A 142,142-nucleotide genomic window follows, 5' to 3' on the forward strand; every position below is an offset into this window, starting at 1 on the left:
TAATTTTAGAATCCAAATATGAATCAAGGCTAAGAATTTGACTTTCAATAGTTATAAAATTATATAAATTAATAAGAATTTTTGACACTTAACACGAAAGAACCGGAACCAAATGTTACAAAACAGAATCGGAAATAGGAAGCATAATACACATAATATATTACTTTAGACACATAAATAAAAAATATTATTATATCATTTCGGATAAAATTTTCTTCTAACACCCGCAACTAAAATAAAACTCATTAATAAAAAGCTTAAAAGATTGAGAGCTGTACTAACACAAACAACTTAAATATTTGAGTGAAACTTTTGAAATTTTTTTACAAAATCCAGCGCGAAAATCAATCAACTTCGCGAGCGCTAAACATAAAAATATATGTAATATGCCGCAACACCGCAACTTCCACTCAAAATTACACTCAAGAGCGCAATCGTTAGGCTATAGTTGGCGCTTAGGCCATGCGCTCCGCAATTTTACGGTATAAAATATAAATTTTTCAAAGAAAGTAAGTCATTTAAGTATTCGAGCTCACGCGTTGAAAACAAAAGTGCCAAACTAACGGACTACGACACAAGTATTAACGGTTTTAGTGTACCACAAGATTAACGAAGCAATCACAGTGTACTCATACTTGCATGCAAATAGCATAAAGCAATTGAAGAAACGACAAAAGTGAGAATTTGTGCTTGTTTGGTTTGTTGAAAAGTTCAAGAATTCAAGAATAAAAATATATAAACAATCGAATAAACGTGCTTTACAAGCAAAAACAATACGTTTTCCGGTTCTTTGTAGACCCAAAAGCGCTCCAAGGAACGGAAAAAGCCACACTTTAGCAAGCATTTGTGGATACGCAGCCCTTTGTTAGCCCGAAAATTTGGAATAAATCACGAATAACAATGCAGTAAGTGTGAATTATTTATGCAGTTAGCAAACCTATAGTGCCAAGCAAATACAACCATAAAATACCGAAATAAAAGCCACGAAAACTCCTTTGTGATTTTTCTTCAAAAACTGCAAATTTGTTTGCATAAGTGTCTACGTATGTATGTAAGTGTGTGTGTTTGTTGTAAAGCTACAATTGTGGCTTTTGTTGCCGTGGTGGCAAAATCACTATTGTGATTACGTCTTCCAAGCGCGACTTGCGACTTTGATTGCGTCTGAGGTTGTTGCAAAGTCAATTGTTGCCGCTGATTTTTGTGAGTCATGACAGACCCAAGAGCGTTTACTAATTGTCGGTTATTGTCTGCTTTTCATGGCTGCTGTGCCCCGTTGAGTTTGCACTTTTGCAGTCATTTGTATATTTATTTTTTGTTTTCATTGTTGTTGTTGCGGTTGCTATTAGTGGCAGTAGTTGCGCCGATGACTCTGCTGCTAGCACCAGTGGCAGCTGGCTTGCCTGCCTATGACCTGCACTGCCCGCCTACCTATTTAATTGGCTATCAACTCATTCATACATACATACATACATACCGACTTAAATACAAATATCTGCCAATCAATCTCTCAGTCAGACAAGCAGCCTACATTAGCCATAAATTGCATTTTGTCTAATTGTCCACTTTTTTTAAGACAATGAAGATCTATTGGATTTAATTCAAGTGATTAGCTGAGTCAATATGCTTTGATGAGTATTGTTGGTAGTTTCGCATTTGTGTAAATCTTGGGCGTTATTGTTTTCTGACAATCCTATTCTAGTATTAGCCGCAAGATACGTTTAATTTATTTAAATTTTATCTAGTGGGCTTACGACTAAAACCAATTGTCTCACAAACAATTGAATCCTGTCAATTATATACATATGAGTTCTGTAAGTAGATTCTAAAGGGAATATATAAAATAACAGTAAATAATTATGTTTTTATTGTATACATTTTGTATATTTATCTATCTACTTATTTAGATATTATAGTTGAAGTTTAAATGATACTATATTTTGAATTAAATATTTTAACTGTGAGTAGGATATGAGATAACCGATTATAACTATCTGTAAATGATGTAAATATTCTATGTATCGTTCAACATTGCGCGACTGTTTATTTGAAATCATATTTGTCTAGAACTAACCAAAACTCATTACACATAAGAACTGTAATTGCAGTAAATTCTTTTCCATGCACCATTACTAAACTCTGGAGGTCTTAAACTATTTTCAAAAAATAATTAATAACTTAATTTCAGCCTAAATAATTAAAGAAGTTGACATTGTTGTAGAATGGTATTCTTAATATCCTGCATACATTTCTGAAATATCTTATCAAATATAATACATTTCCAAAATTTCTAAAGCAAACCGTATAAAAAGGGAAACTAATGCAATGTTGAATATCTGTCATTTCATAGAATTATCTTTGTCATTAATCTATAATTAATTGCTACTGAGAAAACGTTAATTTTATTTTGTATTGTGTACTTAAAATGCAAATTTCCTAAAATCTAAACAATTCGAAACATAAATAAAATATTTCTAATCATAAATCTGCTGGACTGTTCTTTAAAGAATTCAATATAAAATACTTTAAATGTCTGTAGAATACACTCTTCGACGTTTCCACAGCGATTATATTATCAACATTGCATTCTTTGTCTGTCCGTCCATCGATATGAAACATACATTATTATACTAGCAGATCCGGCCACACATTGTTGTGGCTAAGGTATACATTAAATTAAGTTGGTCCAATCTTGGCTTCGGCGACGATATTGATTACTCGAGGTCGATTTATGTTACTCAGCATGATGACAACTCACACTACTGTTAATTGCAAAGTGAGTGGTGATAGTACAGGCAATTTTAAATAGTTTGGGATAATTGACTACGTCATCCTGGTTTGTAGCTGATCATCGATATCTTTGGTTTTTTTTTACCACCAATATAGGTCATTCAATCAGTCATTTATGGTTATCATATTGAGGTTTCATGTCAGGAAAACTTCTCTTTCGAGTCAATGAAGTGACAGATATCTATTGGAAATGCTATTAATCCATCGAGGTGTCAACAACCCTACCATTTCCAACTCTTTCTACAATAGCAATTTGATATTGTTGCAAAAACACTCATATGTTAGTTGTTAATTGGCGATACTTTATGTGTCGCCACAAATTAAATGACTTTAGGCATGCGATTAGCCCGTCAGTAACAGTTGATCCAAGAATAATTGGAAGAGTCTGGCGGAAATCACCTGCTAACAGAATCCTGGCTCCACCAAAAACGTTCATCGACAATCAAGACCTTTTGCTGTACCTCCAGCGACTTCTTGAATATTTCGAAAATCTTCGTTATAGCGTTTTTTTGGCGATTTTGCCGACTGGTGTTTCGTTCATTTGCAATTTAGGAGTAATTTCAAGGCCGAATGTGCCATTTGTTTGCCTACCAACAGGTGCCAAGTTACCCCTATTCCCGTTAACCTTGGTGGTGAAAATAAGTGAAATTGGTTCTGGAATCCCTTATATACTATATGTTATGATTTTGTATTGGACTCTATGCCGAATATATATGTAGGTCATATTGTGTGTTATCTTAATAAAATTACATCAGTAAATTGCGAGAGTGTAAAATGTTCGGTTGGAGGTGAACTTAGCCTTTCCTTATTTTTTACAAATTGTTTTGGTCTATCGACACAACCTTATACAATTGAACAATAACAAGAATATTTTAACAAAGCAACAATGACAACCTTCAAAATAATATTTTTTTGTTTTCTCTTTTTATATTTTTCTTGTCAACTCGAATAAAATTCTCTTATTGATATTATTCTCGCAATTATTCCATATTTACTAACTTTCTAATCTTTTTCTGGCCTTCCACGAATATTTCAAGACTAAAATTAGCCAGATCGGTTTGAACTTCAACAACCAATAACTTCCGGATTTTAGAAAATTTTTAATTTTCTTCGCGGAAAGTTAAAAATTTTAGGGGTGGACCACCCTTAACATTTAGGAGGATGAAAAATAGATGTTGTCCGATTCTCCACCCTAGCCGATATGCACGCTAAGATTCACGAAAATCGGTCGAGCGGTTTCAGAGGAGTTCAATAACGTACACCGTGACACGAGAGTTTTATATATTAGATAGTTAAAACTCTTTAAAAAAACTCGTAATCGGACCTCTATTTCGATATGATGAATTGACTGTTTTAGAAAATATTGTATGGTGACGACAAAAGCTAGTGTTGAACTGGACGGTGAAAAGGAAGATATTAAGTAATAAATGGCACGTTATTGCATACATATAACTGTTGTGTTTGGAATGACTAAAATTGTGTAAAATTTCTAACAAGACATAAGAATTATTTAAATTATACATTCAAGATGAAATGTTAGAACTTTTTGTTCCGCCTAACAATTGGATATGAAAACTCCCACAACTACTTAAAATTACATACCATAAATAAAATAAAAATAAATAGAAAATATTTATTTGCCTGACGACCGACGAATCAAAATTGCAGCACTAAAAGCGGCGGAAACTATTCCCAAAGGAGCTTAGATCCCATATAACAGCAGTATAACGAAGATAAAGAAAGATTATTTTTCATTTCTGTAACAATTCGACGAAGACCTGAACTAACTGATGTGAAAAACCCCTTCAATAAGCGTAGCAAACAACGAATACTAATTTCCTACTCCATATCAATTATTAGAGAAGTCTCTACATGGAGAAATATTCAATAAGTCAAATTCGGTGTGAGAACATTTAGTTTTACTTCACTTAATACTTCCATATTTTTTATGATTACATTATAATTGTTTTATTTGGTAGTTAAATTCAAATAAATTATATCAATACAACTATACTATATCAGACAACTTTACAACTATAACAATTCAACTTGAATAAATTATAACAATATCCTACAATTATAATGCTCAAGGGGAAACTGCACTAATTGAATAACACTTATTCTTATTTATCTTTGTGGTTTTTGTTCCACTTCTAATGTGAGCAAATATTCCATCTATTGAATGAGTCGTAAATTTCAAAATAAATATTCCTTCCAATTCGTTGACCATTCATTAAATACAAAAAACTCTAATTTACTCAAAATCTGAGGTTAAAAAAAATATTGCAATTCACTGAATGGGCACTAACAATAACCCAAATAATGCGAATACATTCATACCCATACAATACACGTACTACTTAGGTCAGGTAATCGGTTACCCATTATTGCGCTACATATTTTGGCTGGCAACCAAAATTTTTGCTGCACCCGATAAAAGAAAACAAAATATGTAGAGTACAAGTATTGCATACATACGCGTTTATTGTTGTTATGTGTGTACTATTTTTTGATAAACGACCTTCAATTTGATGCCAAATATGCGTGCAAAAAGAGTGTGGTCATAACAGTTTGTTTTTATTTGTTATTGCATTGGAAATTGGGTTAAACATTTGTGCACGTCTAATGGCGCTTGCACAAACAATGATAGACAGTTCGGTTGATTATAACGGAAAATAAATTGTTGTAAAGTGTTTACGCTCATGAAGTCATAATAAGCAATATGTTTTTTATATTGTGAAATATTTGTAAGATATTTTATTGTTGTTTTTTGTTTTTGTAATTTTTTTGTGGTTTTTGGTGTTATACTTTATTAAGTTTATATTTATTTAAATTTCTCTTTAAGAGAGTCTGTACTACTAAAATATAATTCTAAATAACTGTTTTTTGCTGTTATCATGTGTTGCATTTCCTTTTTAAAATGTTCAGTTGGGTTTGTATTATTCCATCCAATGAATTTCATAACGTTGCCCAAATGGAGTTTTTCATTCGGTAGCGGTCAAGGTAAATCGTGTTCGCCATTTTAAAAGTTGCTTGTATCGACTAAATTTTTGTTTTTAAATTATGTACCATTAATAAGTTCACTTATTAATTTTCTTATGGTGTAATTTGAGTGAGTCTAAAAGAAGGTGTGAGCTATCTATATATACAAATAAAACCATGTTGGTTAGTCACACAATTTATAGCTGAAGAACTACATGACCGATTTTAATGATTTCTGTTTTGTAGATTTCTTTCCTACCCTAAATAGCAATATAAATAAAAATTTATTAAAAATCTTTATTTTGTTGATTATAAAAAAATTTTGGAAGTTTTCTTTCCGAGGATTCAAATGAACCTAAACCATTAGTTTAATCGAATATATTAGGTCTACAACTTTGCTTCCGTCGTTTTCCAATAGATGTCTCTAGGGTCAAGCACTGGTCGATTAAATCGATTTTTTATATCAACAAAATATTTGTAGAGATCTGTTTGCATCCCAAACTTATTCTCAACTGAAAATGCCACTTTTTGAGCCGAATTTTCGACATTTGCGGGAATGTCTCTAGGATCAAGCACTGGTCGATTAAATCGTTTTATATCGATATTGGACATTTGTGTCAACATTAACCCAACAAAATATTTGTAGAGATCTGTTTGCATCCCAAACTTATTCTGAACTGAAAATGTCACTTTTTGAGCCGAGTTCTCGACATTTGCGGGAAATTTTGCTTTTCTTTTTTAATTCCAAGAAAAGTGTGGCTGAGGCTCATCGAATGCTTTCGGATACGTACGGTGAGGCTGTCCTAAGTGAAAAAAGCCTTAAATTTACAAAAAAAACGGCGGAAGCAAAGTTGTAGACCTAATGTTTGTTTGTTAGAATTTGGAAATTTGGAATTTATTGAAAATCAAATTTAGAAATCGTGTTATCTCACGAAATAACCCGGTCAATTGGCCGACTCAGGTGTGCGATTTGACGCCGGTAAACTATTTCCTGTGGGGCTACGTCAAGTGGTCTATGGTCTATGCCAACAAGCCAGCGACGATTGATGAACTTCGTACGAATATCGAACATGAAATTGCAGCAGTATTGGTCGATTTATTCTTGAAAATGGTCGAAAATTGGGTTCAGTGTCTGGACTTCTTCAGGCGTGGTGGATATGCAAAAAAATCAAGTTCCATACATATTGGCATCGAATATACTTTCACAGGTATAAAGAATTTCATTGATATCCCTAGCCGATTTTGTTTTATTTAAAAGACTTATTCACCCTATTGAAATTCCCTTGATAAATAAATATACATTGAAATATAGAATTCATATTTTAGAATAGATACTGTCACCTGACACAAATATGGTTTTTATGACAATCTGCAAATCTATTTCTAGTATCAGTCTGTCGGTTTTTAATGGGTCAACATTTAATTTTCTCAAATATATCGACACAAATTTTTAAAACCATTTTAAAAAATAATAACATAGGAAAAATCTTATGAACCAACCTTACGTAATATTATTATTTTTCCTTTGCGAAATTGAGTTGAAGACTGTACTACTCAAATAGCAAGTCTAATGAATAGCCAAACTAAAAACAACATCATAACGTATTTACCATTGCTTTTGACTTATTTTTCACAATGTTACATATAATTTGGATTAAATAACAGTAACGTGGAAAAAATGGAGTAATAAATATTTGCCGACCACTGGCTAATCACCAGCCGGCGGTATGACAAGTGTTATGCTCTTTAATGGTAATTAACGCATTCCATGCGCACCATAGTCATTAGCAACATCAATAACTTTCAAAGAAAAATATTTAGACTGCACTGATTTCTTTGTTTTTTTTCGGGGATTAATTATACATTTTTCCGAAGGCATATTTCGCAACGTAGCACTATTTTACGCAGTATTCGGTCGGAGCATGGCAGCATCAACGGTAATTTAATATGAAACCAACGAGATGTGTTTATATAATAAATGTTGTAGAGCAATAAGCAATATGTGGCACAAGTTGGAGGCAATAAAAACGACATGCTTGCGCGCTGCTAACACATTATTCGAAAAATGTTAATAAAAAAGGCAATTGTGGCGACCAAGTCACGCCTCAGACGCTTGCAGAGCCTATATAGATCTTACACACAAACCTGCTGAATACATAAATAGCTGCAGGAGCAAATTACAGGTAACTATGTGTAAGCATCGACGTGCTGCGTAAGCTTGACAGTTTTCAATTGAAAGTGATCGCTTGCGTTCACGCAACAATTGAGCTCGATTTCGTTGCTCCAATGCTGCAAAGTTGTCTTTCAAATCCTGTATTTGTGCGTACAATAAAGAGCGTTAGCGTAGACACAATAATAAGAAACCACTTGCCACATTAAACCCATTGCTACATGCGTATGTATGTGCTGTGAACGAGTATGTGTGAATTTACCAGACGCTTTGAGATAAGAGCTGCACGTATTGGTTTGCAATTCACAATTAATATAAATAAACATACCAACAAGTAGTATAGTTCGTATATACCCAGCAGTAAACTTAACTAGCTGTAAACTCATTTCAAGTAATATTAATATTTTTGACATAAAAAAAAATAAAAATTGGAAATTTTAAGAATTCATTTAAAATCTAGTTTGGCTAATTTGGTAGGCCAATAAGCATACATAGACCAGTTTTAGTCCTTTGCGATACCAGATGGAGTGCGTCACGTAGATGGAGTGTGACGCGTAGTCATCTTTTAGAATGCCTGCGCTTGACGCGAATTTTAAAAGGCTTATGTGGCTTCACTATCGATACCTCTTCCAGATTCTCATACTGTGAGGGCCGCAAATGCTGGAGACGTTGTCTTGACAATGCGCACAAGAGATGCTCCATTGCTTTTCTTGTACCTTGCTCCTGACATTTTCTCAAGTCATCTCGACCCGTCTGCCCCATCTTATAGGAGTGTGCCGGTACCAGACAGTGGCCAGTTGGTATTCACCCATACTCCTACGGTCCCTTCTATCGAGTTTACCGTTTTACACATGGCTTTAGCGGTTTTACATCAGTCTGGTTTAGTATGAACATAAATAAAATATCTCATTACATAATTGGTACGAATTTGGACTAGTTTGTTGTTTTTCACTTTAATTGGGAAAATGCATCACTTGTTCATAGTAGAATAGAAACTGGAATGGTCCTCCATTTGGCGTATGGAGTTTAGACCAGTTGTACAAAGCATATATTGGCTTTTTCGAATATTTCGACGTTTTCATAAAAACTCTTCGAAAGACCAAAAAGCTGTTACGAAAGTAAAATTAACACTTCCAGAGCTGTACTTTGCCAAGGATCTGATAGGATCTAACCAAGATCGCATCAATAGAGGTACTAGAATCAGGAAGATAGTAATTATTAGTCTATATCTCAAAAAACAATACAAAGATATACAACAAAGTCTAGAGAAGTAAAACTTCTAATCCGATTATCCGCCTAATATTAGTGGGTAAGGTAATCGCATTATAAACTCTTTTCACCCGCTTTAAGCTGTAAATTGATACTAATTTATCTAGCTTCAAACAAGAACTCGACTAGTTCACCTTTTCACTGCTGGGTAAACTGCATTTGTAAATCTAAACGCCGTCACTTATTTACAAGCCGTTGTTGTTGTGAGTATTGCGCAGCTTTTTTGCAGACATGCGTAACATAGCGCCACCGCCTATACAACTTTTCGGCTTTTTATTTTGATTTGCAGTGAAACCGTATCACATTTAACCTAAACGCTGAAGTGTTGTCACAGCCCCTCAAAGTGGTTTCAGAGCGCTCGTAGCCAAACTAACGCGTCTATATGCAAGTGCCTGTCGCCATTCACCACCTGTCAAGTGTACACATGTATGTGTGTATGTGTCGGTGTATGCGCCACATTGCCACTCGGCGCTGCTTTGATTTTCATTTCAACTATGTTCGAGTATTTAGCCCCCCTCTACTGGCCGCTCAAGCATATGGCATCTAAGATATCAATGCAACATAATATTGTGACTTGATTTCGTGCAACAAATGCGTGGCATAACATAACAAGCTATGAACATGTGAAACACAATACGCACGACAAACAAAACACGAGCAATCGGTAGAAATATGGCGAAAAAAGAGAAAGAGCCGCCATACAACTGGCAAGTCTACCAATTTAAATGCAATTTGCCCTCTTTATACAAACATTTTTAACAATTACACTTTGATTTTTTTTATATTTTTTCATACATATCTATGCGCACTAACTGTTAATTTGTAGTCTCACTGCTTGTTTTCTTCAGATGCGTGTACTATGTTGCAAAGTTTTCGAAAGGCGTTTTCAAGTTTATTTTAATTGTTGCACTGTTGTTTGTTATACCTGGTGTGAATTCCATGCCTTATTTCTCAGAATTGTGATGGCCCCAATTTTGTTAATTTCAAATTTTACTTTGCAGACTGATCTCTGATATTGGGGTTTTTCCTTTGCCGTTGCGCCTGCTGTTTCAATTAGTATTTTCCCGTGTAAATTATATGTAGTGGTGCCTCTGATCATTTTGTAAATTATAAAGTGCATTGTTGCTCAATTGTGTTAATATGCCAGTAAGCGCCGTTGCCAAATTTGGCCTCCACAACTTTTTTGACCCCAAAAAAATTTGGTATCTTTTACAATGAAGGCACTCGTTAAGCCTCTTTTACTATTACGAGTACTATAATAAGCATAATGATGGTATTTCAAATATAAAATATATGTTAGAAATATGGTTATTAATTTGAAAAGTTGCTTATATACACACATTCAAACAAAGTGTGAAATCATATTCAATGGGATTTAACTCTAAGTAATTGCAAAACTTAAAATTTTAAATAATAGTCATTTGTTGTGCATAATTTCAATGCAAAACCAAACTTGAAGAAGCAATCGGCAAAAACCTTTTTCGGGTTCATGAGTCTTAATTTTTTAATATCTTTCCAACTGTTAATTATTTTATTGGTAGGAATGGTGGTTTTTGCATGTTATACAAAATGCTATGCCATTACTTCCATCTAAATATGTATGTATGTGATTGGCGTTGCAACCGTTTAGCCGGTTATAGCCGAATCGACGATAGTGCGCCACCTGTCTCTCTCCTTCGCAGTTCGGCGCCAGTTGGAGATCCCAAGTGTAACCAGGTCGCTCTCCACCTGGTCCCTCCAACGGAGTGGAGGCCTTCCCCTTCCTCGGCTTCCTCCGGCGGGTACTGCATCGAACACTTTCAGGGCTGGAGTGTTTTCGTCCATTCGGACAACATGACCTAGCAAGCGTAGCCGCTGTCTTTTTATTCGCTGAACTATGTCAATGTCGTCGTATAACTCGTACAGCTCATCGTTCCATCGTCTGCGGTATTCGCCGTTGCCAATGTTCTGAGGACCATAAATCTTGCGCAAAATTTTCCTCTCGAAAACTCCTAGTGTCGTCTCATCTGATGTTGACATCGTCCAAGCTTCTGCACCGTAAAGCAGGACGGGAATGATAAGCGACTTGTAGAGCTTGATTTTGGTTCGTCGAGAGAGGACTTTACTGTTCAATTGCCTACTCAGTCCAAAGTAGCACCTGTTGGCAAGAGTTATTCTGCGCTGGATTTCGAGGCTGACATTGTTCGTGTTGTTGATGCTGGTTCCCAGGTATACGAAATTATCTACGACCTCGAAGTTATGACTGCCAACAGTGACGTGGGAGCCAAGACGCGAATGCGCCGACTGTTTGTTTGATGACAGGAGATATTTCGTCTTGTCCTCATTCACCTCTAGACCCATTCGCTTCGCCTCCTTATCCATGCGGGAAAAAGCAGAACAAACGGCGCGGTTGTTGCTTCCGATGATATCAATATCATCGGCGTACGCCAGGAGCTGTACACTCTTGTAGAAGATTGTACCTTCTCGGTTTAGCTCTGCAGCTCTTATAATTTTTTCCAGCATCAGGTTAAAGAAGTCGCACGATAGTGAGTCACCTTGTCTGAAACCTCGTTTGGTATCGAACGGCTCGGAGAGGTCCTTCCCAATCATGACGGAGCTTTTGGTGTTGCTCAACGTCAATTTACACAGCCGTATTAGTTTTGCGGGGATACCAAATTCAGACATCGCGGCGTAAAGGCAACTCCTTTTCGTGCTGTCGAAAGCAGCTTTAAAATCGACAAAAAGGTGGTGTGTGTCGATCCTCTTTTCTCGGGTCTTTTCCAAGATTTGGCGCATGGTGAATATCTGGTCAGTTGTCGATTTTCCAGGTCTAAAGCCACACTGATAAGGTCCAATCAGTTTGTTGACGGTGGGCTTTAGTCTTTCACACAATACGCTCGATAGAACCTTGTATGCGATATTTAGGAGGCTGATCCCACGGTAATTGGCGCAGATTGTGGGATCTCCCTTTTTATGGATTGGGCAGAGCACACTGAGATTCCAATCGTCAGGCATGCTTTCTTCCGACCATATTCTGCAAAGAAGCTGATGCATGCACCTTATCAGTTCTTCGCCGCCGTATTTGAATAGTTCTGCCGGTAATCTATCGGCCCCCGCTGCTTTGTTGTTCTTCAAGCGGGTAATTGCTATTCGAATTTCTTCATGGTCGGGTAATGGAACATCTGTTCCATCGTCATCGATTGGGGGATCGGGTTCGCCATCTCCTGGTGTTGTACTCTCACTGCCATTCAGCAGGTCGGAGAAGTGCTCCCTCCATAATCCCAGTATGCCCTGGACATCGGTTACCAGATTACCACCTTGGTCTCTACATGAGGATGCTCCGGTCTTGAAACCTTCGTTAAGTCGCTTCATTTTTTCATAAAATTTTCGAGCATTCCCTCTGTCTGCCAGCTTCTCAAGCTCTTCGTACTCACGCATTTCGGTCTCTTTTTTTTTTTTGTCTGCAGATGCGTCTCGCTTCCCTCTTCAGCTCTCGGTATCTATCCCATCCCGCACGTGTTGTGGTCGTTTGCAATGTTGCGAGGTAGGCAGTCTGTTTTCTCTCCGCTGCGAGACGGCACTCCTCATCGTACCAGCTTGTTTTTTGTCGTTGCCGAAAACCAATTGTTTCGGCTGCAGCGGTACGCAGTGAGTTTGAGATGCCGTTCCACAGTTCCCTTATACCGAGATGCTGATGAGTGCTCTCAGAGAGCAGGAGTGCAAGTCGAGTAGAGTATTTCGTGGCTGTCTGTTGCGATTGCAGCTTTTCGACGTCGAACCTTCCTTGTGTTTGTTGACGGGCATTCTTTGCTGCACAGAGGCGGGTGCGTATCTTCGCTGCGACCAGATAATGGTCCGAGTCTATATTTGGTCCTCGGAGCGTACGCACGTCTAAAACACAGGAGACATGTCTTCCGTCTATCACAACGTGATCGATTTGGTTCCGCGTGTTTCGATCAGGAGACAGCCAAGTAGCTTGATGTATTTTCTTATGCTGGAATCTGGTACTACAGACGACCATATTTCGGGCCCCAGCGAAGTCGATCAGCCTCAGGCCGTTTGGCGATGTTTCGTCATGGAGGCTGAATTTTCCGACTGTTGTGCCAAAGACACCTTCTTTACCCACCCTGGCGTTAAAATCACCAAGCACGACTTTTACATCGTGGCGGGGGCAGCGCTCATAGGTGCGTTCTAGGCGCTCATAGAAAGCATCTTTGGTCACATCGTCCTTCTCTTCCGTTGGGGCGTGGGCGCAAATCAGCGATATGTTGAAGAACCTCGCTTTGATGCGGATTGTGGCTAGACGTTCATCCACCGGGGTGAATGCCAGGACTCTGCGACGGAGTCTCTCTCCCACCACAAATCCAACACCAAATTTGCGCTCCTTTATATGGCCGCTGTAGTAGATGTCCTTGTCCCGTCCATCGCACTTCTTGGATGGCGGTGATGTCAGCCTTAAGTCGTATGAGGACATCAACCAGCTGGGCAGAGGCACCTTCCCAACTAAGGGTCCGGACATTCCAGGTGCATGCCCTTATATCATTATCCTTAAAACGTTTGCAGGGGTCGTCATCAAAAGGGGGGTGTCTCATCCGAGGCTTTCGTAGATTTTTCATTGGGGGGTCTATATGCAAGTGCCTGTCGCCATTCACCACCTGTCAAGTGTACACATGTATGTGTGTATGTGTCGGTGTATGCGCCACATTGCCACTCGGCGCTGCTTTGATTTTCATTTCAACTATGTTCGAGTATTTAGCCCCCCTCTACCGGCCGCTCAAGCGTGTGGCATCTAAGATATCAATGCAACATAATATTGTGACTTGATTTCGTGCAACAAATGCGTGGCATAACATAACAAGCTATGAACATGTGAAACACAATACGCACGACAAACAAAACACGAGCAATCGGTAGAAATATGGCGAAAAAAGAGAAAGAGCCGCCATACAACTGGCAAGTCTACCAATTTAAATGCAATTTGCCCTCTTTATACAAACATTTTTAACAATTACACTTTGATTTTTTTTATATTTTTTCATACATATCTATGCGCACTAACTGTTAATTTGTAGTCTCACTGCTTGTTTTCTTCAGATGCGTGTACTATGTTGCAAAGTTTTCGAAAGGCGTTTTCAAGTTTATTTTAATTGTTGCACTGTTGTTTGTTATACCTGGTGTGAATTCCATGCCTTATTTCTCAGAATTGTGATGGCCCCAATTTTGTTAATTTCAAATTTTACTTTGCAGACTGATCTCTGATATTGGGGTTTTTCCTTTGCCGTTGCGCCTGCTGTTTCAATTAGTATTTTCCCGTGTAAATTATATGTAGTGGTGCCTCTGATCATTTTGTAAATTATAAAGTGCATTGTTGCTCAATTGTGTTAATATGCCAGTAAGCGCCGTTGCCAAATTTGGCCTCCACAACTTTTTTGACCCCAAAAAAATTTGGTATCTTTTACAATGAAGGCACTCGTTAAGCCTCTTTTACTATTACGAGTACTATAATAAGCATAATGATGGTATTTCAAATATAAAATATATGTTAGAAATATGGTTATTAATTTGAAAAGTTGCTTATATACACACATTCAAACAAAGTGTGAAATCATATTCAATGGGATTTAACTCTAAGTAATTGCAAAACTTAAAATTTTAAATAATAGTCATTTGTTGTGCATAATTTCAATGCAAAACCAAACTTGAAGAAGCAATCGGCAAAAACCTTTTTCGGGTTCATGAGTCTTAATTTTTTAATATCTTTCCAACTGTTAATTATTTTATTGGTAGGAATGGTGGTTTTTGCATGTTATACAAAATGCTATGCCATTACTTCCATCTAAATATGTATGTATGTGATTGGCGTTGCAACCGTTTAGCCGGTTATAGCCGAATCGACGATAGTGCGCCACCTGTCTCTCTCCTTCGCAGTTCGGCGCCAGTTGGAGATCCCAAGTGTAACCAGGTCGCTCTCCACCTGGTCCCTCCAACGGAGTGGAGGCCTTCCCCTTCCTCGGCTTCCTCCGGCGGGTACTGCATCGAACACTTTCAGGGCTGGAGTGTTTTCGTCCATTCGGACAACATGACCTAGCAAGCGTAGCCGCTGTCTTTTTATTCGCTGAACTATGTCAATGTCGTCGTATAACTCGTACAGCTCATCGTTCCATCGTCTGCGGTATTCGCCGTTGCCAATGTTCTGAGGACCATAAATCTTGCGCAAAATTTTCCTCTCGAAAACTCCTAGTGTCGTCTCATCTGATGTTGACATCGTCCAAGCTTCTGCACCGTAAAGCAGGACGGGAATGATAAGCGACTTGTAGAGCTTGATTTTGGTTCGTCGAGAGAGGACTTTACTGTTCAATTGCCTACTCAGTCCAAAGTAGCACCTGTTGGCAAGAGTTATTCTGCGCTGGATTTCGAGGCTGACATTGTTCGTGTTGTTGATGCTGGTTCCCAGGTATACGAAATTATCTACGACCTCGAAGTTATGACTGCCAACAGTGACGTGGGAGCCAAGACGCGAATGCGCCGACTGTTTGTTTGATGACAGGAGATATTTCGTCTTGTCCTCATTCACCTCTAGACCCATTCGCTTCGCCTCCTTATCCATGCGGGAAAAAGCAGAACAAACGGCGCGGTTGTTGCTTCCGATGATATCAATATCATCGGCGTACGCCAGGAGCTGTACACTCTTGTAGAAGATTGTACCTTCTCGGTTTAGCTCTGCAGCTCTTATAATTTTTTCCAGCATCAGGTTAAAGAAGTCGCACGATAGTGAGTCACCTTGTCTGAAACCTCGTTTGGTATCGAACGGCTCGGAGAGGTCCTTCCCAATCATGACGGAGCTTTTGGTGTTGCTCAACGTCAATTTACACAGCCGTATTAGTTTTGCGGGGATACCAAATTCAGACATCGCGGCGTAAAGGCAACTCCTTTTCGTGCTGTCGAAAGCAGCTTTAAAATCGACAAAAAGGTGGTGTGTGTCGATCCTCTTTTCTCGGGTCTTTTCCAAGATTTGGCGCATGGTGAATATCTGGTCAGTTGTCGATTTTCCAGGTCTAAAGCCACACTGATAAGGTCCAATCAGTTTGTTGACGGTGGGCTTTAGTCTTTCACACAATACGCTCGATAGAACCTTGTATGCGATATTTAGGAGGCTGATCCCACGGTAATTGGCGCAGATTGTGGGATCTCCCTTTTTATGGATTGGGCAGAGCACACTGAGATTCCAATCGTCAGGCATGCTTTCTTCCGACCATATTCTGCAAAGAAGCTGATGCATGCACCTTATCAGTTCTTCGCCGCCGTATTTGAATAGTTCTGCCGGTAATCTATCGGCCCCCGCTGCTTTGTTGTTCTTCAAGCGGGTAATTGCTATTCGAATTTCTTCATGGTCGGGTAATGGAACATCTGTTCCATCGTCATCGATTGGGGGATCGGGTTCGCCATCTCCTGGTGTTGTACTCTCACTGCCATTCAGCAGGTCGGAGAAGTGCTCCCTCCATAATCCCAGTATGCCCTGGACATCGGTTACCAGATTACCACCTTGGTCTCTACATGAGGATGCTCCGGTCTTGAAACCTTCGTTAAGTCGCTTCATTTTTTCATAAAATTTTCGAGCATTCCCTCTGTCTGCCAGCTTCTCAAGCTCTTCGTACTCACGCATTTCGGTCTCTTTTTTTTTTTTGTCTGCAGATGCGTCTCGCTTCCCTCTTCAGCTCTCGGTATCTATCCCATCCCGCACGTGTTGTGGTCGTTTGCAATGTTGCGAGGTAGGCAGTCTGTTTTCTCTCCGCTGCGAGACGGCACTCCTCATCGTACCAGCTTGTTTTTTGTCGTTGCCGAAAACCAATTGTTTCGGCTGCAGCGGTACGCAGTGAGTTTGAGATGCCGTTCCACAGTTCCCTTATACCGAGATGCTGATGAGTGCTCTCAGAGAGCAGGAGTGCAAGTCGAGTAGAGTATTTCGTGGCTGTCTGTTGCGATTGCAGCTTTTCGACGTCGAACCTTCCTTGTGTTTGTTGACGGGCATTCTTTGCTGCACAGAGGCGGGTGCGTATCTTCGCTGCGACCAGATAATGGTCCGAGTCTATATTTGGTCCTCGGAGCGTACGCACGTCTAAAACACAGGAGACATGTCTTCCGTCTATCACAACGTGATCGATTTGGTTCCGCGTGTTTCGATCAGGAGACAGCCAAGTAGCTTGATGTATTTTCTTATGCTGGAATCTGGTACTACAGACGACCATATTTCGGGCCCCAGCGAAGTCGATCAGCCTCAGGCCGTTTGGCGATGTTTCGTCATGGAGGCTGAATTTTCCGACTGTTGTGCCAAAGACACCTTCTTTACCCACCCTGGCGTTAAAATCACCAAGCACGACTTTTACATCGTGGCGGGGGCAGCGCTCATAGGTGCGTTCTAGGCGCTCATAGAAAGCATCTTTGGTCACATCGTCCTTCTCTTCCGTTGGGGCGTGGGCGCAAATCAGCGATATGTTGAAGAACCTCGCTTTGATGCGGATTGTGGCTAGACGTTCATCCACCGGGGTGAATGCCAGGACTCTGCGACGGAGTCTCTCTCCCACCACAAATCCAACAACAAATTTGCGCTCCTTTATATGGCCGCTGTAGTAGATGTCCTTGTCCCGTCCATCGCACTTCTTGGATGGCGGTGATGTCAGCCTTAAGTCGTATGAGGACATCAACCAGCTGGGCAGAGGCACCTTCCCAACTAAGGGTCCGGACATTCCAGGTGCATGCCCTTATATCATTATCCTTAAAACGTTTGCAGGGGTCGTCATCAAAAGGGGGGTGTCTCATCCGAGGCTTTCGTGGATTTTTCATTGGGGGGTGTTTTTATGTGGTGGGTCCCAAACCCTACGCACAACCGCATAAGCGGGCTTCGCCTTCTCACTTTAGCTCGCCTTCAAACGGATGTCTGTTGGCTACCCAGAGGATACTTGGTCTAAAACCGGAAGTCGTGAGCTGCTTGAACCATGTGGAGAAGAATCGTTTCTGGCCACTCCCAAGTGAGTGACAATCAAAAACTTTCCTCACTTGCGTGAACTTCTACACATGATCCCATCCTCCAGTAATTTTTGATATACAAGTTTTCTGTTTTTAGGATTCAGGAAAATAATTGGTGAGATACTTTCATCTTATGTTTAATATGTGCAAAGATATACGTAATATATTTATTTCAATTAATAAACCAGTGCCCAGAAATAAGTTGTGTTAGAGATAAGTATAATTTTTTGGATGTTTTCAGTGCATTAAGAGTTCTATGAGATCAAAAGCTCTCCGAGGTCTTCATGCAGAGGTGGTCAATATAAAATCCATATGTTGTCGGAGTTGCAACATAAAAAAAAAAACAAATATATTCTTAATTAAGCATTAAGCAAAAGTAATAAATTAGTATATAACGTCAGTCTGCCAGAAATTAAAACCTAACGCTTTTTTAAATGAGAAAAGCATGACCTCTTCTTGTAGACTTCGCAGTGTAAGCGTATACAATTTCGAAATCCAATATATCGTCGAAGATATTTTCATTATTCCATGGTGTCAAATTGTTGTCATTAAATGCTTCATTTGGAATCACAAGTTTAACTTTAAATCATGTCTTGTTTCATATAATAAATTCTTGCCAAGGTCATTTACAATTAAAAGAAACCCCAACCAGTATAGTTTTGATTGTTGGTTTTTCATATTGTTTTTTGCTCCAACTGTAACTGGACTGTAATAAAATAATCAACGTAAACTCCAATCATAAGTATTAGGAACAACCATGCCACTGAAATGGTGTTAAGCACCTCAAACAAATGAAAATAAACATTTCAAATACATTGCTGCTCTCTTGACTAATTGCTCACATATGTACATACATACTTTCAAACAACATACTCGTACGCCTACAGACATACATACATATATATAAATTTACATAAGTACGTGAGTGCATGATGTACGTGAAGTTTAGGCGAAACAACTTGAAAAGCTTTTGATTTTTAAATTAGCACTTAGAGCTAATCCGCAAATATTCCCACGGTTGATACCTAAACTGACAACAATATGTGCATGTGTGTGTGTGTGGTATATAACATGTTTTTAAATTCTAAAATGTGATGAGAAAATTCATATAAAGCAATGATTATTATTTTGCTACTTTACGAGCGGATACTTGACGCTGCAGCTGCTGATATATATTAATAATTAGGAGCAAAGATAAGTATGCAAAAAGTAATTATGAAGAATATACTAATTATTATACAATACAATGTACTAAAATAAATGATTTATGTACACACGATTTATAAATATATATGTATATGTAGATATTTATATACATATTTTTTTCTTTTTTTGAATTCCGGCGCGAGTAGGATAACTAATTGACCAATTTTGAAAGTGGGTCGGTTACCATAAGTGAATGTGATATGCTTGCCTAAATGGCTATTGTACTACCTAAGAAACTCTTATACAAATGTACATGTAAAGCAAAGCGGCTCAGTAAACGCAGTGAAAGTAATTGTTCGCTCACAAGGTCATGGGAGCGATTTCAAAATATATATTATAACAGTCGCAAAATTTTATAAAAAATAATATTTACATATAAATATGTCAGGAAAAAATATTGAAAAAGTAGGAGAGAATGAAGCACAAAACAAAAATAATTAAAAATAAAAATAAAAAATAAAAAAATCTAATTTAGATAAACTTTTTTTTCGAGTACAGAAAATTAGAAAAAGGGTCCGTGAAAAAAGTTCTATTGCAATTTTGTTATTATTAGTCAAAAGAACGCTAGTTCATAGCGAAATGAAAAATGATTCCTCAGAGAAATATTTATTTTTTTCAATAAAAGTGGGATGTGTTAAGAAAAAAATGTGCTGTTAATTTTTTTCTAAACTCCATCGAACAATTATGTTTTTTTTTCATATTTGCACCATATAATCGTTTGTGTACCCATATCAACAAACGTCAACCGAGTGTAATAAGTAATCAGCAAGCCAATTAATTCGAGTTCGTTGCTTAAGTCTTTTGTTCACGCTTTATGGTTTTGTTAATATGTATGTATTTTCATAAACTAGCAAACAATTAGCGCGCTTTTACACATAAAAATGGATAATTTATTTAGTTAAAGTGGTAAATTGAAAATATTACTAGCTAAACATCATTAAGCACGCTTTTATTTAAGAAAGCATTTATGCTGGCGTGACAAATCAAATGAACTTGAGAAGAGGGAGAGGCCGCATATACATAAAAATGTATATTAAACTCACTACCTATAATTTATTTTGGAAAATATTATAAAATAATTACATCAATGCCACCATTAGACTTGACGTATATAGTTCAAAAGCAGTCATCAGAGACAGGAATACTATAGTAAATACAGATATCAAATGGCAATCTCGAAGCAGAGTATACAGTTGCGTACAATTTTAAAAGTAGAACTTACTATTTACACTTTAAAGAGCTGTCATTAGATGCCATAATAACAATATCAGAATTAAGATTATTCAATCTTTTCTATCTCGCAAACTACTGAATATGTATTCGTTCACTTTACAATATATACTTCACGAACCAATGAAGATACCGGAACAAAACATTACACAAACACTGCATTTGAGGTGTGGCATCACTAATCTAAAAATCGTCGGAAGAGGACTATAAATTACAGAAAATACTGAAATCTGTTTTTCCTAATAATGTGTCTCGGTGCCAAAAATGGGTGAAATCGGGACATAACTGTCCCTAACTCCAAAAAAACTAATATTAGGGTTTTCAAATATCCGGTGGACTTTATACAAATATATATATGTTAAATATTGCTAGAGTATAAAATTTTCGATTACACCCAAACTTAGTCCTTTCTTACTTGGTTTTATAACACATTCTTCAACTAAAATTAAAAAATGTGGCAATACTGACTTATATTCACACTCCATTTAAATATTTAAACTAATTATTTATAGTCTTCCCATCAATAAACTAAAAATATCATAGTGGTCTAAAAGTGACAACCATAATTAATAAATCAATTGAATTTGTTTATTTCCATATTTAACATTATAAAATTTTTATTGAATACAACAATATTTAATCAACTATACCATACCCACTTTTTTCATATTTTTCACCCTCCTTAGGGGGTTTTCAATGGTTCCAGAGATTGAAAACAATCGTTTTTTAACAATTTGTTTTAAATATATAAAATCATATTTTTTACTTATAAAATTCAGCATAAAATTTTTAAATAGCTTTTTGTGAAATTTTTATTTAAAAATTCCGAAAACTCAGCCGTTGGTATTTCATCTCTTTTGAGATGGTTCATCTAAAATCAATCAATCAATATCGAAATTCGAGTTTTTGACATAATCCTAACCAAAAAAATTACTTTTTTTTGTCAAATTATCGCTATGTATTGGGTCGAAAAAAATAGTTGTAATACAACAATAATAAAAACAATTGTTGTTTAAACCAAAAGTTTAAGTTTAAGTGGCTTTTATTTACAATCCATTTAAAAGTTTAAACTAATTATTTATATTCCAATTAATAAGGGTGGCAACCATATTCAGTAAATCAATTTAATTTTTTTATTTCCCGATATAACATACAATTATTATTTAATTTAAATTTTTTAATCACTTTTTAATTATTTTTCAACCTTCTTTAACATAAAATCAATCAAATAAACTCAAAAACTTGTTATTTGATACTTATATAAGGGCAGATATGTTGTGCATTTTGCAATATTATGCATATTATATTTGACTTAAAGTTATTGCCAATAATTTAACCCGCTCTTTAAAGTCATATTCCTCATCTCAATTTACGAATTGCGCAAAAACAAACTTAAACTCATGAATTTACCGCATAGACACAAACAAACTAAATATCTATTACAGTTATATGTCGCACACGAATGTACGCACATAATAGAAATGATATCGTACACATATCTGACTTGCGAAACATAAGGAAGTATCAAGTTGATATGATAAACTGCCAGACCGCAGTGGCAAACCCACACCAAAAATCTAAAGCAAACGCCACAAGCGATACAACTGTATCCAACAGTGTCTTATAGAAAACGAATCTAAGACACTGCTTTAAAGGCAGCTAAGATGACTTGTTTCGCAAATTGCTAAACACACATACACGCATGTGTACATATATACAAATTGTGCATTCGGCAATTTTGCCATTCAACGGCGTCAATGGTGAGTGATGTAATTACGCTTTGAAGTCGCAATTTTCACTTAACCCACATTTCTATTACGCTTCTATTTTAGTGCGATGAAAAATCAAATGCAAAAATGTTGGAATTATTGTCGTCGCCGTCGACGCTACTGGCACCGCCTATTAAAAACCGCTAATGCAAATTTGCATACAATTTTGCTACAACATAGACTAACGCATGCATTAGTTACGCATAGAAGCTCAGCGGAGCGCTTGTGTGCGCCAATCGCTTTATTTAGCCATGTAAGCCATTGCATTATTGATGGCCCCATCGCAGCGACGCGCATTATGTGGTTCACTAGGAAATGCTTGTGGCACATTTGGCTAGCAAAGAAAATCAAAGCAAATAGCAAAATTTATTAAACGTAAACATAAAAAAAAACAAAAAAAAAAAACAGAAAAACAAAAACCCAAAATGTTGCAAGCGAATATCACGTCCACATTCCGATTACGGTAACACACTTCAGTGTGTGGTTGCAGCTTGCAGGCATTACACATGCACTTTCTTTGGTGTTCAGCCCATTCGATGTTGCTGCTGCTGCTGCTGCTGCTGCGCTACGATTGTGGTCAAGCGGGTTTTTTCGCGATTTTGGCTAAACTTAGTGAGTCGTTTGCCGCTCAGCATGGAAAAATCGCAATGCTTGCTTTTAATTAACCCAATAATGACAAACTCATTGACGTCAGTGCAGCGAAATACAGTACACATATAACCTCACTCCGTTGTCGCTGTGTGCATTACAGCATTTTGTCCAACAAAAACAAAATCGAAGAAAAAAACTCACAATAAATTGTCTGCCATAAATTATGCACATCGCGCTGCATTTATTGATTTATAACAAATAATAAATGTGCCCAGTCGCATATACATATAATCACAAAGCGCTAGTTATGGCTGCTGTTGAATACCGCATATGTATGCAATTTCCTTAATGATCTTTTTGTTGTTGCTGTCCGCTTGATTTTTCAATTGCGCCGCGTACATTTGACCTTTTACTTTGACTGCCAAATGCGTCGATCGGCGTAGCAAAGGTGAAGCATGGCGCATCTTCACGAATGATGCGAGACGTACGAATGTACACATTTATATATATATATACAAATATATAAGTATATAAATATGTATATATGTATATATATGTGTAGAGTGCGCTGCAAAACATGTTTGATTTATTTTATTTTAATATATTTTTTACAGTACATCCAGCTGAGATTTGTCTTCTTGATGAGTAACGAGTTCCTAAAAAGTTTACAATCCATATTTTAGACAAGCTTTTGACTTAATGTTTTTGGAATTAATTTTCTCAATAAATATTAAATATTTTTAATTATTTGAGGGACATGAGTTTTTATATCGAAATCCAAATATGGTGACACATTCTCAATTATTTAATGGTTTCTGTAAATTAAATGAGATAACACGTATGCGCGATTTTTTTCTTTAGATATCTGATCATTCATTTTAAACCTTTTCGTGTCCTCACTTATCGTGTACTTTTTCAAATCATATCTCAGGTTACATTGCAATTTCTGTTTGCTTTATTCCTTCTAATAACCTAGTTGACAAAGATTTCAACTGCTCACGTCCATACGACAAACGGGTCTACTACATTATTGACTAGGATTTATATCCGACCTACATCATAACGCTTGAATGCTTAAGAATATTATTTATGCAGATTGTTATGGTATGAGCTTAGATCTATTGTTTCAAGTTGGTTTAATTCTTTTAATTAGGATCCTTAATTCTTATTTAATTCTTCAAACGCATTTTATGAAAATGAGAAGATTTGAAGGACTACATAATGAAAGTATATTTAATTTAAAGTTCGAAAAACTGGTTCTTGCCTAATTATTAATGCAATTCAGCAGAAAATTATTTAAAGCCATGTGCATTTATTTTTTTGAGGAATCCGGCTGATTTATAAAAGATTTCGAAATAAATAAATTTTATTATTTATTACATTTTTTCATTATTTAAAATATTTATAAACCAGAACAATTAAAATTCCTAAAGTTCCAAAAGTTCATATTTAGCAAGTAATGAAAAAGTCTCTCGGAGATATCTATTATTCAGTTTAACGGATGGGAGCTTAATTACGCTACACATTACACATCGACTTTTTTATTGATACGCATTTTTTACTAGTGACTCAATCTCAATCTCCCGGAAAAAAGTTGAGTACAATACCCAACTGAGTGTTGTGCAGTGTTATAGTCTAAGTGGTCATTTCTTGTTTCAAAAGGAATCGGTGTATTGTATTACAGTCAGTGTTAGTTAATTATTAGGTATAAATAGCAGAAACAGAATAACATATTTTTTACAGGTTATATAGAAAGATTGCTAGAGACAAAATAATAAATTAAAGTGAAACTTAAATAATACGGCTGGAGTATAATCATTAATTTTTGAAAATTATTAAAAAATATTAATTAATTTGATTAGTATATTAATAAAAAATATTATTTCTCCTCCATACAGAATAATTCAATTGCCTAGCATTGATATACATACATACATTTTTCTTAATAATATTATATGTTTATATTGTCTACATTTTCTGATTTGGAACATATTCGATTGCAACTGTTTTACTTTTAACCATATGTTAAAAGTGATGAAAAATTTCTTTAGTTTAAATAAGTGATTGAAAATTCCTTTTTCTGTGAATTATAAAGTACTTTGGTTCTACCTATAGATTGTTATTATATACTATTTTAGTGATATCATACAAAAAATTGCCTGCAAGCTGCTATTGTAGCCTCTTTACTCTACTCAATAGCTAATAAATTTATTATTATACAGTACCTATACTATTCATATGATCGCTTTCTCAGCCAGTTTTAACAGAACACGTTCTGACGACAACAGTATTTAGGAGTTTGTTCGTTTCTACATATATTGAATTGGATTGATTGATTTAAGCCCACAAGTATGCTAACCTTCCAGTGACTGAGTCTTAGTTTTTATAGCAAAATCAAGCTCTGCAACGCTTCCCGTTCCTGAAATGTACTAAAATTTTCAAGCAATTATTGGCATTACTGTCTAGTGCACCAGAAACAACGCCTGCGAACATTAGCGCCATTATTTCAATAATAGGCGCACACCTCACACCCGGCAACCTGAGGAGCACGAAAGTAAAAGTTGCATTAACAAGTCATAAGTATCGCAATGGGACCGCCTATGCAAACTTTCTTTCTTGCAGCTCTCGTATTAACAGCGGTTTTGCTACAAATTTGACTATTTTTACCCGCACGCTTGCGTGTAATAGCCTTAATTACGTATTGCGGCGTTAAAGCTGAATTAGTAAATCGTAACAATGCAGCTTTTTACTCGATTGGCTACCAGTTTTGGATTACAACACTCGTCAGCCAGCCAGACATACTTATTGATTAACATGCTGCCTCGGTCAATGAACGTCCGCTGAATGTCGCGTAATACTCGTATTTATAAACATAAATATATAAATTTTCCATTTAACTGTCTATGCATTTGGACTTTGTGGTGCTGGCAATAATTATTTAATTATTTAACTAGCGGTCAAAGACACTAATTTCCGCTGGCCACTTTTACAGTTGCCACAATTCTTATTAATTTTACCGTTTGTTGCGGCACCGTTATGCGAGGCTTAATTTGTTTAACATTTAACCCTTTCATGTCAGAATTAAAATGGGCGGAGCTAACATTTTTTTTAGGACAGATATATATTAGTCTTAACTCAAATATGAAGTGAAAAAAATTTCAAAGTCCTATGTATCCTGGTTCATCAGTTACAGGATGTTGCTTATAGGCACAAATTAGATTATTATAAAAAAACTAAACACTTTTTTCGTGAAATTTTTTTTTTAAATAACTCTCTTATCTTTACTTATTTATATAGTTCATTTTGTTTTAAAATAAAACAATTATTTTTATGTTTTTTAACACTTTTTGTATAAACACTTCAGTATAACTTTTTCGGAAACCGATTTTGACAATTCCACTCTGCGGAGAAGGCCTACTGAATGAATACGTGCACAGCTCATTACAAAAAATGTAACTGTAAGCTTGCACAACACATAAGTCTACATAATTGAAAAAACCGCTGATCAAAAATATTTAAATAACGAGAGTTAGAAGCCGATAAGTACAATGTTGCCTATAGGCAACATTTGGCATGAAAGGGTTAACTAAATAAGCAATGAAAATCATAAATAAATGTGAATTAAGTAAATCTAACTGTATTTAATGAGTTGATGTTTGTGGAAAGAATTAATGTTATATTAGAGAGCACAGATTGGGCTTTTGCTTCGATTGTTTATATAGCACTAACTTATCGAATAACTGTGGTAAAAATGTACCTTTTATATTTTCAACAGCGATAATTCTTAAATAATTTATTGACGCAATTTAACTACACAAAGTTGATGTTAACAGGAAGCAAAAACGTCTCTCAAAACCACTAAGAACTTTCTGATAATAAATAAACTTTAAAATATCTTTATTGTGACTGGTAAAGTTGGTTAAATAAATTTTTGAAAACTCATTTCACTGTTATTCTAAACATAGAAAGAAAGGATCGATGGATCGAAAGAAAAGAGTGATGATTTCCTTTGAGAATAAAAGTGGAAATATAAAGCAATTTTGATGAGTTTGGAAAAAGTAGAGTTTATGCCAGCAATCCTCGGACAGTTGGCAGTCTCAAGGAAAACATTCGAGCGGAAATGGTCGATATAAACCACCCGATGTGCGTAGAACTAGTTGAAGAATGTATGTGATTGGCGTTGCAACCGTTTAGCCGAATCTACGATAGTGCGCCACCTCTCTCTCTCCTTCGCAGTTCGGCGCCAGTTGGAGATCCCAAGTGTAACCAGGTCGCTCTCCACCTGGTCCCTCCAACGGAGTGGAGGCCTTCCCCTTCCTCGGCTTCCTCCGGCGGGTACTGCATCGAACACTTTCAGGGCTGGAGTGTTTTCGTCCATTCGGACAACATGACCTAGCCAGCGTAGCCGCTGTCTTTTTATTCGCTGAACTATGTCAATGTCGTCGTAAAACTCGTACAGCTCATCGTTCCATCGTCTGCGGTATTCGCCGTTGCAAATGTTTTGAGGACCATAAATCTTACGCAAAATTTTCCTCTCGAAAATTCCTAGTGTCGTCTCATCTGATGTCGACATCGTCCAAGCTTCTGCACCATAAAGCAGGACGGTAATGATAAGCGACTTGTAGAGCTTGATTTTGGTTCGTCGAGAGAGGACTTTACTGTTCAATTGCCTACTCAGTCCAAATTATCGGCGTACGCCAGGAGCTGTACACTCTTGTAGAAGATTGTACCTTCTCGGTTTAGCTCTGCAGCTCTTATAATTTTTTCCAGCATCAGGTTAAAGAAGTCGCACGATAGTGAGTCACCTTGTCTGAAACCTCGTTTGGTATCGGTAACGGCTCGGAGAGGTCCTTCCCAATCATGACGGAGCTTTTGGTGTTGCTCAACGTCAGCTTACACAGCCGTATTAGTTTTGCGAGGATACCAAATTCAGACATCGCGGCGTAAAGGCAACTCCTTTTCGTGCTGTCGAAAGCAGCTTTAAAATCGACAAAAAGGTGGTGTGTGTCGATCCTCTTTTGACGGGTCTTCTCCAAAATTTGGCGCATGGTGAATATCTGGTCAGTTGTCGATTTTCCAGGTCTAAAGCCACACTGATAAGGTCCAATCAGTTTGTTGACGGTGGGCTTTAGTCTTTCACACAGTACGCTCGATAGAACCTTGTATGCGATATTTAGGAGGATGATCCCACGGTAATTGGCGCAGATTGTGGGATCTCCCTTTTTATGGATTGGGCAGAGCACACTGAGATTCCAATCGTCAGGCATGCTTTCTTCCGACCATATTCTGCAAAGAAGCTGATGCATGCACCTTATCAGTTCTTCGCCGCCGTATTTGAATAGTTCTGCCGGTAATCTATCGGCCCCCGCTGCTTTGTTGTTCTTCAAGCGGGTAATTGCTATTCGAATTTCTTCATGGTCGGGTAATGGAACATCTGTTCCATCGTCATCGATTGGGGGATCGGGTTCGCCATCTCCTGGTGTTGTACTCTCACTGCCATTCAGCAGGTCGGAGAAGTGTTCCCTCCATAATCCCAGTATGCCCTGGACATCGGTTACCAGATTACCACCTTGGTCTCTACATGAGGATGCTCCGGTCTTGAAACCTTCGTTAAGTCGCTTCATTTTTTCATAAAATTTTCGAGCATTCCCTCTGTCTGCCAGCTTCTCAAGCTCTTCGTACTCACGCATTTCGGCCTCTTTCTTTTTTTGTCTGCAGATGCGTCTCGCTTCCCTCTTCAGCTCTCGGTATCTATCCCATCCCGCACGTGTTGTGGTCGTTTGCAACGTTGCGAGGTAGGCAGTCTGTTTTCTCTCCACTGCTAGACGGCACTCCTCATCGTACCAGCTTGTTTTTTGTCGTTGCCGAAAACCAATTGTTTCGGCTGCAGCGGTACGCAGTGAGTTTGAGATGCCGTTCCACAGTTCCTTTATACCGAGATGCTGATGAGTGCTCTCAAAGAGCAGGAGTGCAAGTCGAGTAGAGTATTTCGTGGCTGTCTGTTGCGATTGCAGCTTTTCGACGTCGAACCTTCCTTGTGTTTGTTGACGGGCATTCTTTGCTGCACAGAGGCGGGTGCGTATCTTCGCTGCGACCAGATAATGGTCCGAGTCTATATTTGGTCCTCGGAGCGTACGCACGTCTAAAACACAGGAGACATGTCTTCCGTCTATCACAACGTGATCGATTTGGTTCCGCGTGTTTCGATCAGGAGACAGCCAAGTAGCTTGATGTATTTTCTTATGCTGGAATCTGGTACTACAGACGACCATATTTCGGGCCCCAGCGAAGTCGATCAGCCTCAGGCCGTTTGGCGATGTTTCGTCATGGAGGCTGAATTTTCCGACTGTTGTGCCAAAGACACCTTCTTTACCCACCCTGGCGTTAAAATCACCAAGCACGACTTTTACATCGTGGCGGGGGCAGCGCTCATAGGTGCGTTCTAGGCACTCATAGAAAGCATCTTTGGTCACATCGTCCTTCTCTTCCATTGGGGCGTGGGCGCAAATCAGCGATATGTTGAAGAACCTCGCTTTGATGCGGATTGTGGCTAGACGTTCATCCACCGGGGTGAATGCCAGGACTCTGCGACGGAGTCTCTCTCCCACCACAAATCCAACACCAAATTTGCGCTCCTTTATATGGACGCTGTAGTAGATGTCACAAGGACCCACCTTCTTCCGTCCTTGTCCCGTCCATCGCACTTCTTGGATGGCGCTGATGTCAGCCTTGAGTCGTATGAGGATATCAACCAGCTGGGCAGAGGCACCTTCCCAATTAAGGGTTCGGACATTCCAGGTGCATACCCTTATATCATTATCCTTAAAACCTTCTCACTTTAGCTTGCCTTCAAACGGATGTCTGTTGGCTACCCAGAGGATACTCGGTCTAAAACCGGAAGTCGTGAGCTGCTTGAACCATGTGGAGAAGAATCGTTTCTGGCCACTCCCAAGTGAATGACAATCAAAAACTTTCCTCACTTGCGTAAACTTCTACACATGATCCCATCCTCTAGTTGAAGAATGCCCAATTTTATAAGATAAAAGGTATATTAAATATATCTCAAATAAAAATACCCTTCAATTTTCAATTCAGTTCAATTGCGTAAAATAACAGAAATCATGATAAATCTACACATTAAGACTTTATTTGCTGACGGATGTGTATATACCAAATTAATTTTTACTTTTTTGCAGTTCACAAATAAATTATACACCGCGACACATTTTACACACTTAACCATTATTTTCTAAAGTTTCTAATTTACAACCTCTAATACACTTTTTACGTCCACAGCTGCATTAAAAAACGCCCACAAGTTCGCTGCTTAAATCTTTTGTCAAATGCACTGCATTAGAACTATAACGCATATTGCGCCACATTTCCCACACATGAATGACGTGTGTACATTTGTACATATGTATGTGCATACATTTTAAGCTAAAGAGCAAACTTTATGCGGCCATAAATCTCGAAATGCTGAACTCACACAGCGCACTTGTTGTCGTAAATCGTTACATCTTTACAGCGCAGTGGATGAGCTTACATTTGCCGCATAAATAAGCGGTATTGCCATGCAATCCCAAGCTAAAATGTACGTACCCATATGAACCGTAAATTTTTCACACCAAACGGCACTGCCATCATCATCATCATCATTTCAATTTGCGCACTTCACACACACACACATACACATGAATACAAATACAACAACTGGCTGCGCGGTTACACCAGCACCGGTGAATATTGACTGCAAATCTTTAGCCCACACTTTAGAGCTTTTGTACAGTGCGCGTGTGTTTGTATGGATATATGTATATATGTAAGTGTGTATGTATGTCGATATAAGCATCATATCATACATGCATTTACATATATTTGCTGGGTAGTCAGTCACATGTTGCACCTTCCGCTCTGTAATAGAGTTAGAAATGTGACAAAAGAAAAAAAAATATATTTTACAGTTATTGTGTATTATATCCATTACAATGGAGTATATATCCATAAGTATAGGGTGTTTTTTTTAGAAAAAAATAAATTTTATTTAAATAAAATACAGAAAAATTAATGAAATTGTACATATTTCGGATTTAATAGTTCGCGAATTGTATGCCATTTAGCACCTGAATATAATTACGGCCATATAACCTCTTCGACTACGTCTTAAGGAACACATCAATCCAATTTCTGTTCGGAACATCAATCCAATTTCTCTTCGCTTTTTTCTAACGCAACCGGCTTTGTCTCGCACCAAATGTTGGTATCCAACTGGGCAAAGTTTTTGGACGTGAGGTTTTTTTAAGTTGTATATTAGTGATATACGCCTACTGGGCAACGAATATACAAACATCTATTTTAAAATGAACAGCGGCATCATACATTATACAAAAATTTTGATTATTGATCCTTGAAGTAGTACTATATAAAATTGCATGCATCTAAAAAACACATGCTTTATATATATGTATATATATTGGAGTTGAATGTAAGGGTAAGCAACTAGAATTAGTAACGGTACATGAACAAAATTTATTACTACACATATATGCACATTTGTGATGTACTTGTGTACTTAGACTTTGAAAACTATGTGGAGCGCTTATTACAACTCCTTTGCTCTCAGCGCGCGCTCATTCATGGCTCATATGATGGTAGCATCTTCAATTGTAAATTACATACATATATAAGTGCCTATGCATGAACCCAATTGGCAGTGAAGCATCGAAGTGGCACAACATGTGCAAGCGCGTCTAGCTGTGCCAGTGTCACTTCCCACTTTTCACTAGACACTAGACACTCTACAGCTCCACAACGCCAACACCGGTGGCATCATTTTCGATTACATAATCATATCGACAAACGCTTAAATCCTACTCAACGTGCAGCTAACATGTTTGTTGGTATCTTTGTTGCCAATTTTCTTTTTTTCCTTTTCTACTTCTTACTTTTTCTATTTGGTTTCAGTGTCTAGCTTTTGGTAGATGTATAAATGTATGCCATTATGTTTTGGCGCATCTTCTCTGTATTCGTCATTGCTTTTCGACTTGTCCGCCTGCCGCTCGAACTGACTGCTGCAATTCCAAAGTTCGCAGCGCAAATTTTCCCGCGCGCTTTTTTCTCGCTTATTGTGTCTTTTGAATTCTCGCATGTACTTGTTGTTGCTGTTTAGTGTTGCTCACAAATATGCAAGATCTTCATGCATATATGTATTTATTTTTATGTATCTACATATATACATAAATAAAGATTTGTTTAATACTTGGGCCTGCATACAATTCAATTGTTACTTTGTTTGTTGTTCGGGGGGTTTTCGACATTTTCCCATATCATAAAGTAGTTTCAAGATTGCATAGTACGAATTGCATACATAAATAAAGCAGAAGATGCTCTTCAAGCCAGGATGAAGTTGTACAAGAAAGTTATAATGCAACGGTGGTCAGCATTTACAGATATTTGTTTTTTCTTTTAGTTTTACAATCTTTAGTAGAAGTTCAGGTGCGCTTCGAATTTGTACTTTTATCAAGCTGTGATTGAAGGAGTTGATATTATTAGCTCTGGTTATTCGTAATATCGGTGAATTTCTTCGAAGTAACTATTTTCTTAAGGTTCAAGAACACTAAAAACTCGGGGAGTTCCACTGCCGAACCTGATATATTTTGCAACCGTTGTTGCCCTACACTTATCTATACTAATATTATAAAACTGAAGAGTTTGTTTGTTTGTTTGTTTCAATGCGCTAATCTCCGAAACTACTGGTTCGAATTGAATAATTCTTTTTGTGTTGGATAGTCCATTTATCGCGGAAGGCTATAGGCTATAAAGCATCACGCTGCGACCAATAACGATAGAGCGAAGAAACAGTGGTAAATGTGTAAAAAACGGGGGAAATTATTTATCTTTAAGGGCTTCCGTTCGTTGCGCTGCGAAAGCGGTTCAAGATACACAAAAGTTATGTATGAAAGAATTATTTCTCTTTTAATGATCTAAAAAAAAGTCCGTGAGTACCGTTTTGTGGAATAATAATCGTCGCTTTGGTTGCGTAATGATACCGTTAGCTGGCGATTTTCGACAAATACTTCCTGTTATTCCAAAATCAACAGCGGCGGATGAATTGAATGTCTCAAGTCATAGTACTTGTGGCGGTACGTGAAAACCATATGATTGACCATGTGTTCCTGCAACAGGATAAAACCACAGAAGAACTGTTAAAAATTGTAAATTGACAAATTCCGGTTGATTTTTTCAATGGTTTGATATCAATTCCACCTGGCATTTGTCAATTCACTTCAACGAAAGACGAATGTATATCTGAATATATTGGCCAAAATTATAAGTAACTACGATTGGTTGAGTGCGCGCGCAATTTTAGCTGTCAAAAATACCGATGTTGATGGCTTAATCTATACGATTCAAGTCAAATTCAGGGAGATTTGTGTGTTGAATTTCTAAATTTTTTGGATTTGCTTGACATGCCGCCGCATCATTTACATCTTAAAGTTGGTCATTATTCTGTAATTATGTCGAAACTGTGTAATTTAACCCTGATTGTGACGCAGCTATCGAATAATGTGATAGTTGCAAGAATTTTGAAAGGGACTTACAAGGGGCAGAATGCTTGATTCCACCAATTCCTCAGAGTTCCAACGATTTGCCATTTCAGTTCAAACGTATTAGTTTCCAGTGAAACTTGCATTTGCGATGTCAATCAACAGGTCACACAGACAGTAGCTGGAAATGTGTGGCATAAATCTGGAAATGCCATGTTTTTCATACGGTCAGCTATATGTGGAGTGTTCACGGGTTGAAAAACCATCTTCTCTGTACATTTACGCTCCGGAACAGAAAACAAAAAATGTTGTTTATCAAGCTGCGTTACATTGAAAAAAAATGTAGAAAAATCGAAAATAAATGCTTTTCAATACAATCTAAATTCAACTTTCTTTCCTTTTCAAAACAAATAATTTCACAAAGGGCAACGTCTGTGGGTTCAGCTAGTCAATTAATATTTTGAAGTGAGCCACCTCCTTGGAAGTGGCATGCGTTTGAAATCACTTTCTTCCAAATATTAAAAAACTTTGCACAAGTTCAACATAAAAATAACTTGACCACACCCTTGCCAAAAAAATTAGCATTTGGATAGTCTTTTTTGCGATGTACTCGCTGTCATAAGCCATCACCACTTTCTACTGCTCTATTTGTATGCATGACAGTTGTCCTTGGTGGCACGTAAAAATAAGTGTATTATTTAAAAAGTTTGGACTTAGGTAACTAGTTGCATATGTTGAATACATGACTGCTATTACTTAAATTATTAAGTTATGGTTAAGTAGTTAACTTATGGTTACGTTTTTAAGTTATGGTTAAATTGTTAATTTATGGTTTAGTTCTTAAGTTCCAGATAGGTTTTTTTTAAGTTTTGATTAAATTGTGATGTTATGGTCAAGTTATTAAGTTATAACTAAGTTTTCAAATTATGGGTAAGTTGTTAAGTTATGGTTAAGTCATTAAATTATCTAACTTGAACAATGTTCAGGTAAAAATTCTTTTATATGTAATTCTTCAATATGTACATTAGGGTGGAGTGATTTTACTTTTATTTTTTTTATTTTTGCTTCGGCATACCTGTAGAAAGTTGCTGTTTTAGGTAAAAATTAAACACAAGAAAAATCAGTAATATCGTGCTATGTTTAGAGGTAACACCATCGGCATGAAGTTTTGAAAATGTATGTCAAATATTCATAAATTCGCAAAACATTTGATAAACGCTATTTGATGTTTTTAGCGATGCTATGTTAGAGATAGAAATAAATGACCTTTATAAATGCGTGTTACGTATCAGGAGGAGGGGGATATTACTTTCTTTACACCCACCGATAGAGTGATAGTGACTTTTAGAGTTTTCGCGCGCTTATAGCAGTTCTCTTGTTCACCGTTCACTTATTTGTTACATCGAATTTTAAAGCTTGAATCGAGAAATTTACTGTAAGTAGTATATATTCATGTATACATATATGATGCTTGTAGCTTAGTTTATAATTGTAATTAGTACTAATTACTTGTCTTAATAGCAGAAATATGTCTCAAGTTCAAACAAGACAAACGACGAACTGTACTGTCTTTGGTTTGCCGAAGAAGTCACCTGTTTCTCAAATCTCTATATGAAATGGTATCTGTTCATAAAACATTAATTAAAGCCCGATAAAACAACAAACGAGCCGACAGTTCTTTAAATATCTGAAATATTAGGAATTGTAGCTATTTAAAGGGTGTCAAAAAAAGGGTGTGTTCCCAAGGAGGAAGCCTTACTCGACCAACGCTCAACCAAAAAAAATTATGATAGGCGGTGTCGATATAGTTGCAACTGTGAAGAATAAGAAAAACAAGATAGAAAAGAAAAAAGTTTATCACGAAAACTAAGATCAGATGAACTTTACAAGAAGAGGACAGCAATAAAATACTTCATACGTCGGTAAAGCTGAGTGAATTAGCTGTTGTTGTTGGGTGCGATGGAACAGTAGTGAATACAGGTTTCAAAGGTGGTGTTATTCGTCTGATGCAGGAGGAATTCAATAAGCCATCATAGTGGTTTATCTGCCAATTGCATTCAAATGAGTTACCACTACGTCATCTTTTATTACATTTAGACGGAAATACTACAGAAGCTAAATCCTTTTTGGGCGTCATCGGATCTCAATTACAAACTTGTCAAACAATGCCGATAGTCGAGTTAACCTGTAAATAACTCTGGAAGAGCCTAGTACTTTTCTTCTGATTTAGCTAATATGGAACCTGAAGCCCTTAACTATTCCAGATGGCTAACAATAGCCAATCGAATTTTAAGATTATATGCAACTTAAACTAACCCAGAAGAAAAGCTAGTTGTATTAGTCCCGTACTTTATGAAAGTTTATGGAACAATGTGGTTTATAATAAAATGTAACCTAAGTCGTTATTTGAATTCCGATAGGAAAGCAATCGTTGACAAAGTAATCCAACAAAATGGATATTTTGGTCACCCAGAAAATATTCTCATTGTCATGCTTTGTAACGACAGATAGGTTATAAGAGATATTGCATATCGATGCATTGTAAAAGCAAGATCAGAGAATGCTCGATAAATTCGAACGTTTAAAGTACCTTCATTCAACTTCGATGCCAAAGGTTCCACTGACATTATTATGTGGCGAGAATGTTATATAACTGTGCCTCCTCTAACTTTAAATATGTCTGATGAAACCTTGAAAGACATTGTCAAAAGCGGTCTTAGTACATGTCACTCCCAAGCCTTGGAGCGCTGCATCAAGTTGGTACAGGAGCATCGAGTGCAGTTTATGAGGAAAATAAACGATATGGTTTTATTAGGCAAGGCTGCTATCTCGTCAACGAATGCCTTATTTCAATACAAAAAAACTGTTTGATGTGTGAATAGTATTTTAAGTAATGTAAGAGAATATTTTTCGTAATAAATGTTTAAAATGTAAATTTTTTGAAAGAAGTATTTTTGATTCCTACAAATTTAGCCAAACTCTAAACATAAAATTTAAAAAATAAAATAATTACATTTTCCGCATAAATAAATCAAGTTACTTTCTTAAGTCTAAAGTTTTCATACATCTAAGATGTTATAACGTTACAAGGGACAAGATGACCACAAATATTTGAAAATGAAAAACCATGATGTCGTTTCTAAAATAGCTTCATAGGTCTTTTGGTTTCTTCTTTTATTTTATCTATTTATTTTATTTTTTCTATTTTCATATATTTTCGTTTTTTGTATTGTTTTTATCCAACATACTCTAGTGATCTAATTTTTGTTGGCTATACTTGTTTAACCGTTCCAATCTTTTTATTTTCCAATTTCAGCTTACGACTTATTCTGCTAGTCTCTGCAGCTTGCCTTATGGGCAGCGCTTATTCTGCGGCCAGTAGTGATGTGATCGCCTCGGCAACTACCGCTAAACCGCAAGGTTTCGCTGCACGCTCCATTGAAGCGACCGATGAAGAGGATGAATTTGAGTCGCAAGCGCAGACGCATTTAGCTTACCGACAACAACAGCAGCCACAACAAATACAACAGCGTCAATTATACGACTACAGTCAATCGGAGGAGGATCAGGAGGAGGCGCCACGACAAATCTATCAAAGTCGAAATGTGAAACAGCAGAGTAATTACTTGAAGCAGAATAAGAAACCAACTAGCGAGGAGGAAAGCGAAGAGGAGCCAGAGGAGGAGCCGGACAGACTGTCACAATTGCTGGCTAAGTCATCGTTCAATTGCAATACGAAAAACTCAGGGTTGGTTATATTTCTTCTCTTCGATTTTGTTAATAAATTTTTAGCCTTAACACATTGCACATTGTTCCAATACTTTCATTCACAACTGTTCTATCTATCCGCTCTGCAGCTACTACGCCGATGAGTCGCTCAACTGTGAAGTTTTCCATTACTGCCAAGACAATCAACGTCATTCCTGGATCTGCCCGGAAGGCTTCACTTTCCATCAAATCCATTTGATCTGTATGCCGCCATCGCATGACAACATCTGCCAACAATCGTCGAAATACCACATTGTCAACGATTACCTCTACAAGCCAATCAATCTGCAGGAACACCAAAGTAAACCAAATGTAACGCTGCGCTACTCAGAACGCTACTATCCTGAAAACTACTATGAAAACGAGCGCTACGAGGATGAAGAGGAGGCACCACGTCAACGTGTGAATCACCAGCGTCAACCCGTGAGTACTCAACTTTTTTTGTATACAATTAGATATACATATGTGATTATTGTAATAAAAAATATTAATTTTTACATTACCAGGTTCAAGTGGGCTTCCAACAGCAGCAGCAGCAACAACAACAGCAACAACCCATCTACCAACAGCCCCGTCAACAAGTGCAACAGGTACGCCATCAACCCGTCCATCAGCAGTCACAGCCTCAGCAACAGCAAACAACCGCTTACCGCAAAACAGGCACCGCAACAACAAATCAACCACAACCGCAACAACAGCTCATTCAACCAGTACAACAACACCCCGTACAACAACGTCCCATTGCACAAACGATCGCTCCGCTAGTTACACCGAGCCCTTACAGATTCTTCACAGCTGCATCTCCCCTGCAACATGCCGTGCCACAGCCACAAGTATACCGCACACCCGAGGAGATTAACATTTCGCTATTGCAGCGCCGCCCACAACTCTTTGTCGCCACTTCGACGCCGCGGTACTACGAGGACGATTACTTATACGAGCGTAGAAAGTGAAATTGGTCAATTTAAATTGCATTTGTCTTAAACTGTCGTCTCTCCCCTCTTTCTCTTGCTTGCAGTAATGCTATCATATTTATCTTGTACAGCAATTGCATTATGAATTGTATTCTAGCTTTAAATATTAAGTCTAACGAATTGTAAACAATCTTTATTTTTTACACTTTCTTAGTTATTTACTGTTGTAACATCTATGTATATGCATACATGTAACGAATTCGAAAGTAGTCCCGAAAATCGAATTATATGTGTACCTTAATATGAATGGTTATTTGTACTTTTGTAAACATAAATTAAATTAAATATGTGAAAATACTAATTTTCTGCTGGTTTTATTCGTATTGCAAGGGATCTATAATAATAACATAGTCTCCTTTGAGCTCGATATACTTGGACCAGTGATGCCCCAACCTCGTGCATCTTTCTTAAACAAGTAAGGAAAGGCAAAGTTCGGGTGGAACCGAACATTTTAGAATCTCGCAATTTATGATGAAATTTTATTAGTATAACACAATTCGATCCATATATTCGACATAAAGTCCAATAGATTAAGGAAAATCATCATATATAGTATATGAGGACTGAGGTAATTCACCCATTTTCACCACCAAGGTACACTATATCCAAGACTATACATTCAATTAATTTTATTACGATATCTCACATATTAACCGGTATATGTGGAATAAAAACCACTTAATTTTTGAACAACCTAGAATTAGGTATAAGGGAGCTAATGGAAGTTATGACCCGAAAGAATTAGATGAAATTCAAAATTGAGTTATATGGAAAGTAGTCGTGGTTGTGAACCGATTTGGCCATACGTCTTATCAGGGTGTCAAGAAAGTATTATGTACCGCATTTCATTGAAATAATTGATAAATATTAATAAACGGAAGGTAAAATTGCATAAATATGCAATATTTTATTGAATAGATATTGATTTTCCTCACCACCTGGCATATTTTTAGCATTGGATCCACTGGCACTTAAAAAGTAGCCTGGGATATGAAATACCATGATTGTAGGATGTTTCTTCCCACTTCTTCCTTGTTTTGTTGACTTGACACTTCCAATATTTCTTTTAACAATTCTCCACAAGTTTCGTAGGAAGTAGGAATTAGGTCCGGAGATTGGGAAGACCAGGTTAAAATATCTATTTTATTATGAAGAATTTTATTTCATACAAGTGCCGACGTATGGTTAAGGTTTTTGTCCTTCTGAAAGTTCCACTTTAGAGGCAACTTTCATTGAGCAAAAAGCGCATAACTTACTAACTTGAATATGCAGACGTAAATAAATTGGTTCACCACTACAGAGGATCACACACAGTAGCGGAAGAATCATTATTATTCCATGATGCTTTCACTTCCGTGGTTAGAAGTTATTTCAGTAAATTTAACGTTAAATGCTGAATTTTTGAACCCATTACAAATGTTTAGCATCACTTCCAACAAAATTTACCTTGCTTTCGTCTGTCAATAATTAAATAATAATAATAATAAATAATGTGTAATATTTTTTTTTTTTCATTTATTGAGCCATTCTATGCGATGATGCACCTGTGCAAGTTTATAGACAAATAGACCGCGCCAGCAAGGGGACTATGATGCGACCGATTGATCAACGATTTGCTAATAGTTGTATGAAATCTAATATTTTCCGAGTTTTTGATTCATGATATCTATCACAGCTCTTAGATATGCAGTATGGAACTCGGAGACGTCTCCGAAAAAAAACATTGGCATATTTCATTTTTTTTAATATTTTTTAACCATAACATATTTCTACATTAAGTTGAAAGAGGTCACATCAATCTCTTGATTGAAAAGACTTACTAATTTTTTGTTTTTTATTTATTTTTATTATTTTATATTATATTATATTTATGAAAATAGTATTTGAAAAAAAAACAAACCACCCTAACAAAATGAAGAATGTCAAACGATAACATATGATTTTGACAGTTCTATATTTTAGCCATTTGGCATATTGCGTGCGTTTCTAAACTCGGCTATTCAAAAGAATAATTAATTCAATAATAGGGAAAGTAATTCAATTGTAATGGTTACACAAGAATTTCAAGCTGTGGTCCTAGCGGCTGGACGTGGTACACGTCTGCCTGAAGTGCTGGCAGATTCGCCAAAATGTTTGTTGCCGATTGGCCCATACCCATTGCTATGGTATCCATTGAATATGCTACAACAACATAACTTTCAAGGTAAAATATTTGCGAATATTTTTTTCTCTATATTAATATCTACTGTTTTATATATTAAAAGATGCAATTGTTGTGGTTTTGGAAAATGAGCGTTCGGAGATACAACAAGCGATAGAAAGAACACCACTCAAAATTAAAATAGATTTTGTAGCTATCGATAGTGACAGTGATTTTGGCACCGCCGATAGCTTGCGGATAATACATGATAAGTAAGATAAATATGGTATTCAATTAAGAGCAACTTTAAACGTGTAAGCACATATAATGTATATACATATGTATATATATTTGTTTTTGATTGCAGAATTAAGTCTGATTTTTTGGTATTATCCTGCGATATTGTCTCAAATGTTAGTTTGTATCCCCTAATAAACAAATTTCGGCAACACGATGCAGCCTTGACTGCCTTACTATTCAAAAGCGGATTTGAGTCAGATGTAACATTGCCCGGACCGAAAACAAAGCATAAACCTGAACGTGATCTTATAGGTATTCATCCTGATTCTAACCGTTTGCTATTTCTTGCTTCAACAAGCGATTTTGAAGAAGTAATGAGTGTAAACGCTCATTTGTTGCGTAAGAATGGAAAAATTACTATATTCTCTAGATTGGTTGATTCTCATATATATGTTATGAAAAAATGGACTATCGACTTTCTGCTGAAGGTAAGATGACTCATAATAATCTTTTACATGTAATACATGTAATGAATGCTTAATATTTATATTCATTATTTGTAGAAAGAAAACTTTTCAACACTTAAAGGAGAATTTTTACCATATCTTATTAAAAAACAAATGTCTAAAAAGTCGGGAAGCTCAGCTGCACCTCCAGATATGCACTCGGAAGTGGGGGTTAACATAAAATTAGAAAATGATATATTTCATGTAAGAGTGTCACATCAGCTACAACACCCATAAACTAATTGTAAAAATATTATTTTTCCTTTTAGTATGCTTCGAACACACAACTTGAACAACGCATACAGAAAGCTACACTCTTTAATGATTCTCGCATCAAGGAACCATACAATGGTGATTTAATTCGCTGTTATGCTGTTGTGGCACCTAAAGAAAGTCTTGGTGTGCGTGTGAACACTACGCTAAGCTTTTTTGCCATTAATCAAAAGGTAGATAAGAATGGGAATTATACTGGAGTTTATGTCCGTCCAAGATTTGCCACACACATATTTTTATACACTTATGACATAAACTATTTTATTTTTAGATTTCCAATATTTGGCCAAAAATTTTCAACGATCAGGAACACGCACTAATTTCATCAAATGCCGTCATAAACTCAACTCAAACAAAGGAAATCGCAGTTGGAGATAGTGCAAAGTTGTCAGAGAAAACATCACTTAACTTCAGTGTGTTTGGTGCTAATTGCACCATCAACCCAAAAAATATTGTTAACAAATCTATAATAATGACAAGTGCTATTATTGAAGAAGGGTGAGTTTGCAGTTAGCTAAAATAGTTTATGTGCTTTATATATTTATTATTTTCCGTTTTTTAGTTGTAATATCGATAATTGCATTGTTGGGAGCAGAGCAGTGGTTAAACGAGGTTGTGTATTGAAAAACTGTTTAATTGGACCAAGTTACGCAGTAGAAGAGGGCACGAAGAGGGAGAATCAACATTTAACAAATGCTGATGGATTTATGGAGATTGATATACAATAAAAATTGAGATTTTCTATATAATGTATATGTTTTTTATTCAAGTTTAATTTACGAGGACTTGAAGGAGTGCAGTATAAATTCGTTTTGGGGAAAATTCCATCAAACGTACAGACTAATATACATACATATATGCAAGAAAATTAAATAAAAATCTATGTTTGAAAATATTCCTGATGCCGAAATTGTTTTAATCATAATTTCTTTACAAATCATTGATAGACCTCGAACTGTCCATAAATAATATTTTTTTCTATTAAAATACATTCGGAGAGGACTAGTTGAATTTAATACAAAAATTAAAGAAAACAAGTAAGGAAAGGCTAAGTTCCGGTGCAACCGAACATTTTATACTCACGCAATTTATTGCTATATTTTTTATTAAGATAACACACAATTTGACCCATCATATATAGCAATGGTAATTCGTGAACCGATTTCACTCAATTTCATTACCAACATACATTATATCTAAGGTTATATGCTCCCTTAATTTGGCTAAGATATTTTAAATTTTTAAAATTTAGTGTTTCTGACGTTTTTCGTTAGTGAGTTAACTCACTTAGTAATTTTCAACCTAACCTTTGTATGGGAGGTGGGCGTGGCTATTATCCGATTTCAACTATTTTCATGGTGTATTGTACGTAATGCAGAAAGTTTCGTTTATATAGCTTTAATGATTTGCGAGATATATACAAAAACCCTATTTGGTGGCGGGCCACGACCACTTCCCCAAAAAAATTACATCCAAATATGGCCCTTACTAGGATGATCCTTTGTACCAAATTTTACTTTTGTAACGTTATTTATGGCTTAGTTATAACACTTTATGTGTTTTCGGTTTTCGGCATTTTGTGGGCGTGGCAGTGGACCGATTTTTCCCATTTTCGAAAGCATCCCTCTCACGGTCCCAAGGAATATGTGTACCAAGTTTCGTCAAGATGTCTAAATTTTTCAAGTTATCTGTTGCTCGGACGCACGGACAGACAGACATTCGGATTTTGACTCGTCTCGTCACCCTGATCATTTTCCATTATCCCTATATCTTACTCGTTTAGTTTTATGACTTACAAACAACCGTTATGTGAACAAAACTGTAATACTCTCTTAGCATCTTTTGTTGCGAGAGTATAAAAAGTAGATAATGAAATATTATAGGATAGCATTCAATTGTCAATGTTTTCATTTTGTTTTGGTAACCAAATTCTAGTTTCTATTTTCTTTACCTAGTTATTCTAAATATACTTCATATACAAACATTTATATTATTCTCAAAAAAGCAGCTGAAGTTAGAAAGTAACTTTAAATATAAAAATAGATATTTTATTGCGTCCAATAGGAAATGCTGTTGATTCATCGCCTGTCGCCGCTAATGCGATCTAATCAACTCCGATTGTATGGCAAAAAATACATAAAACCAAAAAAGATGAGTAATATGTTGGCAGGAAATCCACCCAATAAACAAGTGCATCAGGAAACCATGCGTTACATTTATCCATTCGCACGAATTAATATTCGCACCGACATTTATTTAAAAGTCAAGGCTGCCGACGTGCATGAGTACCCTGATGCAAATGTTCTCATCGCTGAACTGCATGGAGGACACGCACGCAATTGCCCTGTTAATATGCACGTAGATGTGAGTGAAGATGAAAGACTGGTAAATATTGTAATAAATAAAGATGCAAATGCTCTAGATTTCCATTGTAATCTGGAAATACCCATACGATCGGATTTGCATATTGAGGCTAATGATAGCGTTACAGTGCGAAACATATTTAGCTCGGAAATTAATGTTCGAGCTCAAAAAAACATAGAAACAAAGGAAATACGTGCAGATAATCTAACTCTAGACAGTGCTGGTGGAAATATATCTTGCAAAGGTATGCTCTTGGGTAGAGTTACTGTTGTGGAGACAAAGGATTTAGGAGTGCGTGAGCTGAATAATAAAACAAATATAAATAATAATTAAAATATCTACTATATTGTTGCAGAATATTTCATTAGACAAGCTGCAAGGCGATCAGCTGACTTGTAAGACAGATGCTGGTAACATCACTACAAACTCCTGCTATGTAGAAGAGTCGAAATTTGTAACAAATACAGGTTCTTTACAATTAAAAAACGTACACAAAAGAACTGAAGTAGATGTCCAAAAAAGTGGAGAACTAAATATGAGTAAGCTTGTTTCTTGTTTAAAGAATCGCACTGTAATCTGTAATTATTGCTCTATTAGCTGGAGTTCATGGTAATCTCACGGTGCGTACTAACGGAGGAAAATTAAATCTGCAACTTTCCGAACTGGCTGGCGAAAACGTGGTAAAGGCAAATGGTATTGAGCAAGCTATAATTAACATCTCAGAGTGCATTGAAGAACAATCCAACATTGAGGTGACATCCCGTGCCGTAGTGCTTGATGGTTCACTTTCGCATCTAGAGGATTGTGTGATTAATAATCATACACTCTTTCGTAACTCAAAATCTACGAATGCATCAAGTAATTTGATAGTACATAGTAGTGGCGAAGTTAAACTTGGCAAATTATCTTGGATGGACTCCCTACGTGAACAACTGGACAGATCTGAACACAAGTAGACAGAAACTAATCAAACTCAAAGCAGTAACAATATGATACTCTAAAATTGTTGTGATTAAGTAACTGTAATGTTGTTCAATAAATTAATAACATATAGTACTGGCTTAATAAATTTTGAATTTTCAGCTGGAATAATGTTTAACATTTTTATTATCAATTATTATTTCTGTAAATTTTCTAAGATTTTTTGTATTTTTAGATAACATTGCTTTGATGGTTGTTCATTATCGCCAATACTAAGGGTGCTTTGCAAATTCCTCATATTGTCATCAAGATTTTCTTTCAAAGCATTTTCCAATTGCAGATCGGTAGCGGCATTTATGACACGCACTATCATATCGAGTATTGTTAGGTAACCGGTTTCAAAATTAAATTCATCTTCTTTAAATGCATTATCTTCAAAGCCATTTTCAGGTGGGGTCTTTCGGGCAAGTCGCTCATTTTCCAATCTTAACAGATTCCAAATACTGATTGTATATATAAGGCAACGTTCATCAAAAGGATCTCCTAGTGACTAAATATATATGTACACTAGTTATTTTACGTATATTAATTATTACATGCATTAAACCCACCTCGAAGATATCATTGATGCTGTCCAAAAGATCTTGTTCCTGATTGGTCAAGTGTTCTATATACCTAGGATTGCAAAGCGGTTCGAGAATACAACCCAAGCAGTCCATCAGTGAATCAATATGTGGAAAATAACTATTTTGCGATAAGTTATCATACTGAGTTAAAATACAATGAATGTTGAGAAAAATTTGCATTAAATTATGTGTGCTCTGTGTTAGCATAATCGTGCTTTCAACGTCATCATTATCTTCATCATGATTTTCTTGTAATTCCGGATTATCTCTCCTTGGCAATAGAGCTAGGAATGCTTCCGTAGTGGCTTTTATTAAAGATTCATTGACAAAGAGCTGCTCAAATGTTGGTAATAACGTTACGTTATTAGAATCGTCATCTTCATTGTTTTTAGTCACCTCTTGATTAGGCTCTATAAGAGCAAATTTTGCTAATATAGCATTCAGAGTTTCTATTGTTTGACGCAGCAATTGTTCATTAATTGAATTGCCTAATATAAACGTAATATTTTTGATGAAATCGGGACAAAGTGATATATGTTGATACCACTGCAATGCTGTCTGACGGTCAGCATGTATTAGGACAACTGAAAATAGACGCGTGAGTTGGAGCAGTGTAGGGGAATCAGAGCAATTGGTTAGGTCAAGAAGTATTTGAACCAATGAATTGTCAATAACGAGTGCACCACGGGATTCTTTAAAATTACACATGTTTCCTAAAATACCCACTAATATTTCAACTAAACGCTTGTCGGTTGTTGCATTTATGCAATGAGCAAAGAGATCTAGTACATTATGCTCCAGAAGCAGATGGACAACATCCTCTTCAATCGTCATATCCCAAACTGAACATAAGTCATTTTCAAAACTCTCAATTTCCGCCAGTTCCTTTTCCAGTTTGGTGAGTTTAAGCAATGTGGAGAGCACAAAACGTTCACTATACAATGTAGTACCAATGGCATCACCGCGCATAAGCGCCAGGTCCTCTTCAACTTGATCACTACCATCAGGATGTACAGACAAATTAGAGGTCTCACCCTTGATTGAATTATCATCGTTTACGAGTTGATTCACTAGACCATCTTGGTCTTTTATATTTTCCGTGGTTTTAGTGGAACTTTGCGTTATATTATCTTTTTCCATTTAGAATCCTTTATATTTACTATTTTCTCTAATAAACAAATGAAATTTAAATGTTTTGTATCATGATAGCTGCGTTGTTTTGATGTCGACATTTTGCGAATATTGATTACCCTGTTGTTTGCATGTAATTGTTGAATCATAGGAGTTAAATCAGTTGAAAAAATTAAAACTTAATTTGTAGATTCGAAATTTACAATTTGGTTTGTACTGTAACATCAATAATTTGAATATTTTTTGGAAATAAAAATTCATTTAATTAAATCTAAATTTTTTAAAATATTCTTTACACCTTGTGTTTCGTTGCTGATACAATCTTGCGTATTAGAAAAGTTGGTTTTGGATTTACATTTATTGTGATTATATTTTTTGTTGACTGCTAAAAAGCCAAGAAATTTATTAAATATGTCGGTCGTAGTTGAAACCACAGTAGGTGATATAACTGTTGACCTATTTGTGGATGAGCGCCCGATTTCGTGTCTTAATTTCATTAAGCTATGTAAAGTGAAATACTATAATTATAATCTTTTCCACACAATTGAACGTGGTTTCATTGCACAGACCGGTGATCCTACCGGCGTGGGCAATGGCGGTAGTTCTATTTGGGGTGATGTGGATGGACCCGATAAGCGGTTTTTTGAAGCGGAAACTTTACCAAAAATTTACCATTCTTCTGCTGGTCTTTTGTCGCTAGTTTCTGCTGGGAAAAATTTAATTGGATCTCAATTCTTTTTTACATTGGCGCCAAATTTATCCTCATTAGATGGCACACATTGTGTTATTGGTGAAGTGGTAGAAGGTAAGAAATATATATAAAATACTTACAAATTACAAAATATTTTTTTATATTTCAGGACACGAGACGCTTCGGAAAATAAATGAGGCGATTGTAGATGATAACTTTCGACCTTATCAAGACATTCGCATAACTCATACAGTTATATTAGAAGATCCTTTTCCAGATCCGCGTAACTTTGTATTGCCAAGTCGCTCTCCATCTCCCACACCTCAACGTTTGCAAAATGGTCGTATTGCTGCAGATGAAGATATTGACGATACAGATGGAAAAACTACGGAAGAGTTGCAAGAGATGCTTGCGGAACGTGAAGCAAAAGCGCGAGCAACTATCCTTGAGATAGTTGGGGATTTGCCGGATGCAGAAATGGCTCCACCTGAAAATGTGCTTTTCATTTGCAAACTAAATCCAGTGACGACTGATGACGATTTAGAAATTATTTTTAGCCGCTTTGGTAAAGTAAAAAATTGTGAAGTAATTCGTGATAAAAAATCAGGCGACTCACTTCAATACGCATTTGTTGAGTTTGAAGAGCAGAAAGCGTGTGAAGCAGCTTATTTTAAAATGGACAACGTATTAATTGATGACAGGCGTATTCATGTGGACTTTTCACAATCCGTGGCCAAAGTGAAATGGCGTGGTAAAGGCCGCGGAGTAGAGGGTTCTTTAAAAAGAAATGAATTTGACAACTTACGGGAACCAAACAAAACATATAAAACGGATGATCGCGATCGGAAAGTCGCTGATCGGGAGCGTTCAGAAAGAAACAGTACAGTAGATCGTAGATTAGCCCGTGAAGAGCGCCATCGTGAGCAACGTGAAAGAGAAGGAAGGCGAGAAAATAGTTACAGATATGAGCGAGAAAATAGTTCATACCGGAGACAAAGTCGATATAATGAAAATATGGACCGGGAGCAGAGATCGACACGAGACCGTTCCAGGCGATCTCGTAGTCGCAGTGGGGGGCAATCTAAAAGATATTCCCCAGATAGAGATCGAAACAACAAGTATAATGAATCAAAGGTCTATAGACGACACAATGAAAAACAAAGCCAACGAGAGTATTCCGATCGAAAAAGTAGTGGAAAGCAGTTAGACAGTAGACGACAAAATGAAAGGATTAGAAATGTATCCGAGAAGCAACCAAAAAAAGCAAAGCGAAGTAGAAAAGAGAGCACATCATCAAGTTCAGACAGTCATAGCTCATCCAGTACTTCATCTCGAAGTAGTAGCGACGCGTCTAGTGACACATCTGATGAGAAGAAACGGCAAAAACGAAAAAATAAAATAGTGAAAAAGAAGAAAAATAAGAGCAAGACACATAAAAGTAAAAGCAGACATAGGAAATAATAAAGTTTTTAATTACTATTGAATTTTTGTTCGTCTTATTTTCACATTGGTTTTAAACACAAGTATTCAGCATTTGTTATTTATTGATTCTGTTGTTGATGCATTTTGTCCTCCGCAACAGCCGCTCGTAGGATTTCCTTTACGGTTTCGGGAAGTTGGTCGCTCAATTATAGCATCTGGGTTGAAAACAACGTTGTCTAAACGTGTCGTTTCTTCCGTTATACGTAAAGCTACCAATGTACAGTTATTAGCACTTTTTATTTTAAATTTAATAAGTTGTCTTACTATATACTCCTTCTTTTTCTTGGACAGCTTGTATAACACTTGTGCGCAGTTCTTTGTCAACGTCATTGGCCAGTTTTATCATCTAAGGTATAGAAATGTACACTAAGAATACAATAAAATTTACTTGTGCACACCTTTCTTATTTCATCCTCATTTCTTTCGTTTTGATTTTTTCGAAACTGTTCATTTATTTCTTTCCGTCCGGCATTCAACGTTAACTCGTCTCCTTGGAACACAAATTGCCTAGTGCGATGCAACTTCTTAAACGCTCTTAAAGCCTAATGACAGCGTAATGTTTGGTAACTTTTGACATTCTTTATTAAAATATATTCACTTACTTCTCGCCGCAGTTGGGACATGTTGTTAATTCAACTTAAAATTTTTATTTATATAAACTTAATGAAACAGCGCCGATTAGTCTTGTTGAAATACATATGTACAACAGCTGATAACACAGGGTGTTATTAAGAAATATATCTACTTCAAAACATTTCACATAAGCCGCAATTTTTTTCTTTTAAAATAAAATATACACATACAAAATATTGTTTAAATTTATAATCTGTAAGTTAAAAATTAATCGAGCCCAATGTTTGATTTTTAAATTTATTTTAGAAATTCCAATAAGATGCAGTTAATTTCGAGTCTCGTTTCACAACTGCCTGAGAAATTTTTGTCAAACAAAAGTTCCTGCCCACGGCGCGTAATAAATAGAAGGTAAATGTGATAAATAATAGAAATAACCTGAAATATTAGTTTGGCTGTCCAATGTGGGCAATCGTAAACGTTCTTATGTAGTTACCTGAACAAATTTGTGTATAAATATGTATCCCAACAAAGGCAGTAACTAATTTATATTCAAAACGGAGAACTGTTGCATTAATAATTATTTACATATACATATATTTACCAGGTATATACTGAAATTATGTATATACTTGCTCTCGAACATTTGTAATTGTTTGGCACAACTTGTTATTTAATAACATAATAATATGAGAAAATAACAAAGTACACTCGTTTGGTTAGTCTTTCAGGCAACTACCGCTACCGAACCCATAACGACAGCTGCGAGAAGTTGAAGTCAATTGGTAGCTTGAATTGGAATTAAAATGAGCAAATATACGTCAAAGTATTTGGAAGACAAACTAGCGGATAAATTGGGAGCGCTATACGTAAATGCGATCGACGAATCGGACGGCTGTGGTGGTAAATTCAGTGTTACTATTGTTTCAGAGGCATTCCGTGGTAAGACATTGCTGCAGAAACATCGCTTAGTGAATAGTGCTCTAACAGAGGAGCTTAAGGAAATTCACGCATTCTCTCAAAAATCGTACACACCCGAAGAGTGGGAAAAAGTGCAACAGACCTTATAGGATAAAATTATACGTATACTTTTGGTCATCGCATACACATTGATGTTTTCTTTTATGATCTGGGACTTGTATTCTATATTATATCCAGACAATAACGGTCAACTTAAACCAGTTTTGATAATTGTATCTTATGGTGGAAAAGAAAACGAGATATTTAGCAGAGCTTAAAAACCGGAAATCTCGTTCATATATATTGCCCAGAAAGTGAAAGTATATTTATCAGCTATCTACATACATAAATACATATATCTACAACTATTATACGTATTAAATTGCGCATGCGTACATATCTCAAGCGTTGTAAAATTTCAACCAAAACATTTAAAAATATAAATACAACTCCAAAGACGTTTCGTTGTAATTCGTATGAAGTGGAAATGCATTGATAACCGATCTACGAATGAAAAGTCAAGCGACCCCATTTGCATAACAAACGACTACGAAACGTTAAGTAATATAACACAATTCCAAATTTGTTTGAAACGTGGCCAGCTCATTCCTTATGCATTCGTGTGTGTAAACTAGATACCCGATCGTTTTCTATATTTATTCAATTTTTTCTACACCAACAGAACAAGTAAACAGCGTACATAAACTGAAAACCAACGCAAACATTAACCGGCGAACCATGAACAAGTTTCAAATTATTGCGCCCGGCAAAGTAATTCTCCACGGTGAGCATGCAGTCGTTTATAAAAAACCTGCTCTGGCAGCCGCTGTCGGACTGTCAACGAAATTACTATTCTACCCACAACCAGAGAGTGATGTCGCCGTTTTTAATTTGGAGACGCTGAATTGCACCTTTGAAATTCAATTGCAGCAATTTAATGATTTTATTAAAGGTTTTCGTGAGGAATATCCAGAGAATAAACTGGATTGTACGGCAAAACTACTTGAAGATGTACGCGCTGTTATTGCAAAGCAATTCGATGGCTCCACCAGTAACTCTCCAAAACACCAACAATCTCAAAAAACATTTTTATCCATATACTACCTATTGGCTGGCGCAGTACTTGCAGCGCCGAGCGAACTTACTTTAAAATCTGGATTCAGAATTCATCTTGACACCGAACTGAATGTTGGATCTGGTTTAGGAAGTTCTGCATCATTCGGCGCCACACTAGCGGCGGCATTTTTACTTATCACCGGTCATTTCGATGAGAAGTCATACCTTAAATTGGAAAATCGCGCGCTTATCTCTCAGTGGGCCTATGAATCGGAACGTATTATGCATGGTACGCCATCGGGAGTTGATAACACTGTGGTAACATACGGTGGAATGCTAAAATTTGTTAAAGGTCAAGGATTTCAGTCGCTTAACATACAGCGGCCACTCAATATCATGTTGGTTGATAGTCGTGTTAATCGCAGCACCGCAGACATTGTTGCCAAAGTACGTCACCTGTGGGAAACATTTCCAAAGGTAATCGATTCCATTTGGGACGCTTGCGAAGAGATAGTAGCAGATGCCATACCATTGTACGAAAGCTTTGGCAATGCTAAGGATGATAGTGTAAAATTTGAAAAACTGGAGCGTTTGTTCCAAATAAACAACGATCTGCTTAAAGCTATCGGTGTTACACATCCAAAATTGGAGCAGATATTTGCCATCGCTTTTAAGCGTGGTTTCTTCAGCAAGATAACAGGAGCAGGAGCTGGTGGTTTTGCTGTCGTGCTTTTGCCGGAAAATTACGAGAGTAACGAAGTTTACTGGAAGTTGAAAGAAGAATTAGAATCCGCTGGATTTGGGGTGCAAGCAACCACAGCTGGCGGCGAAGGTTTACGTATTAATGATTTCGAGGACTAGTTTTTCGAAATGTTGAATGAACTATAAATAAATTAATTATTTGTCTATTGCCTACCAATAATCAATAATTGTCGTGTAAAAACTGAATATGTAAAATAATTGTGAACAATATAATCATGTAGAATATGTGTAAACAACTTTTTCTGTCTTAAATATTATTAAGCCAAATTAGGAATTTGCACAAATTGATATATTTTTATACATACGCAACATGTTGCACAGTGTATTATAGTTTTGTTCACATAACGGTTGTGTCAGCAAGAAATAAAAGAGTTAGATATGGTGTTATATATATAAAGGATGAGGTGGATGTCTGAAATCTGGATGTCTGTCCGTCCGTGCAAGCGATAACTTGAGTAAAAATTAAAATATCTTAATGAAACTTGGAACACATATTCTTTGGCACCCTGAGGAGGTTGCTTTTGAAGATGGGCAAAATCGGCCCACTGCCACGCCCACAAAATGGCGAAAACCTATACAGTGTCATAACTAAGCCATAAATAAAGTTATGAAAATAAAATTTGGAACATAGGATCGCATTAGGGAGGGGCACATTTGGATGTAATTCTTTTTGAAAAGTGTGCGTGACCTCGCCTCCAAATATGTTTTTTGTATATAACTCGCAAACCAATAAAGCTATATAAACCAAACTTTACAGTCAAAAATTGAAAGAAATCGGATAATAACCACGCCCACCTCCCATACAAAGGTTATATTGAAAATCACTAAAAGTGCGTTAACTCACCAACGAAAAAGTCAGAAACACTAAATTTTACAGAAGAAATATCAGAAAGAAGCTACAGTGAGATTTTTTTTTTTTTTTTTGGAAAATGGGAGTGTCGTCACCCACTTATGGGTCAAAAACCATATCTCAAAAACTACTCGTCCGATTTTAATGAAATTCGGCATATAACACTTTATTGACACCCTGGTGACACGGGTGGAATATGGGCGAAATCGGTTCACAACCACGCCTACTTCCCATATAACTCAATTTTGAATTCTTCTGATTCGTTCACTTTATAATATATACATTAGGAACCAATAAAGATAACGGAATAAAACTTTACACAAATACTGTATATGAGCTATGTCATCACTTGTGGAAAAATTGTCAAAATCGGACCATGACTTTTCAACATCGAACATGAAGAACTCAGTGCCTAAGGGTTATTTTTCAACGAAAATATAGGTAAATCTCTCAGATATTTTAATGTAATTCATTCCCTCTGAATTCTTTTTTTTATAACAGTTTGTCTCTGTACCAAAAATGGTTAAAATCGGGTCATAACATCCCCCAGATCCCATATACCTAATTATAGGTAATATAAAATTAAGTGAGCGTATAGTCTTCGATATATTGTATCTTGGTGGTGAAAACGAATGAAATCGGTTCAGGAATTATCTCAGTCCCCACATACTATTTATGATGATTTTCGTTATTCTATTGAACTTTATGCCGAATATATGGGTCGAATGGTGTTATCTTTATAAAAGTACATCAATAAATTGCGAGAGTATAAAAGGTTGCACCCGAACCCGAAAAAACTTGTTTAATGCTTGATTTTGCACACAGCTTTGTTTATTACATTGCAATTATAATAAAGTTAAAAAAAAAATTGAATAATTTATTGTATTTGAAAAACTACATTAAGGGTTAACGTTGACTTGTGTCTCTTGATCTGTATGGAATACCACGGCTCTTCATTTCGCGCAGAGTGGCTTGTGGAAGGTTGCCTGACACAGATATAGCATATACACCACGCGTGAAACGTCCTGTAAAGAAAGAGATTATTATCTCAGATAATTGAAATAGCATTCTAAGAATTTTACAGGTTTTACTATTTTATTTCGCAAAAACACAAATTTTCTCAATTAATGATGATGAAATACGGTCGGCTTTAGTATACTATTGTTGGAAAGAGGTTTTTAAACTTTAAGTGCGAATATCTAAAACTATATGTCAGCTGCAGCTATATGTATGTATGTATGTGATTGGCGTTCAACTGTTTAGCCGGTTATAGCCGAATTGATGAGAGCGCGCCACTCCTCTCTTTCCTTCGCAGTTCGGCGCCAGATGGAGATTCCAAGTGTAACCGGTTGCTCTCCACCTGGTCCCTCCAACGGAGTGGAGGCTTTCCCCTCCCTCGGCTTCCTCCGGCGGGTACTGCATCGAACACTTTCAGAGCTGGAGTGTTTTCGTCCATTCAGACAACTTGCGCAAAATATTCCTCTCGAAAACTCCTAGTGCCGTCTCATCGGATGTTGACATCGTCCACGCTTTTGTACCATAAAGCAGGACGGAAATGATAAGCGACTTGTAGAGTTTGATTTTGGTTCGTCGAGAGAGGACTTTACTGTTCAATTGCCTACTCAGTCCAAAGTAGCACCTGTTGGCAAGAGTGATTCTGCGCTGGATTTCGAGGCTGACATTGTTGGTGTTGTTGATACTGGTTCCGAGGTATACGAAATTATCTACAACTTCGAAGTTATGACAGTCAACAGTGACGTGGGAATCTGGAGAACCTACTCTTTCCAACCATACCCATTTTATCCCCGAAAGCCTGTGATATTATACTAACGTTTCCCCATGATATATAACATACCGATTCGTTGCCATTTCGCTACCCAGGAATCTTCTGGACTCATCAATGCAATAATACCATCGAAATTGTTGCTTGTGTGGTCGTATACATTGTCTTTGTTGTTTTTCATGCGAAGAAACTCGTCACAATTATCGCAGCCATCACATTCGAACTGATCGAAACTCTACAATTAAATGGCATTTAAACTAATATCATATTAAAATATATAAAAACTTACTTTAACAAGTGAACACACTAAGCAAGCACGCAGTCCACGTAAATCCTTTGGTATTGTATCGAAAGACATTGCTAGCTTGCTTTTATATTTTAATTTTTGTGAACAACTAACTTAGTTATGCTTAAATACGGTTTTAGAATTAAACTTTTAGGACACTATGAGTAGAGTAAACAAATATATGTTGCCACTGTGAAAATGCCTTCTCAACATGCAAATTTAAAACAAGAATGAATTCGCTTTGATCAAAAAATTTGTTTTGACAGCGATTGTCAATTATAAGAGTAGTGTTGCCACACTTTTGTTTTTAGGAAATAAATATTTATTTCATATATGTTAGTAAAACACTTTTCATCTCCATGAAGGGAGAGATTTACAAAAATTTCAGTAGGAACAATTGTAATGATATTTATCTCTATTCTATGACAAAAAAAGTTTTTCGGAGGTTAAGCACCTATTTTTTTAGATCAAGTGAACAATATGGATTAATTATAAAACACATTGAGGTGAATTTTTCAAAATACATCATTCAAATAAATTTCACTTATCTTCTTAAGGTTTAAAATTAATACATATATATATATATTATAAATTAAAAAAAATAAACAAATTAAAATAATATATTTATACTGTATTATCGAATTAATTCTACCATTTGAGAGACAATTTTTGATTCTGTTAATTGTATAAATTATATCAGCAAAGATTAAACGGCAACGTTGACATTGCCCTGGATTTTTTGTGGCAAATTTAATGACAGTTGCCAAATTTTGTCTATCGTTCTACTACCGCCAATAAATTTTTGTACAAAAATAAACAATTAAGCATGAAATATTTGCTCTAACTTCTAAATTTTCGTTATCCCGACATAAAAATTATATTCAGTGCATTGTGACTTTTATTTTAAATATAATAACGTAAAAAAATACATATTGTGACGAAATGTCATTCTTCAGCGGAAACACTTCGTTGGGCGCCACAAGCACGCCGGCTAAACGTAAGTTTCTGAAGGAGTCAAGTTAAACAAATTATGAAATTATTTACACAAATTGTAATATCGACATCAAGCAGCTTTTCGTAGATGTTTTAAAGGTTTATCCTTAAATGTGGGAAGCAGCAGACGTTTCGCATCATCCATGCTTTTAATGCGCGCATCTTTCAAAGCGATACTTAAAAAATTACTTTGTTAGATACGCTTAACTGAATAAAATCAAGAAATAATACCTTTTGTTGTATACCATAAAACACACATAAATAACCAGTAAGTGCAGTACAATAAAAATAACAGCGTACATATTGTAATGCTTTAAAAATGATTTGCAATACCTTACGTTCAAGGGTTTATAAAGAACTAAATGTGCTGTGATTAAAGCTTTGTAATATTTACTGATAAGAAGCTTAAACAGTCACTATGTTTCTAATCGCAGCTTGATCTATATATGTACGTCTTCTATTTTAATCATCTGAACTGTTTCTTAATAGCTGGCGGGTTATTTTCTACATTTGGTACTGGTGCGCCGACAGCAGCGCCAGCTTTCGGTAGCACAGCAACATCAACAGCAGCTCCAACTTTTGGAACATCAGCCTTTGGTGCCACAGGTAATTTTCACTAGTTTCGTAATCAAATTACAAATTAAAAATATTAAGTGTAGGATTTGGAACTGCGGCTACTTCATCTGCGCCATCGCTTTTTGGCGGTACAGCAACAGCCACCAATACGACGGGCTTTGGCGGTTTCGGCACGGCAACATCTGCAGCGCCTGCGTTTGGTGGTTTTGGAACTACTGCTGCCACTAGTGCTCCCGGCTTTGGTGGTTTCGGTACAACTTCAACAACATCAACAGCGCCAGCTTTTGGAGGATTCGGTACACAAACGAATGCTTTTGGTGGTTTCGGTACCGGTGGAAGTGCCTTTGGTTCAAGTAAATTCGTATAAAATCTATTATAAAAATAACTCAATTGACTTTGCAATATTTGTTGTTTCTAGCTTTCGGAAAACCGGCTGCTACAACTGTAACACCTGGATTTGGCGGCTTTAGTGGTGCCACTAATTTTATGCTGGGACAACCACAGCAGCAAGCTCCACAACTATCGCCAGATGAAGCCTTCTCACAGTCCATTTTCAGTGTATCCATTTACGGTGATGAGCGCGACACAATTATAGCAAAATGGAATTATTTGCAGGCGATGTGGGGAACTGGAAAATCATTTTATTCTCAAAATGCCGTGCCTGTGGAAATTACGCCGCAAAACTATCTCTGTCGTTTCAAAGCAATGGGCTACAGCCGATTGCCTGGAAAAGACAATAAAATGGGATTAGTCGCATTGAATTTTAACAAACCGCTGGCTGAAGTTAGGTAAGAACAACTGTAAAACGCAAATCCCCTTTGATTGGTTATTAACTTACATATGTGTGCTAACATTTTTATAGGGCTCAACAGCAGCAAATAATCTCATCCCTAAATGGTATATTTGGCAATAAACCAAATCTTGCTATAAATATAGAGTCAAGTAAAGAGCACGAAGAGAAAAAGTGTCAATTAGTGATTTATGTGGAAGAGCGTTCACAAATGTCGCCGAACGAAACTAAACGTATACTCGCCAGTGATGTTTCGAATTATCTGAATCAGGCGAACGTGAAAGCCCAATTAGGAAATCTTGGCATTGTTGAGGTCCTGGCATTAGTATTACCCGATGAGGATCAACTTAAGGAGTATCTAGAGAATCCACCAAAGGGCGTCGATCCACGCATGTGGCGCCAAGCAAAATTAGATAATCCGGATACAACGAAATTTATACCAGTGCCAATGATTGGCTTCAACGATCTGAAGTGGCGCACCAAGTGTCAGGAGAGTGAAACCGAAACACATGCACTTTATTTGAAGAAAGTGGAAAAGGATTTAGCTGAGCTAAGGCAGCGACACGTTGCAGCAACAGCAAAGATAATGGAGCACAAGCGAAAATTGGCGGAATTAAGTCACAACATCTTAAAAGTAATAACCATTGTGCATTTTTAATTGAAAACTATTACAATTTTAATTTTATTTTTATTTATTTACAGATTATTGTGAAGCAAGAGTGCACACGGAAAATCGGACTGGCGTTGACGCCAGAGGAGGAAGCGCTACGCACAAAGTTAGAGAATATGCAAGCTTTAGTTTCTGCGCCAACACAATTCAAGGTAGGTTTTTTTTTGCATTGACGATTTCATTACTTTTATTTAATACTTATTATTTTCAATTCTAAAGGGACGTCTCAGCGAATTGTTATCACAGATGCGTATGCAACGGAATCAATATGCGTTCACCGGTGGCAGTGAATACGCTATCGACAAGGATAGTGAGGAGGAAATGAAATCATTTTTAGCAATGCAACAGAAAGCGATGGAAGTGCTGACCGATACTGTTACAAAGGACTTGAAATCATTAAAAATCATTATAGAGGGTATGCCGGAGCTGGTACGCGTTTAATAATAGTGCTTAATGTAAATCAAAGGAGTTTTAATAAAATTTATTTGAAGTAAGTTAAAAAAAGGTTTTGAATTTGTGCAATAATGAGTTTTTGATATTAAAATGTGGTAGAAGACTTGGAAATTATAGTTTGAAAATATCAAAGGTTTTGTGAACATCTCAACATCGTTAGGTGTTTAAAATACTAGTCGATTTTAATGTTTTATAGAATTTTTATAATCAACTTGTTTAAGCACAACTAGTAAAATACTTATATTTATATATGTATGTATTCGTTTAAGCTCAAGTTATGCGTCTGCAGAGTTGTTTTTGTAAAATTTCAATATTTCCTGCTTCAGTAAAGCTATCATGTCTTGATTGCAATGATGTTTGAAATAACTTTGAACTTGTATTTAGATGTGAGCAAGTTCAAAAATATTGCAGTGTTGCTGATTGCAGGTGTGAGATGCAGTCACACAGCTGATAATTACAATGGTAAAAGAAAAACAAACCAGCACTTCGTCAGCATGTCAATGTACTCCGCCGAACTCGTGTGTAGAAACTTTTTGTACAACAATTTTTAAACTGAAATTACTGACCACATTTCGCTGTAAAACACAACGGTTTAAAATGGTTATATGGCGCATTTTTCGCTTTTGAGTGTGTGCATAATCAAGTATTTGGGCTTTTTTCGCAACATTACCAATTCATAGCGTTTAATAATGATTGCATGTCCATGTACATATATCGAATTATGTGTGTGTGTGTATACAATGTTGTAAGACTTGTTTTGCTGCATCTACCAGCTCCAGTTAAACAATTGCATCTTTGTTTTGCTTCGGGTGTATAAACAACCGACAATAACGTCCAGTTTTCGCAAGCTTTTTTCATAGCTCGTTTTTGTCATATGTATACGCTGGCAAACTTTGCTGCTGTTACATTAACATCATTACGATTATTTGCTAAATTAATTGGTGCGACCCGGGCGTATTTAACGTGGCAGCATTGTAAAATGCATAATTTTTAATGTATTTACGTATGTGTGTATACTGTTTGTACACTTTCGGTCTCACAATAGTTATGTGATTCAAATTACACATTAAAAACTCTGCAAAGCAAGCTATACAATGAAGCTCTGGTGCGGCGCGCCACCTCAACGTGGGTAGTTCGGCGTGTGGCAACAGGAACGCGATATTTACTAGATTTCCCGGTTTGTTTGTGTGGACGGGTTTGAAACGAAATTGAGTTACTCGCGCTGCAGACGACTTCCGAGCTTCCGTTTATGGTCGCTGTGGCAAACATTAGGCACACAGTATACTCATAAATTCACACATGTGGCTAACTACCCCAATTGCTTTCTTTTCTGTTGCGAAGCTTTTCCTATGATATAAATGGCATTGAGCACCTACTGGAGGTTTATTTAACGCTTCGTCGTCGATGTGTATTACGAGTTACCGAGCAAAAAATTACTACGGTTATAATACTAAATTTCCTTTAAGCGGTACAAACGCTTTGATAATGGCTAGACGTGGGTTTTATGTGAGTGTGATATACCGAGAATTTTATGTGCAACAAGTGTATTTATTCTTTTCCGTTTAGTTATCTCTGTTTTTAGTGTTTAGTATCGCCGCAGCGGCACCAACGAAACATGTTGAACGAGCAAGGCATTCATCACAAACAGAAAAAGCAATCGCCGCAATCACACCTAAATATCCAGTGGAGGATATGCAATTAATGCAACCGCATTATATAACACTTGAAGATTTCGAGTCACTACTTCGTCGTGCTGGTGAACTCTTTCGTCCAAATGCGTATCTCGTAGATGATACCACAACAACGCCCTCACAACAAAATAACGACAGGAAATCTTCAGTTACAGCTGCAAGTGTGCCTGCACCGTATCAGCAAATTCAGTCGCCTGCAGTGCAACCGTTTAACTTTTATATGCCACTTTTCGAGTTTCAACATAGCAAATCGGATATGAAAAGTAAACATATGCAGTTTATTGCACCACCTCCTGTGCCCAGTAAAGCGGCCAATACAATTAATTATTACGCCACAAAACCAAAGAAGCTGCCGAAAAAATTTAACGCGGACACTAAACAAGTGAATTTGAAATGGTTAAATACTTTCGAAAAGGAAGCGCTAAGCGATGCAAGTGGACAGTTGCCAAAAGCTGTGTATATGCTCAATGATGAACGTAATCGTATTAATTTTGATGATTCGTTCTTTGGCGTTGACATGCAAGTTAAAATTCCGAATAACCAACCACATAAGGAGGACCACAGCTACAGTGCAGGTGCGCGCGGACAAGATGAATTTCTTAATCAGGGCGAAGATGGTGGTGAGGATGATTTGGTGGCGGCCGCAGCTGGACAGTTGGAGCAATCCGTTTCACAAGTCTAGTATAAGAGTTCAGTCATAATTTATTACTTACATTTTTTGTATGTACCTTTGCGTACATACATATACGCATATGTTGTAAATATACCCTAAGTGTGTTTGTGAGGTCTTATAGCAAATAAAATCTGTAAAATCCGCAAATCTGTGAGTTAAGCCTTAAAGGGAAATCACTATACTTTTTAAGGTAATGACGAATCTTACACTCTTACACTCAAACTTCTTTAGATATATAGAAAAATTCGTTATGCAAATGTTTAAGGTTTTTTTTTTTTTATAAAAAGGCTCAATAATAAAAGGTTTATTAAAAGGAATGTTAGAATCGTCACAGATACCTATTGTATATTGATTTAATAAGAGGCAGTGTTGGCGTTACTTGTACTTCCAGCTTGCGAATTGTTAACATGTCCATTAACAGCTTCTACTATTTTATCTAATAAACCAGATGCACCAAAGCGGAAAAGACTGGGTTGCAACCAACGTGGACCTAAGGTTTCCTTCACGAGTGTCAGCCATGCAATCGCATCGGGTACAGTGCGTACACCACCGGCTGGTTTTAGGCCAACTAGAATGCCCATTCGGCGTTCGAATTCCTGTATGGCATATATCATAGCTAAACCAGCTGGCAGAGTTGCGTTAACCGTTTCCTTTCCAGTAGATGTTTTTATAAAATCAGCACCGGCTAGCATACATGCCATTGACGCCTTGTAAACCTGTGTACATAAACGTAAATTATTAAATACGCAGCTAAATATGTTTGCAGCAATGTTTACATTCTCCATATTGCCAAGTTCGCCGATAGCCAGTATGGTTTTCAAATGTGCTTTTGTGCCGCAAGCTTTTCGCATTTCGCAAACTTCACTATAAACACCTCTCCAATCACCCACAAGTGCCAATTGACGATTGATGACGATGTCAATTTCGGTAGCACCTGAGTCAATAGCAAATTGGATTTCGTTCAATCGTGAGTCCAAGCCATACTGACCAGCTGGAAAACCTGTTGCTACAGATGCTATTGGTATGTCATTATACTTATTTAATTGCTTCAATTTGGCGGCAGCATCAGCGACACGTGCTGGATAGACACATACGGCAGCAGTGTGTATATGCGGCAGAAGTGCCGGATCAACTCCAAGTTCCAATAAGACATGCTCTGGTATGGGAAAGGCGGCACGCTGACAAAGGCTTCGCACATTCGCTGCCGTATCATCGCCACCCAATGTAGTGGAGTCGGTTAAAGTCAGTGCTTTTAATGCCCACACTACTTTATTAAGGCCAGTTACATTGCCACGTTTGGAAATTTCTACAGCGATTTGCTCCAACTGGCGATTTGAAATTGCACAATCCAGCAGAGCGTCATCTGAAATTCTTAGTCCATTAATTTTCTTTTCGAAATGATTTTTACTGGCCTTGTACATACCAAAGGGTAATATATTATTGACTTTCATATTTAATCTTTTATCTGGTACTCCGTTCCAAAATACCTGTTGATAACATTAGGTCCAATGTGACAACTGATAAACAATTCCTATTAGACTCTGCGAATAAGTCAGCTGTCAGTTTTGTGCATGCTACATTGGGTAATATAGAGTTAAGGGCGTAGAATTCGATGAGGTAATTATTTAATTCTAATGATGATTATACTTTTACAGCGCTTATAGCAAAATAAACAAATTTATTGTACTTTCTCGAAAGACTCGGAGAAAACTAGTTTGTGTATTGTATATCATTGAATTATTTAAATTTAAATTAAATTATTAGTTTATTTTTTTTAAATTTTAAAATTAACAACACTGTAATTGCTGGTATTTTGCTAAACTAATTTTTTTTTACAAAATTAAAATTCATATATATTTTCACTAAATATCTAGTTGCGCCATCTAGGTATTGACATATGCATTTAAATTGAATTTTTTAAACAGAGCTGAAAATTAATTCCGGTGTGATGCAACTGCTTAAGTGATTTACAAATAAAGATGATATAATATATAATTCGTTATATCATCTTGATTAATCACATAAAAGGCTGTTATTAGGAAAATATAATGGAAAGTAATGTGAGACTAAATCTACTATCATCTATTATCAATGTCAACAATATTACGGTATGGTATATTACAGTTAAATAATTTTTAAACTTTGTTTTTTAATGAACTACGTCATGTTCGACTTAATACAGCGACAACAAATGTTGATTGCTTGCGTAACTTCGTTTTGGATACTGTAAGGTTAACCTCCTACTTATCCAGACTGAACCCCAACCCATACTAGGCTATATTTGTATGCCCAATGAACCCAACTCATCTAACACCCCTTTCCCTTTGGTCCGACCAATGAACCCAACTCATCTAACACCCCTTTCCCTTTGGTCTGACCCTATCGAAACAGCACATTTCTCTACCACCCGTTAGATGACCTCGACGACAACTAGTATTATAGTTTCTGGATAATCGTTAAAGCAACAATAACAAATGTTGATACTATAGAAAATGCTGAGTATTACACACTTTTAATTTAAGAGTCACATATATTTATATGAAGAATCTCTATACCTTTAATTCACATATGTTTAGATGAATAATATTTTTTAGAATTAATTCAAAACAAACTTGTAAATGAATAGATGGAGTAAAGTTGTTTTTTTTTTTAATAAACAATATATTTTGTGCTTGATGTTTGAAAACTACATACATAAGACATATTGCTTTTATTAGGTTCAACACTGTTACCACTTCCACGATTATATTTATTGTCTATTTTATATATAGTTGTTTAACATTTTACTGCATAATACTATTTTAAAGACATGCTTAAAATATAGCTTATAACTTGACAGCCGTAGCTCCTAGAACAAGTTAACAATTTTAAGCACTAAAATATCGATGATTAATACTCGATGGAAAGCATAATAATATATTTGCAGCATTATCAATTTCACGTTAATTTAAGATAATCAATTATTTTTTTTTATAAAATTTCGTCGGCACATAGAATGTTGATGTTAATAAAAATATTTAACCTTTCCGTGCAAATACTTTAAACAAAACTTGGAGTCGCAAATTTTGACCAAATATTTATACAAGTGTTGCAATTTTTTTAATATGATATTTAAATTAAGTACATAAGAACACTGAACCAAATTGCATGTAGCGCGAACTATATACAAAACTATTAACGGTGTTTAGCCCATTGTTCCCAATATTCCTTCTTTTGCATTTCAAACAAGCGGGAAATTGTACGGTCGAAAGCGAAAGCTTCTTCTTCCCCAGTGAAATAGTTAGACGCCGAGTCTTTCTAAAATATATGATCAATTGGTAAATATTTAATGACAAGTGTTTGATTAGCAAAATTTTATAATTACGCACAGATCCCTGCTGAATGTTTAAATCATCCATCAGCGTACGTTCGGAGTCCGCCAGTCCGGTGGGCTTGTCTGTGATGTCAAAAAGTCTTTCAAGCGGTGCTTCGGCAGAGATAACCACTCGCACGCGATTATCATAAAGTGTATCGATGAGTGTAATAAAGCGTCGCATTTGAGATTTAATAAACAAATTCATTTTAGGCACGTCTCGTATCAGCACTGTGTGAAAAAGTTGAGCAATTTGTAGATAATCACTACCCGCCAGCGGCTAGAGTAAACAAATGATGATATCAAATAGAGTTCAAATTTTTTATACATTTTTTGAACTTACACGATCACAGAGCTCGTCAAAACTGCTGTCCAAAACACGTCCGCAAGTTTTCTGGAAAGTTAAATCACGTCCAAAATGTGTTATGATACGTGGACGCACAATATCGTTTTCCTGAGTACATAGAATTTTGAACATACGTTCCATTTCGGAGTTAGCATCTGTTTGTGACTTACTAGAATGTAAAAATAGATTTATTAGACTTGTGAAGAAATTAAAATAACAACTTCAACGACTCTGAAGCTGTTTTAACTTAATAAATATTATAAATAATATCTGTACATACAAGAAAAAGTTTGTAGCACCCGACTGAGCAATGCGGCGGTAGTCAATACCACTATTTAGTTCACTAACTTTACAGCGACGTTGTAGTATATCGATAAAGGGTAGAAAATTGCTACGTTGCAAACCATTTTTGTACAGTTCCTGGGGATGACGATTACTGGTCGCCACCATAACAAGACCGTCGTTGAACAGATGCGTGAATAGGCGTTTTAAAATCATAGCATCGGCGATATCGGTTACTTGGAATTCATCGAAACAAATAAGCCAGGACTCAGCTAATATTTGGTCAGCTACTGGACGTGTTGGGTCATATGGCGTTGGACTTTCTGTGTTAAATGCCCTATCACTTGGTCCTCTCTCCTGTTTAGAAGCGTGTATGCGTTTGTGAACGTCCGTCATGAATGAATTGAAATGGACTCTTTGTTTTTGATTTATCTATTGTCAAAAATAATATAAGCCATAAGTATATAATAGTTTGTTTAGAAAGTATGAACTTACATGTGTACAGGCATCAAAAAACATATCCATGAGTGTGGTTTTTCCACCGCCAACACTGCCGAAAATGTATAGGCCTTGAGGCACTTCAGAACCTACATTGAGCTCAACTCCATTTTTATTTGCATCACCTTTAAATAAAGTGCTAAAGAAGCCACCACCACCACCACTTTTAATAATTGGTTGATAATCCTGTAGGCTGTTATAAAGTGCTTCCAATTTTACTGTTGTAGCCTTTTGCTCCTTATCTGGTAGCATATCTTTTCTGGCAACACGTCTATTGTAAACAGACAAGGGGCTGATATGTCGCCTTTGTGAGTGGCATTGTGGCTGTAGCACCAGTAGCAATTGTTCACAATCCGTCCACAGTCTTACGCGTGCATTGACGCCTATCGTTTTTAACATTTTACACCAAAGTTTTGCAATAGTTCCGTGCCACACGCAGTGGTTAAAATTTAGTCAATTTAGTTAGCACCGAAAGTCAATTTGCTTAAAATTTTAATTGTAACTATTTTGTCATCTCATCATTGTTATGTAAAAGTTTTGCCAACGTCTGCGCGTGTGTGACAAGTTCAAGTGCGAGGACAGAGAAATTTCCAATCCGTAGCGACGAGCGCTAAATTTTGTGCCAAATGATATACCAGTGCAGCTGTTTATCAGCTGTTTTACACCTGTATGTGAGTATTGTTGCTGTGCAACGTTTAGTGTTGGTAAATCAATGTTTAAAAAAATTTTAAAAATGTACTTAGTAGTATTGATAAATAATATGTACTAAAACTGTATTTAATTATATATGAACTTAAACTAATTTGTATGGATACTAAATTAATTGATTTTGTTGGAATTATGCTAATCATGTATTAAAAAATGTTGTTGGCATCTAATTGCTGATTTAAAGCATTAAATATAAATTTATAGTATTATATATATGCGTATTATATCTGTAAAGTTTACTTGATTTCTAAATTTCCGGTGGCTTTACTGATGATTCAGTGATATTGCGATCAAGCCGTAGCTAATTATTAGTATTTAAATTATGGGACAAATTTAATGACTATTTATATGTGCAATATAAATATATCATAACAGTGTATCACAATAGTTAGTTCCTAATTTTATGTTGAGTTAAATAGAAGTTGTTACAAATCTGCATATGTTTTTTCAAAATGATATACATACATACATATACATATGTGTATCAAAGTTCTCATAAAAATGACTCAGCTTTTATCGTTGATAGATTGACCTAACAGCTATTTAGCTTAATCATATAATAACACGCTTGCATTTTCTTTTCAAGAATATTTCAGCTTTAGAAAATTTAATATAATTAAGCTTGAAATCTTTACATAATTCCATTTTAATATTTTCGCCGCATTCACGGCTTCGTATTCTGTAAAATTCTCCACTTTCGCCATGACACCTTTCGGTTCTTTCGGTTTGGGCGTCCCCGCATGCCTTGTGTGTGTGGGAGCTGGAAGCGGAAAGCAATATACCCGTTCCACTTCGAGTACATCTACGTGGTTTAACTGTTCGAGTACGGTGAGGGGTACACAAATAGTGGGATGCTCGGCAGAGCTTTGTTTCTCGTAGGGTACACCCACTTTCGTTATGTTGAGCGAAATCTGCGGCAACAGCGAATTAGGTATGTTTAAACCATTCAATGATTCTTGCGGACCAGCGCTATCACTAGAAAGATTGTCACTTATATTAGGTGACGAGTTCAGCTTGTTGCGCTGTTCCACGGAGGCAATGAAATCTGTTGGCCACACCTTACTAGCGTCTAAATCCAAAGTTTCCGTTTCCGTTTCAACTTCTGCCGCGCTTTCAGTTTCCGTTTCGATTTCAATGTCGATTTCCTGCGAAGTATCTTCGCTTTGTTGCTGCCAAGTTGGTTTTTTAGGTTTGTGTGTATTTGCGGTATCACCACCAAGCGATTCATTTATCTGTTTCGCCATATCCACTAGATTGGGATCGGACATGTTGACTTGAATGAATTTATTTGTCATTGTGGTGGTTGCTGGAGCGCGTGTCGCGGCTACGCGCCTACTTCCATTTTTCAGAAACAATTTTACATCGGTATCGTCAGGTCGCGTGTTCATGATCGGATGCTGTACGCCGAGCTCTTCGTAGGCGGCAGGAGCTGTAAATTAAAGAACTGTAGTTTCCAAGCAATTTTTGTTTTGTGTCACTTACGTTGTCTTTTGCGATTGTAAACTGCTGTGGCTGGTGTAGTGGTGCGTGTAATTTCGTTAGGTCCCAAAGGCCGTTCGGGTTTCCATGTACCATACACAATTGATTCCAGCACTGGTCCCTCGTGCTGCTCGAGGTTTTGCTCTGGCGACGCCGCATCAATGCGATCTTGCAGTACAGCAAGCGGCGGCGGCACCAGTGGTGTTGGCATTGGCATTGTAAATCCGTTAGTTGGCGCCTGGGGAGCACCAACTATCGGTTTCCAACCGCCGAACGGACTGCTGGGCGTGGGCGTGGCAAAGGGTAAAAGCATTGGTCTAAATGGTGGCGCCTGTGGCCTGAAGCCTTGCGGCAAAGCTATAGCCATGCGCGCCGTGTCGTTCTCTGTGGTATCACTATGTGCTATTCGAGGTGGGTAATTCGCTGCATTCGCTGCCTGTGCATTCCAGCAATATGTGATAAACAACAGGGTGCACAACAAATTTTTGTTTATTAAACACGCACACATATTTATTAATTTATTAGCGTATATGAGGAGATGATGTAAACACATTTAATTAAATACTAAATACTGTTAGTTTAAGGCGTGTATTTCACAAAAACAATTGGTGGTATTCCTCTGCATTCGCATGTATTTGGGTCTGCTTCTGTGTATGGTTCACTGTGCCACTTTTTCTATTCAAATAACCTTTTGACCGTTAGCTTTTCTATCAAAACGCGCAATGCTTTTGTTTGGCGCACCGCCTTTGTATACACTTGTTATTGTATTATTGTTGGCTATCTTCTAACTCTGCTAACGGCTGTCAACGTACTGACATGCGGGCTTTATGCTTTATTGTAACGCTTTGGACGTAGCAGAATCATAATCGACGGCAAGTAGCCACTAATAGCAAATCGCTATGTTTCGCACAATCTGTCTGCAACAACAAATCCCGAAGTGTGTGTATAATTATTAGATATGTATGTATGTATATATAGGTGTGTGGAATATTCTTCGGCCGATTCGGTTCTTTGGAGTTCTCCGCGTATGTTGTGTGGACCGTACCGTTTCGCTTAAGTTGAACAACTGAAGCGCGTCCATAATTTGGCCCAGCATCGATGCTGTCGGTGCTCTACGATGTTTTGCTCCAAAGCCGCCTTATTGAATTCTTGAGCACATAAATGCTTTTGTTATAACAATGTATTTTACTACACAATTAAGTGTTTACCAGCACGAAAAAGTTTCGCGTTGATTTTTTCACTTTTCACAATTTCTAATTCACATTTTTTTTATAGATTGGTTGTATGCTTGGGCTAAGTCGAATGCTTTGTGCAAAGTATTTCAATGGGTATTCGACAGGCTCATTGGTGCACAAGTGTTGGAAGTGTTTGAATTGGTCATATCCATTGCTAAAGTCGCCCATGTGACACAAATTAAAGGTAAGAATACGATTAAGACCTAAAGTGTATTTTTATACTCTCGCAACAAAGTTGCTAGAGAGTATTATAGTTTTGTTCACATAACGGTTGTTTGTAACACCTAAAACTAAACGAGTTAGATATAGAGTCATATATACCAAAGTGATCATGGTGACGAGTAGATTTGAAATCCGGATTTCTGTCCGTCCGTCCGTCCCTCTGTCCGTCTGTCCGTCTGGGCAAGCTGTAACTTGAGTAAAAATTAAGATATCTTGACGAAACTTGGCACCAATATTCCTTGGCACCATAAGACGGTTAAGTTCGAAAATGGGCGGAATCGGACCATTGCCACGCCCACAAAATGGCGAAAACCAAAAACACATATAGTGTCATAACTAAGCCATAAATGAAGTTATAAAAGTAAAATTTGGAATAAAGGATCGCACTAGAAGGGGCATATTTGGATGTAATTTTTTTGGGGAAGTGGGCGTGGCCCCGCCCAAAAATCGTTTATTTGTATTTAACTCGCAAACCAATAAAGCTATATAAACCAAACTTTCTGCAGTCGGTTCTCTTACGTACCACCACACACCATGAAAATAGTTGAAATCGGATAATAACCACGTCCACCTCCCATACAAAGGTTAGGTTGAAAATTACTAAAAGTGGGTTAATTAATTAACGAAAAACGTCAGAAACACTAAATTTTGCAGAAGAAATAGCAGAAGGGAGCTGTACTCAGATTTTTTTACAAAATGGAAAATGGGCGTGTCGTCGCCTACTTATGGGTCAAAAACCATATCTCAGGAACTACTCGACCGATTCGAATGAAATTCGGTATATAATATTTTCTTGACACTCTGATAACACGGACAAATCGGGCGAAATCGGTTTACAACCACGACTACTTTCCTTATAACTCATTTTTTAATTCCATCTTATTCCTTCACTTTATAATGTAAACATAAGGAACCAATGAAGATAGCGGAATAAAAGTTTACACAATTAGTGCATATCATCTCTGGCTTCACTTGTGAAAAAATTGTCGAAAACGGACCATAACTTTTCAAGGCCCCAGATATCGAACATGTTGAACTCAGCGCCTAAGGATAAATTTTTACCGAAAATATGGGTAAATCTCTCAGATAATTTAATGTAATTCAGAGGAAATTATTTTCTTCTAATAGTGTGTCTCTTTTCCAAAAATTATTAAAATCGGGTCATAACATCTCCATATACCTAATTATAGGTTTTTCAAAAATACGGTGAGCTTTATTCCGCATATATGTATTGGTTAATATGTGAGCTATCTTAGCAAAATTAAGTGAGCGTATCGTCTTGGATATAGTGTACCATGCTGATGAAAATGAATGAAATCGGTTCAGGAATTACCTCAGCCCTCATATACTATATATGACGATTTTCGTTATTCTATTAAACTTTATGCCGAATTTATGGGTTTATTTGTATGTTATCTTAATAAAATTTCTTCAATAAATTGCGAGAGTATAAAATGTTCGGTTGCACCCGAACTTAGCCTTTCCTTACTTGTTTTTTGTTTTATTTGTCAGCGAAAAGCGGTCAAGTGATGCCGTGAGGCATAACAATAAGTACTATACTATAAATACTCGTAGAGTAAAACTCACCACTTCTCTTCGTACCATTTTCGTGTTGGAAGCGTATTATTTCAGTTATAAATCAAATAGTATATGTAATATTTATCACTTCTATTGATTGTCGCTGTATACTCCTCAAGGGCTTGTTTGACCTCCCTGTAGCTCCTCAATCGTTTCTTTGCATTTTCAACTCGCTAACCAGCAGATCGCCTCTGTTGTTACCAATTGAATTCTCTCAGAGCTAGAGAGTATGCTTACATTCATTCTGACGACAAATTTTAACTGGCAAATCTATGTTATTCATACATTTTGTTTATGGTATGACAATAGGTGTCTGTGAATCTATTGCCGAATCTTTTCAGTTTTCAGAAACACCTTTTTCAAGATCTGCACGGAGTATGGTGTGTCTAAAAACTAGTGGTATCTGATAAAAAAATATTGAGCAGGAACATAGTCATAATGTTACTATGAAACATTAAAGTCGAAGTCAAAATCTTAAGTGGATACGTGCGAAGGGTTTAAGAAAAATCGTGTTCAGACTTTAAAAGATTCCAAAACATTTTTTGAGTCTTTCTTTTCGACTTCTGCTTTAATAATAATTTTTGTTTTCTAATTCTCAGTCCGCTTTAGTCTCTTAAATAACTTAATCCACATAATAGGTTAATAGCATTAAAGTTTTCGTATTTGGAGTTTTCATTCTCAATAATGTTCACAAATCTTTAAAGATGTATTCTTTTGTAACATTTTGAAGTAATCATTATACTATTTTCCCTTCCCTCAAGATTGGTGAATTTGAAATTTTGGGTGAATATGGCATTAGTTCTAAAATATGAGCCAATATATTATTATTTTTTTGTACAGATCGATTCTATAATCGTTATTGCTGTTATCGAGGACGATTTTTGCGATCTTCCAACTCATTTTAATAAAATACCTTTGAATGAAGTCTGTTAAATCGGTGTCCGTTTTTCTATTCAGCGAGTATTCTCATACCGAAATATACGGAAATGTTATATCCCATATTTAAAATTATGAATCAATTTTTGTATATATTTATCCGATCATTTTGAGTATTCTTTTTGATGATTTTGTCCGCAAAACCCTTATTTGAAAGTTCCATATGTGCATAATCATTAAAAAATTCTTATTATTTCAAAGGTTAGGTTCTACTAAAAAACATATTTATTTAATCCTAGTGGCACTTGATCTCAGAAATGGTACGTGCTTTTCAACCTACTGGGCAACGATCTCAATTATTTAATGGAACCATAAAACCGTTACATAAACGAGACTAGTATATTCTACAGCCCTTAAAAGAACAAATATTTGTTGCCACATGGACGTCTCCACGACAAGGCAGACAATTTGCTATAATTTATTCAAGCAACATTTCTGTACATTTGTCAACGTTTGAAATGAAAATCTCATAAATTTGGAAGAAAAAAATTGTGACTTATACGTTTTCATTTTTATCGGTTTTTTATATTTTGCTTCGGAAATGCAGAAGAGTATTACATTCATTACGGGGAGTCAATTCAATGGTAATTACAACACTGCGTTACATTGCATGGACGGATATGGCAAATACTTTTATCCAGATGGCAGCCAATACAGAGGAAACTTTAAAAAAGGCAAATTTCACGGTTTCGGAGAGATAACTTTAATGAAGCCATTCAATTTTAAATTTGTTGGCGAATTTGAGGACGGAAAATTGACACAGGTGCACGAAATGACATATCACGATGGACTGCACTTAAATGCTAAATTTGAAAATAACAAATTGAATTTCGACGAATGGCAATATTGTAGGGATGCAGATCGACGTACTTCTTGGGAAATTATCAACGGATTGGGACCAAGTGGACAGAATACAATCATGTCGAATCTCGACTCGGGAACATATGATGTTGGTGGTGGTATCTTCAAGGAGAATACCGGTTGGGTTGTACGCATACCACCACCATTCTTTTCGGTGAAATTCTTATCATGCAATAAAGAAAGAGAGTGGATACAAAGGAATTGTCGCAAAGGTCCTTGCGACAGAGATACACAGTATCCACCGGTGGAACCCATACCAGAAATTGGTAAACAAATTATCGATGCCAATATCAATCAACTGCATATATTGCATAGTTGTAATTGTGATGACATATTCCGAAATAAGCTTCATGCAGAGGAATCATCTGATGGCTGTGACAGTGTACCCACAGACTTTCCCACATCGAAGTCAACTAGTCTATCGAGTTTTTGCGATGAATTAATAAAGATCGATCTAAGCGAAATGTGCTATAACGAGGAAACAACATTGAAATATGCAATACCGGATCGAAAGTCGAAAATATATTTTTCATTGCCAAATAAATATATTAGGTCACCGTATGATATTACAAATGCTTAAATAAATAATTTGTTCGCATTTATAAATATCAAATTTAATGCCAGCTGCATTTCTCTAAGATCCCTCGCGTCTATATATACTATACTGCTACGGAAAAGCTTAACATTACCTACATATAGGCAGAATTGTAGCTCATACTAGTTGAATATATTTTTTATCGATAATTTATACGCATAACAATAAAAAAATATTTAAATGAGTTTTGCATCTTCATACATGCATGCTCACATATAATTGGTTTAAAATTTATTTGCGAAAGATGTTCAACACGTACGGGGGTAGTCCAATAAATACTTTGTCTCAGGAGATATTTGCAAGAGTATAGTACTGTCTGTGCTCGGTGGGTGTTTCGATTTCTGATTTTGGAATGTAGATCGGTGGTGCCTTTCTCCTTCGATGTCGACTGCTAAAAATGGGTTAATGGATGATGATATGCCAAAAGTGCAGTATCTCTTATTTAACAGATCGTTGACTTAACATTGCTCATGCTGGACAGCAGAGAGACACTGTGTAAGCGCAATCCGAAGATATTTCTGAATCGTTTCGTGATGGCCGATTAAATATGGATGCCATGGAATTTCCATGTTACGAAGTATGTGAAGACAGTTGCATCGGTTGGCACTTGGCGAAGGACTTTGTCCACGGTATTTTGCAGATTTGAGCGCGTGAGACTTTTAAAATTTGACAAAGTTACTCGCTTGAGAGATATTTAAGACCAATAGCCTAAGACCTACTTTGCGAACCCCCAGAAACGTATTTAATAATGTGGAACATCAGTGGAGACTATGTTGAGAATATTTTTTTATAAATTTTTCATTTTTATGCTAAGGATTTCTCAGAGCGCCCTCTTATACTGTATTCATATTCATATTCATATGCAAACATATCTACTATGTCTGATGTTGCCATTGGATAGTGTATGCCAAAGCGATTTCTGCGATTTATCTGAATATTATGCAACATACAGTTACATTTGTGTAGTGCGCGTATGTAATGTCGGCCTTAGCATCGAGCTAGCGTATTTTTATTATCTTGCAACATATCTATTTTACGCTTCTATGCTCTGCAATCCAGTATTGTTATTGTTGGTATGGAATATGCAGTAATGATTATTGGCTTAAAGCTCAATGATTCGGTTTGATGCTTGTTGGCAGCTCTTGGCTCTGAATATTCTATTTAAATGTGAACTAGTTTATGGTAGCAAATATTTGTAGAGAAGTGACTGTAAACTTACACATTTTAAAAGTCTCTAAAGATCTCAAGTGCATCTTGCTTCAAAATAAAGCGTGATTCTTAACAAAATAACTTTGCATCTAAAAGTTTTTGCTTCACCAAATAAACGAATTGAGAACCTATGTCTGTATATCTATTGTTGTTTTATTTTGAATGACATACGATTTTGTGTGAAATGGTTACTAGCAACAGTCTAACTATAATATGATGATTCGTTTGAGTTCTGGATTTTAAGCTTTCGGTGCTTTCTCGTAACATAAACTAGCGCAAAGGATTATGTAAGTGGATTAATCTTTCAAGGTCTCGAGCACTCCAAAAACTACCTAACTTTGGCTATTTATTTCTGAGAGTAAAGAAAGGGAATGGAATTTATTTCTTTTCAGCTTTATTAAGCATTTCAGTGTTCATAATGACGACCTCGGGTTTAGCTTTTTCAAAAGCTCCTCTATGAGGACAGTGATCTTTGAACATCGTGCTATCTGAAACAAAATAACGTTTGCGCGATCATCTCAGATTTAAAAATATATATTCGAGAAAATCGTCTTTAAAGTTTTACATGCCTCAGATGATTCAGAATTGGGGTGGTAAAAGAGATTTGGAAAATTATGGATAGTTTGAACAAAAATTAAGGTTGCCATTTACGGTAAAACTTCAATTGCTTGTAATATATAAGGATAATATTCCAAGGAGGACATTGACTTTTATTTATTTTGGCAACTTACCATAGAAAGATTTCCTCGATCAAGTTTATCCTCAGAACACCTACTCTGTGAGACATAAAATAATTTGCACTCTTACCAGGCATATTTATGTCTTAACGGGTACATAAGTTTGCAAATTATTATATTTGGAGTACAAATAATCTTGAAGAATATCTCGCCTTGCATTCAGAGAAAAGTTATTGTCTGGCATGGTTTTAATGCCAAAGTCATCATTTATAAATATTTGATAATTTAAGTTGGATCCAACTGGGAGCTACAGAAAATTTGCAATAAGACGTATAAAGTATAAAACCTTGAAGATATTAGGATTACAGAACACCAGACGAGGGGCGTATCAATAGGTGAGTCTACAATTGATCATAGGTCATGTGTTTTGACTCTGTGGCACTACCGATCTATTAGACATGCCCATTTTTGGTTAGTGGTACTTTCGGTTAGCTAAGCTAAAAAAAATAGTGGAAAATTGGCGGTCTGATTATGGTTATTACGAAATCTTTCTAAAATGACGCGCGCCCATCGTATAAGATATTTTTCACTGGAAAAAAACTTAGTACTGGTAGATCTGTCTCCTGAAAATTGGGAGATGAAGTAAAGTAAAGGTAAAAAAACAGAGAGCACCCAGCTGCTGAATATTAAAAACAATTTACCTTATTCAAGAAAATAATACTCTTACATAATTAAACAAAATTTTTATATTTTTTTGTAAACAATCTTCACTTTTATTTATATAGACTATTTCTCATTATTTTTTTAGTTAATTAGGTACAAGTAAAATAAGTTCATGAGTACATGCTTGATATATTATTATACATGGACGATTTCTTCATAAAATAGAAATAATTTGTGTGCTCAAAAATCTCGTAATTTTTTGTAAACCGTACAACGCGACTATTTAATATTAAAAATTTCCAAATTTTTACGATTTTACTTGGTAACTGTATTTAAAATTTTCAACTCCAAAATATGTATTTAAGTTAATGCCACCGATTTACTCGCAGCAAATCACAGTCTTTGTTCTTTATAAAAGCGCCACAACCGCTTACGAATTTCGTTATAAATTTAAATAGCTTAAAACCGATTCAATAATGAACTTTCGACTGGCACGCTTAAGCATTTTCCAATGGTCCTATATATTGACCGTTCTTATTGGCCAAACGACGCTCTTCCAGCTTACGGGCAAAATCAGGATCACTCTTAGCACGTTGCTCCAGACGTTCCTGTTGCAATTTGATGCCTGCATATATTTGATCCAAACCCTTTTGTATTTCATCCGGTATGGCTGGTGGTGTGGGTATGTGATCACCAGTCGCACGGAAACCATTCTCATCGGCGGTGTACTGTACGTTGACGACATCACCCTCGGGCGATTGGTAAGAGTACTGGCCATGCTGCACCAGCACGCCGTTGGGGTTGGTTTCTGAGAAATCTTTCAGAAAACCGGTCTCTTCATGCACTATATTATTGCCGGTTTCATATTCGGTCTTATAGCTGCCATCCTCACTTTGTTCTTTATTGTACTTGAGTATCGGTATCCAGGTGGTGCTTTCCCGATGATGTTCCCGATGATCGGAAACCTTTTCGTCGCGCGGTATGTTATTTTGATTTGGATGACCGTGATGGTGTTGCGAGTTACAGGATGTGACTGCAAGGAAGAGGCCAATGGCGCACACCAACAACTGCCATTACGAAGTGGTGACCGAATGAAGAATAAATGGAGATAAATACAAAATATTAAAAACTATTACTACACAATTTTGAAAATTTTAAATTTGAATTTAGCGAATAATAATTAAAATTAAATTGAACATTTAAAAAAAAATTTTGTTTTTTAACGTTGGCTCTTAAACCACTTACAAAGGTGTTCATTTTCCGTAATTAATTTTAGAATCAGAAAGGAAGCGTACACAACGGAAAGAGGATATAAATTTCCTCGTTTTCACAATTTTTACAAGTTTTTAATACAAAAATATTTATTATTTATTTATAACCGCGTTCTCCACACTTAAGCTGCGCGTATGATTTTCAACACGTGAATTTCCGAAATTTTCGAGTGAGTGAAAGCGGGTTTGAAAAAAGACTGCGCACCAGCGGGCCCTATTTAAGCTATTTATAGCAGCGTGATGGTGGCTCCTAAAGTCGAGCGCATACACCAGTGCACGATTAGCGACACTCACACACCTGCACTGTTGTGTGCAGCGCTTTGGCTGAGCTTTTAGCTTTGCAGCATTGAATGTCTCTTCTGTCCGCCTTTTTTGTGATTTGCTTTGAATATGCGATTTTGGCGCGTATCGGCATTGCAGCTACACTGCCCACACACACACACACACATACATATGCATATTTGGTTGTCTGTCTTGTGCATTTTTTGCTGCAGATTTATTCATTGGCGCTTGGCTTTGTTGCCGGTCGTCGATGCAATTCATCGTTGTCGCTGCGCTGCAACGGCAAACGCTGAAGTTTGCAATTGGTAATTGTTGTTTGGCCGTCGCATCCATTTTTAAGCGCAAAGCGATAGTTGTCGCTGATTTTAGGGGGCTCACTACAGTATACTTTGGCGTTGTCTTATGTTGCTAGAAATCTTAATTATAATTATTTTATTTTCTAAATGTAAATTAATACAAACACTAAATGTGAGATATTTAATCAAATTCAAATTCTCAAACAAAAATCTTTAAATCTCCAATTCGACTAAATTTTGATTTTCACTGAATTTTCCCTTACAAGTATTTTTGTTGGGATTGTTTGTTTTTATTCGACAGCTAAACCCTTTTTATATAAAAATACAGACAGAGGTCTGATATTGCCCGTCGAGGAATGATTGTCTCCGTTCCATTAATACTCCAACCACTATTGCTCAGACAAACGATGAAAATGTACTGTAGGAGAGTTCTGTACAACATTTTTGAACCAAAATAGTTTTAGAAGGATAGAATCTTGCCTCTTTTCAGTTCTGATTACTATTTCCTCGCAATTAATTGGAGTTGTTTCCAAATCTTGATTCTGAAATTAATTGATAGTTTCTGATCTTTAAAAATATCGATACTGGTTACCTTAGAGAACTCAAAAGAACCCGAGACTATATAAACTAACCCCAAAGTACTTAGAATTCAAAAGCTCTTAAGATAAGTTTCGATATTACTAATTTTTAGGAAACATGGACACATCTTTATTCCACTTATTTATGCAATTTTAGATGATATCCATTTACTTTTACTCGGTACTCTAAAAGTCATCCGATCTTCAATAATGTTTACATTAAAAAATTTGATTCTAAAAGGTACACAAATAAATTAAAAATAAAAGCCACTTTTCTGTTTACAAGCTTTATGAGCAGAAATGAAAAATATGGTAAAAAGTCAACCAGCTGCAAAACATCTAATATGTGTTATCCCTTTTCTTGCTAGTATACTAAACCAATATCAATAAATAAAGTATGGTTTTAAAGGTAAAACTCTGTGTAATAAAGTAATTAAAAATTAATTGCGATGCTTACCTGTATATAATTAAAACAGTAGATTAACCTTGAATGAGCGGGAATAAATAAATTGATTAATTAATTTTTTGAGATGAGATTATGATGAATATTTGATTGGATATACAACCTAGGTAATATATTTATATGCAAATGTGTTCCTCAAACATTTTCAGAAGTTTTGAAAAATCTGTTCTTGTCAGATAGAAATAGAACCAACATAAAACTGAACCTTTAAATATTATTTGAGGACCTTTGGTGTTCAGTACAAATATACAACGAACAGTTTTAAGTTTAATTCCGATCTATCAGCCAAATATCGGCCAAATAAAATGTACTGTAGCAACCACCTTATATTCAACGCTTCACTTCGTAATGTGACTTTTAACATATCGCCAAATGCTGCCGGTCGGTCGATCATCTGCGCTGCCTCCAACGGTGTATGGTATGCATTCAATGTGTGAGAGTCTGCTGTTGATTGACCGGCTGTGCATCAGTGTAATGCCGTTATTTTTTCGCGAAAAAAGAGTGAAACTGGTCTTTTGTTTATTGTTTTTTTATTTTTTGTATTTAAACTTTTTGCTTTTGAAACAGCAACTAGTTGTGGCAAAGTGGATGCTTTCGATGTTGAACTGAATTACAACAAGTATGTGTGCATGTGCTTGGCAGCTTTTGGAGCTTTTCACACAATTATAAAAATTCACATATAAGCATATATGTATACAACTGAAAAGCTGAGCTGGTGTGCATAGGCAAGCGTAATGAAGAAGATGCTGCATTGCTGAGCAGTTACTTGTGCAAGTACATGTGCTTACATTCATATATACACGTTTCCATGCATGTAAAAATTGCAGATGTTGAATGCTTCATTTTATTTTATTTATTTGATTTCGCAGGCCGCTTTAAGGTGCGGGTAGCCTGCGCTGGCTTTTGCAATAGTTTCTTTGCGTTAATTCTTATTTTTAGTTTTATATTTTGCAAGCAACAAGCAAAAAAAATACGTAAAAATTAAGAAATATGTTGCTGATTTAGTAAAAAATCACACCGGCGTTTCGCAGTTGACATCAAATGCATAAATTAGGCGGATTTCGGTGTGGCCTCCCATTGAAGTTTAATTTATGATTATTCATTTTTGGCGTTAAAAATATTAGAGGAAACGTAGAATGCGCATAAAACAAGTTGCAGAAATAACAATAAAAAAACACAAATTAGTTATTTTCATTACTCACTCAGTGATTTGCTTCTTTAGTGCCACCAAAACCTTACTAATTATTGCAGTTTTGATGCCAGAGTTGCTGCGCTTTTGATTGACAAACGACAACTTTTGACTTGAGCACTACTTTTGTTGACCATTGCGATAATTGCTTTTGGCGCAACACCGTGTGCATTGACACTCTTTGAATTATGTTGAAAGCGTTAAACTACAAGTAAGGCGGGGTTGCTTTTGGGTAGGACAAAATACGAAATAATTTCTTATATAAATGATACATGAGTAATGATAAAGTAATTTATATAAAATTGTTTAAATAGTTAGAAATCACTTAGAGTAATACATATTTCGTGAGCTGTGTGGAATAAGGTTCGAACAAACCCTACAGATATCATTAAAAAGCTGAATTCCTCTTCGGCACATCAACATTTGTTTGGGGTTCTTTTCAATGCTTTAAACTATAGTTTTTAAGAAAATGTTTTGCTAAGATATTTTAGAAAACATTTAATCTATACACGAGAGGGTTGTTTTGGTTCTTTTTTGTTAGCAAAAACGTCATGGCTAAAAGTCAGATGAAATTCTCAGGTGAGCTGTTTTCAGATGATAACTCTAATATAAAATAGTCATCTTATTCAATCGTACTTAGCTTAAGGGGTTAGGTGAGTTTCAGAAACAAGAGTATTTTTAATATTCTTGAAATTGATTGAAATATACATAATTTTGTTTTAATTATTTTTTTTCATCATGTTAAAGATCTGTATTTAAATAATATTTTTTGAAGCTTTTATTTATAAATTCCGAAAACGCAGCTGTTGGTATCTCATCTCCCATGACGTGTCCAAAAAAAGCTTTTGCCGTGACCAGTATTGGTTCATCCAAAATCAATGAACCAAAAATACTACGATAGTACAGGACAGAACTCTTTTCTTAAACGTTTAAATATAAAAATTCACTTTGGGGCATACAATCTTATTCGATTTATAAAATTGGAGTACGAGTAAAACTTTAAACTCGTTTTTATCGACCTTTTTCAAATCGGACAACGATGGTACGATGCTACTTCCCGTATCCAATTGTATCCAAATTTACTAGTAAGTCATATGTAGATTAAGAACTAGATTTTTTATTTATATACATATATCACTAAAATTACCATCATCTGTAGAGGTCCTCTGAAAAATGATGATTCACAAGATTGTCCCAATACTCGAAATTTTGCATCATAATGTTAACATACTCAGATACAAAGAGAGAAATTAAATTTGTTTTGCTTATGGCAAACCCCTTTAACCCTCTGTAACAAAATTTAAATTATCAACGATACCTAAATATTACGATAATTCGCTTTATTACTTTATAACTTCTTCCTCACTGTTTCGAACAAAATTCAAGCTACTCAGCATTGACTTGCATTATTTTCAGCCTAAAAGTGTATGAGTGACACAGTTACTTGAGAAGCCAAACAATTATTTGATATCAAAACAAATATGGAGAATACAATAAAACAGTTGAACACGTAAACAAACTTGTAAAAAATACAAATACAAATTCGAATAGTTGTGCACTTTCAAGGTCTCACTGGTCATTTGACGCATGAGCGCCCGAATATGTCGAATGTACATATCTTTTTACAAACAAATATAGACAAGTGAGTACTTGTGCCTAAAAATCTGTGTTTGTTCAATTAAACCATGCCATTTATTTCCTCATCTTATGATTTTATTGAGATTTTATTTACTTTCTTTCAAGGTTTCTACGAGTATTATGTAACGCAACAGAAATCAAATACTTTCAAACGAAACTAATCGAATGTTTTCGAATCAAGTGCCGAACGATTATGCTTTTGACTCTTCAAATGTGAAAATGGAGAAATACAGTTTATTTGAAGACGGTATGCCTTACTTCAGATTATAGGTTCTGATATTTCTGATGTCATCATGGATGTTTAAATAAAATATTTACTATTTGAAAATTCAATGTCAGAGCTTACGGTCTGCATAGGGTCAGGGTTGTATCGACTTCGTTGAACAAGTAAGTTCGGGTTTCATAGTAAGAATATACTGCAAGCTTGATTGAAAGAGTTAGAACAACATAAATCTCATTGTTATAGATAAAAACCAGTATACACCGTTTTAGAATTTAGATATCTAGATAAAATGAGTATCGAGTACAGCTAAGGGATGGTACAGGTAAAATATTCTTCGTACTATAAAGACCACATCCTCCTCTTTTTCTCTGAGAGTGCTCATCAACTTTTTGAATAATGGATAATGGATGAATATAGCAGTAAAATGATATTATAAATTTTCTAGAAGAACCCATTTGATTTGCTTAGTACGAAATTATAACGATGTGGTTCCATCGAGTAGATCCGTTATAAGAGTATGCGGCCAATGAATATACCAAGTTGAGAAGAAGGTTAAGGCTGACTCAGCTGAAATCGCTTTTACAGACGAAATAAGATATTGTAATTAAAGTGACCTGATTCTTTTTAAGCTGCCGATATAAAATATACATATTTTCTCTCATTCTCTTTATTAGTGAGGCTAAATCAGTAAAATGCAATAACCAAGAAGTCTAATATTTTGGAAAACCCTTTCGGAAACCAAAATATAGGATGATGAACGTGCCCCCTTGTTCTTCTCTTAATTCTTTTCTTAAATATAGAAACAGTTACCATTGCATATAACATATATTAACATTGCACGGCTTATTTAATATATGAAACATATCCATCTTTCAAAATTATACATTCCCTTCTAAATTTGTATTCCCCCAGGAAATAACCAGCAAAACTGGAATATGTGACAAAAGAAGTCGAAATCCATTTAAAAGTTTCATTTTCGTAATCGCGGTAAAAGTGAAAAATATTATGCAATAGTCGTGCATGATTTTCGGCATTACCCAGCGAATCCCAGATTTTATTTAGGGCAAATGTGAATAAAGACGCGCGCGCGCACATTGAACTCAGCCGCCATAAAACAGCAGCAGCTCGTGCAGCGGCGACGGAGAGGCGGTGCGCTTGAGTATGGGTAAGCATCCAAAGCGGCTGACAGATATACATATCTACAAATCCAGTTATTGTACATACGGCCATTCAGCTGAGTGAGTCAGCAAAAATTGCAAGGCATCACTTTTGCTTTCGTTCGAGCAACGAGTTGTACTTGGCGACTGCAATTTGCTTGGTGTGGCTGGTTGCGCGCTTAAGTCTTTTGTTAGGGTGCGGAAGATGCTCGTTAACATACACAGGCAGTTGGTGGATAGACATGTAGACATGAACACAAGCGAATATACCCAGTATCTACAACTTGTACAAATTGCAAGTGTATTTTCAAGTAATTGCTGGAGTATTGACCACATTTGTTTTTTTTTTAAGTAGGTAAATTTTATATAAACTCAAGAGAAGTTGAGGATTTTTGGCTGCTCCACGTCAGCTGTACGACTGCAGAGGGTCTGTGGCCAGTTTGGCAATTTCATCGCCGTTGGTTCAGTAAAAAATGCAAACTTGAAAGCTCTTCTGGCTCTTCAGTACTCTTTTACTTTTTACATATATATGTATAATCGATTTCAAGCGTAGAGATGATGAGCTGTTATTTCCTTATTTTAATCAGCAGCTTTGTTTTTCCAAAGAGGATTAAACTACTAACCAATCGATTTATTTTTAAATAGCTTTACTGGATTACGATTATCTTTAATTACGCTTGTAATTGCAAATTCATTCAATGATACTTAACTTCAATTTACTTAAATCACAATCAGCGGAGACATTATTTACTATGCTGTGAATGTGCTCTTTAGACTGTAGAGCTTTTACTAAACCCACTGCAAGGAACTTATACAAGAGCATATTTGAGAAAGGAGTGATTAATATCGGATTTCAAATAGAACACCAAACACATTTTAAAGAATTATCTAAACATTTATTTTAGACTAATACTGCTTTGTGGGAACGATTCTGTCATATTCTGTATTTTTGGAATATCGACTTAGTTATATTAAATCATAATAATATTATACTTTTCCATTATGTGAAGAAAAAATAAACCGAAAGTCATCATATTTTCGTGGAAGTTTGTGTTCTAGCTATCCGAACGTACCAAAAATATTTTGCACGATTTAAAGACGAAGACGAAGAACGTCCTTGGCGATCATAAAAGTTTGAAGATGAGGAACTTGGGATTGTTGTCAAAAACAGGAAGAGTTGGCAGAATCTTTAGGAGATACTTAAGCAGCCCTTTCAAAACATTTAAAAGCAACCGGACATATAGAAAACCAAGGAAATTGGGTGTCATACGAATTGAAGTCGAGAGACATTGAAACACGACTATGCATGTCAGAATTGCTACTTGCGCATTGCGACTGGTGATGAAAAATATAATCACTACGACAACCCTAAACAAATATCTATGACGACAAGGTAATGCTCTGTATTTTGTGGGATCGAAAGGACGTGCTGTATTATGATCTTCTAAGCCCGGGTGTGACTATTAATGGGGAACGCTACCGACAACAACTCATTAAATTGAAGGGAGCGATTGCCGAAAACGTGCGTATTGCGACTAGACACGAGGCAATAATTTTCCGTCATGACAATTGGCCGAATGTTGTGAGATCGGCTGAAAACTATTGGGAAAACAGCGACTGGGAAATTTTGACTTCTGACTACCAATTGTTCCGACCGATATACAACGCACACATCAGAACAGGGTTGATTGATTCTTGGCCGCCATGCCGGCGCAGTTCTTCTGCTTATTTCAAGTTTGATTGCAGGGAATATTTATGAAAAATTATGGGAAATAGTTGGTAAGTTCTCCAAAAAATAGTGGTGGGTTAATTGTCAATCTAAATTCTCTATGATATATATATTTATCTGGATCACCAGTACTGAAGTAGCTGTGACTAGTTAAAAAACATTAATTAACAATGTAAGATAAATTCTTAGTGGAAGTAAATTCTTGGAAATAAGTGGTAACGATTATTAATAGACATAGTCCAGCGAATAAAAAGACAGCGGCTACGCTGGCTGGGTCATGTTGTTCGAATGGACGAAAGTGCCCCAGCTCTGAAAGTTTTCGATGCAGTGCCTGCTGGTGGAAGCCGAGGGAGAGGGAGACCTCCACTCCAATGGAAGGACCAGGTGGAGAAGGATCTGTCTTCACTTGGTATTACCAATTGGTGCCAAACTGCCAAAAGGAGAGATGCGTGGCGCGCTGTTGTGGACTCGGCTATAACCGAGTAAGCGGTGTCTACGCCAGTCAAGAAGAAAAGACTATTAAGGTAGCCTATAATTTACACCAAAGCTTATAATTCTTATTATACTTGACATGCTTTTGTGATCGTCATAAGGTAGTCTCACGATGAAAGCCTCTTCAAAGGTCAGTGTTTTGTTTTTAACTGCAATGTGAGTATGGTCTATAGTTTCTATCGCGTGAAGCTCTTAAATTTTTTGTACTCGTCATAAGATTTATTAATAACCCCGTTTTATTATTCAGAACATTGCTCAGGAAATAAATCTCTTAGAAGATATATAAAAATTGTTTATTCCTTATAGTGAGGTATACAGCAGAGAGCTGCAACGGGTATATCATTTTCGTGCACACTCGAATGTCCACTCTGATTTTGTTTGATCAAAGTTTTCGGTATGAATACACGTATTGATCGTTTGGAGACATGTTCAAAACGAACGAGCCTTTCGCGACACTCGAAACACAAGCATATATGCTTGTTTTAACAGAGTGCCGAGTTGACACTCGTTTGTGAACGAGCTGGCACTCTAACCCGATCGTATTGAATGTGATCGAGTCACACACGAGTGTGCACAAAATTTCAGAATATGTATGTATGTAATTGGCAGTCATGCTATTATTGCGTAGTGATTGTCAACGATTATTGGTTTTGTTTGTTTTGTTTACTTTTTATAATTCATAATGACAACGATAGAAAATTCGGGTTGTGAGAACATTTCCAATGGCACAAACACCTTATCTGGTCTACACCTGAAATTTGTGATTTAAAAAAAATTAAAATATTTAAGTGCAATGAAATGTTTTTTATTTATGATTTATGAATTAATAAATAAAATAAGTTTTGAGTGAATTCTATTCTTAAATTGAATTATTATTTTATAATATGTACTATGTACGTCTAATATTCAAATTATTCAACCAAAAAAGCTAAGACAGAACGCGACATCCCGACGCCAACAAACATACATACATATGTGTGTACGTATGTTTATCTATTATTTTTTGGTCTTCGAGTGCCACTCGAGTGTTTCGATCACAATCAACACGTGCACGACACACCCGAAAATATAATATACATAAAATCCGAGTTTGCTGCTTGCACTCGAAAATAGGACCGTCGTGATTGTTCGTTTGCGTTATTTTCGCTTCGGGTTCCAAACTCGATAGAACACGTGTTTGAAGAGTGTTTCGACACACTCGTACCGAATTTAAGCTAGTGTGATTGAACACACTCGAACATACCCGAAGCTGCTCTCTGGTATACACGCTTTTTATACTCTCGCAACAAATGTTGCTAAAGAGAGTATTATAGTTTTGTTCACATAACGGTTGTTTGTAACACCCAAAACTAAACGAGTTAGATATAGGGTTATATATACTAAAGTGATCAGGGTGAAGAGTGGAGTTCAAATCCGAATGTCTGTCTGTCCGTCCGTCCGTCTGTGCAAGCTGTAACTTGAGTAAAAATTAAGATATCTTGATGAAACTTGGCACACTTATTTCTTGGCACCATAGGAAGGTTGCTTTCGAAAATGAGCAAAATAGGACCACTGCCACGCCCACAAAATGGTGAAAACCGAAAACACATAAAGTGCCATAACTAAGCCATAAATTAAGCTATGGAAATAAAATTTGGTATGAAGGATCGCACTATGAAGGGGTATATTCGGATGTAAGAAATCGGATCATAACCACGCCCACCTCCCATACAAAAGTTAGGTTGAAAATTACTAAAAGTGGGTTAACTCATCAACGAAAAACGTCAGAAACACAAAATTTCAGATAAGAAATGGCAGATGAAAGCTGCACTCAGATTTTTTTACAAAATGGAAAATGGGCGTGGCGTCGCCCACTTATGGGTCAAAAACTATATCTCAGGAACTACTCGAGCGATTTCAATGAAACTTGGTTTGTAATAGTTTCCTTGCATCCCAATGATATGTTGTGAAAATAGGCCAAATCGCTTTACAACCACGCCTACTTCCTATATGCCAGAACTTTGAAGACGATCTGAATCGTTTACTTTACAATATATAAAGTATGTACTAGTGAAGATATCGGTGCAGAACTTTGCACAAATACTATGTTAATAGTGTGGCAGCCCCATTCTAAAATTCGCCGAAATCGGGCCATAGGTTTTTAAGACCCCTTATATCGAACACGAGGTCTTCGGTGCTTCTAACCTAATATTATGGTTTCCAACTTTCAATGGACTTTATACAATATATATGACGAATATGTGGGTCAAATTGTGTATTATATAATATAAATAAAGTTAAATAAATAAATTGCGAGAGTATAAAATGTTCGGTTACACCCGAACTTAGCCCTTCCTTACTTGTTACTTTTACTTTAGTTCTGTATGATTTAAAGACTACATCCGTTTTCTTTTTCCAACACTATATATTCATACGAGTACTGTACTACAAATTTACAGTTATCTTTCCATTATTAATTTTAAGAGCCCTGACCTAAACTTATCAATGTTCTACGTGTAACGTTACAATTTGTGTATATCTACTTTCATTTAATTGTTTTTGGGTCACACTTAATTAGAATTCAAAATCGACTGCAAACATTGTAACTGTAAATACACGTAATTATAGTAAACGAAAAAGACGGTGTGGAATTATAAAAATTCTATTTACATTTTCAATACGAACGTAACGTTTTTCCAAATATCTTGTAACTACTACTAAGTAAGCTCTCTACTAACAACAACTGTTTACAAACGGATTTCATTTTCAGACCTTACAACCTCTTTGAGGGTATAGCATTTTCCACTTAAACCATGCGAGTCAACAATCTGTAGACGCGGCAGTTAGCATAGGAAGTTGTCTATGAATCTAGGTTAACAAGCCTTCTGCCGATTGCATTTCATACATATGCATGTATGTGTACACATGTATGTTGCCTACAAACGCATTTATTTTATTTTTCCTATTTTTCCTAATCCCAGCGATTTGTTAAGTGTGTTGCCTTTTTGGCGGTGCATGACTGCCTTGTGAACGAAAAGCAGAGGTAAATTCCATATAATGCTGTCGAGGCTCAGCACATAGAGCAGACGTCTCACGTTTGACATTTGTTGTGTTGGAGCGCTGCGGTGCCGCCGATTTGAGGCGTTGCCATCTTACGGAATGCCATTATATGCGTCTCGATCACAAATTCACTTATTTATTTCTTATTATTTTTTATGATTTTGCAAATGCTTGTGTGCTTAGTTGGATTCTCCTTGCTTGGTCTTGTGCAACAGCGGTGGAGTGAAGAGGCCGTATGAGATGTACGAGTATGACAACATGAAAGGCTTTGTTCTGTTTGTGTTTTACTTTGATTATACCTATTTGCTTCGAATGTATTTTACTTTCAATGCAACTGCCATAAAATAAACAACTTACGTTGGCAGTTTATTTGATTTGCCGTGCTTAGTATGGGCAGTTTGAATTGAAATATTGGATTCTGCGTAGGTTTTCATTTCGGCTTGTTTAATTTCGCAATTGGCACCTACAAATAAATTCTAAGATTCTAAAAATGCAGATATACTAGAAGGTTGACTTGGGTGTAATAATATTTCGCTATTTTCGTTTACTTACAACATGTTGCAGCAAGTATTGTAGATTTGCACGCTTAACATTTATTGCTAAAACTAATTGAGATAGATGAGATATTTCTTAAAATTTTTAAAACGAGAAGCGAAATTATTTTCCGGATATTTCCCTATCGGTCCATCTATCCGTTCTAACAAAAACTAAGTAACAATCGAGTCATCTAGATAAACCGGTTTCTTTATACATATATTTTGCAAACATATTGTATATATATGTATGTAGATCCCAATTAGTTGAAATGATGATGATGTGACAAGAAGAACAATATTATTTAATTAATAGAAAAAACCCTGTAGTATCTATGTCTCTTTCAGAATTTTATGCTAAATTTTGAATATGAGGAAATCAGTATCTTTTAGCCAAAAATCGGTCAATCATCGAGGTATCTTAATGAAATTACTGATAATAATTTACACTAGTGTCAAATGGTGACTTAGTTCTACTAGCATTTCAAAAACAAATTTTTATACTCTCGCAACAAAGTTGCTATTTTAAACTCTCGCAATTTATTGCTATATTTTTATTAAGAAAACACACAATTTTACCCATATATTCGGTATAAATATATTTCACATATTAACCGATTTATAAGCTATTAAGCTCAACGTTTTTTTGAAAATCCTATAATTAGGTATTCTCATATATTCATACATAAGGGAAGTTATGACCCGATTTTAACCTTTTCTGGTACAGAGACGCACTATTAGTAGAAAAATATTTCCTCTGAATTCAATTAAGATACCTGAGAGATTTGCCGAAATTTTCGGTGAAAAGTTACCATTGGGCACTGAGTTCTTCCTATTCGATATCCGGGGATTGAAAAGTTATAGTCCGATTTCGACAAATTTTTCACAAGTGATACCACAGATCATATACAGTATTTGTGTAAAGTTTTATTTTGATCTTCATTGGTTCCTTACGTATATATTATAAAGAGAAGGAATAAGATGGAATTCGAAAATGAGTTATATGGGAAGTTGTCGTGGTTGTAAACCGATTTCGTCCATTTTCCTCATGTGCCATCAGGGTGTCAAGAAAATATTATATACCGTCGAGTAGATCCTGAGATATGGGCTTTGACCCATAAGTGGGCGATGCCACGCCCATTTTCCATTTTGTAAAAAAATCTCAGTGCAGCTTCCTTCTGCTATTATTTCTGTGAAATTTAGTGTTTCTGACGTATTTCGTTAGTCAGTTAACCCACTTTTAGTAATTTTCAACCTAACCTTTGTATGGGAAGTGGGCGTGGTTATTATCCGATTTCAACTATTTTCATGGTATGTGGTGGGGTACTTAGGAAAACCGGCAGCAGAAAGTTTGGTTTATATAGCTTTATAGATACATACAAATAACCGATTTGGGGGCGGGGCCACGCCCACTTTCCCAAAAAAGTTACATCCAAAGCTGCCCTTCCTAATGCGATCCTTTATTCCAAATTTTACTTTTATAACTTTATTTATGGCTTATTTATGACACTTTATAGGTTTTTGGTTTTCACCATTTTGTGGGCGTGGCAATGGTCCGAATTTGCCCATTTTCGAAAGCAACCTCCTCAGGGTTCCAAGGAATACGTGTTCCAAGTTTCGTTAAGATATCTCAATTTTTACTCAAGTTATCCGTTGCACGGACAACCTACAAGTTAGCAACTTTTGTTGCGAGAGTATAAAAATGATCAGTATGAATTGAAATCCGGATGACTGTCCGTCTATCCGACCGTCCCTCCGTGCAACGGATAACTGGAATAAAAATTAAGATATCTTGACGAAACTCGGTACACATGTTCCTTGGTAGAAGGGTTGCTATTGAAAATGGGCGAATCTATCGGACCATTTCCACCCCCAAAAAACCTATAAAGTATCATAACTAAGACAAAAAATTTTGTATAAGGATCGTATAAAGGAAAGAAGCATATTCGGATGTAATTTTTTTGGGAAAGTGGGCGTGGCTCCGTCCCCAAATAGGTTTGTTGTACATATTTCGTAAACTAAAAAAGCTATATAAACCAAACTTTTTGCAGTCACTTTTCTTACATACCTCATTACACGGCATAAAAATAATTGAAAACGGATAATAACCACGCCCATCTTCCATACAAATGACCGAATTACTAAAAGTTCATTAACTCACTAAGGAAGATCAGAAACACTGAATTTTACAGAAGGAATGCACTCATTTTTTTTTTTAATTGAAAATGGAAAAACGTCGTCCACTTACGGGTAAAAAACCATTTCTCAGAAAAATTTTCAACGAAAATATCGGTAAGTCTCTCAGATATTTCAATTTAATTCAGGGCGAATCTTTTTCTTCTAATAGTGAGGGTCTGTATCAAAAATGGTTAAAATCGGGTCTTAACTTCCCGTAGCTTCCACATTACCTAATTATAGGTTATTCAAAAATACGGTGGCTTTATTTCGCATATATCAGTTAAAATGTGATATATCTTATGTGGTAAGGAGCTAGACGACGAATTTAATAATTTCGTCTATCTGGGAACCAGCATTAACAGCAATAACAATGTCAGCCTGGAAATCCAACACAGAATTACTCTTGCCAACAGGTGCTACTATGGACTGAGTAGACAATTGAATAAGAAAAGTAAGTCAAAAAGTTTTCGAGAGAAAGGTTTTGCGGAAGATTTATGGTCCCTTAAACATTGGCAACGGCGAATACCGCAGAAGATGGAATGATGAGCTGCATGTGTTATTCGACGATATAGACATAGTCCAGCGAATAAAAAGACAGCGCTACGCTGGCTAGGTCATGTTGTTCGAATGGACGAAAGTACTCCAGCTCTGAAAGTGTGCGATGCAGTACCCGCTGGTGGAAGTCGAGGAAGAGGGAGACCTCCACGCCGATGGAAGAACCAGGTGGAGAGCGACCTGGCTTCGCTTGATATAACCAATTGGCGCCAACCTGCCAGAAGGAGAGACGCGTGGGGCACTGTTGTGGACTCGGCTATAACAGCGTAAGCGGTGTCTACGCCAGTCAAGATAAAGAGCTACCTCACTCAGCCCTCATATACTATATATGATGATTTTCGTTTTTCTATTGGAATTTATGCCGAATATATGGGTCAAATTGTGGGTTATCTTAATAAAAATATATATATAGTATATATAGGTCGATATGCCAGATATATTAGATATTTTGAATATTTTGGTAGCAAAAATGAGTAAAATCGGTCCAAACTAAATATAATGCTTTTTGATATTCTAATCGACTATATGCCAAATATTATATATTGCTGAATGTGTGAGTTATCTTAAGAAACTTCCTTGATAATATTAATTCTAAAGCCTCTTTCAGTTAAATGCCAAAAGTAAATAAAATCTGTTTACGAGTTTCCCCCTAACCTCAATATACACAAAATTGATTAATGATTTTAGACTTCCCGGTTGACTTTTAATATAGGTGGCTTTATTTCGCATATATCGCTCAATATGTGTGATGTTTTAAAGAAATTATATGAAAATGGAGCTTGCCTACAATATGGTTAAGTGTAAAATATGTATGAAATCAATCGAGATAGCGGGTTCAACACCGCATCCCTAATTAAATCCGCCACTTCCTTTAATTTCCCTCTCATATCCTCAATATATTGAATTCCGAGCATTTTGCTTTTGTGTGAATCGTACCAACAATATCTCAACCGGTAGTACAAATTAGTGGTATTGGTAAAATACTATATGTCCACTCTAACAGCACTTACATGATTAATTAATATAGTCATTCCTTATTCTCACACTGGATAACCTAAATTTTCCAAAGATATAATTATTCTCTAAATATCTGACTCATTTGCCCATTCTGCGAAGACGCACCCGCATAACGAATAGATTCATATTTCAACTTGCAGTCAGATGCACTATCACAAAGCCAACGCCGCCAGAGCGTTATTTTGAATAATCCCACAACCGCTGTACGCGTACTCCTATGTAAATGGCGATAACTTCCACGAATTAAGATTTTTGTCATGCAGACGCGGCCACTCAGCAACTAAGCCAGTTAGTCCACCAAGCCATCATAGCTATTCGCTTCAGAACTCTATGCTCGAAATCACGCAATGCCATTTCCATTTAATTAAGCCAAGAGATACATACATATACATATGCAAAACAATTTGCTGCTGCACCTTTTGTTGCTTTGTTTTTCTGGCGTTCACAAGCCGGAGACGCCACTACTTCCACCAGCAAAACGGCAACTTCTGAGCTGCCGTGGTTGCCGCCTTAAGCTTTTGCTGCACTTCATATAAATCAATGTGACATATCAAATAGTTGACACATGTTTGTACATACTCACACCTACACAGACGGATGTTTATGTATTAGTGGGGTTCTTCTTGGCTTTGCTATTGCTAGCCTAGTGACTTGAAAGTGCTCATCAAATCTACCGTTTGATGGTTGGTAAGAAGATTACTAGTCAAGGGCTGTTGGTGAATGCTGGTCACGTGCAAGAATCGAAGCAGAAATGCTCGTAAATGTCAAATGCAAATTGCATACGAAAGTGGCGCAATCACGTTGACTATGAGCATGTGCAGACAGCACACACACTCCCAATAACACATGTCATAGAATGGCTGAGAACAAGAATCTGATCAAATAGTAGAAAATTCTTGTTTCGACTCGTATGATTTGAATTGGCCGTTTGCCGTTTGCTGTTTTGCTGCTAGGCGTTGGCGGCAGATCCACCTGCCGTACAGTGGCGGTCGTTGGACTTTTAATGATGTGCCAATGTGTTTTTATCACATTTTCATCACATACGAGTACAAATGTATGCCAGTATATGTTAAGTTGCCTTTTATTATTTTGTACAGTTATTCAGTTTGGTTATTGTCAATTGGGTATATAAAATTGTGTTGCTTAGTTGAATTCCCACTAAGCAGTGCTTTTGCTTTAGTAATTTAAAGTGTTGCATACATTTAGGAGAACTTTGTCTGCTGTTTGTGGTAAATTGATGCACTTTACAGTCGGGCTTTACACTGTTCACACAAAACAAAAAGGTAATAAAATAAATGATCATAATTAAAGTATATGAAAAATCTAGTGGGGTTGCACTCCGGGAGTGCAGGCAGAATTGAAAACTTGAACTTATGGTGCGTTGGGCACTTAATTTCAACAACTCTTACATCATCATTATCAGCATTTTCATCATTATTATCAGAATTTTCATCAAATACAAATTGTATAGTATACATACATATAGACATAATCGCGAGAACGGCTGAAAATGCTCACCCACAAAAGTGCAAAAGTGCCCAACGCGCCATAAGAAGTTTTCACTTCAAAAAGTATTAAGAATCTGAAACAATATGAATTTCGTATAAGCAATTTTTATAACAAATTAGTTTTGAATGAGAAAATCTGCCACTTCTTTATTTCTTTGAGGCTGAGGCTCTTGTCTTGATTGTCTATCAATCTTGCTGAATTGAAAAGAAAATATTACGCAGTGACATAATTAAGTAAGGTTAACCTATTCACAATTTATAATAGGGTTTCCAATTAACACGAGTTTTTGTTCGATTCACCACTCTTCAAGTTTTTACGTAAATTTTAATCTGGAGATGAATATTTTTCGTCTTATGCTAAATCTATGGATGAAATCTGAGAACTTTTTGTTTGTTATTTCATGTTAACGAATACAAATGCATCCATATGATATTCGAGGTCCGTCATATTTTCGTATAGAAGGCTTGTCAGAAAATAGTATCATATATTCGCGGAACGAAATTAATTTGTAATGCTTGAATACATTTAGCAACTCTTATATATTAACTTGCAATGCCCATGTTATCTTTTGGAAATAACTGGCATTAGTTTGGTTGACTTAAGATCGCACGGTAGTACGTTATATCAGACAGACCAGCAATACTGGAATCATCATCTGTATCGTCATATGTCATCTTGTTGAGACTTGTATTGATGGGACATAACTTTTCACCTATTGACTGACAGCTTCTGAGTAATTGGTTCATTCAGACGGTACCTTTGTGGACAGTAAAGGTTCTAATAAAGATATGCGGTAGGGGAGTAGCTTAAAATTATCTTCACATCCACCAAGTACATAGCAAAATCTTCCTGACCGTCCTAGCTTGCGCACCGTTTACGCCGTCTCACAGCTATTCCTATACGACAGTTTCGCTTGACGTTTTCGAATTTATCGATTTTGTTGTGATTTACCAGCGATTCGCAGATGAAAATTTGCTGAAATTTTGCGTAAACCAATGTGACACCCATATTTCGAGCTCCATTATTAAAAATAACGATCAGACTTATACAATGCGAGATATAAATTGCTAAAGTCATCTCTTTGAAAAATAACGGATTTCGTTTTATTAGACCTACTATTTTCGAATCCTCTCCTACTTGTCTTTAAGTTAAAAAGTTGACTACTAAGTCGCAACTTGTTTGGAGGAAACACGAATAACTTTTTTTATTTTGAAAATTAAATAATTTCACACAGAATGTCAATATTATACAAGTACATAGAGTAACTCGCATTTTGCACTGATGTAATTTGGAATCGGTGGGAAACTATATATTATATAGTAACCCTATTATAATCAAAATAATAAAAAGAAATAATGCTTTTTTGACAATTAGGTGAGACCTGTCTGTTAAACTGTACTAAATGCAACGAAAAAAAAAAGGTTTGGATTAGATGGGATTAATGTTGTAAAGTTGTAGGATATGTGACAAGCTTTTTATTGATGTTGGTGGAGTTCGAATTAAAGCGGCATCACACATTTTCAAACCACTTAATTCCATCGCACTGTTTTATTAAAATGTAATGCATATCACTTTGCATCAACTATGACTTGTATCAACCACAACAAATTAAGCATGCGCGTGTTCATCACTGAGCGCCAGCAGAACTGGCACGCGTTGTTATTAATAAGTGCATCATAGAATTAAATCAACATAAGCGCTCATTAAAGTTCAATAAACTAAATTTAACACCTCAAAACTATAATATTAAACCTCGTAAACTTATAGTGCTGTTCACCTGCATGTATGTACGTTTGCGTTTATGAGCTGCTGCTGCCAATGGCAGATGCCATATCAATGACAAGATATGGGCGAGTCAAGTAAAGTAACAAAATAAATAAACCGCAAGAGCAGCAAAGTCCCATTTCGACGAAACCACAAGTAACCCAAAAGCATCATAACCTATAAATACATACAGACATACAGCTTTATATATTCAATAGCTTGCGCGCATGCTCATTGAATGTACTAAATGGCGCGATCATTGTCAACATCAGCGCTATATTTACATGCTGTCACATTTGCTAGCAGCTTTGGCCTTTTAGTGCTGATAATATGACAACAAAAACAAATCACACACTTACACGTGTTATTTAAAAGTGATTTGGTGTGATGAGCATCGCACTTGTCAATGGAATGCCGGTCATGCGATTAAGGCATAAAATGGAATAATCGTTTAATAAACATACATATGTACGTTCATACTTTGTATTTTTGTAAATATTTATTAATTTTTTTTTAAATTTATTTGTATTGTGCTGCAAGGACAGTTTTAATGGCAATTTAATAGTTATCCAAAAATATGAATTCGAGGACATTTTTTAGTGAAGCTACGTGTGCTCTAAACACCCTCATATTTGTATTATTAAAATCAAGGTTTAAATAATTAACATATAATTGGCTTTACTTCACCTTCGGGTTATTTTATCATCCAGTACTGGGAATTTTTTAAACATGAACATACATATAAGGGACATATTTTTATTTTTTATGAAACTTAGTCTACAGTATTAAAAATAATTCCTCTTCGTCAATAAAAATATTTTCATTTATTTTTAACTGAAAATAAGTATATTAAAATCATTAAATAAATATTATTCCTAAAATGAAAAAAAAGAAATATTTTAAAAGCCATCCTGAGTTCAAGTTGTCATCAAACAAAAAATCCCAAAATACGAAAATCATTAATTTTTAGTCATAATTACTTCTCACCCTGTATAATTTTGAACTGCGGCTTCACCATCACTTCCCGTCACCCAGTCATTGGTTTTTGTTTTTAATGAAAATAACAACACAAACATATGTATTTTTAAAGTCCAACTTTATTTACTTTTCACATACAATAATTTTATTTATCATTAAATGGCAGCTTTTATCGTTTCATTATTTAATTACTTAAAGTTATGCAACTATTGACTTATGGTTTATTAACCTTTTCGCTTCTAATTAACTTAGTTAAATGTAATACTTATCGCTTACAACTTATTTCATTACTTCCGCTTTTATTTGTGCATTACTTGCTTACTTTTTATTTTTTTTTTGTTATTAATTTTAAATTTTTTAGCAAATAATTATATTTTGTTTACTGTCTTTCCTGAATTTAAGCTGGCGGCACTGGCAAGTGATCACCTTGTGGCTGGAAGCCATTCTCATCGGCTACATAACGCAGTGTGATGATATTGCCCTCAGGATCGGAGTAGGAGTACAAGCCGGTCTGCACCAACACCAACTCTTCGTGTTCCTCGATCACTTGACCATCGGTGGATTCCTGTTTTGGCACAACAATTTTCTTCAAATATCCGGCGTTCTCGACTTTAATGCCATTGGAGGTTTCGTAACTGGAGGTGGGGAAAGAGAGAGAGAGAGAGGGAGGAATGTTGTATACAGATTAGATAGCAATGTTAGAATGTAGTAATCGTACAAATTTTGTTTGAGTTTAAAAAAGTTCAAAAAAGTCAGTTAATATTCAATATTTAGCTGTCCAACTCTCTTATGTTTAGATTTAATTTTATTAAAATGGTGAATAGAAAATGCTGAAGTGAGTACTTCATAATTCGTTGTCAAATGATATTCCTAATCAATAAAATTCCTGTTTTGAAATAATTTGAAAGAGGACACTTTCTAGAAATATGTTTTGGTAGATACTGCTTTGCGATTCTACTACTATTTTTGTGATCAGATTCTGATTTTTCAGAGAATGTTTCAAGTATATTTAAAGAGTTAAAGAGAGATAGAGAGACTGAGAGTGAGAGGAGAGAAAGTTTATTGTTAGAAATAGATGAATGTCTATTTTGACGGTCGGTGATTCTTTCAAATACTCTAAAATAACTTTTTCTTTATCTATAAGGGATTTATAAATAGAGAAGAGATAGAAGATTGTGGAAACAGGGTACAAATAATTATTTTTGATTAAAAATCATACCTTGAGCAAAAGATTAGTAGTGAATTATAACTCGGTATATTCAACTTTTTCTAAAAACTGCAATATCTAAAGTAATCGGCTCGGCTAATTTAAAATTTAAATTAATAAAGAAATTAATGATGAAATTTAACCTAACTGAAATTCCAGCTTAAGAACAAGCTTATGCGCTGTTCCAAGCGGGAATAAGACTAGTAGGAATACAATATACCATACTTTTTATTAAAACTTGCTCTTTTTGGACTTGACGTATTATTAAGAGTTTGAAATGCTTCAAATAAGCTGCAAAAACATTGACAAATTAGTTAATACTTTAAGAAATGTATTAATTTCACAAAATTGTAAAAGAACAGCAATAATTAAGCGAATTTTTGTTGAATGCAGAATTTATATCCAGAAGATATTTGCATTTCTGACATATTTATCAATTTGTAATTTATCACTTTAATTGCTTATATTATTGAGTATATTAATCAATGTTCGAATTGGAATTATTTACTGTTATTAAAAGCTTTGTTATGAGGTATTTATTAACTCTTGGTAATTATTTTAATTTTTCTAAGAGCTGTCAAAAAGAAATGTTAAGCTAATTTATAAGTGGATTGTTAAGCTTGTTTTATAGTACAAAAAGCTATAAATCTAAAATGAAATTTTGAAAGTGAAGAATGCTGTTTGAATCTTGAAAAAATAAAATTTCCAGATAATTCTAGAAATTATGCCTTTAAAATTGTTCTTAATCCACTCAAATTTTATGGCCATAATATTGGTAAATATCACACACACTCATCATACACACCTGTTATTGTAGCTGCCATCTGGATTGGTGACATCCACTTGCTTGAGTATTGTAGCAGGTGTTGTTGTTGTGGTAACTGCCGCACGCGCCGCAGCTTCATCCTCAGCAGGACGCGCCAAAACAATAGCGAAGAGCACCGCCGACAATAAAACAGTAGCAAACTTGTACATTTTTAATATATTTTTCTAAAACTTTGTTTAAATTTACACCGCGAGGAACACTGCGTTTAGATTGTTTAAATGCGAAAAATGAACTTGCAGTAATTAACTTTCACAACTGAGTTGCTCTTATATCCTTTTGTCTCGCTTGGCGCTGAGCGATTTTGTAATCCACTTGAATGTCGGAAATGCTATTTAACAACTGGCTGACAGGTACTTAGCAGCAGCGCCTTTTTATATACGAAAATTTTCTTGAAGAATCGCCACAACGCATGTGAAGTACAGCGAAGAATCGCGGTGAGTAATGTGAAAAAAAACAACCAAAAATAGCGAAAAAAGCGAAGCGGACTCCAATTACCGGCAATGCGTACTCTATGTAAGTATGTACTCATGTATATGCATGTGTAGTGCTGTGTGAGTATGGGTGACGGCGTGCGTGAGCGCCCGTGAGACAAGGGAAAGATGGGCGCGATAGATAAGAGATATGATGACTACCACCAACAACACGAGAGGCAAATCTAAAATCAGTGTTTGGATGTGTGTGAGGGGGTGGGTGTGTGTGTAAATGGCACTAACCGCTAAGGTAAATATTCGCGAACAGCAAGCAAACACCTACACACATACATATATCTACAAGTATTCGTGCGGCAAAATAGCAGTGTACTCGCGTACAGCGTGCAAAACCTAAGCACATTTTACATAATTCAGTTTATTTTTATTTTCATTCACTTTATTTCGTTCGCAATTCACTTGGCACTTCTGTGAACTGCTCCTTTTTCGTCGAATGTGTTGAAAAGCCAGATGTGATGAGTAACCCTCACTGCAAAGGAAGGAAAGGCTCATTAACAACAACAATCAAGCGCTTACAAATTGTGATTAGCCGAATTTGTGTTCGTCATTCACGCGTTGAAATGATGAAATTGTGTTTCTTTTGTTTCATATTTCTACTCTTTTTTTATCGCGTACACGCAGCGCTATTATAAAGTAAAGCCGTTTGCTGGACTTACGGGAACGCGTTACGTGCATAAATTTTGTTTAAAAAAATCACCGTTGTTCAATTCATTAAATTAACTTTGATAATAGGCCGGCATGTCCGAATTGGCAGCAGCTGCTGTTCGGAAGCAAGCATATGATTTGCTATTTTTTGGTTTAAATAAGCCGTAAAGCTGTTCCCAGTGTATTGATAAATATCGGTGTTTGTTTAAATTACGTAAATTAAATGATCTGCATTATTGCCGGCTGCTTGCAGAATGTGGGTCATAAGTGTAAAATTTACATTACATTTGCAAAAGATCAAAGTTGAATTTGTGCATGTTAATGTGTATGCAGAATTTCAATAACTCACCTACCTCACACGATGAAAAAAAATATTTTGGATTGTAGTTTTAATTAAATATCAGTTTTAATAGGTCTCATACAAAATTATTTCCACCATCTTTTGCTTATAAAGTTTTGAAGTTGATTTCATCAATGAATAAAATCTAGTATAAATAAAGCCATTATTTTTCAATTAAATTGAAGGTTTTTGTATGAAATGTATACGATTTAAATTTCAAATAACGCGAAATACAGATTACTAAAGTCATCTATTGGAAAAATTATGGATGTACATATTTTCACCATTTATATATTCATTTCATAACACGCCAATTCTGAAGAACTCTTGAATGAGTAAACTTGAGAAAGTGTAATTAATGAAGAGCAAGCTCCCGCCTCGAGAGTGATAGAAACAAAGATACCGACATTTTCGTTCCCTTACACTTTTGGGAGTTCGTGTGAAATCAGTTTTTGTTGTCATAAACGAAAGATCCACCTCTTTTACAATTGAAAGTTTGTCATAAGCAACCAGACGTATACCTTTGTGGTAAGGAGACCCATTCTCAATTTAATATTTTGACGATTTCAATGGGCTGGTAAATGAACATAAATTATTTTTTAGTGCTGTAACTTTGCATATATTTATTTGAAGACTTAAAAAGCTTTGTTTTTGTGATCAAACAAACGCACTTCTTTTCGGCGGCGCATGTGATTTCCGCTCACTGGAACATCTGAAACCAAAAATTCCAACGGGATTAGACAGAGTACATGTTTTGCTCTGGCATGAACTAGGATTATTGATTTCGCAAAAAAATTAAGAAAATGGAGGATCTTTGAAAATTTTTTTTGAAAATCGTATTTTTCTCAGCCACAACTCAAGTTGAAACCAATTTGATTTATCCTAGTTCATAGCTATAAATGTATACAAATTAGTATTAAAATTTGGAACCGATTGGATTAATAGGTTTTGAGTAACCTCATGCGCCAGTCGTAAAAACAATGTTTCGAGAAAAACGCGTCTAAAGTTTTGAGGCGCTCTCGCCGTCGCCTGACGTTTCCACCATAAATCGACTATATCTTCAAGAGTTTTTGAAATTTTAAAGGAACATTCTTGAATAGTTATACGTTCGAATTAAATTAATTATTACATCCAAATTTGCAGCATGTACAACAAGCGGAGTTGCTTTCCATTTTAAACTCGATTCGTATTCGATTCAAAAATAATGTTGTAAAATGCGATTTTTCTTTTGTATGGAAAATCGATCTAAATCAGCGCTTTTATCTTGCAATCAACTAGTAAGAATATGTTTTTATTTAATAGAAAAATGATTTGGGGAAGATTGAGCCATAAGAAATATAATTTTGTCAAAAATTTTCTTTTTTATACTCTCGCAACAAATGTTGCTAAGAGTGTGTTATAGTTTTGTTCACATAAGTCATAAAACTAAACGACATCAGGATCAGGATGACGAGACGAGTCAAAATCCGAATATCTGTCTGTCCGTACGTCCATCCGTCCAAATCGGACCACTGCCATGCCCACAAAATGGAGAAAACCGAAAACACATACAGTGTCATAACTAAGCCATATTTAAAGCTAAAAACGTAAAATTTGGAACAAAGGATCGCACTAGGAAGGGGCATACTTGGATGTAATTTTTTTGGGGAAGTGGGCGTGACCCCGCCCCCAAATTGGTTATTTGTATATATCTCGCAAACCAATAAAGCTAAAGGATTATATACAAACTTTCTGTAGTCGGTTCTCTTTCGTACCCCCCCACACACCATAAAATTAGTTGAAATCGGATAATAACCACGGCCACCTCCCATACAAAGGTTAGGTGGAAAATTATTAAAAGTGGGTTATCTCACTAACGAAATACGTCAGAAATACTAAAAACCTTATCTCAGGAACTACTCGACCGATTCGAATGAAATTCGGTATATAATATTTTCTTGACACGTGTGGAAAATGAAACTTAACACAAATACTGTATATAATCTGTGGCATCACTTGTGAAAAAATTGTCGAAATCGGACAATAACTCTTCAAAGCCCCGAATATCGAATATGAAGACTTCAGTGCCCCATGGTAGTTTTTCACCGAAAATTTCGGTAAATCTCTCAGGTATCTTAATTTAATTTCTCTCTCTCTCATAAAGCTCTCATTTACCTAATTATAGGATTTTCAAATTGGGTAAAATTGTGTGTTATCTTAATAAAAATATATCAATAAATTGCGAGAGTATAAAATGTTCGGTTGCACCCGAATTTAGCCTTTCCTTACTTGTTTAAAGTACTTTTTAGCAAGCCCTTCATATATTTATTTTATATTATATTCTCTGAAAAATATAACATATTCTGGCTTAAAAGTTAACAACGAGACTAATATAATTAATGAATTCCATATTATATATATTATTTATTTATTTTTGATTATTTATCTTTTTTAAATACTTTCGGACTAATGTCTTTGTAGACCGATTGGCTCAACTTAATAATGATAATAAGAATCTTATTTACTCTGGTATAATTAGGAATGTCTATTTATTGTTTGGCAGTGGCATTCCGGAATCTGACGCAAATACTAAACATTTATATTTAAATGGAATTAATTCTACATAGAGACATATTCCAAAGCGATACAACAAAATATTTCAATGTCATCAATTTGCAATTTACTGCAAAACGTCTGGCAAAATCTTATTAAATTTGTAGATACATTTTAATTCATATATACTATATAAGTTCCTTGTGTGTATATTTGTGAATAAAAGCATTCCCTTGGACGTCAGTACTATTCTATATAATACACGCAATAAGGAAGAGCGGTTTATTAGGTGAAATAATTATAAATTCTATACTAATTGGATATGTAAATCACTTTCGCTTTCAAGTTCCTCAGGCAGGTACATACATACATATGTATAAATGAGTGTTTGTATGTATGCAACTTAGTATATATATAACTATAAACCTGAGAGAAGTTCCACAAACGACTGCAACAGTTACTAAGTACTAAAGAATCGTTTTCGAAACTGAAAGAGATCCGTTAAAAATAAATATAAACATCACAGTTATTGCCCCAACACCAACAAAAAAGCACACAAAATAAATGCATACTGCCGTCGTAAATATTGTAGAATAAATAGAGTAGCACGATTCGAGTCGTCGACTTATTCACCCACCGACCGCTTGTCTATATGTCCGCCATATGTTCGAGAGTAATAAATTGATTAGCATATAGTTTTTTGTTTTTGTTGTTTTTTTTTCAACAGAAATTAGCACTTAGTGCTTCAACCGAAACGTTGTTTCCATAATTTGTACAATATTTGTTGTTGTTACTACACTTTAAGTCCACAGAGAAGTAAACTAAAAATTATGGTAATAAGTGAGTTAACTTGGCTAATACGAGTATTCACGAGTCGCAAATGTGAAACTAATGGGTCCTAGACCTCAACGTTTGAATTTTTCGCAAATGCTTTTGGACATGCATACATATGTATATGATGCAAAAAAGTGCTCAACAAAGTTTCGGCTACTGATAGTTCATAATTGATTTTACGTTAACATTTTAATATTCAAATTATTGCTAATATTAATGACCTAGAGCGCTAAAATATTTTTATATATAATAATATTATTAATAATAAGTGGCTTAAAAAGTGAGAACATATGCTATTATAGACATTTGACATTAAGTATATTTCTTAGTAAAGACTCCTTTTGAAAAATTAGTTGGAACAGATGGAAATATACAAGCAAAAGCAAAATAACTAAAGAATATGGCTAACCCAAGACAAGGCAAGAACTAGGGACTTATGAAAAAGGCCCTCTACTTGCACTCTAACCCTACCTAACTACCTAAAGCCTCTTTCACAGAGGTTATAATTTACTTCGACAGCAGAGAGAGATAATTCTGGTTATAAGAAGGCGAGGTGAGAAGATCTTAACTATATTTTATAGATTGGTCAATTTTCCTGTTTCACAGTTTTGGATGTCTTGAAAATAAGGCCCGAAATTTAACGAAGAAATTTGTCTGCTTTACATTGACGATTCTTAGGGAGCATTGTTTCAATTATGATCTGATACAAAAGCGGTATAAAAAGATATTCTTACAAGCAAAATAAACTGTATCAAGTTCCTAGGAAACTTTAATTTAAACGAATAGATTTCTTAGTTTTCTTAATCACTTGTCATCATGAAAAAGATATATTATAAACCCCTTAGGAGCACGCAATATGGTGGAGTTCGTTAATTTTTATTTTTTGTGACATCATTGGTACGAACCGTATTATAGTTTTGTTCACATAACGGTTGTTTGTGTCACCCAGAAATGATCAGGATGACGAGTGCAGTTAAAATCCGGATGTCTGTCCGTCCGTCTGTCCGTACAAGTGTAAGTGTTACTTGAGTAAAAATTGAGATATCTTAATGAAATTTGGTACACATATTCCTTGACACCCTGAGGAGGTTGGTATTGAAAATGGGGGGGGCGAAAACCGAAAATTTATATAAGGGCCATAATTAAGATATAAATATAAAAGCAAAATTTTGTACAAAGGATCGCACTAGGAAGGGGCATATTTGGATGTAACTTTTTTGGGAAAGTGGGCGTGACCCCGCCTCCTATTAAGTTTTTTGTACATATGTAGTAAACTATTAAAGCTATATCAACCAAAATTTCTAGAGTCGTTTCTTTTAGCCATTTCCTTCATTAGTTAAAAAATGAAAGAAATCGGATTATAACCACGCCCACCTCCCATACAAAAGTTATGTTGAAAACTATTAAAAATTCTTTAATTATCTAAGGAAAAACAGTATAAACCTTAAATTACGTGGTAAAGATGGTACAGATGAGCTGCACTCAAAACGGTATACAAATGGCTTATGGGTCAAAAGCCATATCTCCGAAACTACTAGACCAATTTCAATGAAATTGGGTTTGTAACATTTTCTTGGTATTCCAATCATATGTTTTGAAAATGGATCGTTTACTTTACTAGTTCAGACATCGGAACAAAACTTTGCACAAATACTGAATTTAAAGTGTGGCATCGCCTTTCTAAAAACCGTCGAAATCGTGCCATAAGTTTTCAAGGCCCCATGTATCGAACATGAGGACCTCAGTACTTCTAATAAATTTTTTAACGAAAATATAAATAACACTCTTAGATACTTTGAAGAAATTGGCAGAGAACTTTTTTCTTCTAATAATATGTCTCTGTGCCAAAAATGGGTGAAATCGGGTCATAAATTTCCCTAGCTCCCATATACCATGAATTACCGAGCCCCCTTATACTATATATATATGATCGGGGTTAAGAGACGAGTCAAAATCCGAATGTCTGTCTGTTCGTCCGTCCGTCCGTCCGTGCAACAGATCACTTGAGTAAAAATTGAGATATTTTAATGAAATATTAAGACCGTTCCTTGGGACCGTGAGAGGGTTGCCATAAATAAAGTTATAAAAGTAAAATTTGGAACAAAGGATCGCACTAGGAAGGGGCATATTGGGATATAATTTTTTTGGGGAGGTGGACGTGGCCCCGCCCCCAATTGGTCATTTGTATATATCTCGCAAACCAATGAAGCTATATAAACCAAACTTTCTGCAGTCGTTTTTTTTAGCCATTTCCTTATACAGTCCAAAAATGAAAGAAATCTGATAATAACCACCTCCTATACAAAGGTTAGGTTGAAAATTACTAAAACTGGGTTAACTCACTAACGGAAAACGTCAGAAACACTAAATTTTACAGAAGAAATTGCTGCATTCAGATTTTTTGACAAAATGAAAAATGGGCGTGGCGTCTCCCACTTATGGGTCAAAAACCATATCTTAAGAACTACTCGACCGAAATTAGGAATGAATGAAATCGGTTCACAACAACGCCTACTTCCCATATAACTCCATTTTGAATTCTTCCTTATGATATATACATTAGCAACCAATGAAGATAGTGGAATAAAATGTGACATCATTTGTGGAAAAATTGTCAAAATTGGACCAAGACTTTTCAAGGCCCCTGAACATGAAGAATAGGTTTTTAGATATTTTAATGTAATTCATTCCCTCTGAATTTTTTTCTTATAACAGTTTGTTTCTGTACCAAAAATGGTTAAAATCGGGTCATAACTTCCCCAAGGTCCCATATACCTAATAATAGGTAACATAAAATTAATCGAGCGTATAGTCTTCGATATATTAAATCTTGGTGGTGAAAACGATTGAAATCGGTTCAGAAATTACCTCAGTCCCCATATATGTACTATATATGATGATTTTCGTTATTCTATTGAATTTTATGCAGAATATATGGGTCGAATTGTGTTATCTTTATAAAATTACATCAATAAATTGCGAGAGTATAAAATGTTCAGTTGCACCCGAACTTAGCCTTTCCTTACTTGTTTTTAATAGGATCTTTAATGTTTAGTTATGAAGGGTTAACCAACAAATGGTCATAACAATATCAATGTAATATGAGGCTATAGTTGTAGGAGGTGTTCCTAGGTGTGTTCCAAGGGTTGTCTTCTCTCAGAACACTTAAAAGATATACGAGAATGATTTCTTAATAATTTCGTCAAATTTATTTCGTAACCTCATTAATACAATTCTCCTTCCATTAAATAGCTATCAGAAACATATTTTGGCTAAAATTCATATGTGCAAATGAAGGTGTGCGTGTTCCACTTGAGGTGTTCAGCATTTGACGCATTATGTAAGTTTTCAACGAACGTGGCTAAGTACATTCAATGCGCCCAAGTCTTAATTATATACATTCAAGTCACGTTATGATTATGGAAATAAATTGCTGACTTTTTGACAAAAGATTTGCAAGTTTATTGTAGTTTTATTGTTCCGCCGCTAACGGTTAAAGAAAGCAAATAAAGACGAATTTGGGCGAAAACAAAACAAAAACAAAGAAAGCAAAATCAAATTTGAAAATGTGAGCGCTTTGCTGTAGAAACACGCACACAGTGAATTCTGAAAGCAAATAAGTTTATATGAAGTACAGAAATGTGCTATGAATGCATGCCTATACACATATATATTTCTACTTATTTACGTACATACATATAGGTATTTACCGATAAGCCAATATTTATGCTTGGTATGTTTTGATTTTTTGTTTTGGGTGAATAAACTTTGAACACACCGCGCGCATACACCAACCATAAGTTGGTGTTGTTGCAAATAAATTAGTGAGTTAAATAAGTTAAGTTAGTTTAAATATTTAATTTATTAATTTCTTATAGAAATTTCGTAATCGCGCATTTTATTAACATACATTTTTACACATAACATATAAAAATCGGCAAACAATTGCCTTTAACATTTGCTTTTAGAAATCAGTCCAAAATATATTTATTTTTCTTCTACATATTTAGCGCATTGCATCGCAAAGATCACAGTTCTCTTCATTTCAACTAGTTTCAGCTCGTTTCCGCTCGTACGTCTAACCCGCTTGCATGGTTTAATGTTTCTTCGCCGCTGCTTCTGGGTTATATGGATGCTCTTCCAAGTACTTCAAAGTCTTCAACACCGACTCGGGCACTGGTGGTGGTGTCGGTAAGTGCTCGCCCTGTGGCTGGTAGCCGTTCTCATCGGCAATATACGTAACTAGGTACTCCTTGCCGTCATCGGCAACAAAAGCAAATTTGCCCTCGATCGATTCGCCTTCATGTTCCGTGTCCACCTTCTTCAGAAAACCGTCTTGTGATGCTTTCGAGCCATCACCGAGTTCGTAACTGTGCGTAAATGGGAGGAGAGAAACGAAAGATGAAATAAAACGAATAACTATCTTGTTTACAAAGCATTTATTTATAGAACTGAGCTGAGCTGTGCTGATCAAAGAAAAAAGCAAAGACGGTATCCACAAAAAATACGCTTTCATTTCGTATGCAATTTATGAGATGTGCGGTGTGTGAAATGTTCTTGTTAACAGTACTAGAAACAAGTGGTTATCTGAGGCGTATGCGTCCATTTCAATTTGGTGGAGAGATAAAAAATGCGCGATGACCGCTTGTACGTGAAATGTGATCTAATTTTTGTGCTTAATTTGTACTTGATTTCGTGAGAAGATATACTTTTAAGTAGTTTATGGGAGAAATGCTTCGATGAATTGCTGCTGTTCATAATTTAAATGTTTTGGATAGAATTTTTGCGAATATTTTATGGTTCAGTGTACAGTTAATGTATTCAAAGAATGAATTAATTTTTGCAGCTATTGTTTTAAGGTATCAACAATAAATAAGAGCACTACGTGACTCGCACACGGCGTCTACAATCGAATATAAAAGTTGAACTATTTATTATCCGGATAGTAAGAAATGATTATTAGAATTGTGAATATCAGTGAAAGACGCAGTAGAAGATACATATATGGCGTTCTGTCTCTACGTGACCACGAACACAGTTAAGCGAAAACTATGAAATATGGCAGACTCTCACAGAACTTCAAAGAACTTCGTAGAGTTAATATGCCGAAGAATCCTTTTTGCACGTGAGTGGCAATAAAAGAGTGTTCTAAATTTCAATTCATCAATATTAAAAAATATTGCTGAAATAAGAAATGAAAGCTTAGTTATATATAATAGAAACTCAGATTTGATTATGCATCAATATTTTAATAGACAGCGCGAGCAAACAATACTAAAAAACATATTCGGAAGTTTTCTTTAACCATTTACTCCCATTTACATTTAAATATCCATCAATCCTGCTATTAGTTATATGCAGTGAAATATGAGGTGAAAGCTTCAACATATAAAATAGAAGTCTTTAGTCTTAAGCATTACACCATTTTCAAAGAATTCTTTTAAATTTTAGTCTAGATCTTTATAATCTATAAGTTGTACTGGATGAGCCCATTAACTCTAGAAATTATTATGAAAGCTTTAGTGGAATTGCGATTCGTTGTGAAAGCTTTATTGGAATTATGATTCACCCTTTTATGTACAAAAGCTAAGGCTAATAAATATAATTGATTAAAAAATAAGTTAATTTAAGTTATGACCCTAACTTTGGATTTAATAACTTTTCAAACCGATAAAGGCTCTACAAAATAAATAATAAATATAATATGATAAGTAAATCATTACAATTAGAAAGTACTTTTTAGGAAAATTTGGGAGAGACGAATAACTAGTTTTATAAACTTCAGCTAGTATATTCCGTAATGAATTTAAATATTTTGATTCATTTCATTTGTATTTAATTAATTTTGCATAATAATTTCTCACGAAAATCATATATGAGACTTAACATCTCAACAACATAATAATTTGTTGGGTGAAAAAATTATATTATTTTTTCCTTAATATCAATTTTCCATTGCTTTATGATAATTTCACCCGTAAGTGAATTTTGTGCAACACTGTTTTTTGATTGATTGAATTATTTATGATTCCGTTTTCTAAACATTCACAACATATTCACCACGCTCATGATTCAACTTTCACATGTTAGCTACATAATGCTTACTGGTAGTGAAATTTTCCATCATATTCCACCATGGCTTCGTTGGAGATCAATTTCACTTCTTCCTTTGCCAACGCCGAGGCAAAGCACAAACAGACAACCAATAATAATTTCATTTTTATATTTTTTTTTTGACTAGAAATTCACACAAACAATTTGAAAATGTCACAAAGAATCGTCAGTAGTTCGATAAATATCAATAACAAACTACTAGTACAGAATCGAAATTGAGCAGAGAAGTTCACCTAAAAACGCGACACGCTAAATGACAAGCTCCGTGCATTAATGACAGACTTTTATACGCGCGTCAATGCCATCATCCAGCAGCAGCAGTCGCAGCAGCCGAGATCACATCGAGATTCCTGATGACAAAACAGCAAAAAATAAAATAAGAAGCGGCGAGAAAAAACAGTAATAATAAATGCTTTAAAAGCCAAAACAAAGATACTCTTAAAATTCAGCGACTATTCAATGTCGACGAAAATAAACAAAATTTTTAGTGGTATTAAATAAAATCGTATATTTATAATAAATAATATTGAACTTGTTTTTCACTGCAAGAATTTCATACTTACACATGTGCAAATGTCTGTATATGTGAGTTGGTCGTTCAATATGCCCTGCAGGAAATATTGGAAGTGGTGTATAAATTTGTAATATTATGCGTCTTAATAATTTTTTTCATGTTCAAATTAATAACATTAAATACTTATTTTTTACAGTAATTAGCCATTTAAGTCATTCACAATGGTAAAACTGTACCAAATGTGTAGAGCAAATATTGGTAGCATTGAATATAGCGGTTATACCCCTTCAATGAGGTTCATACACCTTCTTATATCAAATTCAATTCCATTAATTCACTTTGTTGTTGATTTCTATGTAAATTTTTTGGACAAAAAAGCAGCGCGTAAAGAAATGGCGAATCGAAGACTGTTATCCTTAGGTTTAACGATACTTTAACAATAAAATATGGTTTTTCAAATAATATATATTATTTATGGTTTAATTACACAAGTATACACGGTTTTGGATCTGGACAACCAAAAGTGGTTTCTATGACAATTGATGACATTGAATCCGAATCTTCATTTCGTTTTTTAAGATTGATTCTAGTTTTTGAAATAATCAAGAATTTAATTTGTTATGATTTTTGTCAAATAAGATTCATTTTATTAACTTAAAAGCAACATATCAGAAATGAAGATTGGTGAAACTTTGCCTTTTGTATTGTTTAGTATCTATTTCACGTATTAGAGTCCAACAGTAGTCGCTCATCACCTGTTGAAATAATATAAAAAATAAGTGTTTTCGATTTAATCGGAATCAATGTTTAAACCTTTAGATCGCCACATATTTTCCATTTATGATCATTATATTTGATGAAGCACAGGATCTTCCGCATTGTTTCGTATCATTCCTTCGTTTGTAACGCATGAGCAATGGGAATAGATGGTTTTTTATTTCCATTGTGGAGAAGAGCAGCTTTTAGGCTGTATTTGGAACCATCTATGAATAAACGCCATTCGTTTCGATCGTACGGTGTATTCATTTAATTAAATAAGCCATTAATATCGTTACAGAAACTTATGATGTCTTCTTTTTTGAAGAACGGTCAAAGTGTCTGATTTCTGTTTCTGTATACAGTAACTTGTGTTCGAGAATCTAGATATTTCCATTGCTGCAACCGCGATGCTAGCAACTCTGATTTTTGTTTGGACAAATTCAAATCACGAATCAAATCGCTTAGTTCACCTTGCGAAATTAAATGTGTCTCTTCCATGATGTGTGTCGGTATCATTACTCGGGGGTGATGGAGCTAAAGTTTCCAGGACGTTTCCACTTATACTTGGACAAACTGGCAATGAATCATTAGCAGTACGTGGAACTGGCTTGGATACTGATGATACATCAGGAAACCAAAGTAGTGCAGATATGCATTTTTGAGCGCATTTGTTATTATTTTGCCACAATTTTTAATTATATAACTACCACAAACGTAACAAAAACACTTTGAATCAACTTTGCAACACTGTCTCTGCATTTTTATTCGCTGTAATCACTTATTTTATTTTACTGCTACAGTTGAAATGACTTATCAAGCAGTGTAAGATTGGGAGAATTTTCCTCAATCGGTATTTAATTATTGTGCTTGCAAACTGTGCTTGTAACAGCACAATGGTGCTATCATGCGAGAACTCGGAAACTAAAATCAATCTTAAAAAACTAAATGCATATTCGAATTCAGCATATCAAATATAGTTAAGAATCGTTCTTATCTGCTCAGATCCAAAAGTTGACCTGAATTTGTAAACTTGTGTTATTGCAGAAAAACGAATTTATAGTTCGATTTGATCGGTGGTCGAAATGTATACCAAAAGCGATTGACATTAATTTTGCGAGATAAAAAAAAAAACAATTCGAAGCTTAGAACCGATCGATTCGTAATTTCACAAGCATTTTATTTTTTCTTTAAGATAAGTTTCACGTTAGCCCTTAATAGTTAACTTCTTTATAAAATGCTAACTCGTATAGATCCATGGGTCATGGATGATTGAAATGGGCTTTAGTGGAATCTTTTTTTCATATTCGTCATTGAAACTACATACATAAGTATATATATAAAATGATATGTCTGAAAACACTTTGATTCGTTTTGCTCTCTTCACAATGTAGTGAAGTTATAACTAACTATTAATTACCTATACTATGTTCGATTCTCCAAAACTTGAAGTGTAGCGAATCGAATAAGCAAATGGCATAAATCAAATGGACTAGAGAGTTTGAAGAGTAAGATATAATTTCTCATTTGAACCATTCACAATAGTAAAACTGGGCTAAAATGTGTGAATCTAAGCTTGGTAGCAGTGAATATAGATTGCTCTTATATCGACTCTTGTATCGAAGTCAACTCAAAGAAGTGACGATGTGAAAGCTTATATTGTATTTAAGAACTCAAAGATAGTAACACATTTTCTACAGGGTAACTACATGCTAGATGAAATTAACATACGAGGAATTTAATAACATCAGAATGCGAATTTATTTTTAGGTGAAATTTGAATTCCAGCAATGCATCAAAATTGAAAGTTCCAGTGGAAGCGCCAGCAACATAAATTACTGCTAAAACTATTGTTAAGTAGAATTCTCGAAAACTATTAGCAGAAAGATTCACGTATGTGTGCGTGTCTAAACAACTTGTGTATAAAACAACACCAGCTAAGATTCAAACATTGAAATCAATTTATGCTTGTTTCTATTTATATTCTTATTATTTGGTTTGATTATAAATCATAAAGTGATGGACCATAACTAAAAGCGGTAATATTGTAAATGATTTTGTCACTTCATTTGTGTTTTATTTGTCAGTGTATCGAATTTTGACAATTTGCATATAAATTAGAGTTTAGCTAATATTACTATGTATGAACATGAGCATATAAATATTAATGTGTATTCTCTTCGAATATTAGGCAGTTGTTTGGCCAGTTGTTGGATTTCCAGTAAGAACCTGCTGATAATCGTAATATCAAAATAATTATGAGACATACAGTTAGCTTCGCTTCGCGGCACATTTACGATACAACGCTTTATTTGACTATCCGCTTTATATGGTCACATGCAATTTATAACAAATTGAAAAGTATATTTTTGATTTAATTGAAAGTGAATGCGTCTTAAGTGTGCAGATAATTTGATTTTTGGCAAAACTTGTCGCGTCTATTTTGGTCGGAATGAGTTTAGAACTTCTTTATTGGAATACGGAAGGTTTATTTTTATTCGTATAAAATTTACTTGAAAGGCCTGGACAGGAACATATTTCAAACTGCTGTTCCTTTCGTGGCAGCTGTGGGAAGCGCTTCACTTTTGGGTATTTTTAAATTTTCAGTGTTTTAATTTAGGTGATATTATGGTGTATTAATGCTTAATATCTAAATAACGGTATATAAAACTTGTAGAAATATATTATTAATAATGTTTTTGTAATATGACAGATAACTTGATTTGGATGTGTTGTCTTGTTTATTTCAACAAATGGAAGACTGATTTGAAACTCTTTTGGATCAATGCGTTATAATAATTAGTAATGCTTTGTAAGCTATAATAATAAGTTTATCATTCTAGTATCTTGCTTGGGAAAATGTAATGAAATATTTCTCATAGTTTATACTAACGATAGACGTCATCGATTCGTCTCTTCTTTGCTCACCATGTTCGACCGCTGGTTTCTTTTTTAGAGTGTACAGGTGAAAGTAAGAAGAGAGCTATCCAATTTAATTCAAAACAAACTATAAGATAGATAACTCAGTAAAATGTTTCTATTCTATAATTTTTAGTATGTCACTTCGATTTAAGCTAGTTGTGTGTTCGATTCGTTATTCCAAAATCTGATTTAAATATCATTTAATAGAAAAAAAATATGTTCTCCTCTGAAGGTCAATGGTGATATACGATTCCTTATTGATAGGTTGAATAACCTTGCTTCCTTCAATATTGATCATGACATACCTAATATTATCAAATTATTGGAGTGATTGCTTCAGATATGTTTTTAAGGTCAATCTTATGGATAATGTAATACCGCCAGAATCGAAATTTTACAAAAATCGTATTTATAGTCCGTTTTATTTCACATTTGAATTATGCATATATTGTCAAGGGTAATAGCAACAACAGCGCCGTTTGTTCTGCTTTTTCCCGCATGGATAAGGAGGCGAAGCGAATGTGTCTGGAGGTGAATGTGGACAAGACGAAATATCTCCTGTCATCAAACAAACAGTCGGCGCATTCGCGTCTTGGCTCCCACGTCACTGTTGACAGTCATAACTTCGAGGTCGTAGATAATTTCGTATACCTGGGAACCAGCATCAACAACACGAACAATGTCAGCCTCGAAATCCAGCGCAGAATCACCCTTGCCAACAGGTGCTACTTTGGACTGAGTAGGCAATTGAACAGTAAAGTCCTCTCTCGACGAACCAAAATCAAGCTCTACAAGTCGCTTATCATTCCCGTCCTGCTTTACGGTGCAGAAGCTTGGACGATGTCAACATCAGATGAGACGACACTAGGAGTTTTCGAGAGGAAAATTTTGCGCAAGATTTATGGTCCTCAGAATATTGGCAACGGCGAATACCGCAGACGATGGAACGATGAGCTGTACGAGTTATACGACGACATTGACATAGTTCAGCGAATAAAAAGACAGCGGCTACGCTGGCTAGGTCATGTTGTCCGAATGGACGAAAACACTCCAGCCCTGAAAGTGTTCGATGCAGTACCCGCCGGAGGAAGCCGAGGAAGGGGAAGGCCTCCACTCCGTTGGAGGGACCAGGTGGAGAGCGACCTGGTTACACTTGGGATCTCCAACTGGCGCCGAACTGCGAAGGAGAGAGAGAGGTGGCGCACTATCGTCGATTCTGCTATAACCGGCTAAACGGTTGCAACGCCAATCACAATAGAACAACACATATGTATTATTTATCATTTATTCTTATCAAAACTGACAATAGGATTATAGGTTTAGTACAAAAGTAGTAAAAATGTGGTAGTAAAGTGTTATTTACATGTATGTATACTCTATTGAGTGTCTCCATATTTCGGTTTACAACTAATTTTCTCTTCAGATGAAATTTTGGTTTTTAGTTGTTACAGTCTGTCTGTCATTTTATTGTGGTATTGACATTTACAACGCAATGCTAGTACGGTTATCTACAATATCAAAAACTGTCGAATGACTGACTGGGCCGAATGTATTCCCATTGTAATATAAATGAAAGCTAATGTCTATTTTCATTGTTTTTTTTTCAATATCATAAGCTATTTAATTTTATATTGAATCGTTTTTTTATTTATTGACGACATCAATACAACAATAACTAGAATTAGTTGTAATTCGTATTGCTATAGTTGTTTTAAAGTTGAGTTGTTTCATTTTACTTGAATCGAGTCTTATATTATAATAGCGAGCTAGGAGAAGATGTAAATCGTTTTTACATATTTACAAGTTCTAGTTTGTTAAGCGGTACTTCTTAACACTAGAATTATTATCTTATGTATATCAACTGCGAGTTATGATCAATTCATAAACTCATATATCTGAAAAACAATTATATTTCACCCTTTTTTAAATTAAAAACGACTTGTTTAATTTTTAAAGAATCTTTAATTCTTCGTTTGCATTTCTTAGTTCATTACACAGATTTTCATAACATTTGCGTATAAAATATACATTTAAGAGAAATGTAAATAATCGTTCATATTATGTAGTTTACATATGATACAACAACATTATTTTGATTTATACACTAAATTTCTGTAACTTGCTTGATTAAAATATTTAATAATTTTTTTTTGTTAACAAAATATGCATTTCCTTTACGATTTTTTTCATTATATAAAAAGCAACAATATCACAAGGGTCCGAAGCGATAAAGTTCCGGCGACTACAAAAACAAATTAAGAATAGCAGAAGAGAGAAAGACAATAGTGATCAATGATTATCAACAAAGTGAGCATAGTTGTGAGCTCAAGAGAGAGAGGTGCAAATTAAAGTGAGTGAAAGTGCAAAGGACAACAAATCGAAAGTGGAAATTTTGAAGAGTGCTTAGAGTGCATATTGGTGATATGTTGTATTTGTATTAGAATTTTAGTACAATTGTAATTGACTGCGTTAGTGCAGTGAAATGCTGAGTATCATTGTAGGCAGAGTTAGGGCGTGACAGTTGCGGTGCACACAGCGAAAGTTGAAGCAAAGTTGGCCGAGAGTGAGTGTGTGAGTTCTACATTTGCTAAGAGTTGTGTGGGAGCGGTGAGCAAATGCCAGTTGATAACTACTATATTATTTATTTATATTTTTTATATATGTTTTATGTATATTTGATTATAATAGATCTTTGTTTATTATATTTAACGGTTCATTCAGTCAGTGTACTTAGTAGTTTGTTTTAAGTTGCATCCTTACATACATTTGCACATCAGCTCACTAAACACAATGCTTCAACTCACGAGCGCTATGTGGAAAGTGGTAAAATTTTTCGTTTTCCCATGCTTTTCGTGGGTGTGTGCCTATCGTGTCTTTGACTGTGTGTGTGTGTGTTTTATAGTTTTTTTTTTTTAATTTTCATGCGTATGAGCAACGTGTCCACATTCGTCCCTATGTAAGGGATGGTCTAAGTATTTACAAGTTTGAGGCTTTTAGTATAGTACAGCAATCATTTTCAAAGGATTCTCATGGCAAGGAAGTTATATATAAAGTTATTAGAAGAATAATTTTTTACAATTGTTGCGTTGTCACATTATTACAGTGTGCGTGTGTGTGCGGTTGCAGCGCGAAAGAAAATAATTTCCTTCACAAAAAATTACATTTCTATCGCTTGCAACGAACGCTTGTGCGTGAAATGCTTAACGACGCTTCGCTGGGGGCAAGCTGAGCAAGTAGTCGAGTGCCTTCTGGATTGCTGGTGGGATTGGTGGTGGTGTGGGCAGATGATCGCCCTGTGGCTGGAAGCCGTTCTCATCATCGGCAGCATAGTTGAGCGTAATCAGATTGCCCTCGGGCGAGGTGTAGCTGACGGAACCGCGTGCAATGATCACATCGCTGGTGTCCGCTGAGGTGGCCTTCTTCAGGGTGCCGGTCTCTTCGCCCTTAATGCCGTTAGAGGTTTCATAGCTGCCACGAGAGCGAAAGAGAGTGAGAGGGAGAAAGAAATAGTGTGAAAGTATATAATTAGTATATTTATTGCATGCAGTTAATCATGTGAATTTTAAAGTGTAAATACTAAAAATGTATAAAATATATTTCTATTTCAATTGTCTAACTTTCAATTCTTCTGGTTGCTTTATTGTTGTCTTTACAAATACTTCTCGCCTTTGACGTGCACACATTGCAAAGCCATTTCGTAATCGCTTGCGTATGCTCAGAACCGGTAGTTGAAGTCATTTGTACATTTGCCTATTCCAGAAACAGAAACAGAAGAGAAATGCGACACTGCATAGCGGCAGGAACAGGTATTTTTTCGGAATTCCACATTGATTTAATTAAATGATATTAAATTTTGTCAACTTAAGTGCAGCGCAATAATAAATGAAATTTATAAATTGAATTTGGGCGATTTGCGGTATCGCTGGCTTGGCGACATTGGCTGGCGACACCGATGGTCACGTAAGAGGCGCTATAAATTTTAACTGCCTAAATTTCGTCGAAGCCGAAATAATGATTGAGTCGTAAAGTTATCAGAATTGTGCTTTAAAGAAAGTGGTGCTACAAAATATGATATAATGTAATTTATTTCTGTTTTGTGGAATGTTGTTTTGGGTTTCACCTCTTTTATTTTTAGTGTCTATGGTAAATCTTGTTGTTGTTAATTTGCAAATTCTAATTGAATGCGCATGCAATTAGTATAAACGAAGGGAACATAAAGTAGATAAATACGAAAACTCGTGTGGTTTAAAATTTGATTTTTTAAGTTGATTTATTTGCAATACTCAAAGTGTAGAATGTCCAAGTGTTTTCAAGATCTATGTGGTGCTTTTGACATTCACATAGCTTCCTTTAAATATTTTTTTTGCAAATACAAAATAAGAGTAGTGTTCTTAGAACATTTAAGCCAATAACAATATTATTTTACTAAAGTGTATATTAAAAAATCACTAATTTTAATTTTTATATGTTGCAAGTCTACTATTAAACTGTTATAATTATAGGAAGGTATGGTATGGAGAAAGGAATATGGTGAAGGAATGTGAGGTTAGTTAATTTTAAGTTACTCTTACAAATGGGCGCAAGATTTAATAAAGTGTAACACTTAAAATAAGTTCAGAAGAGGCGCTCTATTATATATAAATATTTAATACTCTTTTGGAATTTATAAAAATGCGTTCTGTGTGTGCTGAAGATCAATGCTAACGGGGTTTATTTTTTATATTTTTTAATTCCAATATATGAATGAGTACTTTCAATAACTAGACTTGAACAATATGTGCGGAAGGGCTGGTGGAGGAATAGTGGAAACCTTTGATCAACATTTAATGCTATGAAAACTATTTTTTAGGTTACTGTGGTATTTTACAAAATATATTAATGAATTAATTGGTCTCAGGTCCGATATTAGTCAGAAATGACTATAAGAATTTTATTTTTTAACTCTCAAATAACTTAAATTTAAGAGAAAAGGCCATCCGGAAGAAGTAAATGGGTTTATATACGAAAAAGTCTAAAGTCGAAATAATTTTTGAATAGTTTATGATTTTATGAACAAATTAATAAAAGGAAGAAAATTATATAATTAAATTTAGTATATTTGCTTTTATTTTTATAGTTAATTTAATTTTTTTTAACTCGAAAATCGGCATCAATTCATATCAGCTTTTAGTCTGCGTTGAAATCGAACTAGCTAATGCAAAACTAAATAACGAAATTTAAGAGAATATAGTAAACAAATACAAGATAGTAGATAGTTTCAAATCAGCTAAGAACGCTCACAACACTTTTTAAAATTGTTGATACGATTGAAAAGTTAACTATCAAAAATGTTGTTTTCTCAAAGCTAGTTTCTGGCAGCTATTGCTTTACTATAAATTTATCAATTTATAATTTTTTTAAATTTTAATGTTAAACGTCTGCTTTTAGTGGAAAAACTTGTAAAATCAGTATAAATCGTCGACTTTATAGGTCAACTAGTGTCCATTTAGCTATTTATTTACGTAGCAAAAGTATATATAGAATATACATATGTATATAGCATATGAATGCCGTGCGATATTACAAAACTATGCAAATTATTTGTTGTTCTCATGACGTCAAAAGTATGCTGTGTGTTGTTAAAAATATGTATTTATTAATAAACTGTTATGTTGTGCGCTATGCCTCCTCTTGTTTTTGGTGAATACTATTATGGCTGTTGAAACAACAAAAACAGTGCTTAAAAGCTGAACTTGAACTTGTTTTGCACTCATAAACTCGGCGGTAAATTATTGTGACTACATAAAATGGCGTTAAAAGACATATGTGCTTGTTTATGACAAGCTGCAACTATTAAATTAAAGAATTAGTGAATAAGTATACGAAATATTGCAGATAAATCAGCGTTTCATTGAATAAGCCAAACTTGTGTAGCGGCATATTTGCGTTTACGGGCGTTGAGTAAATTATAAATTTATATGTTCGGCATTAGAATAGTGACTATGCTGGTAAAATTCTCAAAAAAGTGTTAACAAATTTTTAAAATGGAAGAAAGCCAAACTCAGCGCAGAAATCTAGTTTACCTTTAGTATTTTAGTATGCAACCTTCTAGTTTTTTCGTTTTAAATTATGACAGTTGAAATGATTTACGCATAAGTTCATTGAAACTTTGTTATTAAAATCTTTTTAAAGTTGCCTAAGCTTTAAGCGTTGACAAATAACTACATTTAAGCTGTTAAAAGCGCATTTTAATTTAAACAATTCTGATTTATTTCTTTAATAATGAGAAATATTGATTTTTTTATAGGCGCTTTGTATGTTTGTCATATTGGAATTTCTAAAATCATAATTTCGGTGTTTAGTTAGCGTTATTATTTTATATTTTAAACATCACCAATTTGTTCGTAAAGTTCGTTTCTTAAGTCTTTTATTTCTCGCAGTTAGCACTACAATGACTGCGCCGCAAAGTATGCAACGTTTTTTTCGCTTCTCTACTCACTTGTAATTGTATGAGCCATCTGGTTCAATATTCGATTCTTGACTAACAATTTGTGCGGCTGCATCACCCTGTGCTTGTGGTGCGGCAAACACTGCCGATACGGCGCAGCCGATCAAAAGTAGTGTGAATTGCTGGAAGTAAAAGAATGAAGAACTCTTATTAGTAAAGTAAAAACAATAGAAGTCATATTAAGTGCTATTGACATTTGAAATGAATTGATTTTTTTAGAAAAAAGTAAATTTAATAGAAAATATTGTGTATAAGAAAAATATTGATTGATTAGTTAAAGCCAAAGGCTTGTTTCAACTTTCTAAGTTGTATATTGAAGTTATAAGAAGTGAATTTCTTGTTTAATCAAATGTAAAATTGTTAAAGGCATCACTGAACCATTTGAAAATCAGTATATATACACTACCACTTCTCTAAGGCAAAAGCTAATATCCATCGGTATTTGTAGTGGTGAAAGGTTTCAAGAAAAAAAATGTAATCAAAAATTCATTACGTTGTTGTTGTTTCAAATTTATTATTTTGCTTTTACACATCCATTTACGGTCACTATTGCAAAAACAAATAAAACATGTTGAAAAAGTTATTGAAATTCTAAGAGGCGTAGTTTTCGAAAAATTTCGAAATATTTTTCACGTAAAAGTTTAATTATTTCGATTTCGATTTCGAATGGAATTTGAATTTTTACGAGTTTTGTTTTGAAACTTTTCTGTAATTCCCCGATTGTAAGCGAATAATGATTTAAGTTGATTTCCGCAGTTTATTGCCTCAATTGATTGAATTCTTCTTAATTGGGAATTCGGGGAAAAGTTGTAGCTAGTATTTGCAAGATGTATATACATAAGCACACCATTATCATTTCACAATCACTTGAAAATGCACGTTTTCCATTATTCCATTTCCATTATATTGGTTGATATGAAAGTAAAAGTAGATTACTGGCGCTAATAACGAAATCAAAGCAGTGTGCTCTATTTAGTTACCTAGTATATTGAGTTGTTTGCAGATAATATTCATATGAGGATATGTTATTACTTAGCTAAATAATTATTTTTTATATTTTTTGGTTTTAACTCTTAAGGTTTAGCTCAGAATTCAAATTGGAATTTGGAAAAAATTATGAAAAATATTAGAGTTAGGATTAGTAATTAAAAAAAAAAAAATGACAGAAAAGCAAGTGGTCTGGAGATATAACAGAAATGAAATAAGTTTGAACTTGTCAAGCAGACAAAATATACCATACTGTTTGATCTTAAAAAAAAAAGAAATTAAATATAGTTTAATAAAAATTTATTGTTTTTTTTTTTCTTAAGAAGGTAGTATTTGGACCCAATTATTTGATATTTGAAGATGTTTTTCCTTGTCTATACATACATGCATGTTTGTTGGGATAATATTTAAATGAGAAATATGTAGTTAGTAGCTTGATAAACAATTGATTTTTTATATATTTTGTTTTTCTTAAAAATGTGAGAAGCTTTCAAATGTCATTACCATTAGCTTCAATTATTTTAAAACCCGTGGATTGCTATTCACAATATAAGAATAAAATAATAATGACAGCGATTAAAGAGTACTGGGATAAAATTACCCTATGCCAAGAAATAATATTTAAAAAGGTTGATCTGAAAAACAAATCAGCACAGCTGTCAGCCAATCAGAGGCAGCTTTAAACTTATTGTTTTCTTTCATATTATCGTAGAACAACACTCTACAAATTGGAGGAGTAACTTGAGGAATCAACAGCAGCAAAACAGCCAAATTGTATGAATGCATTTCAAATTAAGCGTCTACAATCGCAACTTTAACTAACTAACTTTCAGTTGCTCAAGCCGCAACTTTTCTTCATACACAGTTCAACACTGCAACCAATACGTGTACAACCGCCACCCTTAATGATGGTCGGCATAACAAATCGCCAACCATTATTGCACAATCAACAGTAGTTCAATAGTTAATCAATAGTTTTTACTACTTTACAACTCCCAACATTTTTCTATTGTCTACTCGTATACATTTGTATGTGGTGTGTTTTCGTAATGCAGTTGCCAACCAACGCGCAAACATTGATTTATTTAAGTGCCAAACGTCGGACCAACAATTACAACTACTCAAATCGACATCGACTTGACAGCTCATTGCGATGCCATTTTGAACACCTTTATTTATGAACAAAACTCGACTCCTCACCTGTTTGCACACGAATGCAATTGAATAGTGATAATGAGTGTAAGTACATATAGGCGTAGTTTGTTTTTGTTGTTTTTTTCTTTTGGAGTACATATAGACATAATCTACTGTTCATTTGCCGGCATTCAATGGGCAACAACAATGCGCTTAATGCACTTAATTACAGCAATTTGTTGAGTATTTGCATTTTTTGTTGTTATTGTTGCTGTTGTTGGTGTTATTTTAAAGGGCGTACTTGTCGTGCCGATATTTCAATTTGAGCCGCGCATCTAATTTGCATTAGTAAGCGCGCATTATTTATATGAGAAGAGCAGTCAGGAGGGCTCGAGGCTCGAGACTCGAGAGTCTTTGGCAATTTTTGCATTCTTAATTCGGATTGCATAAGTAAGTGCTATGAAGGCAATATTTAGCGCATCTTTAGTATTAGCTGCTTGCTGAGTGCCCATTCACAGCGCAGCGCCTATTGTTGCAGGAAATGCGCGCCGACGAACTACAAGTGTCTTGCAATTGTTGCCACTAAGTGTTGAGGCTTATTGTTTTTGTTGTTGCGCACGTCTTTGCGTGCAAACATTTCTATTCTTTATCCGATTTTTATAGAGTTTGTTTTTGCATTGTATTATTCTTACAAATTAAATTATTGCGCAATTTTCTCGTGTGGAATCAAGTGCATAAATTAAATAATTGCGCAAGCGCCTGCTCGCGTGTCTCCTACGTTAGCGCTTTGTTGTTATGTTTGGTTGCGGTGTGCTAAAACCGAAAATTGTTGAAATATTTGCGCAAAATATTTGATGAATAATGTGGTTGTTGTTGTGTTGTGTGCTGCGCCCACAAAATGGTCCAGCATATGTGACGGCGTTGCCACTGCGAGCAACGCCTTGAATCAACACAAGCTTATGCTCAGTCATACAAACATATGTATGAGCTCATTTCTTTGACAATTTTTATACATTTTTTTATACTTTTTTTAACATGTCTGGCTTGATATTTCACGAATAAACACACGCCAACATGTAAGAAAAAAATCGCTTGTTACTTAGATAAAAAATATTTGCCTTGCTCTAGTCATCCTCTGGCATTCAGCTGCTCAGATCGCTGCCTGCCAGTATGCGACGACTCAGCCACGGTATGTTGACTCTTGCCACCAGGCGCCGTTGCTGCTGCGCCAATTTTTTTCGCTTCTTCACCCACTAATTGCTGCTTTTAGCAGGAAAATTGTGACAAAATTGCCCTCCATGGCAGTGTCTGACCTTTTCACATACCAAAGTGGCATGCCGATTGCCGGTGGCTTGGCTGCCGCACCAAGCTGTGCGACTGTGCACCTCCGCGCCTTAAGCGTTCGCAATCAGATAATTGAGCAACATTTAATTGTTATCGTAATGCGATGAGTGTGGCAACATACAATGCGGTAGCTCCTAGCGAGCTTGGCACTTCTGCGGCCACTTTTGTTGTCATTGTTGCAAAGTAGCAGCAAAAGAAGATGCCACTAACGCCACCTTAATACGTCTTAAGTGCAGCAACTGAAGTTGGGACCAATTTTGTTGATTTCATTTTAATTGTTTTCGACCAGCAAAGCGCTCGATAATTTATACGTTTTGAAAGCTTCATTTCCTCATCGCAATCTGCAACTGTTAGTTGCAGCGCAAAGACATGGTTGCTCTGGACGCTATTAAATCTTTTGTTATCTGCATTTGGTGTCTGCGTCTAAATTTATGTTTGTCTAGCTGTGGGCGTTCGTGTTCGTACTTCATAAATTTAAAGGTCTTGCTATTTAATTTTTTTCTGATTTACTCCGCGAGATGGCAATTATTGTGTGGTTTTTGAACAAAAATAACTCTTATTTGAAGTGGTAAATGTCAAATAAATTATATGGGATGCTTTTGTAATCATATCTTCTTTGTAGTCCAGGTAACTTTAAAGAGAAAATGTTTGACTTTTCACGAATGCCTTTTTTGCATATTTTTTGTGATAAATCATTACAAATAACATTTATCGTTTCTCGAAAATAAAATTTCCATTTCGTAGTGAACCATTTGTATATAATGAAAGTAAAGAAATGACTTATGAAATTTTAGAGACTAAACTCAAGTACAGGGTCTGCACTCCAAACAAATTGATCGTATCTTTCAGATTTTATCAAAATCAAAATGTTTCTCTCTTTTTTCTCTAGCTAATATAAAAACCTTTAAGTATATATATATATATTTACATATTTGGCGTAGGAACCGCTTTAAGCGGTTATAGTCGATGCCGTCACTTAAAAATAAATTTATCAAAATTTTTAGATCGATTTTTGCTCTCTTTGTATACTTTGAGATCAGAGTAATAATATATGATTACTGATTCTTCTAAGGTTTCGTAATTTTCAGTTCTGTCATTGTGAAGTATTCTTTTTATAATACTCAAACTGAAAATTTGATAGAGTTCGTTGTGTTTACTGGATTATTTTAACTCCTTTCAACTACTCTGCATTAACATATGTATATTATTTCATATATCTTATTGTTTCACCGAATGTAGTTTTAAAAATAAATTTTTGAATTTATAATTTATTTTAAATTTATTGTATGAAATATTATACAATAATTATAGTGTTTGAGTAGTATATATATAGATAACAACAACGTTCTGTCATTATAAGGAAGTTTAGTTTTAATTAAAATTCGATCTACATCAAACCACTTATCAACTATGAAAATATTGTGACTGAAATGACAGTAGTAGAATGTAAATCACATGCAAATATTGGTGTACTCTTCCATAACTTGGGTAAATTATCGAAGTGTTTACTAGTTATTCATATTTATATATATTCAATTATAGTTTTGTTGTATAATTTAAAAACGTGCCAATCGAAGTTAGACAAACAAGTTTACTGTAAAAAATTGCAGAATGAAAACTCTGTTGTCAATAATTTTTATTATGTTGAAACTAAGTGTTTGTCTTTGGTACATAAATATGATGTTTTTATTGCCATAAATTATTTCAGCGAGCATTATTCAAATATTTTATGACTATTATAAGGGTTCTAAGAAATGGGTTTTGGTGTGGTTGACGGTTTTGTTTATAAACTGGAAATTTCATATTTTTTCAATGATTATAAGAATTGTTTATTGTTCATATTTTATAAAAAAATTACGGTTCTAAGGTTTGAATTTTTTTAAATGTTCAATGTATTGGTAAGAAGTCGAAATTATGAGAATGTAAACCTCTTTTTAGACTAAAAATTAACTTACTTTATGCAACTAAAACTTTACTTTGAGATTATATGATCGCTTTTGTTATATTTTTTTATATAATGCTCCTTTTAAAAGTATTCAATTAACTATATGTTAATTTTATTGTAAATTTAAATTTTTTATATTATTTATTGAATATATATCTTAGTAGAATTGTATTTTCTTACTCTTTGACAGACAAATATCCAAGTAAATTAATTGTATTTTACACCAAACGAAATATTCTCAACGTTTAGATAAAGGTGAAGACCATTTTAGCGTTAAATGACTATATTTCTAGCTTTATATCTTTATCTTTTTACTACAGTTTTATAAAGTATTGCCATTGTATCATGTTAAAACAGAAATTTTTTCAATTGTACTAGTTGGCACTGCAAATTCAAACTTATGATTATTATTGAGCTTTTATTCTTGTTTTTATCTAGATTTTAAATAAGGGAAATACAATTAGTTTTGTGATTTTAGTACTGAATTCATCCCCTACTGATGATTATTCTTGCTGTCAAGTTACTCTATAGACCTTTTACGATTTTGAGATATGAAGTTTTGATGTATTCTTCAAGGGAACCTTGGCACACTCTAAGAAGTTAGTTCTAGCACTGTGAGGAGTTCCTTAAAAGTGTTACATATGTTTTCACATTAGGAAAATATAGCACTAAATCTAAGGATGTACGAGCACAACTTGTGTCAAGATGAAAAATTAACTCGTTTTTGGCATATTCTTATATTTTATAATTCGAAATCTACAGATTTTGAAAGCTCACGCATTAAAACCTTGAGGAATTTGATAATCAAGTGAGCATAGTTTTGACAGGATAGCGAAATTCGGAACTAATGTGAAATGAGTATCTGACACATTTACCTGCAAAGTAATTAGTAATTTAAATTGTTGATAAATTAAACTAAAGATGAACACTACAACAGTCATATAAGAAACATTACATCGAATAAATAATTCACTATGATCGTCAGATCGTTAATTGTTCAAACAATAATCTATATGTTACAGAAATATCTAACGCTCCTATCCAATTTCATCCATTAGATGAATATTCTAATAAAGCATTTTTGAAGCTCATTGAATCTACTTTATGTGGGGACCCGATGGTCTTTAAGACTATTCCTGAGTGAAAAACTTTGTTTTCAAATATTAAACTTTAGAATTAACGGTTTTTCAGATGTTCAAATCGGAATCCTCTTTACTAGTGAAACAAAATAACCGATTTGTTGCCAATAGGATCCAAGTCTAAAACTTCGAGTTTCAGAGATTCCTTCAATGATGTTTACACTTTTTAGAATTAGTCAATAAAATATAAATTCACTTGTAAATTGTACTTCGAGTATTCTAAACTAGTTTAATTCAAAAGCAAATTGCTCATTCGCCACTTACAATTTTCATTTTTTCACAATTTTTTCGCGACACTTGAACACTGTAACGTTATCCTTCGGACCACTTCGTTGGCTTGTAACTGACTGTCTAACGGTGCAAGAACCCTGCTGTTGCTTGTGGTTAATTGCACAAATGCTTTGTTAATGATCTCATAGCTGGCTGGTGGCGATATTTATACGCGCATGCGATGAGATGCAACCGGGATGAGCTGAGTCGAGTCAGCTGAGATAAGCCAAACTATTTGCGCTGCACTGTGAAGTACGGAGAGGTAAGCAGCAGCAACAGCGCGGCAGCACCGCTATGACAACCGGCAATTGAGACAGCGGCAACAACATTACTGCGATTGTTGTACTCAAAGATAACTGAATGGGAAACACTGCTAGAAGAGGCACTGAGTCAAGATGTTGCCTATGGTGGCGATGAAGCTAAGCTGCTGCGATATGTTGCTGTTGTTGGCTTCCGCCACAGTCGACAGCGAAGTCGGCGTTACAGCCGAGCTGCCGAAGGTAACCAATGCAAAATGCACAGCAAGTTAAGTAAAATGCAGAGACAACAACATGCAAAGTACTGACTGTTTTGTTGGTGTCAAAACAAAAACAACAACAACAAATAAAAACGACACTGCGAATAAAATTGAGTAAATAACGTTATGTAGTTTTACCGGCAAGAGAAGCAACGGTGTCTGCAGCGTAATGCAGTGACTTTGACGTCGACGCCAACACCGACTGCGCTGCCCGGTTGAACAAAAGTGCAAGTACAAACCGTTTATTTGTAATATTTTTTGTTTTTGCACTTTTTGCGAATTAACTTTTAGCTTTGCCTTTGAAATTTGTCTTCGGCTGCGTCGTAACTTAACACTTTGTCGTTGCGCTTGGCGCTTTTTCAGCAAGTTTTCAAGATTTATGGAGTTGAAATTCGGTCTGCGGATGTGCACACCTAAGGCCGACGTGCGGTTTTGCGGTGACTTGCCGACCCAGCGGCTCACTGCCTCACTGTCTCGGTGACTCGCTGACAGGCTGTGTTGTTGTGCTGGTATATGTATGTATGTATGATTAGATTGTTATGCTCACATGTTCATATGTAAGTGCGCACATTTTTCACCCATTGCCCTGTCTGTAGAGCGCGCTCCATGCACATTGTTTGCTTAATTTCATTTGTGCGACGCGGCGCATGCGCAACCTTAAGTTGATGAGCTGCCACATCTGATGTGGTGGCGCAGTTTTGATGGATGTGTAAAAGCGAGATAAGCTTTTTTTGCGCTCAAACATATTAACACTTGAATAGTTAGTTGTATTTTGTTTGGGTTTTTATATTGAAGAAAAACAACATCGCATTTATCTAAATTGCACTTGCCCTGTCTATCTGCATCTATAATAATATAAATTATTGAAAACGTGTTGCAATTATTAAAATGTAATTCATCATTGCCATTAACAATTAACTGCGCATATTTATTGGGTGACCCTGCTGGTTAGCGGAAATTTCCGTTTACTGTTTAAAAGCCTTATAAATGCTTGTCTAAATTTCTGCAATTTGCTTTTTTTCTTTATACTAAACTAATCGCAGCGTCAATGCTCCCGGCTTCGCGAAATAAATCGTTATTGCATTTAAATGTATTTAAATCAGTTCTAATCGGTGTGGCGCATCAAAATGATGAGTTGGTGCTGCAGCAAATTACTGTTGGTGTGGCAGCCGGCAAATAGCCGGTATTTGTGGCTTTGTTTTCGGCTTGCTTCGTACTATTGCGCGATTCATTACTCGTTGTTGCTGCCCATTTTCAGTTTATTACCTACTTTGCACGCCCGCTGCTGCCATTGTCGGGTCAAAATGTCAATTTTGTGATTTTTCTTTGTTTTAGTAACGTGTTTATATGTGTGTTGGACGATGTACAGTGGTTTTAAGTATAGTAAATAAAGGTAAAATAAAAATAAAATTAAATATTTTTTATATTATATTTATATTTGAATAATATTTATTAAAACTTAAGTGTCATTCATTAAGTTAAGTTAATTAAAATTGGAAGAAATGCTTGTACTTTACGATTTTCAAACCTCAAAATCGATCTCAAGATATGTATATACAGCTTTTGGATATCTTATATAAATGATAAATGTTGCGCTGCGCTGTCATTTTGCCAACATTTTTCCAAGTAAAAGCAGCAACACATTATAGCATCAAGAATATTAGCGAAGCACTTAAGATCTGTCGAAGAACGGCTAGCCAACTGGCGTATAAATGTGAATGAACAAAAGTGTAAGCACGTTACATTTTCTCTAAGACCAAAAATGTGTCCGGCAGTAAAACTGAACAATATTTTGGTGCCCCAAGCGAATGAAGTTACCTATCTTGGTATTCACCTAGATAGAAGGCTTACGTGGAGAAAACTTATATCTAGTAAAATAACTAGCATGAAGATAAGAGCTGAAAATTTAAATTGGCCTTTAAATAAAAACTCTAAACTTAGCCTAGACAACAAAGTGCTTTTATACAATGTGGTCATAAAGCCGATTTGGATGTATGGTATTCAACTGTGGGGTACGACCTGTGCAACTAATATCGATATAATACAAAGGTTCCAATCGAAAATGCTTAGAACAATCACGTGCTCACCATGGTACATGCGCAATGAAAATATCCATAAAGATCTTGGTATCCCTATGGTAAAGAAAGAAGTAGAGGACAGCAGCCAAACCCATTGGCTAATGCTTTAGTACAATCCTGTTATCAATCACGTCTAAAAAGAAGAGATATGCCTGCATACTAAAGAGCAACGTTTCACCAAAACGACTCAATCACGTGGTTGAGCTTGTCTAGTTTTAATTAGTTTTAAGATTTTATAACTTAGTGTTAGGCTTTAAAGAGCAGATTCAGTAAATAAATGTATACTGAAGAAAAAAAGTTATCAAGTTGAATCCGATCAAGGGAGTACGCGAATACATCATTAAAGAGGTACATATATGAGCTATAGCTGATAGCGTACCATAAGGGCCGCCAGTTTGATTTAACATCTGGTATAGGTTTTTCGGTTCGCCACTCTCCAATGCTATGAATGCTTTGAAATATAAGTTTTTTGTTGATTTCTAAATTGATAAAACCCTGAATTATGTTTAAATGCGAAATAAGTTTAGATATGGTAAAATTCTTTCATAAAAGGGTGTCCGATTATTTGATGGACCGTTCGTTTTTATACTCTCGCAACATGTTGCACAGAGTATTATAGTTTTGTTCACATAACGGTTGTTTGTGTCACCAAGAAATAAAATAGTTAGATATGTGGTTATATATGTATATAAATGATCAGGAAGACGAGTGGAGTTGAAATCCGGATGTATGTTCGCCAGTCTGTCAGTCCGTCCGTCTGTCCGTGCAAGCGATAACTTGAGTAAAAAATAAGATATATTAATGAAACTTGGAACACATATTCCTTGGCACCCTGAGAAAACCGAAAACCTGTACAGTGTCATAACGTTGCCATAAATAAAGTAATGAAAATAAAATTTGGAACATAGGATTGAAAAGTGGGCATGACCCCGCCCCAAAATAGGTTTTTTGTATATATCTTGCAAACCAAAAAACTGTATAAACCAAACTTTCTGCAGTCGTTTCTTTTAGTAATTTCTTTATACAGTCCAAAAATGAAAGAAATGGGATAATAACCACGCCCACCTCCCGTACAAAGGTTATGTTGAAAATGACTAAAAGTTCGTTAACTCACTAACGAAAACGTCAGAAACACTAAATTTTACAGAAGAAATATCAGAAAGAAGCTACACTGAGATTTTGTTTCAAAATGGAATATGGGCATGGCGTCGCCCACTTATGGGTCAAAAACCATATCTCGACCGATTTCAATGAAATTCGGTATATAACACTTTCTTGACAACTATAACTTGACTTTCTTGACTATATAACTAAATTTTGATTTCTTCTGATTCGTTCACTTTATAATATATACATTAGGAACCAATGAAAATAGCGGAATAAAACTTTACACAAATACTGTATTTGAGCTGTGAATTCATAAGTGTCAAAATCGAACCCTGACTTTTCAAGGCCCCTGATATCGAACATGAAGAACTCAGTGCCTAAGGGTAATTTTTCACCGAAAACATAGATAAATCTCTCTGATATTTTAATGTAATTCATGCCCTCTGAATTTTTTCTAATAACAGTTTGCCTCTATACCAAAAATGGTTAAAATCGGGTCATAACTTTCCCCAGATCCCATATAGCTAATTATAGGTAATATAAAATTAAGTGAGCGTATAGTCTTCGATACATTGTATCTTGGTGGTGAAAACTAGTGAAATCGGTTTAGGAACTAAAATATAAATTTGGGAGTAATAGTCTCGGAGGATAAAAATTCAAAATGGATTCTCTAATTTTTGGTGAAGTCCGGAACCGTATCTTTTTTCAAGAATTGACCATTATTATTTTTGTGCATTGTTTTGAGATTATTCGTTTAATAAGTATATATGAATTAAAATTAAACTCAGATTTTTTTTGTTGTATTAGTGTCGAATTCCACGATTTATTTTGAAAAATCTTACATTAAATTCTAATTGCAATATTAATAAGTATATTTATCATTTATAGCGGTAAAGTCACCATATTCCTGCATGTTATTTATTATATGGGGCATTCTCTGGAAAAAAAGCCACTTGAAAAAAAAAGTTCTTTATTTTCTTTGGCAATTACATATCTTATAGTACATGTAAAACCTAAAATAAAACATATGGTTTTAGGTCTGTGTAACGCGGGGTTGCCATATTATAAGGAGCCAAAGTTTTTTGTAAAAAAATTTTCGAACCGCCATAACTTTAAAACTAATGAACAGATTTTAAAACACCATGTGACTTTTTTATACAGAATTTCTCAAACTTTAAAACTGTGTATCGTAAAAATTTTTAAAATTAATATTTCATAGCAAAATATTAAAATAAATTTTTTTTGGAATTTTTAACAACTTATGCCTCCTTCGATTTTTTTCGAAAATATCTTAAAATGTTCCTTATTTCATCACAATAAAAGTTCAAATAAATAAACAAAAAATAAATTAAAAATTTGAAAAATACAAAAAAATTTCAAAAAATATTAAAAATTAAAAAAAAAAAAAAAACAAAAAGGGATTAAATGTCTGCTACGTCCACGTCGTTAATCCTGGGTTACGCTAAATTTTGATAATAATAGTGCATAAATCAATGATTTTTCATCATGTTCTGAGTTGGTTTTTTATTTGTAGCTCATACAAATATTGCTGTCCCAAAATTCCCTTTGGGGGGTAAAAAGGTGATGAAATAAGGAACATTTTAAGATATTTTCGAAAAAAATCGAAGGAGGCATAAGTTGTTAAAAATTCCAAAAAAAATTTTTTTTTATATTTTGCTATGAAATATTAATTTTAAAAATTTTTACGATACACAGTTTTAAAGTTTGAGAAATTCTGTATAAAAAAGTCACTTGGTGTTTTAAAATCTGTTCATTAGTTTTAAAGTTATGGCGGTTCGAAATTTTTTTTACAAAAAACTTTGACCCCTTATAATATGGCAACCCCGCGTTACACAGACCTAAAACCATATGTTTTATTTTAGGTTTTACATGTACTATAAGATATATAATTGCCAAAGAAAATATAGAACTTTTTTTTTCAAGTGGCTTTTTTTCCAGAGAATGCCCCATATATATAAGACAATTTTTTTAGAGGTAAAGAGTTTTGAGGAATAGTATAATTTTCATGATGAACGCATTATTGGTTCATTCTCATAAAACCATAATTCATAATTCCTAATATTTAGTTTTAAATCAAATAAATATTAGTTCTAAGAAAAAATTATTATAAGTTAAATACAAGAATCGATTTGATTAATCATAACACAAGATTTATATTTTTCCAATTTTTTACATTTTTTTTAATCCTTACCATTTCCTAAACGACCCACTGTGCAACATTAACTGCAGTTTTTTTCTATAACTAAATTTCTGTTTAGGTGCATTGCCGTCAAATGAAACTGAAAATTTGTGCAGGCAATTGCGCCGAGAATTTCGTGACAAGATTGCCCCAAAAGATTTCATTCAATGCACTGTGAGCATCTGCTTTTTTTGCAGCGTTTGATTGCTTTGTTCTTGCGGGTGTTGCACACTATGTGTGTGTGTGTTTGGGTTGTTGTGTGATTGCAGGTTTTTTCATATTTTTTTCCTTGGTGGGATGCGACTCTAAAAGGCAGAAGCGTTGCATTTGATTTGACTTCGATCGGGTCGCAGCGCAGCAACGTTCACAGCCATTGTCTCATTGTAAAAATGAGAGTACAAACAGACATGTCGGCATGTTGGGAAATTTGGAATTAAAAAATATTTGAAATTTTTTATAAATATTTTTTTTCTGATTTTGTTTATATCAAAAGCATCTAATGTGTAGGTGTTGGGCAATTTTTGGTTTTAAAATGATTTTTGTAAAAAAAAAAAAAATATTTTTGTTTTATTTCAATAAAATATATATGTATGTATTTAGGCAAATGATAAATCACATACATGATTTTTTGCTTATAACATATTTTGACAATTAATCGCCGCACATTATTATGTAATGAGGTGCGACAAGTTGTTTGCGCCGCCTTTTGGGACACCAACAATATTTTTTTTTATCATGTGTGTGTATGTGTGTGCTTGTATGCTGACATAGTTAAGTAAGTACAAATGTCACTTGTTTCTTGTCTCTGCTGGCATTGCCTTGCCGTCGAAATACGAAATCCTCAGCCATGTTTTCGCCATAGAAGCGTATGCTCACATGTCAATGTGAGTAATTCACGTACATAAATACATCGGCTGCATGCCAAGATGCCCATAAATGCCCAAAGAAAGATGTAACTAGTTTTTCTACTTAGCGCTTTGTTGTTGTTGTATGGTTGGATTTTAACCATTGACTTGTGCTTAAAATTAGTCAATCGATGAAGAAGTTCAACTTGATGCACACACACATATAAAATTAATAATAGCCATGAGTGTAGAAGAGGAGTGAAGAAGGAAACACCGGTTGTGGGTTGTTGCTAGCCAATTGCCAATTGTCGATTGCAATGACCAATGCAGCTGACTTATGTGGTACTTACATTAGAATGTGTGCATGTGTGTGTTTGTCGGGTCGGTTGGGATGACTGCATTTTTAATATCTCAATAAAGTTGATAATAATTTCATTCGAAGGTCAACGTGTTCTTTAAATTCACTTTTTATTCGCATTTGCATGTGATGCCTCACTTGCCTCACTCAACTACTTCCACACACAACCATACACCTTCATATGTAAGCATGGGTTTGTGTGTATGTGTGTCTTCAATTTGACTACACAAGTATAATGAATGTTCACTGGTAGTCTTAAAGTGTGTATTTGATTAGCAGCAAGTTTGCGCTTAAATCGCCATAATGATCCGTTTAACTAATGTTTAAAAGCATAAAATTTACATAATCCCTTGCTCATATCGAACATTATTTGCACCATTCAAAGTAAGTGCACTATAATTGGTATTTCAAGATGATTTTGTATGAAGACTACATTTTTTGTTAAAGAAACTTTTTCAATTGGAATTTTTTATTCGTTAATACTAATCACATGAACATGCCTGGTAATCAACAAGAATAACATAAAAAGTCCAGTTGTAGCTCTATGATGGTCAATTGGCACCAAAGAGAGTGCTGATAACACTATTGAGAGTTAGGTTCTGGCATGGATACATATTTAATAATACTTAATTTTCAATAGTGATGCATTCGAACATAAGTGAAAGAAAATAAGGAAGGCCTAAATTCGGGTGTAACCGCACATTTTATTCTCTCGTAATTTATTTATTAAATTTTATTAAGAAAACACACAATTTGTCCCATATATTCAGTACACATAAAGAGCAACAAAAATCCCTATATGTATATAGTATATGGAGGTTTAATATTAGGTAGGGGAAAGTAATTACCCATTTCAGGCAAATAGTCATGTACATCAGTCATAGATATTGATACTGACCCTTGTTCGGGATCAGGGATCTTGAAAGGTTCAATGAGTGGCTCTTGCACATCCAATGCTGTTACTAAGTTTTATGTGTTCATTAGTTCTTAGCTTATAATAGTATAGAGTGAACGAATTGGATGAAATCAAAATGTTTTATATGGGAAGAAAGTGTGATTGCGAACTTATTTCGCCTATGTGAAAAGTGTAATATCAATATGCTGTACCCATATCAAACTTACAAATAAACTAGGTAATAAGCTTCTATGTCTAAATTTCATGTCGACATTCAATCGATTCAGCCACTTAATATTGCTTTTTTGCTATAAAAGCGAAATTCGACACATAGGATTATAAGTGGGCGCGATCATACAGGAGTGTTCCAGTCAATAACTTTTTGTGCTATGTCGTTGGCAAACTTGCGTATCCACGCTCACTTGCGCTTAAGTATTTCGATGTCAAATGGATTTGGTTGCGTGCACCTCCATAGTTCTTAATTGAAAAAAAAAATCGGCTGGTAAATTAGTAGTATTCTATGACGACAACAATTGACAAAGGACTGTAGTCGTTGCGAATCACTGGTGGTGACATTCCAAGCCTTACAGCTTGGCAAAACAGATTTTATATTTCAGTTTAACAGACGCAGTTTTGTTTGAAAGGATAACTGTGCTGATTTCCATTTGTTTTTGAGCATATTAGGTATGCTGTGTTTGTTTGGTTTTTCCGAAGTGATTACTTTTTGATACTCATAGGAACTTCGCGTTCAGTTGTTATCGTACAGCCGATATATACAAAAGATTCAACAACTTTAATATATTTTCTAAGTGTATGCAGTGGATTAATATTGTCAGTAGTTAAACACATAATTTTCGTTTTGCTGAGGTTTATTTAAAGCCATACTTTTGAGGATTCCTCGGCTATATCGAGGGTTCATAAAAGGATTTATTTTGCAAGCTGATATAGCTAGAGCATCCGATTTTTTTTTTTCATTTTAGTACTATTTTATACAGTACGAAATTGGTTTAAATCGAATAATAACGACGCCCACCTTCCCACTACTAAAAGGGCGTAAACTCATTAAAGAAAAATGACACAAGCAATAAATTTTACAGTCAAAATAGTACAAGAAAACTCCACTCAAATTGGTACTAAATTTTGACAATGGACATGGCATACTTCCGGAGTTTTGGGCTTTCACTAATTATAATGGAGCTCACCGAGAGGTCGCAAGTCTATATAATTATTATATCCGAAAGTGTCATGAGAACCATTGCCGTAGCCAAATGAAAAATAACTATTATTTGATTGGTCGTCGATCAAAATTCCGGCTAATGTCATAATGTAAAAATATAAAAAGAGAAATTAAGCATTATGAGCTGAACTCAGTTTATATGAATATTTTATTAAATAAATATTAAATATTAAATATTTTTCATAATTCTTGAGGTTTGCATTGCAAGGTTAAATATACGTATGTGACTATGGAATAATGATCAATACTTAATTTATGTATGAATAACATCTCTTTGTATAGACTGATGAACAAAGCATGATGTAAGGCAATTAATCAAGAAATAGTAGAAGATATTCCGTGTCTTGCTTGGCTTGTCTTACGACAAGTTCCGTTTTCTAACCACAAAGCAACAAAAGACTGCAAACACTCTTTAAAATGTCTCACCATCAAAACCAATTTATGTCATAATATGACTCACAAATTAGAGAGTATGCGTACTCACACATATCACACATACATACACCTGTAGGCCCATTAGTATTAACGCTGCAACAAATTGAAAGCAAAGTTCGCAGTGTTCTCAGCCATATATGCTTACCATGCAACCCAGTGCGCTTAATTCGATCAGAAATCAATATGTATAACAAGGTTATTGCCAACAGTAGCGAACGTTTACGCTAAACTGGCACAAGCGAAGTAAACAATCATAATTCTGAAGCGAATCGGCAGATGACTGCGTTTAATGCACAATTAGCCAAACAAGTGGCAACTTGCAACAATGGCAACAACAAGCAGCAACAAATAGATATAATAACCGAAGCAATTTTGCTCTAATAAATCAATTAACAATTATTGCATTGCATTAATATATAATGAACAATATATATATCTGCGTGTGTGTGATATATATTAATGCAGACTTATTTGCTATGGAAGTGCAATTTATCTGCGAAGTTTCAAACTATGTAGACACCAACAATAGCAGCAACATTGCGGATGCAACATTAGCTGTGTGTGCAAGGTCAATGCTTACAAGTGGCAAGATTATGTATGAGTACAGCTACACTGGCCTACACACCTCATAATAGATCCATGTTATGTCTATGCTTAAACAAATGCCATTAAAAACAGCAAAAAAGAAATAAGAGCAAAATTCAAAAGAAATCAACAAAAAGCTCAACATAATGGATGACAAGCGATAAAAATGCTATAAAAACCAAGCGGCAAATAATAATAATTTTAATACGAACAATCATCGTGTCTTCATAAAAGAAGAGTAAATACTAGAGACTAGCCACATTACGTATCTGTCTATTTGTTTCTGCTCACCTAGATACCGGCGAAGACAATGGCGGTAGTGTTGCGACTCCTAACAGTAGCAAGTCGCTAAATGGCAAGCGGTTACATAAGAAAAAGATTTACTTCAGTCTTTAAGCAGGGCCAATCGTCCACTTCTGTGGTAATAATAAAAAACTAATAAATATAATTACATTTGATATTACTTATGTATGTTGTGGGAAGGGAGTCGAATGAAAAACAAAGGTCATAGGAATCACTGCAAGAAAAATCGCAATTAAAGTGAAAAAATTGTTTGCATGACACTTAAAAACTTGACTTGTATATATTACATACTCGTACATACATAATTCTATAGCTTAATAACGAACAAAAAACTTGGAGCCACGAGTTGTAGCACATATGACGGACATCATTTTCTATGAGTAGCCAATGTGGCACGTGAAAAGTGGAGCCAATTAAACGATTGTGGGTTTGGCATGTTTATGTACTAATAAATGAGCATGCGCTTGGTTGCGGAAATGTCTTAATTATTGTGGAAAATTGCCACCATCAATTCACTTACATATATGTAATCATTTGTAGCATTATGGAAATCGCAATTTTAATATGGACCAATATACACGATTTAATGATGTGATAATTATGTATTCAAAATGCCAACAATGTTTTCTAAGCTTTTCTGAAATTTATATATAAAATATAAAGAAATTACTCCATTTTAAGGAATAATACAGGAAATGTAAAATTTAGTGGTGATTAGGACACTGTCCAAATATAGTACTTAGCATTTTCACGAGACTTTCGAAATGGTCAATGCTTTATGAATTTGCTCAGTAACTAAAAAATCAAAAAAATATCGAATAATTCATTGCGCATATGAAGGAAACTTTTACGAAAAGTGAACAATGCATTCTCGACCAAATTCTTATATATCGTATGTATATTTGGTCTACCGAAGTTCATGCTGATATATGATATTATATATAATCATATTTGATACCTAAAATGAATGACATCAGTCGGAGAGCATTGACTATCTCTATATAATATAATATGTCATATCCTCTAAAGTTGAGGATATGTAGGGATGCAAACGATGTATCGATTTTTTTGAAACATCGATGTTTTCGTCAAAAAGCATCGCTGTTAGCCATCAATGTCTCGAATCTAAAAACATCGATGGATCGATGTCACTTTCAAAGATGTTTTATGTCGATGTTTTATATAAAAATTCACTTCACTTCTTCATAATTTTTCGGGTATTAACCCGAAACCCTCTATGTGGATACGCTTTATTACATTGGAATTAGATTTTTGTAAAATACGGAGAATTCGTTAAGGGAATGTGCGCTTGGACAATACTGCGGTTACTTTTATGATTTATTTATACAATTTAGTTCTGGCGTAGGCTACTGCGTTTGATCAGAGATTCAAATTACTGCATTTTAAAGATGCTAGGGCTAAAATAAATACTTTTTTTTGTTTCATAGAAAATTTAAAGAATCGCGCTGATACAACGAAATCTTCGGATGAGTGTGAAACAGAATACTCTTTTGATGTTTGCAACCAGAATAAACATTTGGTCCACCAAATGGTGAAATGTAAGCTGTCAAATTTATCTACAATTACAGGTACGGAAGGTTGGTTGGAGAATGTATCTCGGCTGTTACCCCTACCAATCAGAAGCCAATAGAGTTTAAGTTGTCATGAATACTGTGTTTCCGGATAGTATAAATAGGCTTATTAATGTTTATACATTGTGGCCACTTCAGTGCCGACCCACAGGGCAACCCAGGGCAACTATCACGCAGAAGTAAAATCGAAAAGAAATGACAGTGAAAAAGTTTTCCATATCGTTGTTTTAAAATTCTGTTATTTATTGAGAAAAAACTTTAACAGACATATGAAATGCTAAGTGAAATAAAATGTATCTACTTAAGACGTACTACATTTCATTTATTTATGCTTCTGCTTCTGTATCCCTTAGCTTTTCATACTAAATTTAAAATAAGTTTAAAAAGTTCAAAAATACATCGATGTATCGATGTTTTGATTTCGATGGGTTTTGATGAAACATCGATACATCGAACCATCGATATTTCATTTTACGATGTTTGCATACCAAAGGATATGACATATTACCTTATAAAATAAAAAATCCCTGTTGCTTTTCAATGAACAGTCAGATATTTGCCTTATGACGATATATATTTCTAACCTTATGTTGTTTGTAGCACTCTTTTGGACAATTTGATATACTATATTTTAAAAGCTTACATTCGGGAAAGTTTTTAATGTTCTTACTTGTTAACTTCCGACTTATAATATCGAATCACATTTGGTTAATTATTACATGATTACAAATTTTTGTAATCCTCACTACCATACTAAAATATTTATACATTTATACATTTATATATCTATATATATTTAATATATTTAAATATTAAATAAGTTAATAGCCAATAAAAGATTAAGGCACTTATTGATCTAAAAATTCGCGTCAACATATTTGTAGATATTTAAATGCATGCGTACTTTAACACTTATTAGCATAAGTTTTTGGTACTACAACAATCTTCAAAGTTTTTGGCGTGTATCACTGACGATATAAAATGACGTTAAGACTTGTATACAACTATTTTTGATTAAACACATTTTCTGCTAAGCAATGGTGATCAAAACAGTAGGAATATATATATTTTTTTAATTTCAACTTAAAATTTTGTCGTACTTTTGAAATCAGTTGTACCTGTATTCATACATTTTTATTTAAGTATATGTATGTATATTACTTATATACGTTTTTATTCTTTTTGAAAACTGAATGTCCATTATATTATTTTGTTGGAAATGAGAAGTGCCGTCAGATTAACAATTTCAAGTTGACATATTAAAAGAAACCTATAAGCATCTATCAAATATTCGGCTTATCATATTTCATGTTCTCACTCCATTAATCATTGATAAAGCATAATATGCCAATCACAATTCACTAAGGTAATGTTACAATGTGTAAAGAATTTTTTATGTGAAATGTCCCATATGATAACGGAAATTTGATCGCTTAAGCCAAATTGGTAATTGGCATAATATTTAAATTTTGCATTACAAAGATTGACTTTTATGGGATGTTTTTTGATAATTTTTATTTCAAATTGCAGTTTATTGGTAAGTTTTAGAATAAAATTAAGAAGATAGCGTTATAGGTCATCATCTTAAGAATCCATTGCAAGGGTATTTATCGAACTTGTTTACAATTTACATATAAGTTTAACGAAAAATGTGTAAAATATGCCCTTGCTATATTTAATTTATCAAATACTTTATCAATTTTATTCATCTTATCTTATTGCCTTGAGAACACTTTAATTTTTAATAAAATTTAACTAATCTCGTTTAAAAATTTTCGTTGACCAAAATAAGCTGACTCAGATTTTCGATGTCAGTGTCTTCAAGGCACTCTGGATACCCTTCCTTGACCGTGGTAATATCAGTGTCAAGTACAAGTCGTGTTCTTGTAACTCTTAACTTTAATGCGATTTAAAACGACCTCCATAACAAATGTCTGCACTTTAAATATAAATAAGTTGAATCGATTCGCGTTAAGTTAAATTACAAAGTATTTAAGATGAAATAAATTTTAATTAATTCGAAGCAAGAGAAGTCAAAATAGAAGTGAAGTGGCAGACAAAGCGATTGGTAGCTTTAGAATTTTTATATTTCTAGTTGAGCTTCTGCACAGAGTAATATAACTTTATTTGAATGGTATTCGAGTGATTTATTTTCATGCCCAAACCACTTAACAGACACATACACACACAAATGTGCAGACATTTATGGCGCACAGTTTATGACTGCTCGTCCACTCATTGGTGACACTCATTGGCTTAAGCTTCGATTTGCTATGCTTTTAGTGCGCTTCTGTGGTGCATTTAACCTTTACTGCGAAAAACCGGCTCGGAGTGATCTTACTAACTTCGGCTAGTTTTTGATCATTGTTTGGTGATTTTGACAATTATTTGTATTGCGGGTGTGAGGATAAAGATTATGTTGCGAATGTATGCAAAGAATAAATACTAATTGAATGAAGGAGATAAATATAGAAGTTCCCTCTTCAATGTTTTCGTAAATTACTAAACAGTTAACTAGTTTAAGTTGCTTAAAAAATAACAACACAAGATTTACCGTGCTTATTGCATTTGTATTTTAAAGACGCTTTCAAATATATTTTATCTTCAAATTTTCTTGCTTCAGCATTTTTTTCGCCCTAACAAATAAATAATATTTTAAGACTCTTTAAAAAGCCACAAAAATCGAATTTTCACAATATTTCGTAGGAAAACAATAAACTTCGATTTTAAGATATGCACATTTTCGTACAGTACAAGTACTACAAGTACAAGCACAAACAATTGCTTCATGTGTGCACATGGCAGGCGTGGTAAATTTTTATTAGCTACTTTAAATCGTTTGTCATGTCTAGGCATTTTAAAATTAAATTTATGCACAAAAACGCCAATATTTGCATATTCGTAAATTGGCATAAAGATATTTATGCTAAGCATTTGCATTGCCAAACTAAAGACTTAAGACACGAACTTGTCGTAGCTTGCACTCCAACATATGGTCTCACTACATACAAACATATATACATTCAAATATACACATTCATTATAGGTAAATGCTTGCTTTACCTAAGTAGACATTTGCATATGTTTCGGCTAAAGCAGTAGTCATCACCGTTTTTGGCGCGAACTTGACAATTCATTCATATTGAAATGCCGTTAATATTTGCTTACTATTATTGCTGGTTTTCTACAAA

The 142,142-nt window shown here is 35.1% G+C and overlaps 19 protein-coding genes across 21 annotated transcripts; 9 read left to right on the forward strand and 10 right to left on the reverse strand.

Moving 5' to 3' along the window:
- The first annotated feature begins 504 nt into the window (after nt 1-504).
- Nucleotides 505-38,597, forward strand: LOC105216045 (adenylate cyclase, terminal-differentiation specific). Of its 2 annotated transcripts, XM_011190317.3 has the most exons (5): nt 505-676; nt 797-905; nt 36,871-37,302; nt 37,412-37,745; nt 37,829-38,597. In XM_011190317.3, exons 2-5 carry the CDS (start codon nt 901-903, stop codon nt 38,273-38,275), a joined length of 1,218 nt encoding a protein of 405 aa, XP_011188619.1. In that variant the 5' UTR covers nt 505-676; nt 797-900; the 3' UTR covers nt 38,276-38,597. The 2 variants fall into 2 exon arrangements, with proteins under 2 accessions (XP_011188619.1, XP_011188618.1); XM_011190316.3 differs by having other exon boundaries at nt 505-905.
- Nucleotides 38,598-40,238: 1,641 nt separating this feature from the next.
- Nucleotides 40,239-42,357, forward strand: LOC105216046 (translation initiation factor eIF-2B subunit gamma). The gene is made up of 7 exons (XM_011190318.3): nt 40,239-40,499; nt 40,561-40,708; nt 40,804-41,164; nt 41,240-41,386; nt 41,452-41,628; nt 41,727-41,953; nt 42,018-42,357. The coding sequence occupies exons 1-7, from the start codon at nt 40,343-40,345 to the stop codon at nt 42,181-42,183; spliced, it is 1,383 nt and encodes a 460-aa protein (XP_011188620.1). The 5' UTR covers nt 40,239-40,342; the 3' UTR covers nt 42,184-42,357.
- A 1,017-nt stretch (nt 42,358-43,374) lies between these two features.
- On the forward strand, nt 43,375-44,888 carry LOC105216049 (protein FAM185A). The gene is made up of 3 exons (XM_011190320.3): nt 43,375-44,110; nt 44,175-44,358; nt 44,417-44,888. Exons 1-3 carry the CDS (start codon nt 43,523-43,525, stop codon nt 44,773-44,775), a joined length of 1,131 nt encoding a protein of 376 aa, XP_011188622.1. The 5' UTR covers nt 43,375-43,522; the 3' UTR covers nt 44,776-44,888.
- Nucleotides 44,889-44,908: 20 nt separating this feature from the next.
- On the reverse strand, nt 44,909-46,602 carry LOC105216047 (protein saal1). The gene is made up of 2 exons (XM_011190319.3): nt 45,352-46,602; nt 44,909-45,290 (listed from the first exon to the last, which is right to left on the reverse strand). Exons 1-2 carry the CDS (start codon nt 46,504-46,506, stop codon nt 44,937-44,939), a joined length of 1,509 nt encoding a protein of 502 aa, XP_011188621.2. The 5' UTR covers nt 46,507-46,602; the 3' UTR covers nt 44,909-44,936.
- Nucleotides 46,603-46,810: 208 nt separating this feature from the next.
- Nucleotides 46,811-48,672, forward strand: LOC105216051 (peptidyl-prolyl cis-trans isomerase sig-7). The gene is made up of 2 exons (XM_011190322.3): nt 46,811-47,302; nt 47,358-48,672. The coding sequence occupies exons 1-2, from the start codon at nt 46,909-46,911 to the stop codon at nt 48,647-48,649; spliced, it is 1,686 nt and encodes a 561-aa protein (XP_011188624.2). The 5' UTR covers nt 46,811-46,908; the 3' UTR covers nt 48,650-48,672.
- On the reverse strand, nt 48,640-49,445 carry LOC105216050 (complex III assembly factor LYRM7). The gene is made up of 4 exons (XM_011190321.3): nt 49,273-49,445; nt 49,069-49,212; nt 48,935-49,016; nt 48,640-48,879 (listed from the first exon to the last, which is right to left on the reverse strand). Exons 1-4 carry the CDS (start codon nt 49,291-49,293, stop codon nt 48,716-48,718), a joined length of 411 nt encoding a protein of 136 aa, XP_011188623.1. The 5' UTR covers nt 49,294-49,445; the 3' UTR covers nt 48,640-48,715.
- Nucleotides 49,446-49,513: 68 nt separating this feature from the next.
- Nucleotides 49,514-50,391, forward strand: LOC114804427 (uncharacterized). 2 transcript variants are annotated; one of them, XM_029042758.2, is made up of 2 exons: nt 49,514-49,651; nt 49,964-50,391. In XM_029042758.2, exon 2 carries the CDS (start codon nt 50,047-50,049, stop codon nt 50,308-50,310), a length of 264 nt encoding a protein of 87 aa, XP_028898591.1. In that variant the 5' UTR covers nt 49,514-49,651; nt 49,964-50,046; the 3' UTR covers nt 50,311-50,391. The 2 variants fall into 2 exon arrangements, with proteins under 2 accessions (XP_028898591.1, XP_028898593.1); XM_029042760.2 differs by lacking the exon at nt 49,514-49,651 and adding an exon at nt 49,658-49,847.
- A 545-nt stretch (nt 50,392-50,936) lies between these two features.
- Nucleotides 50,937-52,254, forward strand: LOC105216052 (uncharacterized). Its single transcript, XM_011190324.3, has one exon. The coding sequence runs from the start codon at nt 50,939-50,941 to the stop codon at nt 52,115-52,117; it is 1,179 nt and encodes a 392-aa protein (XP_011188626.2). The 5' UTR covers nt 50,937-50,938; the 3' UTR covers nt 52,118-52,254.
- Nucleotides 52,255-53,677: 1,423 nt separating this feature from the next.
- Nucleotides 53,678-55,180, reverse strand: LOC105216053 (transcription elongation factor SPT4). The gene is made up of 3 exons (XM_011190325.3): nt 54,941-55,180; nt 54,724-54,886; nt 53,678-53,893 (listed from the first exon to the last, which is right to left on the reverse strand). Exons 1-3 carry the CDS (start codon nt 55,007-55,009, stop codon nt 53,775-53,777), a joined length of 351 nt encoding a protein of 116 aa, XP_011188627.1. The 5' UTR covers nt 55,010-55,180; the 3' UTR covers nt 53,678-53,774.
- Nucleotides 55,181-55,662: 482 nt separating this feature from the next.
- On the forward strand, nt 55,663-58,491 carry Nup54_0 (probable nucleoporin Nup54). Its single transcript, XM_011190326.3, has 7 exons — nt 55,663-55,934; nt 56,420-56,536; nt 56,590-56,859; nt 56,925-57,294; nt 57,369-57,930; nt 57,999-58,118; nt 58,186-58,491. Exons 1-7 carry the CDS (start codon nt 55,880-55,882, stop codon nt 58,405-58,407), a joined length of 1,716 nt encoding a protein of 571 aa, XP_011188628.1. The 5' UTR covers nt 55,663-55,879; the 3' UTR covers nt 58,408-58,491.
- A 1,298-nt stretch (nt 58,492-59,789) lies between these two features.
- On the forward strand, nt 59,790-61,118 carry LOC105216056 (uncharacterized). The gene is made up of 2 exons (XM_011190328.3): nt 59,790-59,925; nt 59,986-61,118. Exons 1-2 carry the CDS (start codon nt 59,824-59,826, stop codon nt 60,790-60,792), a joined length of 909 nt encoding a protein of 302 aa, XP_011188630.2. The 5' UTR covers nt 59,790-59,823; the 3' UTR covers nt 60,793-61,118.
- Nucleotides 61,028-62,394, reverse strand: LOC105216055 (deoxyribose-phosphate aldolase). Its single transcript, XM_011190327.3, has 3 exons — nt 62,207-62,394; nt 61,560-62,146; nt 61,028-61,499 (listed from the first exon to the last, which is right to left on the reverse strand). The coding sequence occupies exons 1-3, from the start codon at nt 62,232-62,234 to the stop codon at nt 61,137-61,139; spliced, it is 978 nt and encodes a 325-aa protein (XP_011188629.1). The 5' UTR covers nt 62,235-62,394; the 3' UTR covers nt 61,028-61,136.
- A 1,093-nt stretch (nt 62,395-63,487) lies between these two features.
- Nucleotides 63,488-65,917, reverse strand: LOC105216057 (putative ATPase N2B). Its single transcript, XM_011190329.3, has 5 exons — nt 65,259-65,917; nt 64,762-65,195; nt 64,479-64,650; nt 64,152-64,415; nt 63,488-64,080 (listed from the first exon to the last, which is right to left on the reverse strand). Exons 1-5 carry the CDS (start codon nt 65,658-65,660, stop codon nt 63,958-63,960), a joined length of 1,395 nt encoding a protein of 464 aa, XP_011188631.2. The 5' UTR covers nt 65,661-65,917; the 3' UTR covers nt 63,488-63,957.
- A 66-nt stretch (nt 65,918-65,983) lies between these two features.
- On the reverse strand, nt 65,984-68,606 carry LOC105216087 (uncharacterized). Its single transcript, XM_029042752.2, has 2 exons — nt 67,452-68,606; nt 65,984-67,398 (listed from the first exon to the last, which is right to left on the reverse strand). Exons 1-2 carry the CDS (start codon nt 67,999-68,001, stop codon nt 66,551-66,553), a joined length of 1,398 nt encoding a protein of 465 aa, XP_028898585.2. The 5' UTR covers nt 68,002-68,606; the 3' UTR covers nt 65,984-66,550.
- Nucleotides 68,607-71,649: 3,043 nt separating this feature from the next.
- Nucleotides 71,650-73,094, forward strand: LOC105216088 (MORN repeat-containing protein 5). The gene has a single exon (XM_011190369.3). The coding sequence runs from the start codon at nt 71,961-71,963 to the stop codon at nt 72,858-72,860; it is 900 nt and encodes a 299-aa protein (XP_011188671.1). The 5' UTR covers nt 71,650-71,960; the 3' UTR covers nt 72,861-73,094.
- A 2,720-nt stretch (nt 73,095-75,814) lies between these two features.
- Nucleotides 75,815-76,900, reverse strand: LOC105216058 (endocuticle structural glycoprotein ABD-4). The gene is made up of 2 exons (XM_011190330.3): nt 76,670-76,900; nt 75,815-76,491 (listed from the first exon to the last, which is right to left on the reverse strand). The coding sequence occupies exons 1-2, from the start codon at nt 76,679-76,681 to the stop codon at nt 75,922-75,924; spliced, it is 582 nt and encodes a 193-aa protein (XP_011188632.1). The 5' UTR covers nt 76,682-76,900; the 3' UTR covers nt 75,815-75,921.
- Nucleotides 76,901-96,414: 19,514 nt separating this feature from the next.
- LOC105216062 (endocuticle structural glycoprotein SgAbd-4) lies at nt 96,415-98,707 on the reverse strand. Its single transcript, XM_011190336.3, has 2 exons — nt 98,328-98,707; nt 96,415-96,950 (listed from the first exon to the last, which is right to left on the reverse strand). The coding sequence occupies exons 1-2, from the start codon at nt 98,495-98,497 to the stop codon at nt 96,713-96,715; spliced, it is 408 nt and encodes a 135-aa protein (XP_011188638.1). The 5' UTR covers nt 98,498-98,707; the 3' UTR covers nt 96,415-96,712.
- An 8,318-nt stretch (nt 98,708-107,025) lies between these two features.
- Nucleotides 107,026-109,558, reverse strand: LOC105216061 (endocuticle structural glycoprotein SgAbd-3). The gene is made up of 2 exons (XM_011190333.3): nt 109,293-109,558; nt 107,026-107,557 (listed from the first exon to the last, which is right to left on the reverse strand). Exons 1-2 carry the CDS (start codon nt 109,403-109,405, stop codon nt 107,284-107,286), a joined length of 387 nt encoding a protein of 128 aa, XP_011188635.1. The 5' UTR covers nt 109,406-109,558; the 3' UTR covers nt 107,026-107,283.
- A 6,343-nt stretch (nt 109,559-115,901) lies between these two features.
- On the reverse strand, nt 115,902-126,952 carry LOC105216060 (endocuticle structural glycoprotein ABD-4). The gene is made up of 3 exons (XM_011190331.3): nt 126,794-126,952; nt 119,972-120,102; nt 115,902-116,961 (listed from the first exon to the last, which is right to left on the reverse strand). Exons 1-3 carry the CDS (start codon nt 126,800-126,802, stop codon nt 116,694-116,696), a joined length of 408 nt encoding a protein of 135 aa, XP_011188633.1. The 5' UTR covers nt 126,803-126,952; the 3' UTR covers nt 115,902-116,693.
- Nucleotides 126,953-142,142: the final 15,190 nt, after the last annotated feature.

The sequence above is a fragment of the Zeugodacus cucurbitae genome, chromosome 6 (assembly GCF_028554725.1).
Source record: "Zeugodacus cucurbitae isolate PBARC_wt_2022May chromosome 6, idZeuCucr1.2, whole genome shotgun sequence".
In the NCBI taxonomy this organism is placed as follows: Eukaryota; Metazoa; Arthropoda; class Insecta; order Diptera; family Tephritidae; genus Zeugodacus; species Zeugodacus cucurbitae.

Bases quoted from the DNA above. Each gene is read 5' to 3' on its own strand.
- LOC105216050 (XM_011190321.3), bottom strand. From the start codon at position 49,293: ATGTCCCAACTGCGGCGAGAA. The intron at 49,213-49,272 runs GTAAGTGAATAT...CGCTGTCATTAG, and splicing joins TGTCCCAACTGCGGCGAGAA to GCTTTAAGAGCGTTTAAGAA. The intron at 49,017-49,068 runs GTGTGCACAAGT...TCTATACCTTAG, and splicing joins ATGAGGATGAAATAAGAAAG to ATGATAAAACTGGCCAATGA.
- LOC105216045 (XM_011190316.3), top strand. The intron at 37,303-37,411 runs GTTGGTTATATT...TCCGCTCTGCAG, and splicing joins TGCAATACGAAAAACTCAGG to CTACTACGCCGATGAGTCGC. The intron at 37,746-37,828 runs GTGAGTACTCAA...TTACATTACCAG, and splicing joins TGAATCACCAGCGTCAACCC to GTTCAAGTGGGCTTCCAACA.
- LOC105216057 (XM_011190329.3), bottom strand. From the start codon at position 65,660: ATGTTAAAAACGATAGGCGTCAATGCACGCGTAAGACTGTGGACGGAT. The intron at 65,196-65,258 runs GTAAGTTCATAC...TTTTGACAATAG, and splicing joins TTTTTGATGCCTGTACACAT to ATAAATCAAAAACAAAGAGT. The intron at 64,651-64,761 runs GTATGTACAGAT...TTTACATTCTAG, and splicing joins GGTGCTACAAACTTTTTCTT to TAAGTCACAAACAGATGCTA.
- LOC105216051 (XM_011190322.3), top strand. From the start codon at position 46,909: ATGTCGGTCGTAGTTGAAACCACAGTAGGTGATATAACTGTTGACCTA. The intron at 47,303-47,357 runs GTAAGAAATATA...TTTATATTTCAG, and splicing joins TATTGGTGAAGTGGTAGAAG to GACACGAGACGCTTCGGAAA.
- LOC105216055 (XM_011190327.3), bottom strand. From the start codon at position 62,234: ATGAAAGTCAATAATATATTACCCTTTG. The intron at 62,147-62,206 runs GTATGTACAAGG...TAAGAATTTCAG, and splicing joins CAATAATATATTACCCTTTG to ATGACGCTCTGCTGGATTGT. The intron at 61,500-61,559 runs GTAAACATTGCT...TTATGTACACAG, and splicing joins AACTTGGCAATATGGAGAAT to GTTTACAAGGCGTCAATGGC.
- Nup54_0 (XM_011190326.3), top strand. From the start codon at position 55,880: ATGTCATTCTTCAGCGGAAACACTTCGTTGGGCGCCACAAGCACGCCG. The intron at 55,935-56,419 runs GTAAGTTTCTGA...GTTTCTTAATAG, and splicing joins CACAAGCACGCCGGCTAAAC to CTGGCGGGTTATTTTCTACA. The intron at 58,119-58,185 runs GTAGGTTTTTTT...TCAATTCTAAAG, and splicing joins CTGCGCCAACACAATTCAAG to GGACGTCTCAGCGAATTGTT.
- LOC105216060 (XM_011190331.3), bottom strand. The intron at 116,962-119,971 runs GTGAGTAGAGAA...CTCTCGTGGCAG, and splicing joins GATGGCTCATACAATTACAA to CTATGAAACCTCTAACGGCA.
- LOC105216061 (XM_011190333.3), bottom strand. From the start codon at position 109,405: ATGAAATTATTATTGGTTGTCTGTTTGTGCTTTGCCTCGGCGTTGGCA. The intron at 107,558-109,292 runs GTAAGCATTATG...ATTTACGCACAG, and splicing joins GATGGAAAATTTCACTACCA to TTACGAACTCGGTGATGGCT.
- LOC105216062 (XM_011190336.3), bottom strand. From the start codon at position 98,497: ATGTACAAGTTTGCTACTGTTTTATTGTCGGCGGTGCTCTTCGCTATT. The intron at 96,951-98,327 runs GTGTGTATGATG...CCCCACCTCCAG, and splicing joins GATGGCAGCTACAATAACAG to TTACGAAACCTCCAATGGCA.
- LOC105216049 (XM_011190320.3), top strand. From the start codon at position 43,523: ATGCTGTTGATTCATCGCCTGTCGCCGCTAATGCGATCTAATCAACTC. The intron at 44,111-44,174 runs GTGCGTGAGCTG...ATATTGTTGCAG, and splicing joins TGGAGACAAAGGATTTAGGA to AATATTTCATTAGACAAGCT. The intron at 44,359-44,416 runs GTAAGCTTGTTT...TTGCTCTATTAG, and splicing joins AAGTGGAGAACTAAATATGA to CTGGAGTTCATGGTAATCTC.
- LOC105216087 (XM_029042752.2), bottom strand. From the start codon at position 68,001: ATGTGTTTACATCATCTCCTCATATACGCTAATAAATTAATAAATATG. The intron at 67,399-67,451 runs GTAAGTGACACA...TTTAATTTACAG, and splicing joins TTACAATCGCAAAAGACAAC to CTCCTGCCGCCTACGAAGAG.
- LOC105216047 (XM_011190319.3), bottom strand. From the start codon at position 46,506: ATGGAAAAAGATAATATAACGCAAAGTTCCACTAAAACCACGGAAAAT. The intron at 45,291-45,351 runs GTGGGTTTAATG...ATATATATTTAG, and splicing joins GCATCAATGATATCTTCGAG to TCACTAGGAGATCCTTTTGA.
- LOC114804427 (XM_029042758.2), top strand. From the start codon at position 50,047: ATGAGCAAATATACGTCAAAGTATTTGGAAGACAAACTAGCGGATAAA.
- LOC105216056 (XM_011190328.3), top strand. From the start codon at position 59,824: ATGTGTATTACGAGTTACCGAGCAAAAAATTACTACGGTTATAATACT. The intron at 59,926-59,985 runs GTGAGTGTGATA...TTTTCCGTTTAG, and splicing joins TGGCTAGACGTGGGTTTTAT to TTATCTCTGTTTTTAGTGTT.
- LOC105216088 (XM_011190369.3), top strand. From the start codon at position 71,961: ATGCAGAAGAGTATTACATTCATTACGGGGAGTCAATTCAATGGTAAT.
- LOC105216046 (XM_011190318.3), top strand. From the start codon at position 40,343: ATGGTTACACAAGAATTTCAAGCTGTGGTCCTAGCGGCTGGACGTGGT. The intron at 40,709-40,803 runs GTAAGATAAATA...TTTTGATTGCAG, and splicing joins TTGCGGATAATACATGATAA to AATTAAGTCTGATTTTTTGG. The intron at 41,629-41,726 runs GTAGATAAGAAT...TTTTATTTTTAG, and splicing joins TTTTTGCCATTAATCAAAAG to ATTTCCAATATTTGGCCAAA.
- LOC105216052 (XM_011190324.3), top strand. From the start codon at position 50,939: ATGAACAAGTTTCAAATTATTGCGCCCGGCAAAGTAATTCTCCACGGT.
- LOC105216053 (XM_011190325.3), bottom strand. From the start codon at position 55,009: ATGTCTTTCGATACAATACCAAAGGATTTACGTGGACTGCGTGCTTGC. The intron at 54,887-54,940 runs GTAAGTTTTTAT...ATTTAATTGTAG, and splicing joins TAGTGTGTTCACTTGTTAAA to AGTTTCGATCAGTTCGAATG. The intron at 53,894-54,723 runs GTATGTTATATA...CTTTCTTTACAG, and splicing joins AGCGAAATGGCAACGAATCG to GACGTTTCACGCGTGGTGTA.